Genomic DNA, 122,806 nt, shown 5'->3' with positions numbered 1-122,806 from the left:
CAATTGAAAAATATTCCAAGTGATCGTAAAAAATATACAATTCAAAAAAAAGGAGCCATGTATTTAGTGGAAATAAAAAGGTTGAGGCTGATCTATTCATCACGTTATGCGAATGAATGTTACATAGTGAGAATCAACGTGCGTAACTTACCGTCCAATTTGAGACTTCATGAGTATTCTTCCACTAGCTCTGGTTAGCATTGTTTTTAGAGATTTATGAAGCGTAAACAACCTTCTTCTGGGACGGTCCTTGCTAGCCATTTGTGCGTACCTCAAATGTTGCTGATTGATATTCAGGCTGATTTTCAAATTTGTATCTAGACCACAAAATACCGCACATTTGTTGGTTTCACTCTCTATTTACATCCAGGTCAGAGGATCTATTTCGTACAATTACAAGAGGCCGGAACGCAGATTTCAGGGTTAATTGTATCAATTGGTATGACACACTGCTTAACTTATTCACTTACAATTAGATAAGTTTGTCGGCATGACCGATTTTCCCCAATTTCAGAAATTAATTCCAGGAATGGATAACGTATAATAATAATAGGATAATAGTAATTATAATGACATAATAATAATCGCTTTTTTTCAAAATTTGTGATTGTTCGAAATTGAGTTTATTATTACAGAGTCGTTTCCGTAATTCCGTACAGGCAGGTACCAGTACGATTTAATAATTTGGTTTGCCTAGAAAGTCAAATAGGTTAGGTTCGCAATTAGCAAAGTCGTTGATTGATCGGCGAGAATTGAGATCTCGAGATTACCTGATTCTTCACGTCGTGATTTAATATAAATATTCAATTCGCAACCATCAGCGCCATCAGACGGCCATCTTGTTTACCGACGCGTCATAACCTTCACTTCGTGACTTTGTCATGACATACCGGCGGAATCCGGTTTTAGATTTATACTAAAAATAATAGGGGACGATATTTCGATGGCACATATTCACGATCTAAACTTGAAGTCGATTGCTATACGCGTTCGATAGATATCGTGGTCGCCAGGTGTTGTGGAGTGGAGCGAAAGAAAAAAACAAAAAAAAAAAATTTGAAAATATCATCTTTGAAAACTAATATCTGTAAAACTACTCCACCAATTTTGATCAAATTTAAGGGGGCAGACCCGTGTGACGCGTTGAAAAAAGGTGATTCTTAGGAATATTTCTCAAGAAATCGTACAATTGATCCTTTGAAAATTTTTAGGGTATTTTATTGTAAGTTTGAGCGAACAAATTTTAATTTTTTTGTTATCAAAAAAAGATTGGAGGATAATCGTTCGCGCAATGATTTGTCGTGGAAGGTAACTCAAGAAATAATAATCTGATCGACTTCTTTTGGCGTGCGCTGCATTAATACTGGTTACATTACTGTAATTGAATGACGTTAATTATGCAATTACATTAATATAACCAGACAAATTACAAATGTTGGTTCAAATCACGAGAAAAGAATTATTGCAGACACACGTCAAAGGAAAAGTCAATTAGATTAGTACTTCTTGAGTTATTTTGCACAAAAAATCATCGCGCGAACGGTTTCGCTCCAAACAAACCAATTTTTAACTACTATGATAACCTTTTTTTGATTCCAAAAAACTTTGATCTGGTTCGCTTAAACTCACAATAAAATACCTACTCTAGTAATTTTGAAAAAATCAATTGTACGGTATTTTCAGAAAAATTCCTAAAAATCTCCCCCCACCCCCTTAAAAAAATATTCCCACGTTCCTGTGATATGACGTCATGCTAACATACGGGAAGATCGGGAATTAGTTAGGTCGGGCAAGTAATTCTCGGCTAGCTTTTTCCTGCCTTGATAGGCACTTGACGGAGATTTATTGCCGCGATTCTTCAATCAAAATATCGTCCAAGTTTCCTCCGAATTCGAATAACGAATATGCGAAGAAGAGATCGCGTCTCATCGGTGAGGCATAAAGTCGACACGAACTGTACGGCAATATCGATTCCTGTTCCTGTAATTCTCCGAATTCTCGGGTCCAGGCGACAGGGATTACAAGGCGGAGCTATCGGGAAGCGACGAAAGTTTCGAGGGTCCCATGTAGCTTTTGATGGAGTCGAAGCCTGGCCAACTTTTCCTATATATCACTGTCAGTCTGGTCCTTGGCCGTTGCTGCATAGACAAGGGAAGGACTGGCGGGACAAGGATCTCAGTGAAATCTTGAACACGTCGTGTTTGGACAAGGATCTGCAGGTTGTAGGGCGAAACACGTTACTGCAGGAACGGTAATACAGAAATTTTCGCCATAAAGTCAGGCGCCGTATTTCTCGGATCTTAATATAAGAGCTGCGAAGAATAATTAAAGAAAACACCACAGGGGAATAAGGGAGGTGAGTAAGCGCTGAAAGCGGAGGAAAAAATATTACGATGAGAGAAAAGGATGCGGACAACGTTATGCGGGAACCGTAATAAACTGCTGACTCGTTCGTTATTGTTGTACTTTCTTCGAATAGTTCTTCTCCGATGTTTCCCGCCTTCACGGAAGACTGCTTCTATAAACCATACTTATTTAATAAGCAGTTTTCACAGCGCCACAAGCTGAGCTGCTTCGAGTTATCGCGATTCAAGGAAATGCACAATTGTCACGATGGTAAATTTACCGGAGTTGTATTGTAAAAAACGATACCAGACAATATTTTCATTCTTATCCGCGTACTAAGGGTTAAGGTGATGTAGTACTCCTACTCTTACCGACCGAGCAAACTCACCCTTTTTCTTCCTATATTAAACAAACAAACGAACGGAAATGGCTCGAATTTTGACGGTGCATCGCTCTTTTGTAGTCTTTTCCGTTCCTTCGTTCATTTAATATCGTAAGAAGAAGGGTGAGCCTGCTCGATCGGTAAGGGTAGGAGTACTATAGGACCGTAAGACTTCGAATCGACGAAGCTTGTTTTCAAGTTGTGAATTTCCTGAAATACACCATGCACAGTTTTCGAAGTTTAAAACAGTGTTCGATGACATCTCACTGCAATTTGTAATTAGGATGAAATAAATTACAGATTACTCTGGCATTTTGTAACTAGGAAGAAAAAAAAAATTTAACGTAAATCACAATTTGTATTCAGAGTATAATGAAATACAAAGTATATTCGTAATCGGTAAACGATTATCGTTCGATTACAACTCGTGGATACCTTTGAAATTTCAGCAAATCTTAACATTTCTACAAATATGATCTACAAATTTGTATCGAATTTCTTTCTTGTTGAAAAATGCAAATGTGAATTGTTTCCTGTTCCGTTCTAGTTACAAAGTAGGACGTTGTTTGTATTTCTTGTACCATCGTTTCTAAATTCCAAATTTATGTTCAATAGCTAATTCGAGTCTCAATTTCTGCAAGTAATTTATTTCCAATTCATCATTTGTATTTGATCAGTTTCAGTTTCTGGTACCAACACTAGTTTGAAATTTGTAAACCGAACTGACAACCGATGTTTTTAAAATTTCTGAAATTTCTACCGTAACATTTCATCGTTCAAACTATATACCAGCAGACAAATGTTTTTTCCTTTTTTTAAATAATCATTCCGAATCTCCCTGAATGACTCCTCATAATCGGTGTGAATTTTACACAGGTATTAGATAAACGGTGTTATATTATTTTAGGTTAGGCTTGTGTGTGCATGACGTGTACGCTAAAGGGCGCGCGTCAGCTTCATAATGTGTTCAGAGATTATCAAGCTAATGTGCGGGAGTCAGTGATGACCTCACGAAATGGACTGAACCCATTTAAAAGACCGCAGCGCACCCTAAATGCAATATACATGTTGGCTACACGGCGTATATTATACGCTCGCTGCGGCATAAATACGAAGCTGTCTAAAAAGAGGCAGGTATGAAAAAAAAAAAAAAAAAAATATGCGGAAGAAAAAATGAGCATGTAACGTTATATATTCCTCTGCAGCGAATACAAGCCCCAAAAGAGAAATAACATTTGCACGTACCACGCGCCCCGTTTCAAAAAGAAAAACGACTCCGAAGATTAGTCTATCGGGGCAAAAATACGCATACTGATATATGCCAAGGCTACCCGTGAAAAAAGGGACCTCGCAATTCGAGCTGCGTACCCTTGCCTCATCTCGGAAGTCAAAGTACAACTGCGGCGTGTAAACGATATTTCATAATGGAATGATGTTGTTTTAGCAATTCATAAGAAGACTGGGGATTTTTTCTTCTCCGATGAATGAGCGAATTTTTTTTATTCTTTTTCTTTTTTCTCTCTTTTATGAAAACGTGTTGTATCGTATCGGTAGATTGTTTTATTTTTATTTTTTTTTTTTCTTACGGAACGCACATCGTACGTTTGAAAAAGATACCGGATTGTCTGAAATATTTTTTACTACACCGTGAAAAAATAAAACTCATGTGATTTCATCGCATACAGAAATCAACTTATCAATTTTTTTTTTTTGTTTAAGGGGCTGTCCGTAAGCCACGTAGCTAAATCAGAGGGGCCGGGGAGGGGGGAGGGTCTTAGTCCGCGATACGTGGTTTTACAATTGATGCATTCTGATCAAGTTTTCAGCTTGCAATATTATCTCTTTTGCATCACGGTTTTCAATTACGTTCCGTCGTACTTATCAAGTACACTTGAAACTCAGCTTTGTCAACATGAAAAAGCTGAGAACAATTCTATGCCTGTTGATAATGATTTGCATGCGCGGCTAGTCTCGTCATTTGTTCCTTCGAACGTCTTAGAATAATGAAAAAAAATGTTTAATTTATTAAGGTGTAATTTTTTCTTTGTTTTTTAAACCACGTGCCTTTCTGAGGAGTCCGAGATAGACGACATGGGGGGAGGGGGGTTCAGAAGTGTCCGAAATAGAGCTACGTAATTTATGGACACCCCGTAAAAAATTTTCAACAGGTATATATTATTCCACTTCACAAGTGACAAAGGCTGAATGATGGCCGTGATCGGGTCGGCTTCTTAAGATTATTGCTTCGCCATTTTTTTATCAGAGTTATTCTTCTTTCGTATAAGACTTTTTTCTGTATTGTGGACATAGGGGTTGAATCTCAACCACCGAAAAGGAGGATGGAGGATTATTTTACAGAGCTTATTACACCCCTTCGGAGAAATAAGTTATGTTTCAGGGACCCGTGGGTATTGGATTCCGTACTCGAAGTTTTCAAACTTTTGCAAGCCATTATTTAAACCGATCACTGCAGGGATATGGAAGGCACCACTCGTGCTGAACCTTCCTCACAAGTCATATCCTTTGATAATAAGAGAACGGTGAAATTTAATCTTTGAATTATCTCAAAATAGCTGAGGCATTCGGAAGATCGCAATGATGATTGAAGAGTTTGCGGCAAGAACATGAGAACTATTACGAGCGTGCCGGACTAAAAAGGCTTCTGCTCACGTTCGTTGTACGCGGTAGTAAAAGCATGATTAATTACGTGGGAAAGAAAGCAAAAAGTTGTTATAAAACGTACAATGCGATCTTTGGTGTACGAAAAAACCAACTTGACGATTAGTCCATAATTCAGCGTTGCCTCACAGTTGTTCTGAAACTAGAGACACAGCTGGTTTGGAACAAGTTGGGTGAATTAGGGAAGTTTGATCTATTGGATTATACATAATGTGGATAATTCTTGTTCAAATCGAAAGCGTTCTGAATTTTAAATATCAGATCTTTCTGGATTTATCTGTCGAATTCTTCTTTTTTAACGCAGGATTAGATCCTTTACTATCCCGTTTTTTTATTTCAACTATTGATTTTGACTAGTGTGTAATCGATCGAAAATTTCGAAGAACTACCGGTTTTTAACTTGTAACGTTTCTTTTCTTGAAGACAACTCGTTTCAGGAAAAATATTACAAATGTAATTTGAACATCTGTCGTCATCGGAAACGGCATATTTTCGAATTCAAACACGGAATTTGTAATTTTACATAATTAAATAAATAATTTTTGATTTTGATGTTCGTTTTTTAAACTAAACCGAAAATGAGAATTGTCTGATTGATTATTTATAGATTTTTCAATCAGAATCTTGTGATATGAAACTGGCTGTTGCATAAAAATTTTTTAAATATGACAGTGTAATTCGTTTTCGTCAATTCTAAATGTATTTGTCTCTACCAAATTCGAATAAAAATTACGAAACGGTAGAAATTAAAAAAGACAAAACCAAATTAAAACAATTCTGACTTTTTCAAAAAGTTCCATTTCCTTTCTTCACCTTACAATTAGCTCTGTAAAGATATACCTAGACTAAAGAATGCAATGATGCTTATATCTTCAGGAACTCCGTTTCAACTTGGATAAGTTTTACTTTAAATGATCAAGTATACCACAGATTAAGATAAATCACTAGAGTCACTTGGAATACTGTAAGGATTCAAAATTACTTCATGAATTTTCAATTGCGGCCAAAAACCTTGAAGCAATTACTCAACGCGCCGTTTTCGTGAGCATCGAATGGACTTGAATTACAAAATTCAATCTATAACTTCACATGAGTTTGACGATTACTCTTTGAGTCATAGTTTTAATAGTATTCTTATCACCGACTTTTATATCCATTTTTCGTATATATCTACAGAACTGTTCAACATACTTCTTTACGGTTTTTTGCTATTTCTAGTAGTGCAGGTACTAATTTTCAATACTCGAGGGTAAATATTGCGATACAATGTAAATTATTACTGTTAGAAACAGATTGATCGAAAAAATGGCGAAAATTGAAGGAATAATTCATTTACGAGAAAGTTACTCCTCTGCACGTATACATGTTTTACATTGATTACATGTTTTTGGGGTTGCTGATTACGAATCTGAAATCGGATTTAAAAAATTCAAGATGGAGGTTCCAATATGTTGGAAAAAAATTTCAAATTCGACTGAATCCGAAAAAAAACTCTGTCCATAGGTTTTTGGGATCGTTGATTACGAATCTGAAATCAGATTTTGAAAATTCAATATGGCGAATCCGATCAGCGACTCCGAAAACCACTGAATAGTTTTTGACCGGATTTGGATTAAATGTGAAATTTTCGTCCGCCATATTGAAGTTTTGAATCTGATTTCAGGTTCGCGATCAGCGATCGCAAAAACCACAGAATACTCTAAAATTTGACTCAGCGCCAGTGTTGGGCAAAATTGTAATAAAAAATTAACAATTACAAATCACTAAGGATAATTTTTAATGACATCGAATTCCATTAAAATTATTTTCAGTAATAATAATTGAATCGGAGTTCAGTGAAATTACTTTTGATAATTGTATTTGACTCAGAGTCCATCGAAATTATTTCCAGTAATTGTAATTGAATTGGATTTCATTAAAATTACATTGAGTAACTCGAATTTAATCAAAGCTTATCAAAATTACTTTCAGTGATTGGAATTTAATCAGAAATCATTTCAATTATCCTCAGTGATTGTAATTAAATCAGACATTATTAAAATTCTTTTGAGTAATTGTAAACCACACGATGTGGTCCAATTGAATTTCTTTCTCTAACGTTATTCCTGTGAAATAATAACAAATAGACAAATAAATTTACTCCGTTTTTGGAGTATTCAAATGGTGTGATCGGAACGAGTCTTTTACAGTCAATATGTGAATGGGCTATGGTTACCAAAGTTTTTTGGGTAGCTGATCAAGGATTTCACATTACTTTGAAAAATTAATTTGTTTAAATAATTTGCTTGACCAGTCAATGTGAATATGTAAGCTCCATGAAGTTCCCGATGTTTTCGGAATTTGAAATTATGTTGAGAATTCGACATTACGTTTCCAAAGGTAATTTGTTTAAATAAATTATGAAAAACAATTGAAATTTGAAAAAAAAACATAATCATTTCCATTAATTGTAATGGATAACAGAAAAATTACAATTGTTCCAAGTAATTGTAATTAGTAGCAAAAAAATTACAATTTTTTCAAGTAATTTTAATTGACAACAAAAAAATTACAATTATTTCGAGTAATTGTAGTTGATAATCATAAAATTACAATTGTTTATACTAACTGTAATTGGTAAATCAAAATTTATAATTATTTCCCGCAATTGTAATTAGTTACTAAATATTACAGTTATTCACAGTAATTGTAATTTACGGGTAATGAAATGACGAAAGTAATTTCTGCTGCCCAATTCTGATCGTAACACGGGATTGAATGTTCAGTAGGACGATCACAAGGTGATTTCTATTTGGCAAAATTTAGTTTCAACGAACCATTTTCTCGTTTCTTTCCAGTCCTCGCAACGCATGCGAACAGTGTAAAAGATTGGGTGTCGTAAAAATTAAAGTCAATTCAACCCCTATTTTCTGGCATGATTTGCTAAACGCGAACCGGTGTTGCGGACCGAGCGTAGGTATAGTTTGCGTGTCTGGTAAAGTTTCATCTCGAGGCTTACGCGGCCAACTGATTTATAACACGTCCGGGTGGCTGTTCCGAGCATACATTACCCGGTTAGAAGTCCGGGTTGGGTGAGAGGCAGAAATGTCATCCAGCCTCCGGCAGCATATTACGACAGCTACGACAGCTGCGATGCCCCGTTCGTTTATTTATTTATTTGTAAAAAATATGGAAAGTAGATTCAGGGGGGAAGGAGGACCATCACCCCGCACATTTCGTGCATTCATTCGGATATTGCATTATTCGGAAAATAAGACAGCGCATCGAGCAAGCATGCGTATAACGTGTATTCATCGCGGGAGTTTGTCTTTGTGATAACTAAATAAACGGAAGACGTTCCAGCGCCGGCTGACAGACGGAAAATTGGGGAAAAAACGATAGTCAAATTCCCCACGGAGACCACGTTTTACGTTGTCTGCACTGAGAAAAATTTCATTTGTTATAGTCACTAGAAAAATTCAGTAAAACAGGTATCGTTAAAAAAAAAAAAAAATGGTTTAAATATTGTTGGAATTGCGAAAAACGAGGTACGCGTAATTATTTTCCGCTATTCTTGATCCTTTTTTTGGTAATTGCAACGTAAAGTCAGTTTGTAAGGTTTACTCTACTTTTATAGTTAAACAAGGCCTTAACGTCAATTTATTCTTGCACAAGCATCAAATTTTCGCAACAGTTGCAAGAAAATATAGTAACAGTGATCGTAATGAGAAAGAATAGTAACGGATACTAGAATTTCTGGTAACAGCTAGAAAACTAATTTTCATTTTGCACCTGGAACTATATTTTTCGTTTGTCGTAAAAAATGAAAATAGTTAAGCACTGAGCGGTAACCGGAACTAAAAATTTCCCTCAGTGTGGATAATTTTTTCTGAGATAAACATTCTGGGCACCTACATATTGCCTGGTGAAAAAAAATTCCCACGGCAAACTGCTTTAAAGTCCTGTTTATTGAAAATTGTAGGAAATATTTGAAAATTGTATGGAATCGTCCAAAAGTGTAAAACATTGTGGAAAGTCGTTGAAAATTGTAGTGTTTAGCATAAAAAAATTACAGATTTCCACGAAAAATTACAAAAATCTACAATTTTCTATGAAAGCCATTTACAATTTCGGATCTAAACAACATGATCTTTTTTTTTCGTGGTATTCTTAGAATTTCCTGGACAAGTATAACTTTTTATAAACTCTATTAATCCTCATGAAAGAGTACGAAATTCTATGACAAATTACGACGATCGGCATTTTTAGAATTCGATTTAGATCGACAAGATTACGAATATACGAGAAAGTATGAAATACTACTTTTGAACCACCGCTAGATGTCGCATCTCTCTCACAAAGAAAACTTATTGCTGACAATTTGAGTATCTGGCAGAATTTTGGTCCACATTCGCAAACTGATTTTCTAATTTACTGAATAAGGTTTTGACGGATTTAGAAACTTTGTCGTATATTTTAAAACTCGCTTTATCCAATAGGTAAGTGTTATGAAAAATCTAACGTTTGTTGTTGCTTTGAACCAGTAATTCGATCAGATCGATCTCGTTAATCCGATCTTATTCTACAATTATCTGTAAAATACGACGATAATTTGATAAAAATTCTGTCTCAAAACTACAAAAGTATCCGATTTCTTCTACTTTATCGTTGAATCAAATTCTTAGTAAGTCGTAGAAATTATTTCCACCAGGCTTCACCCAACCTTTTATCTGATACAGATAACTTTATAGTTTATTTTCAGCTTTTATCTTTGTCTAGATATATCTGCTCCTCATATTCATCTTTTTTCATTATATGACGATATAAAAATTAACGTAGGCGTCGTCATTCGGAGTGACAATTTTAATGCAATTTTTCGAAAATTAACAATTCAATGAAAACGTCTTACTAAAAAAAAAATTTCACAATCTATGTTGCGCTAAAAAAAAGGATTATTTCAGCAAAAAAAAAAAAAAATTATTTTTTGAATCAAATTTCACTCATCCAACCAAATCTTTCGCAATGTTAATAAAAAATAATGATCCCCAGCCACAAAATTATATTTTTTTCGCTACTCGCAATGAAATATTTTGCCAAGTTGATGATTCTTTTTTCTCAGTATTTTTATCGTCGTCCATTTGATTATCGAGATGAAAATAAAGTTAATCGTATATTTTACAGAGATAATTGCGTGAGAAACGATCTTTTATCTTATCGAGATCAATTTGTACATGTATATAGACGAATAATATTATCTTTACCTAAACAATGAGACTCGTTATTTTGTACAATATTGTCGATCAAATTTTTCTTGACCTAGTTCACTGAAAGTGCTCCATCGGTTTTCACCGAACAAGCCCTGCATGATGTTCGATTTTCAGTTCGGATTAAGATACCGGAGCATCAATACGCATGCAAGAAGTAATTATTAGACTAATTGCAACATGAACCGTATGATTCGATACCAAAATTCAATCCACCGTTACACGAATGAGATCTGAGTTAAAGTGGGTTTGGTTACATGGAAATTCCACGGATTTCTTTTGCCAGAATGACCCCCAGAGATTTCAAGGTCATTGTGATTTTCCTACTTCATATTGGAACATCACTTTTTATTCGGTACTACGTAGTATCGTCGCACGTGTTGAAAGAAATTCAATAATCTATTATTCAAGATCGTTCGCGGTCCAATATCCTTCGGGAAATCGAAAAACAAAACATTATAGCGTAAGCCGAAGAGTTTTTGCTATTTCGAAGGCATCACTTCAAACATCATCTTATATAGAGTGGAAATATCGAAGGCTGGGAAATAGAGATAATACTTTTACGATATTCTTTCGCATGTTGCGTTTCTTTTCTTATCCTTCATCTCGGGTTATTCAACCTTAAATGACCTTGAATAGTGGGGTGTTAGATTCGTCGACGATATCCTATATTATACGAGTTTTGAAATAAATGTTACATCAATTTTTCGAGTACAGATATTCATTATTTTATATCAGTGAAGCACGACGACTTCTCGCAAGTGTTTCACAATATAGCTAGTATTATTATACAGATAAAAAATAATATTATTTATCTTCAAATTCATTTAGATAAGGTAGAAAGATAAGGTTAACCTCATTGTCATCTGGTTAGTCATAAAAGTAACAATGAAAACTAGAGATTCTTAATACACTGAGAAAAAAAAGACTTGTTGGTTTGATAAAATAAATATTCGTGGTTGACGAGATATCAAAAAATAAAAAAATCTGTTGTCGCTATGATTAATGTTTCATCGAGGCAATGCAAAAAATTTTGTGGGTTCAATTGAACAGTGGAAATTTTTTGAAACGACAAAAAGATCTGCCGTTGTAAAGTGAAATTCAGTTCAAGTTCGCGCGAGAATTTTTTTTTTCGCCATTGTTTAGAAAAAAAAAAAAAAAATCATTTGGCCCAGGCAATTTTTATTTTTCCGGTTTAAATATGGCGTAAGAAATCCTTAACAAATTCAACGACATTTTCAGGTTATTCAAGGACATTAAAAATCGAATATTTCCAGGACACAAGAATAATTCAAGGATAGTTTCAAGGACTTTTCAAGGAAAAGCAAAATTCAATGAAATTTCCAAGATCACTGGACACCGTGCTAAAAAAGAAGAAGAAAAAAAAAGAAATTCGATAAAAAATTTGTGTGAATTAAAATGAAAAATGACCTTGACGCACTTTGACCTTCTTTCTATGAGATAAAAGGATATTGTGAATTTTTTTTAAACGATCGTGTCTTGTCAGATAAAATTATCCAGCAACTGCAACTGGTATTCGTGGAATAACAAGATAATCTGAACGTTTTTGAAACAGCACCTTTATTCCAGCGACCGAAGCGAAGACCGAATATTTCCAGGCGTATGTGTGACTTGGTCCAGAACCGAGTTTCGTTCCGAGATGTGTTATAGATTTCTCAGCTTCACCTGGAAGCTGGTTCCGTAGTGGAAAATTTCGCTCCGGTGAACATCGCTTTGGCACGAGACGTTCGCAGGGAACGACGTGGAAGTGCCTGCAGGGTACCGTTTTAGCTTATATGCCGTAGGATTTCTTGCATTTTGTCGAGGAATTCTTTTTTCTTGGCTCAGGGTAATTTGATATTTTATTTTTCATACGGAGGTATCAAGGAACGTTCCCAATTCCAAACCGACTAACTCAAACTCTCCGACGTGTGATGTTGGTAACAATTTGGTTCTTCGAAGGTTAAGTTCGAGATGATGTTGAACGGCATTGAACCTCTCAATCGATGTAGAAAAATTAATCTCTGATGATCTTGCCACGATGATTGCGGCAATCGATTCGTTAAAGATATGTCAGCAAAGTTGCATTTATGTTGACGATAGAAATGGAAACGAAACGGTGATATTGCACTTACATGTAAATTTGATCAAACCGGACTATGCGATTCACTTCGAATGCTGATAAGTGAATTCCGTACAATAAGTTTAAATAATTACGGGGTGTAAATCATGCTGAAGATATTCAATAAAAGAATTCGAATTAAGCTGCCATGCACCAAAACGGTTGAGTTCTTTTTTTTTTGGGGGGGGGGATTCGCTATTGATCGCATAAGTTATTGTATAGCATACGCATTGTTTATCAATACATGTGTGTGCAATCAACAACAAATAACCCTTTTCAACGACAAATTACTTCATTTTTGTTGAAAGTACAAATTTCCGATGTCACAGGCGATTGAATTTCAGCATTTCCGCTATATATCTCCTGACGATGTGTTCCATTCAAAATAAATAGTCACGACGGAAGGTTTGACAGTGAGCGGATCAGTGCTGTAGTAGGTAAACAACACTCGAAGGAGACGGTCTAATTTAAATCTGTGCGAGGCTGTGAATTCCGAGAGTGTAATTTAATAAGAAATTACCGATCAGGTAATTAATGAACAACTTATTCAGTTCGACGGTTGACATAAAAAAAAAAAGGAAAGAGAATGGAAAATCATTTTAATCAGTCGACGTTATTGAGTCTGGTATCCGTTACTATTCTTTCTCATTACGATCACTGTTACTAATATTTTCTTGTAACTGTTGAGAAAATTTAATACTTGTGCAATAATAAATTTACGTTAAAGTCTTGTTTAACTAAGAAAATAGAGTAAACCGAAGAAACTGATTTTGCGTTGCAATGACCAAAAAAGGATCGACAATAGCGCAAAATGGTTACGCGTACCTCGTTTTTCGTAATACCAACCATATTCAAACAGTTTTTTTTAACGATACCTGTTTTACTGAATTTTTCCAGTTACCGTAACAAATGACATTTTTCTCAGTGTACTCTTTAATATATATTTCAATTGTCATTGTTTTTTTCCATATCTTTTACAATATTTGTCGTGTTTTGTTGAAATCCAATTATACTTTTATTTATACACTCCGTGCTGTCTATTTATATTTAATATTCAGAACTATCAAGTCAAGTTTGTTGGCCTGCGACGAGTGGAAAGCTTTTATTTTAGGTTATACGATGAACTTGATGGCACGACTCGTTGATAACCAGCCAAATAAGTAAATGATCCGTTTTTCTTGACACTATCTTGACCGATCTAGTGAATTATTCTTATCGGTCTCTTTTACTCCATGACGTCATCAATCGTCATTAAAACTATACAACCTCGGCGTGAGTGACATCGTAACTTTCTTAATTTCAATCCATCGTATTAATTGTTATTTTTCGTGCAATTGGAAAACAGACGACACTGTCATCTAATTATATTTTCGTCAAATATTCGAATACGTTCCAAGTAAATTATAAAAATACGGGAATAGGCCCAATTATTTGTGTTTATTCGTACAAGAATAATTGTTGGCGGATCGACCGCGCGGTTAAAAAACGCGTTCCCTTTACTTTTCACACCTGGTCCCCCCCCCCCCCCCCCTGGAACATCTATGCACGAACTGTAATTTATTGTGCAATTGGAAAAAAGAAGAAACTACGACCTGATTATACTTTGGTGAAATATTCGAATTTGTAAAAAGTAAATTACAAAAAAACAAAAAACAGGATTCGGCCCAATTATCACTAATTCATGCAACAACGAATTGTTGGCGGATCGACTGCGCGGTTAAAAAACGCGTTCCTTTATTTCTCACCCCTTCTTCCCACCCCCCGAATCAGCTTGCAAGCACCCCTCAGGGTGGCGTCGAGGACTCGAAGGCGCGCTTGCGCCCTCCGAGGCTGCAAGCTCCGTCGGCCGCCAGTCGACGGAAAGAATCGGTCGGTCTCTGGGCGGCAGTTCTGTGTCGCCTCCCCACGAGGTCAGTCAGACCCACGCGCGAGAAGCTCGGCGACCGGAAGCCGGCTGACATGTAGTGCCAAAACCGGGAGCCTCGCGAATCAGCCAAAGCCTCCCGCCATGTCGCGAATTATCTGAGGTGAAGAGAAAGAAAAAAAAAAAAAAAAAAAATCAAAAAACAAACCGCCGGTACGTTGTTCCGATAACGAAAATCCCGAGGCATGCGAGTGATCGTTGTTAAGCGCGAGATGCTTTTTATGCTGCTCGATGGACTTTGGACAGTGTTTCTGCTGCACCTACTAACGACCGTCGATTGTCTCGCTGAGAAGCAAGGTGCGTAAAATTGTCATAACACCGTGCTGAAAAATTTCATCTAGACGTTTGGATTCTCGCAAATTTCATTCCATTTAGGAATTCGATTCTGCTTCGTTTCGTGCATCGAATTCGCGTACCTATGTCGAGTACCCGATGTCGAGAGTTGGAAAATCAAACTATCAACGTCTGTCGCACAGCTCCAACTTTCTCGATCGTCGCAAGCTTGGACTCGAAAGCTTCGGATAATGACGCGGGTGATTCGATACGCGGTTTTGAAACCTTTGAAATTTCTTGCTGTTATTTTGGACATTCAAAACACTCGAAAAATTTTCAAATAATTCAGGCAAGTTCTTCGAGGCGTCTGGTTGAAGTTTGTTCACCTGATTGTTTAGAAGGGAGAAAGCTGCGTGAGCTTTTGTTTGAAAAATATACAGGTGAAAATAAATCACGCGAGCATGAAAAACTCTATGTTACGATGGAGGTGAAGTTGGTAACGTTGGTACTGTAACGATTCACGTTTCGGAAATAATCGTTGTTCCCCAATTTTAGGAAAATCTGACGATGCGGTAAATTATAATAAGGAACAATATATTCATATTTTTAAAACTCGGTTACCTCAGTTACTGTAAAATTACGAAACAGGGGTTAACGTTACTAAATTCAGCCACTATGTTTCACTAGAAAGATTGAACTCGATATTTCATCAATCACTACCATGGAAGTATAATACAGACGTGTTATTGCGCGGTTATGACTTGTGAGCTTTAGTGCTTTGCACGCGGAGCGGATTAACGCATTCATCATGCAGGTGTCAAAAAGCACGAGGGATCGTGCTTGGCCGGAAATCGTCGTTCGATTCTATCAACGAAGCTTTCGTCATGTTTCATGCTCGTTAAAGTCCATAAGCGACATTGAAAAATTCATTACCGATGAACTTCGAGAGCTTCTATAAATTGTTGAACATTTCTGAAAGATTGCATCGAAATGACGAAACGTTGAAGTAAAAAGCACTTGTTTGGGACTTTAAAATTATATAACTTTGAAGGAATGTCGATTTTCCAAAATATGAGTAGAAATTTCAGGTAACTCGAGTTTTTTCTAGAAATACATCGCTAAGTTGACGCTACAAACTTCAAACTCCTTTATTGAAAACACGTAGTCCATGTGAAATGAATTTCCAATAATTACAGTCGTTGCCACATCGCTTTGTTGTACGTTGCCAGCCATGACTGGTATTTAAGCACATCCATTGATCAATTTATTGTCAAAAACATTTCGAAAATCGTTACTTTTCCATTTGTATCGATGCTCGAATCCCAAAACCTCACCTTAATAGGAGTTTAAATTCTGGTAATCACTAAGCTTGAAGCTTCACAGGATCGTTTAATTCTAAGATAACTACAGTAATAGCTATTACCATAAATTTCTGCACAGTGATAGGGTTTTATCTATCGCTATAGAAAAAAAAAAAAAAAACAACTGGCAAATAGTCTGTTTTTTATGAATCAAGTGTAACGTTTTTTCAATTATAAGGTAACGCGCGTTTGTTACAATATTGCCCGGATCGATTTTCATTCGAATAGAAAAAAGGGCTACCCATTGTAAAAACACTGATTAACGTAGTTGCAAACAATTTTTTAGGAGAATATTTATACTTTTTTGTACACGTTACAAAGTCCGGTTGATTCGCTTTATTGATTCGCACAATGCCAATTTGTACAGAAGATTTTCAAAAGTATTATTTACTTCAAGGTTTTGAGTTATTTTTGCGGTGCGATTTGACTGAGAAAAGCGGGAAAAAGAAGTGAAAAGAAAAGTTTTCTAACAATTTCATAGCAACATTCCTGCGGACGAATTCTTCCGCGTTTTATCTCGTCAGAAACAATCATAAATTTTTTTTATTCATCGCCATCGGGATGAACCTTCCTCTGTGAGGTTTGCGATGAAAGTATTTCATATCAGTTGAAATTCCAACGAAATTTGAAACCGCCGTAAAGTATACTTCGGTTCTAAAGCGTAATCCTGCGACTAAAGGCTGCACGGAAGTAATAAAAAATTTGGGCCGATGGAGTGTTTGAATTTTCGTGAGATAATCAATCTGAATGATATGAGTAATATGAGTAAATCACCTGCGGGGTGACAGTACACTAAGAGAAATTTTAGTTCCGGTTACCGCTCAGTCCTCAACTATTTTCATTTTTTACCACGATCGAAAAATATAGTTCTAGGTAGAAAATGAAAATTAGTTTTCTAGCTGTTATCGGAAAGTCTGGTGTCCGTTACTATTCTTTCTTATTACGATCACTGTTACTAGATTTTCTTGCAACTGTTACGAAAATTGAATGCTTGTGCAAGAATAAATTGACGTTATGGCCTTGTTTAACTAAAAAAGTAGAGTAAACCGAAGAAACTGATTTTGCGTTGAAATTATCAAAAAAGGATCGGCAATAGCGCAAAATGGTTAATTCCAACAATATTCAAACAGTTTTTTTTCTACCGATACCTGTTTTACCGAATTTTTCTAGTTATTGTAACAAATGAAATTTATCTGAGTGTAATAATTAAAAAAGAACTCCTTTCACATCCTCATTAATATTTATATCATTGTATTCTCTTTTACATTCAACTAATACGACATGTTTCAGATGTTTTTCGGAAATTGTTCGAGGTATTTTTATCCTTTAAATTAAACGAAAATATTAATTCTTCCGTGTCCAAGCTTTTGATAATTATATTTTAGTACAACGGAAGGTTTTTCGGAACTTTGTCATACACGTGGAGAAAAAAAAAGGAAATATTCAAATTAAGGAATTGAAATACAGGCTTATACATGTTATTGATGTACTCGGGTCACTTTCTGTTCACGACATGTTGAAATTAAATTTTGCTGATCGATAAATTCCGTGGTGTTGGATGAATTGATATTATTTTTAAGGAATTACTTAACACTCAATAATTCGGTTTTTTGCACTATACCGTAAAGTCCTCGTCGGATTTAATTGCAGCTGTATCACCAGAACGAACGTTACACGAAGAGAAGTAGACATAAAATTATATATATATATATATATTTATATGCATAGACATGTATTACGTACAGTACACTCGGCTAGTTTGCGAACAAGAAGTTGAATTCCGGTATTGAATTCTGGCCATTGAAACCGGAAGTTTCTATTCGCTGCTTTGTAGGTACGTAAATTATACAATCTAGAGTCGGAACTGTTTTTATTAACCTGTAGTTTACCGATTACCACTAGTTTCTAAATGAAGAAAGGAATCCATGCAAGTGTTCTTGTAGTTTTATAATAGAAGCAATTTCTCGAACCAAAAGAAGTTATTTTATTACAAGCCCTAACCATCTTTCTCATTCGTTTTATGAAGACCGCGACGCATTTTTTTATTTTACGGATCAAAGATATCTTGAAACCAAATAGTTTTTTTTTTTTTGTATTTTTCTTGAAAAGAATCGAAGTTGTAATTTTTTTGCCGCGGAAAGCAGTATTTGCAGGTTAAACAGAGATTTTTGTAACACAGCCCAACTCGCTCTCTTTAAAGTTACAATTTTTACAACCTGTAATTATAAACGCTAGAGAAACTCTTAAACAATACAACGGTTTGGACTTATGTACAAGTCTCCTTTTCTTAAAAAGTAATAGTAATAATAGCCAACACTGTAAAACGACTTTTTTTGCCTTCAAAAAGAAAAAAATCAATCAGATTAGCCTGGTTAAAAAACAGGTTTATTTGAATCCAATAAATTAATTTGGGTAAAGAAATTTCAAGTTTCAACTAAACAATTATTCGCCTCGACAAACTAAATAACTGTACCAAAAACTAGTAAAATAACACGAACTTTTATCATAGAATGAATTTTTTTTCATCAGTCCATCGAATGTTTAATAGAATTCAAGAATATTTGCGAAGCTGGAAAAATTATTGGTGGTGAAAAAAATGATCTATTCCAATAGTCTATTAATGGTTATTAAGTTTATGGAAATCATTTTTCCATGGAAGAAAAAATGCAAAATTTCAATATGTACAGCTGAATTTGATGTATTCGAATCAACTGAACCAAATACGAATTCTCAGTGATTTTTTGGATCTAGTAGAGGAGATTGGGCAGCGAAAAATTAATACTTGTGAAATTAATTACAATTCAGCCGAACCAACTTCCTTGAAGAGATTACGTCTCATTAGCAATTTTCTCTCGTGTAAAAATGTTCTTTCGCGTGTTTCAGCGACGTTGATTCTGTCATCGACAGCTCAAATTTTCCATCCACCAATCGCGGTATAAATCAACCTCCAGTCGATTCTGTTCGTGTATGGACGAATCAGAATGTGCGAGAAAGCGGCTTCGTTCACCCCTGAGTGAATTCGCACAATCAGACGGTATGAAAGCAATCGACGCACAAAGGGTTTCCTGTTTTGCTGAAAGAAGTAAAGAAAGAAAGAAAGAAACGGAGCAAAAAAATATAACGGTGGAAAAAATGCTGTCGTATCATGGAAAAATCAACGGAAAATTGATGCCTACACGCATGATTGTCATTTTATTGTGGTAATGCGGTAAAATTGCCAATTTCGTGAAAAAAAAAAAAAAAGAAAAGAACCGAGCGCAAATAATCATGGTGGTAAAAACTTCGTTTCGCTTATTCTAATTCCGCAAGGCTGAACTATCACGACCCAGACAGAATTATTCTTTTCATTCGCACATTATTGCGTCAAGTCAATTTTCATAACAAGATGTATTTTACGGTTTTTGGGGTCATTGATAACAAATTTGAAATCAGATTTCAAAAATTCTAAATAGCGGATCCAATTCGGCGGACTAAAATTTCAAACATAATAAAGTACGGTCAATGAATTTTATCCAGTGGCCTTCGGGGTCGCAAATTACAAATCTGAAATAGAGTTTCAAAAATTCATGATGGCAAATCCAATGTGGCGGAACTAATAGAGAGAATGAAAAATTCAAATTTGATCGAATCCGATCATACAATTTTATGCAACGTTTTTCGGAATCGCTGAGATGAGATTTTGCAAATTCAAGATGATGGATCAAATATGGTGGAGGAAAATTTCAGATTTGATCGAATACGGTCAAAAAACTCAATGCAGGGGTCGTGGACTGGATTCGCTATACTAAATTTTTAAAATCTGATTTCAGATTCGCAATCAGTGACCCCAAAGATCACCGGACCAATTTTTTTCTCCAAATTTGATCGAATTTAAAATTTTCACCCGCCATATTGGATCCGTCATTTTGAATTTTTTAAATGCAATTCCAGATTCGTAATCACCGAGCCCAAAAACTTATAATTTATGTAAAACATGTACACGTGTAGAGGGGTAACTTTCTTAGATATGAATTATTCTTTCAAGTTTCATGATATTTTTCAACCAATTTGTTTCTAACAATAATAACTCACGTTACATCGCAACAAGTATTCTCTCGTATTGAAAACCTATCAGTATACTGTCAGAGCTACCAAAAAACTGCATAGAAATATCTTGAAAAGTTCTCTAAACATACAAAAAATGAATGTAAAACATGTATACATAGAATACTATTAAAACTACGAGTCAAAGCTTTAAACGACACGACGAGATCCACGATCATACGTTACAATGTTGAAACTAGAATGTTAAGGACCCCCATTTCGCTCGTATCATCCCGACTATTGTTGATTCAGGTCAGCAGTAATGGGTGTGCGAAAATTACACGGGATGACGTCGGATCTGATTTTGAGGCCCGTTATGGTTGAAATGAGTTTCGAGCTTTCACCGAGAAAGCTCTGGAGCCGTCGGATTAAGGATTACGTGCTTTACATTTGGGTCATTCGGTATTCCGTCAGAGGTGGATCAGTCAAGTCGGGGATTTTAATGCTCCTCTGATATCCGAGAGCAGGGAAAGAACTTGAATTTTTGTCGATCGTTTTTCTTCCTATCAAACTCACTTTGCAATATTGCTATTCGCCGGTGAATTTTCGACAGAAAATTGTTATTCTGTTGAAACGAACGATCGATCGACGCATTTTTTTTTTTCCTTGTAAAACGGGGTACGTCAAGGTTTTCGATTATCGATCGCAGAAAGTCGATTTCGTTGTATTAATTATCACGAAATTAATTTATATTCCCATTTACGTTTTCAATCTGTACGATCCTCGAATGAAAGCTTTATTACAAAAATCATGACCGATATTCTTTAAAGCTTTGTATGTTCAAAGAATGATTGAAAATAAACAATATTGCGAAGCATTTTTAATCCCAACAAAAATGAAACATAGAATTTTTGGGTAGGTCCGTAGATTTGATTAATCAAATACAAGAGAATGGAAAATATACATTAAAATTGTCAAACTAGAAAGAAAAGTGAATGGATAAATGGTCTGGTAAGAATGACCATCGAATTTCATTGAAGATCGCGAGTCGCTTCTTCTTAGCTGAAATATCCGCAGTTGCGCAAGTTCATCTATCTAAATTTAATCTCTTTATTAATGATGTACGAAAATCGCTGTCTCTCGTGAATTTGGAAAATAAAGCTTGACCTCATTTCGAGCCAAGCTCGCTTTCGCCTCTGATGACGAGGCGTCGGCGTTTTTCATTTAAATTTAATTTAATTCTCGCTGCAATTAAGATTAGTATTTTTATGCGATCTAAATTTCCGAGCAGCTGTATCCTCGTCTTCAATGAAACCTGCCTGCGTGTTTAGTTCAAATTGCGTACTAAAAACGTTTATCGTCAGATATAATTATTACCTGACTTGTCATTGTCCTTGATTATTTATATTGCAAATTATTTCACCATTAGAGTAAATTCTTACTCGTCGGAAAAAGATTCTCATTATTCAGTGTTGATGGAAAAATTCATGAATGAATTATCTGTTGATAATAACGTACTTGAAATTCTCTCAAAGTGCATATTATTATATTTTTCAAACTAATCTCATTTCTCTGCTTTCTACGGACACGCAAATCTTGAAAAAAAAAAAATTCAGTTCGTACGGATCTAATTTAATTTTGGACTCCATTCGGTGCCCGAAACGACGATTCTCGAAATTTCAAAAATACAATTCGTCCAATATTTTGCAAACCCGAAGTTACGACGAATATTCGTGAGGGTTGTTTATAATGTTGTCTACGCGTTTCAGAGGCAATCGCGCCGAGTGAAAAGAATTACTCGTAAAAGTAATTTGCCGCGCAATAAAGAGCCAGAATACCATTTTCCCTGCACTGTATAGTAACACAAGTTCGAAATAACGAGATTCTAGTTGGCTGAATCTAATGCGATGGAAATGATTTGAAGTCTGATTTCAACTCGCGAATTCCTCTCCGGGAATACGTTGAATGAAATAGAAGCTGTAGAAAATTGCTGTAATACAATCAGCCGATTGGCAAACTAAATCGTTACTCGATTGTAACTTTTTTTTTTTTTGGCCAAACTGCGAATAGAAATCGGAGCCAGAAAATACCGGGAGAATAAAAATTTTCACGGTAACTGGTATTGTTATTATTATTGTTATTAGTGATTTCAGCTTTTCTTAAGCGAATCGATTTACAAATTTTTAACTATTTCCTCGTCAATATTACACGTCTAATTATAATCCCGAGTGGTTCACCGGGTTACAATCATTCCCGACTATGGGGGAAACGATCCTGGTTTCCGGTGTAATTCAAACACGAGATCGTATTGATGGTAAACATCGGATCAAACCTCCAGTTGTTTAATTGGTAACTCGAGACTGTTCTGCAATTCCTTCTCGACCCTTTGAGATCCCGGATATTCTGCGTATGAGAAGGGTTCGAAACCCTAAACACGTGCGAGTAAAGTCGACGATAATCAATTGCGTGTATAGGAACGAGGGTTTCATTACAGTTATAATAAGAGAGGAACGCTGAATAACGATTAGCTTATTTCATTAAAAAAATGGGTGCGTGTACTTATGTACGCACGTGAGAAGTTATACTTCTTTGGCATCATTAAAAAATACACAACATGTCAAAGTCTTCTGTCACACAATGATAAAGAAAAGAAGTATGTAATAAAAAACAATAAAACAAATAACGGATGTCTTACATTATATTTAAATGATCTATTAAATTTTTGTCACGAACTTTTTATTAAATGTTCTATTAAATTTATTTCTTTATTTTGTAAATATTAAAAAACCAATAATAAATATTCAACATTGATAATTTAATAATATTTAGTATTAATTATATTAAATAATGATATTTTAATTTATATCAATAAATAATACATACGGACAACTAACCTCAATTATATTGGAGCACTTGAAAAAGTATTTTAGCACAATTTTTTCACTAATATTCACAAATAGTAAATAATATTAATCCAAATATTCAATTTAAATCACTACTGAATATATTTCATTGCCACATATATAATTCGCACTTGTATGAAAATAAAACACGTGTTGTGACTGTAAAAACTAAAACCATGTAGATAAATATTTAGCTTTTTTTCGAGACTTAATGAATTCGGTTGAGTGGGCAACTTCATCCTGTTAATTTTGTGTTACAGTGATGCGCGCGCATGAATTCGGTTGAGTGGGCAACTTCATCCTGTTAATTTTGTGTTACAGTTTTGTGTTACAGTGATGCGCGCGCATCCTGAAATTTCACTCTCATCAGTTTTTCATAACGCGCCTCAAGAAGTATAACTTCAAAAAATTCGGATAAAACATCCGAATTACACAATTCGTGCATAATATCCAAGATCCATATTTAGTATCCGTTTCGAAAACCAGCGATGTATTAATCTGCGAAGAAATTAAGCTACAAAAAATAATGACTCAAGTTATGTTTTTGTTCTACCGATTCGAATTCTGAAAATTTGTGTCACTCGTATAATCGTAAGTTCAAAAATAGTTACTTGATGCGAATGTGAATAGTGAATTATACTCATTGAAATCTGAAATTCAGCAGCTGAACAGATTACGTTTAACAGCCACCGGTCACGCTTCGTTAATGACTTCTGTCGTAATTCTCCTCAGATTCATTCGCTTCAGTCTGTATCCAATGTTCATCATCTAATTCAATCTGTACAACACGCAGCTCTAGTCGTAAGATTCCAACGATTTTTTGCGTATTCTTTACCGATGCTGAAGCTTAAAAAACATTTTTGTCAGTCATGATGTCGGGGGAAAATAGTATTTTCAACTTTTCGAGATTAAAAACTAATGCGACAAATAATATCAAAAACTTCCACAGTGATACACTGAGAAAAATTTCATTTGTTACAGTAACTAGAAAAATTTAGTAAAACATGTATCGTTAAAAAGACTGCTTGAATATTGTTGGAACTCACAAAGTGTTTGGTACATAACATACCGATGAGTGTTCCGATAAACTATACTTCACTGGTGAAACAAAAAATTCCCTGACAGACCAAACATTCTCTGAGATCTCTATTTTTGTCCGTAAAGTGAAAGAAATCTGTGTAACCAAGGTTTCGGACACACCGCAGGTACAAGAATAATTCTTGATGAAATTGACTTTTCGATTTTGTGACGTTTCATCCACTAGCGAAGAATCTCGTTTATGTTACAGGAAATGAGAATCACCACCAAGGATGCAAGCTCGAAGGAATGCACCCGCTGCTCATCGTCACCTACAAGAACCTCACGATATCGGTAAGATTTATCTCCGTAAGAATAGTAGAAAACGTGCAACGCCTGCAAGCTGCATAAACTCGTGAACGTATCAATTCTCGGGGATGCTAAAACGCTCGGGACGTCAGTTTAAAATTGAGACGACGCGACCCTTATTCGCATAAAACCTCGAGTGTATTGTCAATTTGCAAACGGAGTATGGAAAATCGGGTAACTCGTGTACCTATCACGGATGCTGCACCCGTAATATGCCAATATTTGTTAGCGCTGCTGATGATGCAGCCGGGAAGTTTGAAGCAGGTTCGAGAGCGCGTTTGCATTATGCGCAAATGGTTGACAACGGCGTGCCGGGGTTAAATAATAATCAAATTACGTACCCGGCGACGTATAATTTACGCAGACTAAAAGGGAGCTTGAAGCTTTGCTTCTCTTGTACCAAATATCGTGCAAATAAACATCATGATGAGGAAATATTGTTAATTGATTGAGAAAATTTGTGCGAAATCCGAAGAACAGGATTGGGAAAGAACGCTTCGGTTCTGTCCACTTTAATCGCGCAACCTATTTCCGAACTAACCAATCAATCGATCGATATTACGGATAATTGACGCACTGGGACGCTACGTGATTAAATTGTTGAATCAATAGAGAGGCGACTAATTGAAATTGTCGAGATCATGTAATTGAGTCGGTAAATTTATCAACCCTATATAAATTATATCAATATAACAATGGAATTGGATGTGACACATTTTTCAACCGAAGTTTTACGTAGTAGAGATTCTGATGATCTCTGATATAGTTTTTGAATGCTCTAGTTACTGCAGATACTTTGCGAATTATTAAAATTTGTGATTTTTTAAGCATTAACGAAAAATGATTAACTCTAAATTTGTCGTTTTTTCAAATTCAGATGTTACTGTTTTATTCCGGAATACCTGAAAGCAAAATTTTTAACAAGTATCATCAAAAGTTGTAGGAAAATCTTCGATTTGAACTTCTAAAGAAGAACATGACGAGGATTGATCTCATAAGTGATTACATCAGGTTACAAAATCCTTTTAAATTCTCCTTCTGAATGTTCAGGTATTTCATTTACCGTCGATCTAATTTCTTGGAGTACTGTGAATTGGATACTCTAGAGATAGTTTAGAGGATAACTGCAAAGAAGAAGAAAGGATCGGTTGATTTCAACGAATCCTAATTACAAATATTTGTAATTACGTACGTAGATACTCTTTCGCAATTCTTACAGACATGTAGATGAGAGTTTTTGACAAGTTGAAAGAAAATGCAACAGACGAAAGTAATTAGTCTTTTTTGAGAAGATTGGTGTAGAAACTCTTAAGATTAATCATCATTTCTAAAGATCAATCTTATCGATTGTGTGTTTTTCGTTAAATTCGGTTGGTAAATTATTGAGATAAGAAACCTGCGAGATGATCGTCCAATAAACGAAGTATACAAATTTATTGAAGATATTTTAACAATAGGAACCAAATTAGGAACAGATGCTAGAAATTAGAGAAATTTCATTCACAGAAAAAACTGCAATACCAATTGACTGGCGAAAAATATCCTCGGCATGATCGCGAGATATTCATAAATCATCCTACAGTGAACGAGATGGATTGGTTCTACGTCTAAGCTTGATTAGATACAGCTTCTGTACCGATTCGCCAATTGGAATCCTAGATCTGTGCAAAAACTCTTAAGATTGATTATTATTCCTAAAGATCAATTTTATCGATCGAGTAATTTGCGTTCGACTCGGACGGTAAATCGTAGAGATAAGGAACCTGCGAGCTGATCGTCCGATAAAACGCGGCATAAAAATTTTGCGGATAGATTTTAATGATAGGAAAAGAGTGACGAACAAATACTAGAAATTAGGAAAGTCTCGTTCGCAGAAAACACTGAAATACCAATTGACTGTCGAAAAATATCCTCGGAATGATCGCGAGATATTCATAAATCATCCTACAGTGAACGAGATGGATTGGTTCTGCGTCTAAGCTTGATTAGATACAGCTGCTTTACCGATTCGCCAATTGGAATCCTAGATCTGTGCAAAAACTCTTAAGATTGATTATTATTCCTAAAGATCAATTTTATCGACCGAGTAATTTGCGTTTGACTCGGTCGGTAAATCAGTGCGATAAGGAACCTGCGAGTTGATCGTCCGATAAAACGCGGCATAAAAATTTTGCGGATAGATTTTAATGATAGGAAAATAGTAACGAACAAATACTAGAAATTAGGAAAGTCTCGTTCGCAGAAAACACTGAAATACCAATTGACTGTCGAAAAATATCCTCGGAATGATCGCGAGATATTCATAAATCATCCTACAGTGAACGAGATGGATTGGTTCTGCGTCTAAGCTTGATTAGATACAGCTTCTTTACCGATTCGCCAATACCCTCAGACCGTCTTTATCCGTTCTATTTTCGCAGATATAAGAGTAGGTATTCATAGTTTCAAGATTGCCTGTAGTGGGTTATGGAGATGGCGGAGGGATCTGGAGCGATAGGATGGGCGAGGCGAGACGAAGTGCGAGGGAAAACGGAGAGCTTCCGCATCCTTATTTTCTTGCATTTTTCCATTATCCGTCCTCCCTTTGTGTATTCACTGGGATCAATATCCTGTTCTTGTAATAACCGTCGGTTGGGTTTTATTCCCCGATTGATAACGAACTTGAGCGAAACGCCGTATGTATCCTCAATTTATCCATCGTTCGCAAAGAATTTTCATCTTTGTAATAAGTATAACAGTAACCGATATATTAAAGCGTCAATAAACTCCCAGTCCGGAGATTAAAACAAGAACCGTGAAATCGATTTTTTAAGTATCTTCGAAGGATCGATGCTATCTTTTCTAAATTAATTCTCATCCGTTAACAGTGATATGATATATGATGGAAAATATTTCAACACCCTAACGTGGCGTTATCATTTCGTTCAAAGTTCGGGGAAATAAAATCTGTTTCCAAAAACTTTCCAAGTTTCGACTCGGTATTATATTTTACATATACATAACATTCCCGAAAAACATTACAGTGGAATCGCGCGTAATAAATGGACACATTAATTATAACTTGTGCGAATTTACATTGCAGATTCAAATCTGTATCAGGTACAGTTGAATATGAAAATTACTTTTCAGCTTCGAAATTCGTACAAGCCTTTAAGTAAAATTAACATCACCGAAACGAACGTAATTAAATGTGACGCGTGAGCGTGGATTATAATGGTTATTGGATTTTAGCAGTTTTAAAGTGGTTTTTGCACAACGTCAAGAGACCTCTGATAACTTCAGGTGAATTAAAAAAAAAAAAATCGAACCGAGAAAACTCAAAATCCAAAACGTGGAAGATTGTAAAATCTTTTAATTTTCTGTTTTCGGCCATTCCCCAACTTGGATGAAAGAAAAGTTTTCAGCTAACAAAAGGAGACGTCAATATCCTTATCGATCTTATTATTGAGGATAAATCGGTCGCACCAACGAAATCGAAAGTTAGAAAAAGAGGAATGATCGTTTCAAAAATCTCCAGCCGTCTGCCGTCAGCTTATATGTGGTAATTAGTGGTTGTGAATTTGAATGAAGCAACATAAGCTACGATGAGATGTAAACAATTTTGACAAGGGTTTTATAGCCAGAACCTTAAAAATTATAGAACTCTGGTGTTTCTGAATCGATTTTAAGGATTTTGGGTTCCTTAGTTTGAAAATCGATTTAGAGTGATTACATGAAATTTTTCCTTGCAAATAGTTACTCATCTGTACCTACAGAAAATGAAAATTGATTCTTGCAAGTTAGGCGCAACAGATTTCCGTCAACGATTACATTCCCACGCGTCAAAACTGAACTATGTCTGAGCTGTCCGGAATTTTTTTCAAAGAACGTGTGGAAATGTGATCAGGCAGAAAAATTAGCTCGACAAGATTGGATTTGGAAGAAAAACACCAGAGTTTAATAATTTCAAACGTTCTGATTGTAAAACTTTTTTTTTTTTTTTTTTGTGTAATTCGAATCATTTGCGTAAAGAACGTTCGGTGAAAATTTTTCGCACGGATTTTTCTTCTTTCCCAACTTTTACCCGGAATTGAATCTACAGCAAGAAAATGCAAAAAACGGAATGTTATAGAGGGGAAACGGTAAAGAGGGAAAAACGGAATAGAGCGGGTTAACGGCACTGGAAGGACGGGCGAAAGGCGGCGGGTGGTGGAAACGGGGGTGGGGGGGGGGGGGGGGTGGAAAGGTACAAAAGTAATCTAGTCCATGATCCGTGAGCAGTAACCTGGCAAGAAACTCGGAACCCTTACGGTGCTCAAATCGTTGCGATAAAGTGAATTGCGTCTGGATTGGATTAAAATTTGTTCGTAAAGGAAAAAGGATACGCGGACCTCGTCTTCGTTTCAATTCTTGCACGCCGCGAAAGCTCGAATGGCTCGAAAGTTCACAAAGGTATGAGATAAGACTTCATCCTCTGTTATTAAGGGCCTCGATACAGGCAAATGCGGTTCATTGGTAACCCTTGGGGCAAAACCGACCAATTTGTAACCAAATAAGGCGACCCCCATCTGACTACCTCTCAATCCATTAGGCAGGGTGCGTAACGCCGCCTGCCCACCGCAGGTACTTACCATTTCAATCCCATATTCCGCTTTTACTTTACATTCCTGCGTATAGGGGATTTTGTCCCGAATTTTATCCCGGGTAGAACGTCTCACGTAGCAAAAATAAATTGCTTTTATACAAGTAGTAGCAGCCCGTTACGGCTCAGGCCCGCTAATATTTCCTAAAATGGTTATTATTGAAAAACTGTTAGACATGGCCATATGCTCTTTCGAACTTTTTTATGCACTTCATTGGGATTTTGAAAATAGTTGATGGTAACTTTTCTCTATATCTGAGAGTTTAGTCAGCGGTCACATGTGATTTCGTACAAATGTCGTTTTATCTCAGAAACTATTCATTTGATTAGATAACGAAATATAGCCTAAAATCTGGCCAAACATTGTAGCTTTTCACAGAAAAAAGAAAAAGTATCAAAATCGGTTCGGTAGTTCTGGAATTACAAGCGAACATAGATTCGGGCAGATATAGACAAAAGCAATAAGCTTTACGCAGATGTTTCCAAGTGAACACCAAAGTACATCGGGTTGCCTATCACGAAGGGGTACAAATATCGGTAAAACAGACGTACCGAGTTATAATCACCTTGCTTAATTCAATTCGTGTAATCCCTTTAACGTGACTTCCGGAGTTTCGATTTGAATTATGAATGTAGTTTTCTTTCGATAACTATTGATCTGGTTGTAACAAAATATAGGTTAAAATTTGGGTAAGCGTTGTAGCTGTTCGGAAAATGAAGTTTTAAAATCGGTTCAGAAGTTTTGGAGCTTTAAGCGAGCATACGGACAGACAGACAGAGATACTTTGAGTTTTATATATGTAGAGAAAAGAAGAGAGGAATATAAATAATATACTTATTTGTTCTCTCCGACTCATCTTCTTCGTTTGATGATTTTCTTTTCACTCGCACAAGATGCACTAAAATCAGATGAATTTAGCAAGATTAACGCAATGGTTGTTAATCATTAATCCAAGCCTTCTTTTATCGCAGCAAGTAAATATTGGTTGAGGAGTAGTCAAATAATTTAAAGCGTTTCGAATCTCCAAAATAATTACTTGATTCTAATAAAATTCACCCAAATACAATTTTTTTTTATCCGACTTCAATAAACATTTAGAGGATTCAGAACGCCTTAACTATTCAAATATTCTTCATCAAATATTCACTTGTTGTCAAACAAGAAAATGTGAATCGAACAACCATTGTATTGATTACAGTAAATTAATTGGATTCTAATACGTCGTATTGGAATTATTGATTGAATTTAAAAAAACCTGTGAGAGCAACAAATGAAACTAAATCTAGGTGAACAAAACCAGACATATTGTTTATGTATATAAACAAAAAACAGTATACTTTTGTTGAAAATACATTGTATTATTATGTCCAATGATTTGGATCACGTGGCATTCAAATCAGACCAACTTATCAATATTTCAAATTCCATTATTTTTTGTATTTGTAACACGAAACGAAAGTTCATTTATTCTCAGTGTCAGAACGTGAATGATAATTTTCGTTCTATTTGTAATTACAAAAATGGCTTCCACTATTTATTTCCTTAAGCATATCAGATAATTGATACGGTACCCAGTGAACACATGACCTCCATATGACGTCATAGACAGGTCACATAGAGATCATCGACTTTTTACATAGATATGACATAAAAATGACTTTATTGATGACTCTGATATGATGTCATGTAGTATGACATCATTATGACATAGTGCTGACATAAAATTTGACTTTTATATGACGTCATGATTGTGACTTAAATATTACGTAAATATTATGTCTTATCCCTATCATATGTGTGACGTCACATCAAAGTCATAAATTTATATATTATTTACGTAAGAAATAAATCATACATTTACATAAATTACAAGTCATATTCTGACGTCAAAAGGATATCATAATACCGTCATATGCTTACGTAAGAAACAACTCATATTTTTACGTAAAATTGATGTACGATGAACGTCATACTTAAGCATCAGCTTCCAGTCATTCTTTTACATACGAGTGACATAATACTAATGTCACGACGGTATAAAAAAAAACGATCAACGATACTTTTCTATTTATGTTCCATGTTGTATCGTGTATTGACTTAATAATTCGTAAGTGGAATTTCATATGACATTTCTTAATTTTTACTTTTATATTTAGTGTCCAAATTTAACTTACCGCAAATTCTCTTTAAATGCGAACATTAAATATATTTTTAACATTGAAAATATTAGGATATTGTCATAAATAAAATATATAAACTAATTTCAAAATTAATTATTATATTGTAATAGAGGTACAGTAACAAAACAATCACTATTTATAAATGTAAAATATAAACATTTTGACTTTACAAGTTCTGTTGTAACAGTTATATTATTATAAGCATTCTTAAATACTTTTTATCACTATGACATCAGAGTTATGTCATCGAGACGTCAGGTAAGTTATAATCATGTCAGCCAGACGTCACAATTTTGTAAGCAACTTTACATCACTATTTTACCTCAAATTTAAGTCATCTTGACGTCAGCTAAATAACAAGTACGTCAGCTGGACGTCATATTTTTGTAAGCTTCCGGTACCGACTTTACTTCTCTATGACATCAGAGTTATGTCATTTTGACGTCAGTTAAGTCATAATGATGTCAATTGGAGGTCGTATTTACGTCATTTATCTTACGTAAGAATCTTACGTCAGGAAGTGGGAAATTATGAGTCATACGTGACTCATATATGACTCACATCTTACGTAAATCATGACGTGACATGACGTCATTCTGACATCAGTTTGACATAATTGTGTTCACTGGGTAAGGTGATTTCTAAGAGCTATATAAAAGTCCAGGTGACATGTACTGGATATTTTTTTCGGAAACCGCATCAAATTTGCAATCATTGAATCTGACGCAAAGATGTCCTCTAAGTCGCCTCGTAGCAATTTTTTTTGTAAACTAAAAAGAAGCCTAAAAATGCGGGCAAACGCACGATAATCGAGACTCGACTGTTAACCTAAACAATAATATCACACACACGGCTAAGCTTTTACCAAACTTCCCGATACAGATGACGAACATGCCTACTCTGGTTGAGTAAAACTCAAAATCACGAGTGTAGAATTTGTGTACCGAAATTGAACGAACATTACATGCATTAACATTTAGTAAATACTCTGCTTTCTTCCGTCGATAGAGTTAATATTTCACAATAATTATATAACTAAAATTGTCCTAGGACGAAATTAAATTTTCGTCTGCCGCAAATTTAATTCAATCTCAGTACGCGTCGCATCATCGTGGCTAAAAACTGGAAAATGTTCGCCAAGAATTTTTGGGCAAAGAGAAAAAGTTAATTCCTGCCCCTCTTGCAACGCGTGGAAAATTACATAAAAGCTCGGGGATGTGTGTTATAAATATCAATCAGCTTCCAAAACTTGTATACAACCATATACTATATTACATGTACGCTGCGAGGTGTTTTACTTTTGAGGAAAGGGAGACGAAACAAAAAAAAAAGAAAAAAAAAAAGTTCAAAAAATAAAAGAAAATAAAATAAACGTGAAATAACTCTGGAAAGCAGCAAAGTTCGGATTCGCGGCTGATGGAGCGGCGCGAGTTTTACGCTTTTCCACCGTTCGTCGCCTCGGGCTTGGCTTAAGGATGAATGGGCGTTCACAGTCTGGATCAGAAGTTAGGAAAAGTGAAAAGACTGCTCGAAAAATATATACCGAAATTTTATCTGATACAGTTACGGTGAAGACGAATAAAATAATATCTGTTCTATGCGATAGAAATGAATCTGAGCAACTTCGGATGTGACAGAAACTGAGATATCGACAGTCTTGAAAAAAATCCGTCGTAATTGAAACGTTCAAGACGATTAAGCTCGGGTATTTTTATCCAATTTTGATAAACTTTGTAAATAAAAGTATCAGAGTCTGATAAAAAACAGCAAAGTCTAGTCGTTCCAAATTTTCCAATCATAAAACCTGTTCTCAAATTATTCATGTCTTAGCTCGTGTTTTTCCATTTTGCTGAGAATCATTCCTTTCATATAGTAAGAATATTGTTTACGACTTTTAGCGTAGATGACATTGGTGGTTAGATTTTCTCGAGATTCCTGTATTTAGAATCAAACTGTGGGACCCATTCGTTCTTAAATTATTTATGGCAGGCTACACTTGCTCGTGTACCGTAATTTTGGAGGAAAACCGTGAACTCTGTCTGGTGCCACTTTCGGCTTTGGCCGTAATTTTGGGTGGATTCCAATTGAAGCAACAAGATAGTCTCGACAGTTTTCTCCACATGCAAGTTCATCCCTTTCATCCTGGTGTCTCTAACAATCTATTGAAGCCGCCCTTCGAGCTGTAGTTGCCCAAAATTTTCACCTTTGAAGTATCGAAGCCTCTGCAGTGAAACGGAAGCGACATCGCCGGGTTTTGAGGTACGGAATTCTGGTCAACTGGGAATTTCGTTGTATCTTATTGCCAGGTTTCATTCCAGCTTTGGAGGGAGTTTGGTGATCTGGAAGAAGTACATTCGGAGAAAGAGGTCGCATGGCTTTATAACAATACGGTCTTTTTCAAATCAGTTTGTTTAATCTGAAGCAAAAACGGATTCAATGTAATCAAAGTAGTATTTTTGAAATGAAAAACCGATTCACTTGAGTAAGATATTAATAGTGAATTACACTTTTTGGTTTAATTGTAAATCGCAGTGCAAAAATTTTTTATAGGTACTTAAAAATCTTTTATCGAATTCAAATAAACTTTTCTCCGAATGTCGAAGCACGGTTCAATTCAACAGTTGGCTCACCTTAGTCAAAACTACCTGTTAAATTCCAACTGGATTATTCGTCTCGTTCCAAAATGACAAGATCGTTAAAAAGATTCTTGAATTTAACGTACCAATTATATGTGGAATATCCCAGTTTTCGCAAAAATCTCTGCATAGTTGGCGATCAGCATTTTTAATCCTCCAATGCATGAATTTTTCTTACATTTAATTATTTTCAAAAACTTCTTGTGGACTTTGATGCACGTCACTGATAGCAGAACTGGGTCAATATTCGGAATTTTTGATATTTTTGTCTTCTGACTCCAGATTTGGTATCAAAGTCTCAAAACGTATTCAAGTACTAAATTTTGCCCGAAACTAAATAATTTTCCAATTTTCAATTACAGCGGTTTCAACCGCTATTTTGTGTTTTTGAAACTTTACCATAAATTTTATAATCAGTACCCGAAAATTTTTTCGAATTTGAAGCGTAGTATACATTTAACTCTTTTGACAATTTTGCTTACCCTCGTTGAGTTTTGAGAATTCCCAAGTTTTGACTTTGACCAATTTTAGGTTACCAAGTTTGATTATATTATTTATTTCAATTTTGCTATCGATTGTCGCATGCTATTAAAACGTGCTGCAAAAAATATTCATTACTGATTAGAAATTGGTGGCTCAAAAGGCGACTACACTAGAATTGCAGTTTCGTAGGAATTGAATTCGATGTATACATATAGACAATACGCGTTTTTACACTTACATAAGAGTTGTGACGTGGTTTCGAAGTTTTCAATTAGTTCCTCTCAACAATTATCGGCAAACGAATTTGTAGTATTCACTACGATGCTGAAATCCTGCAAGTTTCCGACCGTCAGTTCTCACGGTTTTACAGAAATACATTGAATAATTTTTTAATAGTGAATACATTGATTTTCATGTTGAAAATTTCGTCGTATCCATATCGTGGGAAAAATATAAGATCCAAACTGTTTCTGTATAATAGTGAACGTAAATAAAAAATTCTTTCGCCAGCAAACGTGTTTTTTTTTTTCGTCTTATTATTTGTGAGGGTTATGAAAACACGTATTGTAAATTTTTTTTGCAGTATAAAAAATATGCTAAAAATTTGAGTACGAAAGTCGGTGTATTAACTGTTGAAAAATCGATCAACATACTTCTCCGATACCGACAGAGTTAGAGATCTGAAACTTGCAGGAATTTCGCATCTTACGTTAGTAATAATACAATAATATAAAATTTAACCTCGGATCGGGGTTGAATCATACGTTTCGATTGACATCCTAAAAATTCTCCATTCTAAGTATTTAAATTTTCCGCACCATGCAGAAAAACGCTCCGGTCATTTTAATTACGATTAAACGTTTTGCGAAGCTTCTCTCTGTTGATTTTGAAGATCTCTTTAGTCGTCAAGTCTGAATCGGATGTAGTGGTTCTGTTGGACGGTGAATCTATCAATCGATGGAACGCGAGATTGGTTTGGCACACTTGTTGGAGAGTAGAGGAGGAGGTTGGTTGGCGAATAATCAATTCTCTTTCATTATTTTATTTTAGTATGGTGGTACATTGTGTGTTCGTTACATTATTATATTTGTAAAGTACGCAGATCTCTTTGAAAATTCAAAAATAGGAAATATTGGAATTGCAAACAATAGCTTAGATATCGTTGCTTCGTGGCAAAATTGTGTAAAATCTAGTAGATTTCTCTACTTCACTTCAGGTTGGCTAATTTTGTTGAAACAAAAAAATTTTCACTTATTCACGATAACACGTTTTCTCTTATGTTAGCATTATCATATATTTACTTTCTCAACGTTTCACCAACATTGATCCACAAATGACAATCTCAAATTGACTAATAACAAAAGGAACGTTTTCCCGTCGATTCGTCGAAAATAGTCGTTATAATGATATGATTTATCGAAGAGTGAAAACGAATGAATTTACTAAATTTCCGACTATTTTTAAGCGATTTTCAATTAAGCATCGATATTTAAGCTTTTTTTCATAATTCTAGTATTTTCTGTATTCGTATTATTGAAGAGATTATCGTAGTTTACAAATATATTTATTCGATAAATACTTACTGTACTACTATATCGTTATAAAATTAATAAACGCATCGCTTTTTGGTAAACCGCTCGCCTCAACACGAAGCTTTCATTCAGACGGCGCTGATTTTTCACCCAGTCCAGTTTCTTGGTGTTCTTTAATCTGAACCTCAGGCCGTAACGAAAACTTTTAGTTAGAAACTTTTTGGAAAATTATTCAAACTTGCATTACCTTTGGTTGAAGTTCTTTATAAGTTTCCTTCATGGGTTTGATTTTTGAGTAACAGCAGTGAAAAGTAGGAAAGCAAACTGTCGAAACATTTTATACTCAACATTTGCATTAATCTCAAAGCACTTAGTATTATTTTCACGAATTGAAACAAATGAACGAAATCTTCACTAGGCAGGAATATTTCCTTCTAGTTCTTATTACTTAAATTAGGGCTGAAAAGGATCGGGTGAAATAATTAATAAAAAGAGGGTATATTGAATTTTGACTGAAAAATATGCCATCTCAAGTATGCGTTTATTTTCCTCAAATTTCGAAAAATCAAAAAACTCATTTGAGAGTACATCTAATTTAAAATCCATCAATCCGAAGTCGAAAAAGTGTCTCCCACGCAAGAATAAAACACCGCAGCATTTTGAAAGTTTTACAACTTTTTTGAAAAAAATCTTATACCAATTTTATGAAACTGATTAGACTTGCTTTGATTTGATTCAGTATCCTTGGTTGTTGAAGACATCTCTAGTGTGTTGAGATTAAATTTTCCTTTCAAATTGACCAAATTGCAACACAAAATTGGGTTTATTTTACGACTTTATAACTTCCATCAAAAACCGGGATATACAGTATATAGCTCCGATGATTTCAGCCTACGATAATTCGAATTTCTTACCGGGTCAAGTTTTCTTTTTCTGTTCTGGTTGCATTTGCGTACTTGTGATTTTGGAAATATTCAATAGTTACTTCTGATAATAAAGCATGGTGATCGAAAATCATTTTTTGATTCATCAGAATCTCAGTTTAGTAAATATTTACTGCATTTTCTTTATAGAATGACATTATTTTGTCAAAGAAATGGAGACGATTGTTGCGAAAAGTATTAAACTGTTTTAATTCCAACGTCAAAAATGATGAATTCATCCGTGCTCGTTTCAATTTTTCTTCTCATTTAATTTATCAATTATATATTTTCCAACCGTATTTTAAACAGCAATATACATATATGTTATTTCAACGATACGTCGATGGAAAAATCTCAAGTACGTTACCAATCGAACTGGGAACTTGTAACTGACCCATTCAAAGTTTTTTAGTGATTATTTTGTAACTTACTTCTCTTGTATGTAGTTTTTACTTTGAGCATACTTCTTAACTATTTTTTTTTCTCTTTCTGCCGAAAAAGAAAATTTTTGAAAGCGAATGGAACGGTAGGCGAAAGACTGACCCCACTCAGGGGTTATGAATTATGCAGTCACTCCCTCAACTGCCTCATTTTCATGCTTCGCAAGTTTAGATAGAATCCCCACTCTCTACGGCTCGTCTAGGTCTACATATTATACATCCCCTCGATTTGGCCAAAAAAATCTCCATTGAATGATACAAAAAATGATATCTAATCAAATTTTCAGTGTGAGGAATTAAAATTCGAAATAACTTTTTTATAACTATTCTTACCGTGCGTACCGCAGGACATTTAAACTATTAACACCATGTTGTGACGCTAAATTAACCTATTCAGTATCAAGTTCAATGCTTCTCTGTGTTAATAAGAAAAAAAAATGTACCTGAGTAAATTCAAATAACAACGAACTTCGTTAAATTTGATAATAATCGTTTAGGGTAAACTTATTCTCATATTATAGAATTAAAGAAGTGCTAAACTTCAACTGCATTCATGGCAGTATAGGTTTAGATTTGGGTAACAAATTCTGGTGTTGATTGTTGCACATAATATTACAGAGCTGCAAGAGAACAGAGTTTTCGCACCACTTTCAAGTTCCTCAACTGCAAAGCAAATGAAACTCACACAGAGGGAAATTGCTAGTTGTGGTTTACTGGTTGTGGTAGTACAGTGCCGTAACATTCTTCATTTCTTATCGTAACCGGAAACTACAACGTGCGTCCAAGTAAATAACGCGGTATGTTGGATTGCCTACCACTGAGGGGAAAAGATGTCGGTAAAACAAACCTACCGAGGCCTATACTCACTTTAGTCAAGTCAAGTCATGTAATCGCTTTAACGTGACTCCGGAACACGATCACTGAACGTTTCAGCGTAGGTTATAAACAACGAATCAACTGCTTAGTCAAATTCATACAACTTGGCAAACACGGTCAGTTTCAACTCACTCACGAGGACTTTGGAAGCGCCACCTACCGATAACTCTGTAGGTCTGTAATACCGATATTTTTTTCCCTCAGCGGTAGGCAACCCAAAATACTGCGGCGCTTAGTTGGAAACACGTTGTATAGTTATGGGTGAAGAATGAAATTCAGTTTTCTAGCTGAGCAACGTCACTCTTGCCATGTTTAGTTGTAACTGTTGCGATAATTTGATGATGAGGCCTGATTTGACAGAAAAAATATAGTAATTTAACCAAACAGATTTAAGAAAGTATTGAAAGATTAGAAAGTATTGTGGTATTGTAACCAGTAGAATTGTTAACTTTAATCAAACTGACTAGTTTATTCTATAGGTAATTCGAACAATATTCAAACCATTCGCGTAGCGATTCTACTAGTATTTTCTAGTGACTGCGGTAAATTATATTTTTCTCAATCTGGGAAGGGATGTTGAAAACGAGGCGCTTTTCCAGGCTGACAAGATCACGCTGCCCCATGGATCCCGGGTCTCAGTTCGCTGCCGGGAACTCGGCAGGTACAAGCTCATGGGGGATCCCTTGCTGCAGTGTCGGAACGGAACATGGAACGGAAAGCTGCCTTCTTGCGTTCCTACAACGGCCATCTCTAATTATACCGGTGAGTGTTTTCAACCCAATTCGCCCGGCTTGCGACTCCTGGATTTGCTCATAGACGCCACACCGCAGCTTTAACGAATATACGAAACGATTCAGAGCATCTCGGCATGCAAACTCTTGAAAATTTTCGTCCAGATTTTATGTAATTCAGAGTCGTGCAAATTGTAATTACGAGCTTAAAAAAAGTTGACATGAATTTCATTCAGAATAAGTAAGTTTGCTCGAAGTCTAATTTGATTTAGTGTAAATTTCGATTAAGAAAATTAACCTCATTTTCACTAAAGTGAGTAAAATTTCATACAAATGTTACTCGAAATTTTCAACAGTGCAGGTCACGATTTTTGCTATTTTCGAGTTTATTCTCCTCTTGGGAGCCATTCAATTTTTGATTCCCCGGTATTTTATTGACAAATTGAAACATTTTAACCGATGCGAGATCAAAGCAACCGAATGCGCGATGGTTTTTTCCACAAATTTTCCCAAATTTTCACCGCAGCTTGCTATCGCCAAGCGCTGTAGATAAAGATGAGCGCTGTCAGTGCAATAGAGCGTGACGTACGTATCTTGTCGCTCCCCTGTCCAGGTCATCGCAATGCAACTTATCCCCTCCCCTCGCTCTGAGAGCGTGACCTAATCTGTGAATAGCCCCTTAGGTCCCTTAGGAAGACAGGATCAGCTGGGGGCTGAATCATTGATTCTGCCAAAGCTCTGGGGTCGTTTTTATTTGGACTCAAAAATGGAGCACGTGGTATCTAGTTCCACGCGATAGCACTTTTTTCACTCCGATTACAGTTACCTAATTAAAATTCATAATGTACTTGCAAATATCTTCGCATATCTCCGAAAGCGAAAGCATACTCATCGTCGCTCTTGGTTAAAAAACTTTGCTTTGACCACATAAATTCTGCGGTGTGAATTTTGTCGAAGTTATTATTGCTAGCAGTGACTTTGCTGATCAATTGGACGACTAACAGATGAAAAATTCTTTTGAATATCTAAAATTTCACGTATCGTATTTTTCGTGGCATTGCAGACGAAGCACGAAGCCAGAAATGCGATTAAAATTGTTAGGGGTGTAGACAGGTCAAGATGGTCTGGAATTCCCCGTACACGTCTCTGTGTTACACTCCGACATGCAAAATGCGAGGAAAGAGCCCTTGTTGTACACTTTAGCTTCCACTCAAAACGAGGCAAAAATGCCACGATTTCACGATCCCTGAAGAGGTTGGAACATTCTGCTTGCCCGTTCTTAAGCCTGACAATGAGACTCTGAACGGAAATCAAGCGTGAGGTCAGCCCCAAGGTTCCGGAATTGTTCGTTGTATTCTGACCTCTTCATGTCCCCTCAAATTATAAAACTGACTTTCTCTTCAGTGGCAAAATTTTCGAAATTTTATTCGGCCTTGATGTTGAGGTTATTTCGAAAAGAATTTATTGTTTAATCTGTTCTAGTTTTCGAATGTTAAAAAATCGATAATTAGACGAGTAAGGAAATCGAGTTGTTTGACGAAAGTTTCTCATTACCTAAACTTTAAGGTATTATAATTAATTGTGAAAAATACTTTCGCCGTCTTTTTTTTTTTTTTTCTTTTCTGAAGGTAATACCAAGCAATGGAACAAACACCGATTATTATAGTTTGAAAATCAAGTGTCGTGAAGCTGGATTATTTCGTAAAAATTGCAATGAAGGCATCATATCAACGGTTCTTGCAGATATCGAGAATTTATAAAGAAGCAATTCACCATTAATGTGGACATCGTGTTTCGAAATATCAAATAAACTATATGAAATAATAAGGAAACCAAACAAGTTTGACATATTATCATCAAACGTGCGAAAATCGATGCTAAACAAACAAATATATATCTAATTTTCGTTTCGAAAGTTTCATCGCGAACACCAGATTTTGCATTTTGTATCACTGACGCCTGCTAACGATCCGGATCGGTAAAACAGGGTGACGGGGAACTTGACTGCACAGCAGTGGTGCTCAGTTGGAAACCACAATGTAAATAACGAAACTTTTCGATTAAAATATGCGCTCCACATCCGTCAACTGGATGGGTCAACAGCTGAGGCGGAATGGCGTCAAGACGGCGTGAAACGGGTCGGATTTTCATCGAAGCTTGAAGTTTCTCCGCAGAGCTTATTGGGCTGAAAAAAAAATACCCACTGACGTTATACTCACCCATGATAGTGAACACAAAAGAAATAATATAGTTTATTTTAATAGAAATGAATCTGGCACCAGTTCAAACAACAATAAAATTAAGATAGAAAAGATTTTAGAAAAGGTATCATGGTGAAAATGTTCAAAATTATTAAACTCTGGTGTTGCTCATTCAGTTTTGATGATTTTGGGATGATTTTGTGCAACATATTAATTTCCAGGTCTCACTTACTTTCTTTTTTTCTTGAGAAATATATTTAAGATATTCTAGCATTAGAACTGTCTTATAATGTGAGATTTCTTGAATATATTTGAAAAAATTTGTAGAGATATTAGTCAACGAGTAATATGGGCTCAAATACATTATATTCGGACCAAGAATACCAAAGTTGAATCATTTTGCACCTTTTAATTGTCAATTTTTTTTTTTTCAAATTTCTATGGACTCATTTGTAGGACAGAGTAAAAATTTTGTTTGAATCGTCGTCAGTTATGTCATTGATATTGTCAGCGACATTGCTGGAAATTCGTCAAACGAGCTTTGTTTCTTTTTCTAACTTTTGATTTAGGCGGTCAGATTTTCGGGGTTCTTCACTCGTTGAAATAGCAAAATGGTTAAAATCGTTTGAAATGACTTGGAAGCTGCTTAAAATCGGTTTGAAACCATTCAGAATCGCGTGAAAACACTTTGAGGTTGGTTGAAACTCTTGGAAATCAATTTAAAACTGTTTGAAATTGCTTGAAACTAATGTCAAGTCGTTTTAAGCATCTTGAAACTAGTTTGAAACTGTCGAAAATCATTACTTACCCGTTTGAAAACGTCTGTCATTTGATCCATGAGTAAACAGTTAGTTTCAAATTCGTTTGAAATTACTTTGAAATCACTTGAAATCGGTTTGAAACCATTTAGAATCGCTTGAAATCACTTTGAAACTCTTGGAAATTAGTTTGAAACTGTTTATAATTATTTGAAGTTAATTTCGAGTCATTTTAAGCGTCTCGAATCTGGGTTGAAATTCCCCAAAATCATTACTTACCCGTTAGGAAAAGTCTGTTATTTGATACATGAGTGAATAGTCCTTTAGTTTTATACGTGCTTAAAAGTTCACTATGTTGATTTGGCGAGAATGTCATGAAGTCATATTACCTTTCATTTCGTGTGTTACACCTGTTTAAATCGCAGTAGTTGATAACTCCACTGCACGTATCCAGCGCAAATCCTCTTTGCGCAAGTCCAATTGCTATGTCGAAGCTCAAAACCGCGAAAATCTCTAGCGTATGAATATTGAATGTCATTTCTGCCTAATTCAGAGCCGTCGACTCACGAGCAAGTCAACAAGCTGAATTATTGCTGACTCCACGTTTTGGCATAAACTTTCATGTAGCTTTAGAACTTTCTCGTCCTCTTAAAACTTTACGTTGTTACTGTGCGTTCGTATAATCATCCTTACTCGGTAAGAAGCCAAGCCTCCATTGTGCACTTAAAACATTGTCGAGCGTTAATATCTTACGACAAGCGCGATGCGTTCCTCCGGCCTTTAACCCTGCGGATCAATTAATAAAATATTCATCCAGGATTCCAAAAGTTACACCCTCCATTTCTCCGCTCTTACTTCACCCCGCGAAAAATTTCTTTTGCCAATTATGCCATTACCACAGTGTTCAACTTTTTTTATGGACATCGTCGAGGGTGAACTTTGAAATTTTGGCGATTCGCTACTTTTTGGTCTGTTAAAAAAAAAAAAAAAAAAGAACAGAAGCATTACGTGAATGACTTTCGTCCCTGCGATGAAACGGAGAGAAAGAATTTCGCAGTATTCTAGTACAGATTACTTTTTGAACTCAAATAATTCGTTTCTGTGGAATTTTTATTATTTTTATTTGTAATGTACAATAATAAAACGAGATGAGCCGTGAAACTTGTTGTATGATGATTTCGATCTGTTTAATATTGGATGGAAAATGAGTTCGACGTCCGTTAATTACTGTAATCAGTGTCTGAAAACGGAGTAAAATTAATGAATCCTGGGGTTCGAGAAGAATTAATAAAGCGGCCCTGTATTAATGATCCCGAAGCTGATTTATACATCCACTTAATTTCTGTTTTCTTTTTTACAACCTCGCGATTCCATCTATACGATCCGTCTGTTCGATCATAAGAAAGACAAAAAATGTTGTTCAGTTTTTTATTTAATATATATTCCACAAGCGAATATTTTTGCCATACGTTTAAGGACAATGGTCCTTCTCTGAATAATTTTCTCAGTCAGTCTGATGAATAAAAAGATGCGATAAGGAGAAAAGCCTTCGATCAATTTTTTTCATACACACGGAAAATGGAAAGAGGGAGAAAGATATCGAGCAACTTCCAGAACAACTGGTATAAAAGTCAAGAGCATTGCTCCGAGGACGGTTTTGAGGTTATGTTACGGTTCGCGCGGGTGAAAAACGTCTCGGGGGATTCTTCGGCGGGGTAAAATCGTATCTATAAGTATAGCGACCGGCTGGATGGCCATAAGATTCCCTAATCCCCCAACGTATTGCTGTGGACTCACCGCAGGGCTTTTCCACCCTAACCTTATCGAGAATGGATACTCCGATGGGTATTCAATGTTGTATTTTTTGAAGGGGCTACCGATATACTTTTCTCGGATGAAAATTCCTCTTCGAAAAAATTTTACACTATTACGTACGAGAATAGGGCGCAGGATTTTCGAATTATGGCAAACCAGAGACGAAATATCGAATTAAGTTACGATCAGGACAAGTTTACTAATTGTAAGACTTTTAGTGAACCTACGGCTAGTTTTTCGCCAGCCTTCGAATTTCCATTTTCAAACTGATCAGTTCAGTATTTTTGCAATTATTTGAATAACAAATGTCCAAAAAATGATGATATCTTGAGAATGGATCAACGGATTGAATGAAAGTTGGTACCGTGAGGTTTTTTGGGTCACTAATCACAAATCTTAGGTCAGATTTGCAAAATTTACATTTGGTGTATTCAATACGCTAGAAAAAAATAAAAACGTTTGGATTTGTATAAAAATTGCTACTCGTCGGTTTGTTGGGTGTCTTGTCACGAATCTCAAGTCAGATTGCGAAATCCAAAATGGAGATTCAATATGGTGGGGAAAAAATCTAAAAATATTACGATTTTGGTACAAATTGGTAGATGAAGGTTTTTTGTGTCACCGATAACGAATCCAGGGTCAGGGTTCCAAAATTTCTAACGGTAGATCCATTATATATATTCAAAATAAAAAAATCGTCATATTTTCATGTAACATGGTATTCGAGAACTTTAAAATCGTTGATCACGAATCAAAATTTTTAGTTTGAAATTCAAATTGGATATTATTCTTTTCTTTTCTCTATGAACTTGGAACCTGCAGTGTGAGAACTGGAAGTTCGAGTGCTGGCTGATGGCCAGTCGAAATAAGCTTTTTTAACACGGAAGCGGAAAGTTAAAAAAGTTTTCGATGTTTCTCTGCATCAAAATGTTCATCGGTTTTGCGGTATATACGACAGGTCGCAAATACGCACGTTTTGACGCCCCTCTAAATAGGGTAACAAAGCATAAAATTACCCTGCAAAAGTGTTATTGAGCACCTGGCAACTCGAGAGGAAAAAAGAAGAAGGGAAACGGAGAGGGGAAAAAAGAAGAGAAAAAAAGAATCGCGTAAGCTAGAGCGAAGAGGAAGTAGAAAGGAAGAAGAAACGGGGCTGCTGGGCTACGTGTTTGGAAAGGCAATCCGAAGACGTGGTTTTGCTCCGTGGCAGCAACGCTTGTCTGGCTCGTCTAACAATCGCTATGCCTCTTTCAAACCGCGGAGTTGTTTGGACATTTTTTTAATTACTCCGAATGTAAACCCCGCTCTTATTTAAGTCCGTCTTTCACGGTTTCTAAAGTAAACTCACCCAGACTTCATCATTCCTCGCATGTCACTTCGTTACTTCCTGCTCAATAAAGATTTATGGGTATCTTGTTGCTTTCGTTTCTTATCACACTCGAGTGTTTTCATCGGTCAGAATTTCGTGAAATTTAATTGAAATTCACGGTAGTAGTTAAAATTAAGAATTTATTGATCAAATCTTTTTTTTTTTCACTCTCTCTCTCTCTCTCTCTGTTTTTTAAACCAATAACATATGAAATAAACGATGTAGATCAAAATTGTCTAAATCTATATCCTCTCTTTCTACACTGAGAAAAAATTAATCAGATTCAACGAAGTTGATTGGTCAAGATTCGGCTTTTTTTTATGTACCATTTATTATGTACACTCAGTATCTCATTTGATTCACAGAAATTAACTAATTACTCACTGCAGCCAAAGAAATATTATTCGGACTAGCTATCGTATAGTTAAAAATCTAGTGGAACTGTAAGAAACTTTTTTTGAAAGGAAGAATTTCATTTGAAGAAACCAACAATGATTGAAGACAAACAAATGTCATGTAAACTTGGTGAATATTACTACGTAAAATAATTTAAATACTCGATTAACAGTTCTTAATGAATTCATATCTCGATTCAACCCAATAACTGTACATTTCGTAGTTATAGGTAAAAAAATTTCTCCCCTGAAATAAAACTTGGTGTAAACTGTTCGTTTCATTAAATTAAATGAATCATGCTAGTGAAATAAAATTTTTACCCTGTGTAGAAAACAATCCCAGTCTATTAACAAATTTCGACTGATTTTTGGATCCCGGTAAACAGTCAAAACTAATTTTCAATGTGAAATAAGATTGTCAATCTCGCTGCATGCTTTTATCCGATTTTCCTATAATAATTTGTGAAACGAGTTACGTGGTAAAAGTTGTTCCATATCAACCCTCAACTCTGACCCGAAAGGGTTGACGCCCATTCATACCAATGTTTTCGAAAATAATGCGGGGAGCATCGTGATAAATGAGCAAAAAGGGAAAGTTTTGCGTAGTCACGTCTTAATGTTGGCAGTGATTTGACGCTTTTCATTTGTCTGCCATTCGTTATACTGAAGCGAAACGCGAACGGAATACACATTATAAGTTGCATTTTAAGAGCAATCGGGTGAATAGTGAATTCAGCTAGTTATTTTCCTATTCCAGAATTTTACGCATGGATTTCAGGTGAATATTACGCATAGGAGAGGTGAATTTTTCGATCGGCATTTTATTAAGCCGAGTCGAATGGTTTGATTCTCGATTAATTAAGCCTGAATGAGACCCATTGGTCGCTTCATTTTCTCAGAATTTAAATTATTGATGAAGACTGAAATATTTTTAACTCTAAAAGGTAGTTGGTAAAATTCTAAGGAATGGAGAATTCAAATTATCCAATGTCGCCATAAAACTTGAGGAGATTGGTTAACTGAGAATTTATACTTTCACTAATTTTATTACGAGGTAATCGAGTATCGAATATTTATCACATTACTGTAACCGTAAGCTACGAAGATCTATTGACGATCAAAGAAATGGAAAATACTAGAATTATAAAGAAAAGCTTATATCTTGACGATGCACTTCAAATCGTTTTAAACTGGATTTCACTCTACGATGGCTCCTTGTGTTCAAAAAACTTACAAAAAACTTTCCTACGAACTAGCTGAAATACTTTTCCAGACCATGTCAGCAAAGTTAATTATTCAATCTTACATCATTGCATGAACAATGATCATGATCAACAAACCGCAATAATACATTGATTACTGCAAAAAAAAAAATGTCTGTTTCAGTGAAGATCGTACTGAATTTATAAGTCTTGTTATTTAAAATGAGCTATCGTGAAGAAAAAATTATCGAATTCGCTAGAGTTTCAACCATTTTAAAGTTGTTCGAAATGAAGTATCAATACTATAAGCACTTGTTCGTATTCTCGGTTACATCTTCTATTTTTTAAATCTAAAATGTATCGTCTTGGAAATTTAACGAATGTAATAATTAGATAAATATACTTGAAGAGCGATTATTTTTTATTAAGACTAACAAATAATACTGAACTTCAACTCAACAAACTCCTTATTAAGGAGACACGTCAGTGAGAAACTACAAGTTTTTGATTCGTTTGAAATATCAACTCATAATAAATCTTCACGAATCACGTTTTCATCTGGTTTTAATCGGTTGTGTTTCATATATTTAAAATTTCCTTTTTTTTGACACGCTTTATTGCGAGTTCAAATTTCAAGCAAATCGAAAAATTATAGAGTTTCATTGATGTGTCCGCTTAAGGAGGGAACCCTTGTAGGAAGCAGAAAAAAAGTGGCTTTCAGAAATCTTTTTGGACTGGGGAGAATTGAATGAATATTTTGTGAAGTCTGAGGACCTTTTATCACTAGTTCAAACTACATCTGGTGATTTTTTCAGATTATTTGAACCGTAATTGATCGTGTAATTAACTACGTCCCACAGCGGATTTTCATTCGCGTATGCAATTTAATGCGTACACTCGGGAGATCGCAATTTCTATTTGAAACCAACGAGACTGAAATTTTTTCATTGATCAGATTATTTCTAAGAACATGAACCTATCATTTAGATAATTTCGTTGTTTAAAGTTCCCCTTTCTGATTGTAAAAAGCTGTGAAAAGCGACACCTTCTTTTTGAAACAAGTGTAAAACATTAAATTTTCGACTATAACGGATGGATTTAGGTTTACGTTCTTAAAAATAATCGAAACAATGAAAAAATTTTAGTTTCGTTGGTTTCAGTTCGAAATTGCGATCTCCAGGTGCACGGAAATCGTTAACCTGCTGTGGGGCGTAGTTAATAACTCTATCAATTACGGTTCAAATTATTTGAAAAAATCACCAGATGTATTTCAAACTAGTAATAAAAGATATTCAGAGTCAAGAAAACATCAATTCAATTCTTCCCTGTCAAAAGAATTCCCTAAAAACTTACATTTCGGACTCTTAAGTTAGGTTCCGCCTTAAACAACAGCTTTAAAAAGTGATCTGTAACTTCGGATCAAACGATGTCACGAATTGTTAACTCCTAAGAAATTCTAATAGTCCAATTTTCATAGTTATGGTCAAATCGAAATTAAGCAATTTTTCACGAACAATTGAACCTCCTGAAAATAGTCGATTTCAGAGGCCAATTTCAAGGAGGGCAATCATGCGCGGTGAAAAGACTAATTCAGCGGTTCCCCGCGCAGAGACTTTTGGTCACATAATACTACAGCGGTCGAAGGGCTGGAAGTCCTTTGATGATCTCTGCCCCTCGCAATCGCTTGACCCATGAGCATTGAAAATATTTACCTTTTCAGAGGACGTTCCACCGACAATTCTGTTTGGCTTACCGGCCGGTTCGGCGGCTGTTGAACCATCCGGTACTCTCGCCGTTTTTCCCGGCAGCATCCTGCATCTCGAGTGTCTCTTTGCCCGACGTCTCGGAAATCCTGAATGGACATGGACGTCGAACAGACAATATCTCACCGGTAAGTTTGGGAAACTTTTTGACGCCAGATTTCACTTGTACAACTCTCCTCTCGCTCTTACATTCGCGTTGGAAAATGTTCTCACGACGTCAGAGCTTTATCGTCGGCGCCATTTTGTCACCGCATAACCTAAGTTTTTAATTTTAATGAGAGGAAATTGTAATTTTTTGGGTTTCAGATTAATCATGTGACATAAATTAATTAAACTTAATTAATAATATACCAGTTCTATCATCCGCACGCAAAAAAAAAAAAAAAAAAAAAAAACACCGTCAACGATCAGCTGTCAGCTTGGTTGCATTAGTTTGATTTTTTCCCACCAGATGGCGCATTGCAAAGTGACAGTCCCAATAGTTGAAACAAACGTTTGTATGATATCGTTATATTTTTAATATGACTTTGAATATACCTGCGGCAACAGTTTTCAAGTTCTTTACAATTATTGAAACGTAGAACGGATACGAATTGTGAAAACTGATAGTGTCGGCGGTTCGAAACATTTGATCAAAATCGAGTTTTCGAGTTCATTTTGGAGGCTGGAAATCGACAACAGTCAATTCTCAGAAAAAAAAAAAATTGAACATGACAAATCATTAATGGAGTCGCAAATATTCAGTTTTACAAACAAAAATGAGAATAAGAAAAATAAAAGTGGTGCAAGGGTACAATCAACGGGAGACAGCCGTGTAATTCCAAATTTTCAACCGAAATTACCGAATGCCTCGTAATTCGTTGCGGTGAAAATTCGCGCTAGACTGGATACGGTAATATATATGTATAGGTATGCACGTCGAAATGAACAACACCTATTACCAAGGCATCAGTGATATATTGGATTGTCCGTGAAGCCGGAGTGTTCTCATTACGTAAATTATCACGGGTACGTTTAGGGAAAATAATTGCTTGAAGCAAATATGAAACGCTGTATAAGCTCTTATAAATCCGGGCTGATTTAATACGAGCTTTCGGAACCACCGGATATTGTGTGATTTTTTATTTGCAATGGATGAATTTTGTAATATCCGAAGACCAAGTAATGAAGAGTCGAAACGGCGTTCTTATCGTTTGAAAATCGTAATGAAAGTGAAAATTAAAACTAGAAGAGTTAATTTGCATAATTCAAAGTTCGGGAAACGTTAGAATTACCGTCCGCCATTTCAAAACCGAAGGTAGGTATGGATTAAAAAGATTGTTGAAGTGGATCGCGTCGATGAGAACGATATTCTATTCGAATTTCAGTCGAATCGGTTCAGCCGTTTATTTGGAATACTATCAGCAAGAAACTTGCGTGATTGAAAATTTTGGTGCAATTAGTTAGAATGCATTTCAATGGCATAAAATTGTACATCAAAATTCGGTCATCAATTATTTTGAAAAATATACGAGTCACGAAGTTTCTTAAAATTTAAACCTTTGCCATTTCGAACCCAAGTGTGAGAAAATGTCGACAAATTTACTGAAACATCGTCAAGATGCAGACAAATTCCTTTCCGAATTTCAGGCAAATTACTCGGATACACTTCCATTGGTATCGTGTTTACATGAATCTATTCTTTGAGAATACATGCAAACGATTTTCTAAGTGACCAAAATTATGGTTTTCATCGTGGTTACATAATTATTTTGCGAATCTGACGTTATTGTTGCAAAGGCAAACGCAAACTGAGAAAAATTTCAATTCATTGATGACACCATAAAAAAATTCTATTCAATTAGGCATTAATTGCTACGATAATGATTCAAGTGTTATATGAAATTATGATAGGAAATTCGACACAAGTAACTGTCGTTTCGTGTGGTTATGGCTATGAATATAACATGTTTTCTAGTTGGTGGAAAAATAAGTTTGTGAACTCTAACTACAATTTCGAAGGCTTTTAGGTGATATAAGGAATTCCGGAATATTCTTATCGGACTTTTTCAGTCCGTAAGAACATTGTTTATTTTCTTTTATTCCTTCGAATCGACCAATTCACGATTGTTATTTATATGCTAGTCCATGTTGCAACAAAACCATAAGCATTAGGCATCTATTGCCACAAACGTAGAAAAGGAAAAAAATTCATAAGATTAGGGTTGCTTGTTTGAGTCTATAATAACTCCTGGTAAAATATCAACCTTATTCGCTAATGCCCAGGTGCAAATTTTTCATACGTTTGTTCAGAAACTAGTGAAATTACCCGTATATACAATAATAATTTTCATTTTGTACCCAGAAGTATGTATTTTTCGTTCACGCAAGTAAAAGAAGAAAGTAGTCAAGAAATGTGAGTAGTAACCAAAATTGCAAGAAATTGTTTTCGGTGTACAAAGCGTTTCGTTTACGAATGTTTGTGCCCAAAAATGAGCGCGATTCCAGATGCCAGATGCTGGACGTCGGGGACAAATAAATAAATGCCACAGGGTTGATCGAACTTCTTTGGCAGGGTGAAAAGCCTACACGAAGTTTGCCCAAGGTACCTGCAGGCACCTGGCTCTATAATCCAGCCTCGTATGGTCTGATCAGCTTCCCGAAATCGACCGATAACAAAAGTAACCGCGGCCCTGTGCTTGTATAGGACTAGCAGTCCGTTACGGCACCGTGTTCAAATATTTCCAAAACCATTGGAAATGGTTTTATGCTCTCGATAAATTTTAGTAGAGCTTGCCAAGACCTTAGAAATTTTTGAACCTAACCTAACCTTCATCTGTAAGGGTTTAGTCAGCGTTCGCATAAGCTTGTGATCGCGTTCCGACTTGGCATACAAATGTCGTTTTCTCTCAGAAACTATTTATTTGGTTGTAACTTAAATATAGCATAAAATATGGCCAGTCATTGTAGCTATTCACAAAAAAACAAAGAATCAAAATCGGTTCGATACTTCTAGAGTTGTAAACGAATAAACAGGTAGAGCAGACAGACACAAAGGCAATAAGTTTGACGCAGATGTTTCCAAGTGAACACTAAAGTACGTCGGGTTGCCTACCACTAAGGGACACGAATATCGGTAAAACAGACCTACCGAGTCATAATCACTTTAGTCAATTCGAGTCGTACAACCCCTTTGACGTGACTACAAAATGTAATCATTGAACGCTTCAGCATAGGTTACAAGCACGAAAGAACTGCTTAGCCAAATCCATACAACTTGGCAACACGGGCAGTTCCAGCTCACGTGAGAAGACTTTAAACGCGCTACCAACCGATAACTTGTTAGGTGTGTTTTACCGATATTTGTTCCCCTCAGCGGTAGGCAACCCAACATCGGCCTTTACTTGGAAATTTTATTTTTTCCGCTTTTATAAGGCATTCAACACTGTTTTCTATTTCTCAGGCTGGGCTATCGCATCCACGGAGAGGGACTGGAAGTATAGACTCTCTATATACTACGCCAAGTCTCAGGACTCTGGGAATTACGTGTGCTCCACGCCCCGAGGCTTGGCCAACTCCATTCGCGTCCACGTGGTCGGTAAGTCCAGAGAAATTGAGCTTTACCCAACTATTTAAATTTAATGACTCTCTTTGAAAGCGAATTTCCTCAAATTTAAACAGTCAGTTTACAATAAAACTTGTACCAATATTAACTTATCGCTATAGTTACGAGAAAATCTTATACGAGTAATTACGACCCAAATGAGTAGTGAGGCAAATAAAATTTTCCGATCAGAGCTAGAAAACGCATTTCCGTTTTGTATCTTAAACCATGTTCGTCGATTACATTTGCGAAGAAAATGAAAATAATTGATGACGGTACAGTGGTAAATGGTAAGCTTTTTTTCAGTGTAGCTGAATCGATAAAAACGAAACTGCTAATTCAGAATCTTGGCTGCTAAATAAAGAATTAGGGTATCAACACAAAAATTAATTTATTTTCTGTGTATAATGTTCCAGAATTAATAACTCACGATAAGGTTATAACTGACCAAATATTATACATTCATAATCGTGAATATTTATCAGTTATGTGAAATAATTTCAGTATTCTACGTTTACAATTCCATTCAGCAGTTACAACGAGAGAAATTTCTAGTTACGATCACTACACAGTTATAAACGTTTATCAATTTTCACCATAGCTGAAAAATAGAGTTCTCATAATAAAATAACAACGAGTTTCGTAGGTGAAACCAGAAAATAGAGCTTGCGTTAATATTAATTTTTATTACATTCACTGGCTCTATATTTTCTAGTAACTGTTGCAATAGTTTATTGTTACTGCAAGAAAAAATTGATGCTTTGACTTTATCCAACTGACGATGAAAAAATATAGTAAACTGATGTAAACAAATAGATTTAGTATTACAATAACCACAGAATGTACTTTTGTCAACTATAATCACACTAAATAGTTACTTTTGCAACGCTGCGTTGTAATTTCATGAATATTCGAAACAGTCATAGTCCAGTAACTGTTAAAAAAATGAAAACTTTCTCTGTGCGGCTCAAAAATATACCGTAAAAAAATAATCATTGACAGTTAAACGAACTGTTTTGAATGGTTTTTTTTCATAAAAATATCTGTGCAAGAAATCTTGGAATGAAGATTAATTCAAAAGTGACAAAAGGCGTTCAGTAAAATATTCAAGCCTACGTTGCAACGAGGGGAAAATCTGTCTCGGAAAAAAACGCAGGGATGTGATTCTGGAAATTTGCTTACGCGTTGCAGACATCCATTGTCCCACGATTGAACAACCGGTCGCACCGTTGAGTGGTAAAATCGAGGGTGCCAGGATGGGACAGAGCGCGACGTTCAAGTGTCCAGAGGGATATAGGCTGCAGGGTGCGCCGAACATAACCTGCCAGTATAACGGTGAGTCAGTGCTTTTTTCTTTCCCTTCTCCTCTTCTCATCTTCTTTATTGTCCCCTTCACGTTTCGAATCAACAGCGTGTCACATCTCGTATGAAATTCTCTAGAAATGTTTCGGGATTCCTCTTATATGAGAAATACGGACCTAATACCACCGTTGGCATATGAATTGTGTATAAATGTCAGTCGTGTTGTAACCTGAATCACGAATGCAAATTGACTAGTTAGACTGAGCTCCGATGAACAAGTTAGACGCATATGCGTACGGAACGTCCTCTCTAGATGACAAACTTTCTATGACCGACGCCAACTTGTGGGTCAGTTTGCGATGAGACGCTTGATGTAAGGAAATGTAAAATAGTCTACCATTCGTTGATAAACGTTATTCTTTATGACACGAACCCCTGTGGGACTTTGCTTGGGCCAGACAGGCGAATAACCTCTTAAACGATACGACGGTTTCATATGCTAATTGCAATAATTTCCTGCTGAGCAAGGTCAATGTTGACTGGTAGACAAATAGTCGGTTAAATAAATGTAAAGATAGTTGGAAAATTTAAGTCAAGATTTTTTTTTTTTTTGTGGCAATTATTACGTAATAATTCGACTTGATAGACAAATTTTGGCAGTTTTCTTGAGCGTAGTTTTTATTTAATGTAACTGTCATACATAGACTGAGAATTCAAAAATTTTAAATACTAAATCGATCTCGTTAAAAGACTCAGATCCTGATTTCGGAAAGGCTGAAATGTAGAATCGCAGATCATGATGACGAATTTTTTCAATTTCACGTGGCAGATTCATCAAGGATTTGATTATAAGACTTACGAGTCGGAAGAGTCAAAATATAGAAATATGAAAACAGAAGTACAAGAGTAAATCACTATTTTACACTTTTCTAGTTTGTAGATTCTTGTGATTCTATATATTTTGACTTTCCTGTGTCTTGACACCTTTCAAAATATAAATATTCGCATTTTGATCTACGGTTATATATTTTGATACGTACTATTTTTTCAACACCCACATTCCACCTATAAAAAATTCTTATATCTCAAACTCCGATTCGTTTAATTTTTCTAAAATTCTATTTCCGACAGTATCGACTTCGTGCGTTATTGTCATTTAGATTCTGCTGAAGTCAAAACACTTTCAATAACCATTTTGGACAATAACTTTCAGCCAAAATAGTTTTCCAATTTTTTCCTTTCAGGCAGAATCAAAGTTGTTGATACAACAATTGTCACTGAAATGCCATTTTATTAAATCAGCATTTTTATCATCCCTTTCACTTTTAAAAATTTTACTCTTCGACCCGGGTTTCAAAATTTTTCTTGAAAACATTTTCTCTGCTATTCTGTGCTTGTGTAGTTACATGGAAATGCAGGCAGCTTAAATTGAAGCTGCTCCAATTCGGAAAAATAATCAATGCCTTTTGTTAGCTCCTAATTCAACGACCGTCTTTATTCTTGTATTACCTTTTTGAGAGAACAATTGTGTTGAACAATTCTTTGACAGTCGTAAAAGTAAATAACCTTCTTATCTCGATTACTTTCCATTCTTTTCGAAGGGACAATATCATTTTCCTCTGCTTGTTTCGCCCCTACGGGTCGTTTGAACGCGGGATAACCCGAAAGTTTTGGCTCGTCTGAGTTTTTTGTGGAAAAGTGTTACCTGAGATCTGAATATTGAGAAATTTTTTCTTTTTCTCGAAATCGGATAACGAGCTGTTTTAATTTGTCCGCAAAGTTTTAAAAATCGAATGATCTCTTGAATAAATTTTTTTTTTACCTGACGGAGAGTTAATAAGTTTTTGGATAGAAAATTGATATATGGCAGTGAAAAAACACCGGAAAAGTGGCATCGATCGGTAAAAAATTGAAAAAAAAATCGCTATTACTTTAGAAGCACTTCTAATCAAAAAGCGATTTTTTTATTTATCGAACTCATCAACTCGACACTAGGGAAATAATTTTCATCAAAAGATTATTCAATTTTCAAAATTTTGTGCGCAAATTAAAATATCTCGTTATCCGATTTCAAATGTAAAAAAAATTTCTCAATATTTAGAGCTCAGAGAACACTTTTGCACAAGAAACTAGAAGTGGCAGAATTTTCGAGTCAACCCACGTTCAAACGGCCCGTGCCCCATTCTTTAAACAATTTCCATCCTGCTTCCACTTTTTGCAGTGCCACGTTTATCCCACCCTCGACGATACAATGAAGATAGAATTGGGTGGGGATAAAAAAGTAAAAAGATTACAGAATAAGGGTCACTACTTCAATTCCGACGACAATTCTCCGCCTGTTGGTTTCCGAGTTTTCTATAACTTTGGGAATATGTTTGATTCGGTAAAAAAAAGTTGTTAAAATTTTCGTTCACAAATTTTGAAATCAATGAAATCCGAGAATTTTGCATCGTATTTTCGCTACATTTTCCTTCTCATTTTGGTGTTTTTTTTTTTCACCTTCACTAGGTGTTTGAAAACAGAGTTCTTTCGACACATCATTTTTGTGTGGAAAATCTCACCGCTTTTTGGAAAAAAAGAATAATATCTTTGTTGTGATAAAATAATCGTAAAACAGTATTAAATACGATTGTGAAGAATAATTTTGTTTTTAATCGTGAATAGTCATTTAATTTACTAACTAATATTCTTTTACGCAAATTATAAGGTGACAACAATAATTTTAGAGCCTAGATCTTAGCAAATCTTATCTGTCCAGGCACACACACATATACAAGGCTTTTTTATAATTCATGTGAAATGACTAAACATACTATTTCAACATGTATGTACGCTATCTTGTTGTTTCTTAACATCGTGGAAATAATAGATCCCATTGAGATCTTACTCTGAAAATTTCAGGTTCACAGGATAGTGATTTGCTTTACATTAGAAAGAGACTTTGATAAGCAAAATAAGCATTTATGCCTAAAAATGAGTTTTCTCTTCAGGTCGTATTTTTCACTGTTGTACGATGATTTGATCACGATGAGAAAATTGCTGTCGAAAAGTTGGATTCTTTCACATGCATTTCTATAGTTAAACAAAAATCAATAACTATCCAGCCGGAAGCTACCTTTGAAGTTATGAAATAATGACTCGTAGTACTATAAAAATGTATAGAATTTTTGAAATCGCGAAAATTTGTTTCGTAGAATCTCAGTAAGTAGAAAAACGAAGTGTACGATAATACTCCACCCGAATTTTCTATACTTCAACCGTTTCACATTTTGACTCTTCCATACTTCGTTTTTTTCCATTTTGTAATTCTGTGAAAAAAAAAAAAAAAAAATACACTCTCACGATTTCAAAAATAATCTTTGACCCGTCTATTTTCTCATCACACTACATTTTCAACCCCTCCCCCACGCGATAAAAACTGGACACCTTTGATGGTTCTTTCGTTTCGCTGATGACGTTGATTTACAGACAAGCTTTCAGCACGTGTTTGAAAATCAGGAGGAAAGCTCGTCAGCAGATAACCAGCCGGCCTCGGGGGGAACCGGATTATAAAAATCCTGCGCCTCGCGGTATCGGGAGATCATAAAATTCGGATACTGTTGCGAACTTATCGTCGCTAACCCGGAGGCTTCACACTGCTGGGGATAGGAACCAAAAAAATGTACGTTTACGTCTATCTCTCGACGTCGTCGGTAAACTCCCTCGGGCATATTCACGACGCTGTTGCTCGCGCGTCGCCGCCTTTCACGTTTTCTCCTGAACGGGTGAATATCGGATCGGGTGAAGATACAGCCGGGCATTGCTTCATTCATCTCAACTTGTCAGCATCTTCTTCATATCGGCGCATTCCATCAGCGTTTGTACCACGTGTATGTGCATTTTACGTCCTCAAACCCAATCGATTGTTCGAAATCGATAAGTCGGTGAATTCGCACGAACACTTTCAAAATATGAATAGCGTAATTTAATTTAAAAATTTCTTGTATTATCTTGTTCGCACCGTTATTGACCTTGAATTCGACAGTTGGTGAAAAACTTAGCTTTCCAACTATTTTTCCACTCCTCCTCTCCAACATAATTTAAAAATGTGACAATTTTGAAACGTTGAAATAAATATTATTAATTCAATGACCATCTCCAACGAAATTTCTTTATTCAATATGAATACGTGCAGCATTTTTTTAGGGTAAATCCCGTATCCAAATCCTATTGGAAAGCGCTGCAAATTCGTTTCTAGTAAGAAGAGAAAAAAGGTGATAAGGTATTCGGAAGAATTTCGAGATCAAACAGTGTTTAAAAAATTTCGGTTCCCGAACGGAGCGATCTTTGTGAAATTTTGCCTTTTTGACAAGATTTTCGTAATATTTATAGATTTACAAATATTTCTCACAGCTTCCAGTTTTTGGGAAATTTTTACTAGGGACACAAAAGAGTCGCAGTCGGAGTGCGGCTTTGATTAAGGACTCGTATTCGTTTGTTCCAGGTTTATGGTCAGCTGCGGTACCTCGCTGCGAGCCGATCCTTTGTCCTGAGCTTGTACCAACGAACGCAAAGCTGCAGCTCTTGGAGCGCAACAACAGCCATGGAGGTCGGGTAGTTTTCACCTGTATGTGGGGATACAGATTATCGGGTCCTCAGAGTATTCAATGCGAGGGCGAGGGTGTCTGGACAAACAGCATGCCCACCTGCGAAGGTAAGACTCGATAGCTTTCGAAGGTTCTTCGTTGAAGTTCCGAATTTGTAAAGTTCCGAAATCGCCTTATTCCGAATTATTTGGTGGCGAAACTTGGAGTAAATAAATCAAACTTTTACGAAATAGCAGAGTTTCGAACGGTCAGAAACCCGATGGCTCAAAGTTCCGAAATCCAAGATTATGAAAATTCAAGTTAAGATAGAGTAAAGTTTCGATATAGTGATACATATACCAAAAATTAAAACGCTCACGTAGCGTAGTTTACTCAACGAGTGAGTGTAAATATACAGAAATACCGAAAATTAGAACGACCAGGATTCCGAAGGTAAAAATATCGAAAATCCAAAACAAGGAAAGATCAAAGTGGTGAAATTTCACCAAGCCAGAAACTCACGGTGTAGAAAATCTTCGATCATTCGGAATTTCTATGTTTTAGATGTTAAAATTTTCTCATTTTCGCCATTTCGGAACTTTTCAAATTCGGAATTCAAACCCTCCCCCTAAATGGGACACACAGTTTGTGAAGGAAAAGTTAGGGAAAGGGAATAAAACGTTTCAAAAATCTCCAGCAATATTATTTGTGCCAATGACAGTAAAGCTGAATGTAAAAATATTGCTACTATACGATAAAAACAAGTTGGAACAAGTTCGAATAACGGTACGCTGAAACATTATCGATTTGAGAAAAGATTTTATGATTGGAACGTTCATCCGATTGAACTCTTGGATTTTTGATTCAATTCTAATCTTTTGGGGATATTCTGTTCATTGTAGACATCTCGAGAGATCGCTTAGAAGCAATTTAACAAATGACATTCAGAGTGAATAAAAATGGATTTTGTAACACGGATACAACAGGTCAAGAATCGGCAAGCATCACAATTCGAGGATGAGGAAGAAAAATGAGCTGATGAAACATTAAAATCGGATCACAACACCAGAGTTAAAGCATTTCGAACGTTCTGACGACAAAACCTTTTCGCAAATTGTTGATGAGTTAGCTTACGTTATCCGAATTTTCTCGGATTCATTTCTGTTGCAAAGTGAGAATGTTGAGAAATGCAAATAAAATTGTTGGCCATCTGTTAAACTGTTTTTCCCTATTCATTCTAACCTTCGATTCAGACTACGAGTCCCATCCATTCTCAGCACTTATCTAAAAACATTCTCTCCGAAGGCTTTTAGCGCGAAATTCCCGTCGATTCGAATTCATGCATTTCCAACAATCAAACACGATTCGGCTTTATCCGACATCCGGCACCAAAAATCGGGGTGCGTTTAGGGCGAGACGATCTTGAGGCTAATAAATAATTATGATGTGAAAAACCGATCGAAGATTAAGTCTCAAAGCTTGTACTTGCGTAAAATTATTCCGATGCATGAAAGATCGAGCAATGTATAATGTATAAATCTGTAGACATGAGAATAAACTTTGGACAGAGGTTAGCAGTCGCATCACGACCAGATCCAACTTTTCCATCAATCTCTTAAACGGATCGTCGAATAGTGAAACTGAATTCCCCTTTATTGCAGTGATTGATTTGTGCGAGAGAGATTCGCAGGGGGATGAATTGGGGCGAACTATTTTCCGCGTGTATGTGCGGCATATAAAGATCTTGGCCAATTCAAACTGTACTAGGTATAAACTGAACTGAGCTGAACTAAACTGGAGCTAAACTGTATAAACTGAACTACTAAACTTTGCCGAAGCTGCAGCTGCTGTCACTGGAGTTGGACAACTTGGAAACTCTAATGAACTCAATTTGACGAGTTGATCGTAAGAAGTGCGCAAGTGCGTTTATATCGACGGATTTATGCAACGTTAGAATTTACGGTAGCGTCGGAAATCTGGATTGGCATGTTAAATCTCAACGCTCACTTTTATTTCTTTTATTCACTCTCATTCCATTACGAAACAAGCGGCTTCGGACACTGCAGGTTCCAAGTTCATAAAGAAAAAAAAAATAACAATACCCAATTCGAATTTCGATTATAAATTTAGATTCGTGATTAACGATTTTAAAGTCCTCGGATACAATAATCCATGAAAATATGACGATTTTTTTTTTAAATTTCAAACAACTATAATGGGTCAAATTTTTGAACTCTGACCTTGGATTCGTTATCGGCGACCCAAAAAACCTCTGCCTACCAATTTATATCAAAATCGAAATATTTTTAGATTTTTTTCCACCACATTGGATCGTGATTTTGGATTTCGCAATATGACTTCAGATTTGTGATCAGCTATCCAACAAATCGACGAATACCAATTTTCATCAAAATCCAAATGTTTTTAGTTGTTTTTCAGCTTATTGAATACGCCAAATTTAAATTTAGAAAATCTGACTCAAAAAAACTCACAACACCAATTTTTATTCAAATCTATTAATCTAGTCTCAAGATATCGTCATTTTATTTGATTTTTTGAAATTTTGTCATTCAAATAATTCAAAAAGTTCCGAACCAATCGAAACTAAAATATAATCAGTTCTAAGTTTCGACAAGCCGCTTCGAATGAGACCAAAATCATTGAAATCCGGTAACCCGTTCTCGAAATATCGTCCAACAAAAAAATTAATCACATACGTGATGCGTACACACACACAGACTTCCATTTGAAGATGATTGGTGGCGATTTTCTAAACTTCCAAACGTGGAGATCTAGCGAAAACTCAACTTTTCATTTCCAGGGTGATTACAGTAACTTCTTTTTTTCTGTTAAAGCAGAGAAACGCAGAGAAAGTTAAAAAGGAAGCGTAGATACGAAAAAGTTGTCGGGTCCAACTTAAATAATCGCGATCCCTGATTTCGACTGTGAAAGCACAAAGTTTGTCAGTTTTTGAGAGATGAGATTGTCTTACGATTTGAAAAACGAAAAACTACGATTGGGTAAAATCGTTACATTTTATCTACAATTCAACTAGTATTTTCATTTTCTGTTGGCACGTGAAAATTACAGAACGGTATGATTTTAATTCAAAGTAATTACAAAATTAACTTGTTTACATCAATATCAACGGTTTTTCTTTCGTTTCTTTTTACATTAAAACAATATTGTTTCAATAAAATTCACAATTTTTATCGCGTTGAAATTTTTCACTCTCTGACAGATGGCACTCGAATTGGGCAAAAAAATTTAATCTAAAATTATATTGAAATTTTGCAAGTTGTTTTAAAATGCTTGAAAAACTGAAAATGGCGGATTAGACAGCTATGCGCTACGTTTTGAGCAATCTTCTCCCCTCAGCTGGGATAAAAAATAAAAAAATTCCGGGTTTCTTTGTCCTTGGTTGACGAGGACGAAAATCTCATGTCTCATATGTCAACCGTCTACTTTCACTGGAGTAAAATCAGACCAGACTGCTTACTTCTATAAGTGACTATACAATGCCAGGATGCAGTAAAAGCTGGGTGGAAGCCGACTATCATCACTTAACATCGCGTAACCGGGGAGTTTTTGAAATTTTTTTTTTTTACTTTTTGCTCTCCTCTTTCCCTTCTTTCATTCCACTCGCCTCCCTTTTGCTTTTCCTATCTCCGGTTCTTCTTGAACACCGAAATGCTGAGGTAATCCGGAAAGCGAGAACGGGATCCGGACTGTCGTACACTTGAGCAAACCGGAGCAAAAGGGTGGTGAAAAGGGGGGAAAAGGGAAAGAGAGAGGAGACTGCTGAAAGTTTTCAGCGCTTATTTCTACCGGTTGTAAAGGATTCCCCGACTCGTGTAACTCGGATGTATTTTCCTATGTTAAGGGGGTGTATAATACGAGTAGAAGGCTGACAAGGTAAATGAATTTTCAGAATTTATTTCTCGACAATCAGTTATTCAATTCAATTGGGGTTTATTTTGTTCAAAAGTATGCAGATCAAGATTCATTTGCACATTTTTAACTTTCCGTTTCTCTCTTTTCAGAGAAAAAAGGAAGTTACTTTAATCACCCCGAAAATGAAAAGTTGTGTTTTCAATTGATCTCCACGTTTCAAGGTCTGGAGAATCACCTCTGACCATTTTCGCACGGACATTTGGCCGTGTGTATGTATGTACGTATATATGTGGATGTGATCAAGGTTTTTTGTCCGACGATATCTCGAGAACGAGTTACCGGATTTCAATGATTTTCGTCTCAGACGAAGCTACTTCTCCAAACTTAGAACTGATTAGATTTTGTCTTTGATCGGTGCAGAACTTTTTTAATTATTTGAATAACAAAATTTCAAAAAATCAAATAAAATGACGATATCTTGAGAATGGATTAATGGATCTGAATAAAAATTGGTGTTGTGAGTTTTTTCGAGTCAGATTTTCTATATTTAAATTTGGCGTATTCAATAAGCGGAAATAAGAAAACTAAAAACATTTGGATATTGATGAAAATTGGTACTCGTCGGTTTGTTGGGCGGCTGATTACGAATCTGAAGTTAGATTGCGAAATCCAAAACGACGATCCAATATGGTGGAAAAATATCTAAAAATATTTTGATTTTGGTAGAAATTGGTAGGCAGAGGTTTTCTGGGTCACCGATGACGAATCCAAGGTCAGAGTTCCAAAATTTGAAATGTTGGATCCATTATAGTGGTTCAAAATAAAAAATATCATCATATTTCCATGTAATATAGTATTCGAGGGCTTCAAAATCGTTGATCACATATTTGAATTTGTACTTCAAAATTCGAATTCGTTTTTTTTTTCTTTGTGAACTTGGAACCTGCAGTGTGAGAATGGAAAGTTCGAGTGCTAGCTCATAGTCAGTCTAAAACCGCTTGTTTTGATCAGCATCAATGAATCGGAAATGTCGTTATTCAAACTCGTCGTTCATATGAGAAAACTGTCGTCAAATTCGAAATTGAGTTTAAATAGGTTTCGTTATTGAGCCAGCGTCTAGCTGCTGTTTGTATTATTATATGCGATTCTGTAGGCGAGACCTGAAACATGAAGTTCTCATTCATTTCCGGCGAAGTTGATTACTGCGAAGCACTGTTAAGCCACCGCATAGCTTGTATCGAGTATCTTTTACAAGTTTCCAAAAAGCTTTCCAACAGCACCATGCGAACTACTCTCGACTAAGGAGGGAAACTTCATCCAATTATGTAAATTTCTATTCGATTAATGTACACACATCTACGCACAAGAATTATTTTTGCATTTCTCAAGATATTGATATTGAGTTTATGTAGTAAATCCTGAAATTATAGTACTTCACACAATATTTCATGTGATAGATTCGTATGACTCAAACAGAAACAGTGCAAAATTTAAAGTTGACATATCGTTTTCGATGAATCGAAAAGATTTATTTAAGACGTACTTTTTGTGAATACAAGTCATAAAAAACCACGAACTATTTAAAATTACATTTACATGTAATTCTGGTAAATTTTTTTTCCAAGAACAGATATTTTTTCACTCTTAGATTTTTTCAATTCCATTATTTGTGTACGTAAGTTGTGGGAGGTTTACTTGTTTGGATTCTCGTGCTGATATGAACTATCACGATATCACATTCCGATATAAATTCTTTGTTCACATCCAGAGAAAAGATCTGTTAGTATACGAACCTATGACGATAGAATTTATTTGGTCCAAACAAAGATTTATTGGGCTGAGATAAATTTTAATCGAATAAAATAAAGTTTTCTCGCCCACACCTGGTGAATTATTTCATAGGCTGACATTCAAATCAATTTTTTTTTTTTTCAATCATTCCAGAATAATATTATTATTGCATCGCTTCTGCTTTCAATTTGATATTTTAGGAAGATGACTAAGATATGCGAAGTTAAAATTGCGGAAAAAATTCTCTGGTATCATCACAATACGTAATCAGATATTGAATTTTTTCCATCAAGACAATTTGAAGTACCGGATCTATCAATCAATGGAATTTGGGACCAAAATCGAGCTTCATTCTTTAAAAGAAAAAAAAAAAGAAACATTGATTTGGACGATTTATCAAATTTCGGCGGGGATGCCAAATTCCATATCATTTTGAATCTATAATTCCCATCGTAAAAGACGAACGTTTTCTCGAATTAACAAATTATCTGGACTCAGCAATTCCGTTTTTCAACACGGCTAAATATGGAACGTGTGGAAATTGGTAAGAAGTATAAGCTGAAGTGCATCGTTAAAAATATCCTTTCAATTGCATCTCCAATTCGAGTGAAAAAAAAAAACAACAGCCTGCCTCAGTGGGTAATTCAGTTTCCCATGAATCAGGACTGCAAAGTCAACCTCATCAGGAAATACGAAGCCTTATACACTCAAAAAGCACGAATGAACTATGTCACTGGAAAATTGGAAGAATACCTCCTCAAAGATTCCATCACGTCGCAGTTATTTTTTGACCAAATTTAACTTCAATTTGTACTTCTAATCACTTACCGTGTTTCTTTTTATTCTTTTTCTTAAAAACTAGTCACCATGGGGCATAAATTATTTACATATTCTGGAGATTTATGAAGAGTAACTCATACAGCTGCCCGCTCAACTGTGAAAGAAGAAACTTTTCCGCACGAGACGTATTCGCAACTTCGTTATATACTTCACACTTTCAGTGCATCCATAAAGCTGGAACTGTGCACTTTGCAAGCTGTACCTTCACAGTTGAAAGCTGCGCACTTATACGTCTAATGAAATTAAGGAGAACAAATTCTGGAATTTTAGATTTTATGGTTCACGTAAAATCTCGACGTACGTACTATTAAAAATTTTTATTTGGTATGAAGTCTTTACCCTCGTTCATTGCACAAAAGAGAAAATTCGAAAAGCTGGCGAGAATAAATTTACCTCATCGCGCTCTGATTAAGCGGGACGAAATTTTATAAGAGAAACAATATTTGAACGAAATCACATCGAACTTTGCACAAAATTTGATACATAAGTATGAGAATACTACATAGAGAGAGAAACGGGCGATGTATTAGATTTAGAGCGAGTACTTACCGACGGTAAGTAAGTTACCGATCGTACGAGTTCTGAATAATGAGCAAGTTTAAGAGTTACGGGAGTATTATTAATCATGACGGTTTCAGAATGATGGAATTAGCGCACGTCTCCTTTAATGTTGTTCTGAGGGACTAATGCGGGATTACTTCGTAAAAGGCCTGCAGCTCTCGCATCTCGACCGACTCTATCTCGATTTCACAACGTAAATTATTAGCTTCCAGCGTGTTTGCTGACGCCTGCAAGCTCGCGAAAGGTTGATGAATTAAGCTGGGCTGCTTTATCATATGTGCTATACGTATTATATTTATTCACCGAAAATTTATCTGTCGAGTTATTTATCGTGGCAGTGATTTTTATACACGCGAGTCACAACCCTCTGAGAATTTTTTCAAGCTGCCACTATTCCAACTGTCAAAATATCAAATCAAATTGTCACCCGCATGGACATTCAGAACAAAAAATTCACCTTATTCGGGATCAGGTTAAAAATGAAAATGATTATGCGCTGAAATAATCTGAATCTAAGGAAATAGGAGATCAACCTGTGATTCGGTATTAAAAAATACTAAATAGTAAATGTTGATCAAATACGTATAATAAAGCATATTTCAACATGTGTATTCATGAATAAGATGAATATTTATTTCAAGATATTTTAAAGTCAGCAAGGTCAATACTTGTAATAAAGCAGACTTGGAGTTTTAAGATAAACGAAATATAAATAATGAAATTGCAGTGAAACAATGTTTAAAAAAAGAATCAAGAATGAATAAAGATGTGAACGAAGAAACTTATTCCACGATTATTCATCCGGTAGTAAAATCGTATAACCTGCAATTTGTGGAAATAATATGTACAAGAAAACCCTTGCGGTACAATTCAACCGTCTGATTGTATAAAATTTCAATAATCCGAGGATTATTCCACGTCGCTTTTGCCCGATCGATTACAAAACAACCTCTCCAATTAGGGCGAGCTGCGCTTGAAGCTTTTTTGTTACTGCATTGGTGAGTTCTTTCCCTCTCACATCATGGTCATCGTTTGTACATTTTATATTTGTTAAAAAAGATTATACTTTCATGCGCAGGACGCTCTCAATCAGTAAAATCGCAACGTCAAAGGAGCTTTTGCCTGTCGAGTATTTTCTCTTTTCCTTCTTCAACTTCGCTTCCCTTGTAAAGTAACCGTAATCATGTACAGAGAGTTTTCAAGCAAACGCCGCATCATGTTGGGTTGCCTACTACCAAAGTAAACAAATATCGGTAATGCAGACCTAACGAGTTATCGGTAAGTAGTTCATTCAAAGTCCTCGTGAGTGAGCTGGACGTGACCGTGTTGCTAAGTTGTGTGGATTTGATCGAGCAATTATTTCGCTGTTTATAACCTATGTTGAAGCGTTCAGTGATCGTGTTCCGGAGTCACGTTAAAATGATCGTACAACTGTACTCGACTAAAGTGATAATGACTCGGTAGGTCTGTTTTACCGATATTTGTTCCTCTTAGCGGTAGGCAACCCGACATACTGTGCCGTTTACTTGGAAAGAACTGTGATTCGGTACGTCGGCGTGTGTATGTTGTATTGGGATGGTCCTTAACAGTGTTGTTTTTGAATATTTATGGTCCCAGGGGGCTTAAACGCTTTCAAATTGCTTAGAAGAATTCCCTCAAAGTTATTGCTCTCCATGTTAAATCTAAGATAGTACGCTTTGTGGTCGAAGTATTTTATGAAAAGAACAAGATTTTTTTCTTTAACTCAGAATATACTTTATTGCAGGAGAATGATGTTTCAAAAAAACTGCAACTACGAAGTTTTAGTATACATTAGCACTGCTGTCTGAACAAAATACGCGTCATTATACCAGGCAATCTAAACGAATTGCTCTTCTTCTAAATAACAAGAAAGTCAGACTTCGAGGGTGTGCGCTGCAATTCGTCGATATTACATGATATGATGACGTGTATTTTTTTTTTTCATGTAGTAGCATCAATGATCACTAAGACCTCGCTGTTATAGATTTTTTTAAACATCATTATTCTTACAATAAAATCTATACTGTGAATGTGTCCGAAACACGTTTATTTTAAATAATCTGACAAAATTAGGCGATTGTTTTCGAATTATTCAAAATTGATTTGGGACGTGGTCCGGAAAAAATTCGTCAAAACCCTGTATAAGGACCACCTCAATGTTACATATAGCGGGAAAGTTCGGTGCGTCAAAAGCTCCCGTCGTCGGCTCAATCTTAATCGTACTAAATCCAGTCGTCGAAGCTTATCTTTGTGTTAAACGGAATCCAGTACATTTAACACGGCGCTGCTGAGCTTCGCCTCCAACATTTTCATCCCTGAATGTAAGATCCTTTATCTACTTCCGCCTCTGAAACTATGGAGATTTTCTACGTGTTGAATGTAGCTCGTGGATGAGTATAAACTTTATGTGACTTAAGCTTTTTTCGGAGGGGAATTAACAGCTTGAAATTTTTAAGTCCCTGCAAGCGTCCAATTCGTTTCAATTTTTGTTTTGAGAGAAAAATTAGAAAAAATCGTTAAATCACATAAAACTCCATAAAATGTAGTATAAAATCAAATCGAATCCGAATTCTTCGACGCTTCATTGAATATCCAAACTTCTTTGATTGACGTGAAATTTTATCGATCAATTATGTTTTATAAAATAAGTATCTTGCCTGTTTGAATGTATTTTATGATGAAGAGAAATTCAATATAGAAAATATTTTGATAATAAATTTCATCATACACATTTTAACGATCAAATCGCAAAGTGGCAAAGCAACGTCTTTTTACTCTATAAAACAAATTACGATATTGTTTTAAATTAGTCCGAAAAAAATGTTTGAAAAACAGTAATTTTTAAAGTTATTTGAATTGATGCATACAATTAGTCTAAACGAACCGGAAAATATTTGTTTCGTTAAAATTTATAAATGCTTTTAAATCTGGATATCGAAGTCAACATGTTAAACACGATGGGGAAAAATTGTCAAATGTCAAGAATATTTATGCGATATTCAAAAATCTGCATAAACAAAACGTCTTCAAATCGCACGAAAACAAATTTTTCTGCGTTTCTAAGGCCTGAGACTTCGTTATAAAACTGTTTGCGCTCCTTTTTGTTTACAGAAATCACCTGCCCACTACCAACGTCCCCAAAAAGTGGACATATAGTCGAACACAAGCGGAGTACGAAAAAGCGAAATCTTCGATACAAAGTTGGCGCCCTGGTCCAGTTCGCTTGTCAGCCTGGTCATCAGCTGGTCGGTGAATCTTCCGCGATCTGCACCGAAGGTGGAAGCTGGTCGCACCCAACGCCGATATGTAAGAAATTTTTAACGTGGTATGTTTTCGGGTTTCAGTTTTTTTTTTTTTTTTTTTTTTTTTCTATTTTGCGGACTTTCAAAACATTGGTGAGTTAGTAAAAACGAGCCGTGATCGAATCGAATCAAACAGTGAAATTTGATTCAAATATTTCAAATAATTCTAGTGTTTTGAATAGTTTGAATTAGACCGATCATTGACTCAAATAGTTTAAATTATTCGAGTTGTTCGGTTTAAATTCCAGAATCTAAATTTTCTTGAGTTTCTTTTCAAAATACTTGCAACTAAAAATTCAATCGAAGACAGAAACTTGAATGGAAATTGTAAAAATTAACAGGTAAATTTTAAGTAAAGCGATAAGAAAATTCGAACGACTGATAAATTTCGGAAATATGAGAATCTGCAAAATAAGAATCAACAAACAAATAAATACCGCGTGGATGAATAACTGCATATTTGAGGTTTCGTTTGAATTATTCAGATATATTGTCACAGGTATGTAAATTTTCTTTTAAAGAGAAATCAAAGGTACGAAGATTATGCAACCGAATAATTCGGGAGATATGAAATTATGCGAACTCGAATCGGTCTGCTAAAAAAATTTAAACTATTCGAAGACCCGAATCGCTCGAAAAAATTTAATTGTTCGAAGAATAATTATTTCTGATTTTGAATTACTTGCACACCCGAAGACCAAAAACTACCTATCACAAGTCATATTTTTCTCCTGTTTATCTTGTGGGCGAAAGAGAAAAATAGACAACGATAAGGAAAGAGTACGAATTTTCCGTGAAAAATATTCCTCGCTGCGAATCTGACGGCCGGCATGAAACGCCCGATATTTCAAGACTTCTTGTTCCGGAAACAGCATTTCCGCTGCAGAACAACGGAGCTGTAAGCGAACTGTGGTCGGTCGTAACGTGATTTTAAAAGTTTCGCTTTCCGATCCTTGCATGGAATGTTTATATTACAGTGGCTGGTGATCGAGGAACTGTTGGAGGGTGAATGAAAAGCGAGCGTGTACATTTCTCCTTTATTTTTCGCGAGAAGTTTGACGTCGTTGTTGTTTTTTTCTTTTTTTACAACTTTCGTGGTTTTTTTTTTTTTTTTTTTTTTAAACACTGCACAGTGCTCTATTCATCCCTGTCTAAAAACACGCCGCATGGAAAACTTCCAACTGCGAAATGCAAATTACTCACCGGCCGGAGTATCGGCGTAACCAAAAACTTTTTATTATCGCTCTTTACTTTATTCTACGGCTCTTTTTTCCTTCCCGATTGGCGAACCACGCTTAACGACTGCAGGAGCCGTCAATCTTTGTTCCAATTTATGATGAAAAATAATTTTTTCAGAGTAAAAGTTTTTGAATTCACAAATCCCGTGCGAAGAATACGAAGGACGGTTGAAATTAACGTGGCAATCAAAAATGGCATGGTCCGTGTTTTCGTTGGAAATGTGCATTCGATGCAATTCTAATAATATTAGTCGATACTCCGCGACTGTGATTACTGCTTCTAACAACAGCCATTTAAACAAAAAAAGTTCATATCACGAAATTTTACGCAAGAGCTGTTAAATTGTCTGGGAAATGGCTTGAAATATATTTCTCCGAAAATATGTTTCTTCTTCGTTTGAATTTTCACTTGTCTAACAATTAATATGTACCTGAATGTATGGGCCGTGGCTTTTTTTCAATTTGTGGTCATTTTTATTCAACGCTAAATATTTTGCAACTTGCAGCTGTCGCAACGTTGTTTGGCATTGCAAATGTGTTATAACTTCGACCGAACCAACTTTGCCCTATTTTCTCGAGTAAACGCATGCAGTGCCACTTTTTATATAAAATTTTTCAATCATTTTCATAAGTCCTTTCTCACATACGAGGATCCAGTAAATCTACATAAATTTAACGTAGTTGTTTTATTACGATCGAACCTACGGCTCACTTTTGTTTTTCAACTACTGACAGTAAATATGACTTTATTGTATCTATGATCGTGCCATGTTGTATTATTGAGCATAAGTTTGAGGCAATGGAAGAAGCTCAATCATGGATTGAACTGAATTAATCTGATGCAGTATTCAGCATCGTCTTATTACAGTCTTTAATTTTGGGTGAAATGAAATACAAAGTGCATTTGTATTGTATTTGAGGATTTTCTGTACCACAAGTTTCAAGAATACCATTTCATTTTCTAATATCTTTCCAACAAAATTTAGTTCCACATTTGCGCATCGCTTCGTAGATGTGCATTTGCTTGCACAGATTGGTTGGACTCCTAGACATTTAGAAAAAAATCTATAGTTGTACTAAGTTCTTCTAATAGAGCTTTTTCATACAAGTACAGCTATGACTCCGAATTTTTTATTTCGTCCCTAAATCTTTATTTTTTGTGTTCATTCTTTATTTTTGCGAAAAAATTCAGTACTTGGCCGTAAGGATTGATTTCAATATTTTCTGTAGGTGATGGTATTTCTGTTGGTATTTATTAAGGTGTTATTATTTAAATGGCTTCTAGCTGCAGAGTAAAGTTTTTTTCATCAATTTCCACTTTAATGTACTTCGTGCTATATTTTTCCACTCGAGGTGCCTTTGGGGGATTTCATTAGTTTTTGTAGACTTTAATAACTTCGATACGCAGGGAATTTTTTCGTGAAAAAATAACGGTGACCTTGTGATGGTTTCATCTCAGCATCTAGTTTAGGTAGACTTACCCTTGAATTAGTTCATGACGATGAACGTCATTCTCCTGCACTATCTTACACAAATTAAATAAGTATCCAGAAATTTTTCTCAGCGCTGTAACTAAAACGGTTCTCTCTCCGAACACGGAGGTTTCAAAATGTTTGCCAAAAATCTTATTGCTCACTTTGCATGTTCAAAGATTTGCGTGCCTTGTGTCTCGAAAGATTCTCTTCGCAAGTTCGATCTTATTTTTCGAATGAGGATAGTTTTGTTACCACTTACTGGAAGCATTTAAGTTCATAATGAACTACTCTTTACATTGCATGGAAAATAATAATTTGACTGCACAAACCTCTGAATTTACAATATAAATTCTATTACGCGTGCCTCAAAATTATCAATTCACATACTGCTACAATTTTTGTATTTCAAGTCCTGTAATTGTCCCATTACGTAGTAATTAGTAAGTGGAAAAATAAAAATATATCTTGAAAAGCAAACTGTTCTGCATTACACACATTTTCTTACGTCGAAATATAAATATTCACCAGTCGGTTATACTTGTATTACGGACAAACTAAAAATGAAATGAATTTTCTAATCCTGTCTGATGAGTAAATCTTTTCTCACGTAAGGTCAACGTGATAAATTTCTCACATGCACGTTTTAGATCGTGCTTTTGTTTCATGACAACGATTGATTCAACAACTTAGCTCTCATAGCCTTAAATGTGCGAGCATCATTGTTTAAGAAAGCGAAACTACTCGTTAGACGAAAATTCTAAAGTGAACTGACCATTTCGACGAGATCCGGAATTAATAAATTATATACATCTCGGCTCTCCTTTTACTACTTACAAATAAAAGCTTTTCGAACCTGCATTCTAGATACAATGCTCGAATATCGCAGTTGATCGTAAAAAGGGAGAAAATTCTCACCATATGTTTCATTCGCGACAAAGAGACTACGTTGGCTTCTTTTTTTCTCTCTCTCTCTTTTTTTTAATCTACCTAGTGCGAGACTTTATTGACAATGAGTCTCTTGATACGACTAATCGCAATTTTACTAATCAATAATTCGAGTTCAGTTATAATTATATGAAGTGACGTGAGGCCATTTCAGTTCGTTGCAAGTCATTCGGTCACCTATATTAACGGGTTATACCCAATCAGAGAACCGAAAAAGCGTTTTTTTCAAGGATTCTTCACGAAGAGACATTCAAATTTATTAATATACAAATTTATATACATATTGGGGTAACATTGAACTTTATTCTGATATTTATTATTCATAATAATAATGATTTCTAAAGCTGCTATGGCCGATCTCCGGGAACACATCTAAAAAATTTCGCCTTCATTTGTTCATGAAATAAAAAATATTTATCGACGAGAAAAAACCTTACGTTAAGGACGAAAAAATATATTCACAAAGCTTGTGCAAAAATTTGAGACCGATCGGTTCAGCCGTTTCCGAGAAATCTTGCTCACCGACTTTGGAAATATAGTTTCAAGACCAATGCGTTCAAAGTTTCAAAAGCAAAATTTTAATACGCTCCGGGGCGTCTTTGCTAATGTTCGCGTAACTTGGAGAATATTTGTCGGATCGACGTGAAATTTTCTGCGTATATACTTGAATGTATGCACGTTACGAAAATGAAGTTAAAAAAAAAATAAAAAACAAGTTCAAATAATCCTGGACCGATCGAACTTGCAAAGTCAAAACCTTGATGTCGGATGTTTCAGGCAAGGTGAGATGTCCGTATCCTGGGGATCCACCGCACGGCAGAATCGCTCCATTGAAGTTCTGGTACGAGCCTGGCGACAATATCCAGGTGACGTGTTCACCGGGCTACGTAACACCTTTGGAACCAGTGAAGAGGCCCACATGCCGAGAGAACGGCATTTGGAGTGGTCCCCCGCCCCCGTGTCGATCCTACAAAGACGTTTAAAAATTAAAGCTCGACTCGAGTCCGATGACGTTCCAAAATTGCGTTCCCTCACCTTGTCTCGTTCCATCGCGTCTCCTGTTTCTGAGAGGCGAGGCGCGCGAGGTTTGAGTACACGTTACAACACACGCGCATACGTGAATACATACATAAATACATACATGCTAGTCGTGAGGAAATCGGTTTGATTTCATGTTTCGCGCGACCTTTAAGCCCCCGAATACCGCCCAACAACAGTCCAAAAGCATTCCTCGCAGGGAACATCTACCTATATGTATATATATACACACATACGTATATATGTACATGCGATTCGAACTTCGAATCGTTCGTGGGTCCGCTACCACGTGTTCCTCTCTGTAAGGCGATTCCGTTCTCTGGCCGAAAAAAAAGGAAATAGAAAAGGAAAAATGCAAGAAAAGAAAAAGACAAAAAGAAAATGAAACTAACAAAACATCGACGACATTTTATACATACCTAGACACATATACCGAGTAAGCTTATTTTATTTTTTATACATCGTGTAATGTATTGTAAATTTATCTCCGGAGACTTGAGACGAGAGTGGATCATCCCCGTCATCAATGAGACTAATTTGTCACGCGCGATTTATGAGATTCGTTCAACGGTAAGGCCGAAATACGAGGGAGTTAAAACGCACGAACACGATATGATTACCCATCGTTGGGTATACTATACATATAAATAGTATGTGAGGTATTCCATGCCAACTGAGAGGAAATTTTCCCTGACCCCCGCCAACTTGCTTCATTATTTTTTATATGATTCTACAACCTAAAAAAAGCGCTCACCATTTTTTTCAGATTTTTCGTCCCAACCATTCTTTTTAAAAAAACGTTACAAACCCTTTTATGGTCCTAAAAAAAACTCCATTTTTTATTTTTTTACAAAAATTAAAATAATTTCTAGGTCCCAAAACAAACATTTTGAGCCATAGTTCAGAGGGGTGAATCGATTTTTTGTATTTTTTAAATATTTTTTTTTAGGAATAATTTTTCTTATTTTGTATGTATACAAAACATATGTTATGTTTCTAACATTTTTTAAAAAAGAATGGTTGGGACGAAAAATCTGAAAAAAATGGTGAGTGCTTTTTGTAGGTTGTAGAATCATATAAAAAATAGTGAAGCAAATTGGCGGGGGTCAGGGAAAATGCCCTTTCAGTTGGCATGGAATACCTCATATATTATAGTGGTTCTGAGCAACAACAATCATATAAACAATTAGACGTGCGAAGATATTTGTTGGGAGGTGAGCTACACGCACCGCGACAGTATCGGGTGACTTGAAACCGAACTGCGCATGCGCCAAATCACGTGATTCGATCGGTAGATTTCTCATAAACTCGTCAAATTGCCCAACTTACTCAGTCGCAACGAGACGCTAGCCGTCAAAATTCCCAGGCAACTCGAGGTTTATGTTGCGTCGCGAATTTGAGACGGCCAGAATGTAACGGGCTACGTTTGAGTCAACATAACCTCGGCGTCCAGCGTTGCCAACTTATCGGACAAGTATTTCTTTAAATGGCGTGAAAACAATTCTTTACGTTGCACTGCAATAATTCTTGATATAAGTATCTTATATTCTGAATTGTAAGTACAAAAGTGTATTTGGAACTTTTGTTTGTGTGAAATATTTTTATTTTTAATATTTACGAACCATTAACTTGTCAAGAAGTGCGTTCGCAAATCATTTTTTCTCACGAATCTCACGATTGATTGATTTTAGTCTGTTGTTTCGATTTCACAGACCAGTTTTAGAGATTTCGCTGTCAGTCTTGAAATTTCGTCTGAGATCATTAGATTTTCTTCAGATTTCGGCCTTAAAAGACATGTTTTTTTCAGAAGAAAGGAAGCTTTTTTTTTTTTTTTTTGTTTGAACGGACTAAAATTTCTATAGGTTTGGCAACACTGCCTCGGTCCGTTTGCGCGTATTAATAATTCGCGTGAAGTTACTCGTTGTCTCACAGTTGGTCAGACTGTCTAAGCAAACGAAAACATTGCGCATGCGCAATTGGATGTCAATTTTCCTGCGGCTGTCGCGCTACGTAAAATTGGGTGAAAGACTCGACGTATCGCAATTTTATATCGTACACGGAGAAATTTCATATAATTGTGAAGCATTCAAGCTAGAACGCGTAAAATCCAACTGTAGTAAAGTGGAGCGGAGACGGTGAGTCGCGTGAGTTGCGCCGTGTTTGCAGGGAAATATTAATTAAGCAACCCTGTAGCCATAGCTCGCATGTGTAAATATAATTCCAGTGTGGTGTTATAGTTGTATAAATAAGGGTTAGTCCTATAAGTCCAGCCTTTACTACAGGCCTATATATATATATATATATATATATATATATATATATATATATATATATATATAATGATATATATAGTTTACACCCCGTCGTTGTTAATCATACATATATGCCATGCGGTACCCGTTAGAATCCCTTCAATAACGGGTAGTTATATGACGCGGCAGTGTATGGTATATCGAATCAACGACGCGGAATACCCTTAGATCGTTTCTTTTCACATTGATGTATAATAAAGCTAACGTTTATTCTTTAACAATGCGTTATTGTGTTTCTTGTGTCTCAGGAATATACCCTTGCAGAAAAGTACACTGTAAAAAAAAAAAAAAAAAAAAAAATGCGATGCGGACTTCTGTGGTATATCTTTTAGTGTCAATCCAACGATACGTGGTGCCAATCTAATACTAATTATCCTAAATCTAACACTATCTGACGTTCAAGTTCTGAATTGACCTAATTTTAACACCCTCAATTTTTTACACTATAAACTCGTATAATTCACTTCGTGAAGTATAACAATTGGTAAGAATACAACGAGGTTCTTGCGTCAGCTTTAGAATATTCAAGTGAGTCGTTATTGTCAAAAGTTATTTTCTTTCATTGAGGTATAAACAATATTTCAACATTATACAAAAGTACGAAATGAGGATGAAGTTAGTTAACGTTACCGTAACAATGCGTGCTTAGGAAATATCGTTACCTCGCACTTTTGTGTATGTCTGAAATTTAGTAAACCGTGATAAATAAAATATACTCATATTTTGCAAAACCAACTCGAAAGTCAGTCCAAAACGGCCCAATAATGATATTTTTCATAACGATGAAGTTAGTAACGTTACCGTAACGATGCATGTTCGAGATAAATCGCTACTTCGCATCATTGGGAACGTTCGAGATTTAGTAAACCATTATAAAAAAAAATATACTTCAATTTTGAAACGCCAACTCCTTAAAAGTCATTTTTTAATTGCCCAATAACGATGATATTTTATCCTCAGGTTTCGTTACTGTAACTTTATTAACTTCAGCCTGATTACATCACCCGATGTTTCGTTGAGTTAACGTTACTAACTTCGGCTAACTTCAGCCTCATAGTACGAAAGAAAACATTCGAGTGGTCAACTGATTGATCAGTGCTCGCATCAACAGCCTACCGGAAAAGTATCGCGAACGTAAGTATAGCGTGGTGTGTATCGTGGGGCAAGGTGTTATTACGACCATCTGATAATTGTGTTAAGTAGTTAATGCCATTGCTGAACGAAGAGCCAGCCGGAGCTATTTCATTGGACAAGTGAGTGGAAGTTGAGCGGGCTGGATCGTAATCCTTCGGTTGAAGTTCCACTTCAGCAACGCCAGGCAATAATAGTCTGCTCGTGGCTAATCAAATAGAAAACTTTCTCGGTATGGCTCCATCGGCGAAGCCACGTAAGCTTGTTCTCTCCAACTCTCTCCCTTTCTCTGTTATTATTATTTGTCCTGAAAACAGACAATCTTCGCACCCTCTTCAAACACTCTTTCCGTCGATTCAGCCGCAGCTGCAATACCTCGGCACGCTATCACCTACAAAATGTGGTTCGCTTTCCTTATTTTCCTCCATCGGAAAATACTTCGGTCTCCGAGTGTTATGAAAACACGCATTTAAAGTCTTTCAACGCGGATAACACATGCACTTTGAATTTTGTGTAAGAAAAGATGAGAAAAGTATTCTGTGACTTGGTTTTTCCTTGGAAAATCGTATGATTTTAAACTAGTTCTACAGATATCAGGAAGACGCGAATTTGTTCATTGATTCTTGATTTTATCAATACCAAATATACGAAAAAATAATAAAATTTTCTTATGGACTAATCCACCAAATTTTGGCCACCTTTTTAAAGTAAAAATTTCTATCTGGCTCCAATTTTGAAAACATTCCGATCATTTTTATTAATTTTCCGAATTCGTTCGAATTTTTCGAACCTCTTGTCGTTAGATAAAAAATATGATGCATTTTCTTTCTTTTTGTAATAAAAAATCCGACATTTGCGAATATTGAATTCATTTTGAGATAGATCTTCGGGAATCGCTATAGAAGACCACGTTTTTCGACATTTGGAGTCAGGTAGTGGCATCGTTATTATTTATAGCATATTATTATGGGCCCATTTTTCGTTCAAGTAAAAAAGTTTTCTATTCAGAGAAAGTTCACAAAAAGTTTCAAATTTTCGAGAACGTAGCTTACAGGCGTTTTTCGTCGAAAGCGATGACTTTACGATTTCCAGAAAATTCTGAAAAACTAATTTTCGACTAATTGAAAAAAAAAAGAAACTTTTTACCCTTCGCAATTTATCTTCCAAATGCACAGTTTTCGATTTACTGAAGTTGAGATCTAACACACCTACTCTCAAACGCTAGGTGGAAGAAATCTGAGAAAATTATAAAACATATGTTTGGTGGAATAGAAGTAGGGAATGAATCGGTGACCAATTCGAGGGAGATCGGGGTCAAATCTTGTTCACGTTCATTTGGACTACCCCATATCTATGCACCATGGCAGGTTGGTGAGACATTTGAATCTTCATTCCGACAGCGGGAAGAGACGGAAATGAGAGACGAAATGTTAAATGGGGAAGGGAAGAAACAACAACTCAGGGACAGATGTCTTGCGCGTTGGGCAAGTCGTTTGTATTTGTAGGCTTGGCTGTTGTTCTCCATAATGAAAGCTGCAGGGCTCCCCAGAGAATACAACAGTCTAGACAGCCGTGCATAGAGAAAGACAAAGCGAACTCTACAGAGGCAATGGGAACGGGGTTAAAAGTCGCCAAGTCCATTAACAGTCAAGTCATATATTGCATCGTACATACTATATACATTACACCGGGACAACCTCTTGAAAATTGAAAATCAACCGCGCATGCGCGAGTTTTATCGGTTGTTCGCACAGGCTGGCCATCCCGAGTTTCAGCTGTCAAATTGTTTCTGGGTGCGATGTAGTTGATACGAATTTTCGAGGTTAGAATCTCAAATAATTGATGTAGCGACTCGGTAAGGTTTGGGAAGCATTTGTCGTTGAGTCGGAAAGTTGATTCTTCGAAGAACGGTCGGAATTTAATGCTTATGCTCTTTGAAAAGTCAAACGTATACATTTTGTGTACGTTGGCCTGCCTGAGTCGCAGACAAGAATATCGCTGCGGGAAGATTTCGTCGACCAATGAGATTGAATTATTTAGCGCATGCGCGGTTGATTTTCAAATTTCAAGAGATCGTCCCGGTATATCATAAAGCCCCGTGATCAAAGTGCGGGATGGGTTTACAATTACCTTTCCACTCTCGTTGTCTTATTTCCATTTTTTATTTGCCCCAACATTTTCATTCCCATTCCCAGTCCCGTTCTCGCTTTCGCTCTCATTTTCATTTTCGTTTTCATTTTCATTTTCATTCTCTCGTCTTGTCAGTTTAATAATGGAGTCTGGTACCTGTGCGCTTCGAACACTTTTCCGCGTCTCGTCTCCCTATCGCCATTCCTCTTATTGTAATCATTCAACAGAGCAGAAAGAAGCACGTGAACGTCGCCTGGAAAATCCAAGCGCGGCGAGTCCGGCTAAAACTTTCATTTTTCGTGCTCACGTGAAGCGAGGGTGAAATGTCATGCGCACTCTCAAACGAAGTTGATGAGAATCGTTATACACACGGGGCTTTTACGATAATGCCGAAACACTGCGCGAACATTTTTGTTTCATACTGCAGATTCGCTCTTTTCACGTTGCAGGTAAAGGTTGAGGTGTAAGTGCAATCTAGGTAAACAAGAGAAATTAATGTCGCAGTTACGAAAACACATTTATGACAGTTTTGGTACTATGTTCTTCCAACGTGACGCAAATGTGACCCTCATAAATTATTGAATCTCCTGCATCTGAAGCAGTTTCGGTAGTTGCGTAACAGTTATATACCGATGAAAATTCTCTCTCGGTTGTCGCAACGAATGAATTGAACCGTCCATTCGATTCAGAGTCTTCAAGTCTGTAAGCCCCAATAATCCAACATTTTCATACACGAATCTTTTGTTAGTGAGATTGAATAATGAGTAAAAAAATGTGTCTTGAAAAACAATACATATACAAGTTACACAGTGTACAGATAATCCTATGAACTTTTGAGAGACAAGTTTATTCAGGACAATTTAAGGAAAATTCTATTCTGCAATATTAACAAAACCAAGTTGAAAATTTGCGAGACACGAAATCCAAGAATTGACGAGTTTCTTTCTCCCCATAATAAGCAAATAATGTTATATTTTTTTTTTATCTGTGGTACGGTCAGATTTTCCTCTCTTAGCAAATGGAATTGATTAATAATCATCCACTTTATTATGTCATTATTATGTTAGATAATATAAAGATCAAAAATCATGTGAAGACGTCATCATTGCATGGAAATATGCCATGTATTAGACTGGTTTAAATCTTGTCCAACAATGAAACCTGCACTACTTTGTTCTATATATATATATTATCTGGTTGTTTGATACGATACACTAAACTCTACACATGAGGTATTCCATGCCAACTCGATCAATGACTTTCCCTCTCAATTTTTTATTTCGTTCGCAATTTTTGTATACGTTTGTTCTGACTCTAAAAACGTTTTCTCAAACAGTGTTTTTTTTGTATAAATTTTCTACGTCAAAATAGAAAGACATTTTTGATTTTCTCGAAAAAATTCTCATATATAATTCTCTCACCAAAGACGATTATTTTAAGCCATATCCGGACGTGGAAAATATTTTTATTGTATGCATTTGACTGATTGAAAGTCATATCTTTTTCGTAATTTTTTTCAAGTCATGATATTTATTGCCAATTATTTTTTTTTTTTCATTCACAAAGCGGTTCTAAAATTATAAATATATTGATGTGGGCATACGTCTATATTAATTTACGTCGAGATATTAATATATCTATCGCAATATACATACAACTATGAATACATCAATATATATTCGCATGCCAACAAAGCTGTAACATATGGCCAAATGTTCTCTAATTAATTCATATCAAAATGAAATTATACATGGCACTGCATAAGTTTTTATGGCACTTCCACGAAACGAGATTTTTTGAATTATTACAGTTCGATATTGGGCGTCCGATATGCATAATTTCACATCTGCTTGGAGTTTGAAAATAAGTAATTACCAATAAAAATACCAAATGAAACAAATTGATGAAAAAAAAAAAAAAATCGTCAAATCAGTAAAATAAATAAAAGAGGAATAGTTTCCACTTCTGGATACAGCCTAAAATGATCGTCTTTAATCAAAGAATTTTTGACAATTTTCTGAAGTAGATGAAAAAAAATTTTCTCCCTTGTGCAGGTTTTTGAGTTCATAGGAAAATAACCGCTGGAGAAAAAAAACCAGACATAATTATAAAGTGACCTTTGGAGTTAGGAGAATCGTATCAAAGATCATCAACGAAATAAAAATGGTGATGGAAAATCAATGGCCGAGTTTGCATGAAATACTTCATATCGACGTAAACCTTCGTTTATTGATGCATCCAGCGATCGATCAAGGTTTTAATAGCCTATGGAATCTAAAATAATCCAGCCAAGCCTCGTGGTTAAAGTGGGGGTAATGTAAACAGATCCGGACACTCGTATGATTGGGAAAAATATCCGTTATCGCAAGTTCTTCAGTTCAGCCGAGGCTCTTTAAGGAAGCGGTGAAAGAGCTCAGTTCCGTAATTTGTAGTTTTTCGAATTGATTTGAAGGTGCGTGTCGACTGTGAGAGAAAGTCCAGTGCCGTTTAGTGTTTTGTAATCAAAGAGTTCCGATGTTCACAAATCGTCGGTATCGAAATGTTCCGCAACCGATGTGCAACTATAACGATAAGATGGCGGCCAAATGCTTGACAGAGCTAATTTAAACACAGGTATTTACTTTCCACTTTCGCTTTCAAAGTCAGAGACAAACTTCAATACGTAACTTGTTGTGCACGCATGTCGAAAGGTTGATATAACAGCGAAGATAATAACTCGTCGGTTTGTGTTCTTAAAAATGTTCACACAAAAGCTGAAAATGAACACGCAACAATGCGACCGTAAACCCATTTCAGAAGTGGTTCTTGCGTTTTATACGACGACGCTTTAACGGTCGATCAGAGTGCCAAGTCAGCTCTTAAACCAACGCTGGGTGTAAATTTCTCGTGGAAAATTATACGTTTAATGAACGCTCAGTGTAATTAATTGCACCGTGTCTCAAGTCATCGGCAAATTCTAAATGCGCCGTTTGTGCGATGTCAAAAAAACTGTTGACAGAAAATAGACCTGGAGATTATCGTCAGTTTACTCATAGATGCCTGTTATAGGTATCACTCGTGAAATGAATGAGGCTGAAGTTAGTAACGTCAACGTAACGATACGTCGGGAGAAAAAAAATCAATACCGGGCAATTTTAGGATGACTTTCAAATAATTGGCTTTTCAGAATAAGCGTATATTTTTTTTTTAAAGTCGTTTGCTAAATCTCGGAATGTCAAAAAAGTACGAATTAGAGATTTCTTACAAACATGACAGAAAAGTCACGTATTTTGGATACGTTTTCTTAAAAGTGTTCTACATCACAATTAAGAAGTTTCCGGGATATTTATCGAAGAGTTTCGTAGACAGAAATTTCGTTAAAATTCCACGTGTATTTAGAAAAATCAACGAAGTCATTTAACGCGACAAAAAAAAAAAAAAAAAATAATAAGAAAGAATATTCCTATAAAATTTATTAAACAATGTTCTGATAACTTCAGGGCATTATTACTATTCAAATTCAAGGTTCTCATCACCTTTATTGTGGTTAATTTTTTCTCCATTTTTATCTCATCACAAAGTGTTTAATATTGTCGAAGAGACTCACTTTTGGTTGAGAATCTATGCGACAAATGCATCCTCAAAGACGATTCGGCACGTCGTACTTCAAACAGAGCTTAGCGGAGAGAGAAAGCTTAATTCCAAGAAGAAAGCTGTGAGTCGACAAGGGCGGACGCCACGTGACAGACACGCATAGTCAATTCCATTTGTACCTAGTACTAGTATTTTTTTCTCTTGATTTTTGATTTTTTTTAAGACGGGCATATTTGCATCGTTACAACGCTAATAATTTTCTATTACCAATCGGTAAAAAACTGTCCCGTCGAGCGAGCTCTACATGCCGTTGCAGATTATTGAACTCGAGTCTCCCCGGCGAGTCGGCTCGTCGAATTTAAAAAAAAAAAAAAAAAAACCGTGCTCACGTCTGAGTCGCCGCGATAAAAATAAAACCGCGACTGCGATACGAGCCTCTCGAGGATAGTTCTCGATGTCTGGTTCTGGTGCGGCACCGCGGTTGGAATGATATAACCGTCATACCCTTGTGAAGGGGGGCAAAAGATATTATTAAGGCGGGGGGGGGGGGGGGGGGGGGGGAGTAAATATATTTGAATACATTTGTCGGAAGATGATGAGCTGGTTGAGATGCATGAGCGAGTCCTTCACGGTTCCCTCGGGACAACGATGTCGGGGGGGGGGAAGGAGGAACGGGGATGAAGCCTCGTCACCGTGCGACAACCCCTGCAGCCACTTCACACACTCGATGGAACATCCATTCGTTACCCTAGAATTCCCCTGCAGGTCCGCGCCTCTTCGCAACTTCGATAACCTTCGTGTCTCTATTAACAGTTTCCAATATTTCCATCCACCCTTGATCCGCGTGTATAGAAATTCCCCCTCGTAGACTTAATCAGTTGCAATTCTCGCAGTATGGTCGGAAATACTCGGGATTGTTCGTAATTACCGTGACAGAATACGCAGATTCTCAGATAAATTTAGTTTATTGGATAACCAACGAAAATACATACGTATGCAATAATGGTACACGGTGCACAGGTATACGTTATACAGGGTATCCCATTTTAACTTTCGAAAGAAAATTTATGGAACTTCGTAGGGGCTGGCAAAAAATGTTTCGTACGATGAGAGAAATTTTTAGTTCCGGTTACCGTTCGTTAATTAACTATTTACATTTTTTTACCACAATCGAAAAATATTGTTCTAGGCAGAAAATGAAAATTAGTTTTCTCGCCGTTACCGGAAAGTCTAGTGTCTGTTTACTATTCTTTCTCATTACGATCACTGTTACTAGATTTTCTTGCAACTGTTGGGAAAATTTCATGCTTGTGCAACAATTTTTAAGTTAAACTTTTGATTTGTAAATGGGAACGCCTATTTTTGACCCCGGATCCGGAAAGAGCGAAAAATTCTAGGTTCACGCGAGGTTTCACGAATAAAGCCAGCTCAACCTTTTCAGTTCATTTATGAGTAAAAATAATTGTTTCAATAAAAACTGTCTATTTCTTGACCTTAGATTTGGAGAAGGTGAAAAATTTTTCGTTGGAACAAAAATTTTTATTGGAATAAATTGCTTTCGACTCTCAGCTGTTGAACGAAAAATTTGTCGCCCTCTCCAAATCCGGGCTCTAAAATAGAAATTTTTATCGAAACAATTATTTTGACTCACAAATGAACCAAAAAGGCTGAGTTGGCTTTATACGTGAAACCTCGTACGAACGTAGAATTTTTCGTTTTTTTCGAATTCTTGGACAAAAATAGGGGTTCCCATTTACAAAATAAAAGTTGGTCATCGTAGCACGGTCGCTCAGATTCCAATAAATTTTGTATGAAACATATTTTGCTAGCCCCAACTATTTTCGATAAATTTTGCTACGAAAGTTAAAATGTGACACCCTGACGAAGGTACGGTAAGAAAAGAAAAGCAGTCGTGTTTAGGAGTGGACTTGAAAACTGGCCATTACGTAACATTTACCCAACACTGAACACTAAAAAAACACATTTCCAATATTATTCAACCTTTTATCTTTTCGAGAATAACAAAACTGATTTGTATACCTTCCGAAACTGATTCAATAGTTCGTTTCTAACAATGTTTTCGCTCCAATTACACTTACTTTATTCGAAGCAATGTTTTATAATCCATTCTTCTAGTTTTTCCTTGATAGTACGCAATTTCTTACTTTTGAGAATCGGAAATTTCTCTTCCTTCTCCGTCACCAAATTAAAAACTTATCGGTAGCGAATTTTTTCTGGTAAGTGAGATTCTGTTTTTTCATCGTATCAAACCAGACTCGACGAAGATCTCTTGCGTGTGAATTTTCACAAACTTGGAATTGCATATTTCGCTGTGTATCGTTAAAATCTGCACGTCATTTTCCACGTAATTTTCACGAAGCGAGGAAGATTTATTTGCAAGGAGTTGGAACATGTCTCGAGGGCATTTTGATTCATCACGAAGTCTTATTATACCTATGTATGGTAATAATATACATATATAATCTTCTTCTGAAGTATATAATCAGTTCAAAGTTAGATCAGCGAAATGAAGGTGAGCGCATAGCCTAGAGGCAGTCTAACAATAAGGGCACAGACATGCAGTGTGTACGGTTAATGCGAAAGCTTTGAAGTTCGACGGGGATATTGTAAAATGACGCCCCACGTGAGGTTCCTCAGTGAATTTCGATCGAAAGTTTCTCCTGAAATTTTCTTCAAACTATGCGAATGTGCCTAAGGCCAAACAGCCGGTGTCCGATAGAGTTCAAAGACATTTCGAGAATCCAACAAAGAAAAGCACCCAACGATGCGTACCTCGCCGATTTTCTTCATTCCTCGTAAATCCCGAAAGTCCCAAAGGGTGTGAAAAAAGAAAAGAGAACAGAAGCAATCGCACAGTGTTGTATAAAACGTCATAGAACAACGTGTAGAACAATTTGGATTTTATGGAAGCTCTTAGATGTTTTACCGAACCTTTGACGATATGCGATTTTCCGATCACTTCATTGGAGAATTTAGTTGTAAAATCCGTTAAACGCGTTGACTGATGTTCACAAACTCAATCTGCATTCGCAAGATCGGCAAAGTACGAGTATTGATTTGAGGATTGCGAAGAGCAAAAGCTCGTGGAACATTCTAGGGATACCGAAGAACGTGACATCGATCTATACTTGGATGTGAAACCGAATACAGTTCGGTTTTGTATTATTCGAATAAAATTTCAACTATTCACGAAACGAGCTTGAATGTAATTAAGCTTCGTCGTTAATAAATCATCCACTTTGAACCAGGCAATCGACTAGGAAGGCACCGGCAATAGTCAAGGAAGCCCGCAGACCTACGGAGTGCGGATCAGCTTAAACTTTTCCTCGCAAAGGTCGACGGGTCAAGTGAGTACTTGAAGAAAGCAATTATCCCGTAAGCGGGGTATCGGGATGGGATTAATATTGAAGCTCGAGCCGCCATAGATACAGCTGAAATATCATCGACAGCGCCAGCGCTAAGCCGCGGTCGACAAAAAGGATTTTATGCTTTATTAGGTCCTTCGTTGGTACTTCAGAAAGCACCTCCTCGTTATACTCCATTGTGTAGGTTCAATTTCCACCCTTACATTTGGAGAAAAATGTATTTGTGCAAATGATCGTTTGAAACAAAGAGTATAAGAGTATAAGAAGTGAAACGTCACTTTGAAAATCTTAGCATTGCTTCTTGTTAGAATTATAGCGAACAAGAATGAAAAGATAACCACTGGTACGATGCTTGGGAAATGAATCTCAGCAAAATTCAATGACAGAAGCTGAAATATCAACAATTTCGTAAGCGGTTTCGTAATTAGAACTTTCAAGATAATCGGATTCCGGTATTTTTCACGCAATCGATTAATAATGTCCCTTAAAAATATTAGACTCAGATAAAAATCACCAGAGTTTGATAGTGCTGAACGTCCTAATTATAATGTTCTCTGTCAAATTGTTGACATCTTAGCTTAAGTTTTTGGAATTTGATGAGATTGATTTCCGTTACATAGTAAGTATGTTATTTTATTCGAGTTGACTGGCACTGACTCTAAAGAGTACTGATAGAGATTTTTTTAAACGTTCGTTGTGATCTGTCGTTGATCGAATCACATATCGACAGAATGGATCGCGAACAATTGTTATTTTTTAAATGCTATCAGGTTTGATTGATCAGCTCAACTATAAATTCATCTATTATACGATTCAATAATATTGTCAGCTTGAATTCGAACTATCGAACACATCGTTTGCTTCGTTCGTATCTTTAAGGAGGGTCTAAAATCTTGCCAATTTTTACGAGGCTTGTTTTAAAGAAAATGAAAACACTTGGAGAGATTCAAGTTCGAGGGCTTTATTACTTACACTTTCGATGAAATTTCAGAAATTTTTCTATTAAAATTAGTAACAAAATGGTGGCATGGCGCATATAAGTAGAGAACATCTCCTGACATCACTGTCCAACTTGTAAAATACAGATAATATTTTGTTGAGTAAAAAAAAAAATCGTTTCGGGTTCGAGCTCGTACCCCAAACGTTAGGAAATTTTTTTCTCTTCTAAATATACACGATAATGAACAAAAAATTTCATTTTTCGACCGAGAAGTTGTTGGAAAAATTTGTATAAAAAAATGTTGGGATTGATATTCAAAAATCTGGACACGAGCTCGAATCGATAAACAAGTTTTCACGATTGCGTCAAGATTTCAAGTCGATCAGGTAAAAATTGATCGAGGAATCTGCGCCACCGGATTTAAAACGTGGTCGTTCGCTACTTAAATGCGTCATGCCACGAATTAATTTCAATGAAAAAAATTGTCAAATGTTCTTCAAACTATAAACAATAAAGTTCTCAAACTCAAATTGCTCCGAGTGTCTTCATTTTGTGGAAATGAAAGAAAAATAAAATAAAACAAAATAAAAAAATAAAAATAATACCCACCCTCAACGCATTTTGTGCACCCTCTTCACTCCATAAACGTACTTTAGCCACCAAGAAGTCTAGCAGAGTCTCGGAAGAAGATAAAACGCGGGTATGATTGACGTTAGAATATTCCTGGCAAGATAATCCGCTTCTCATGCAGATTATCGGAATGGGTTTATAATTAGGTTTGCGACAAAGAATGCGCGGGGCGCTTCGGGCGGCTTGCAAGCTCCGGCGGACCGGCGAAACTTTCGCTCAAAGGTTAGGTGAAACAATTAACGGTCCCCCATCCGCGGCGTTGCTTCGCCGCCTTGTCTGGGCTAATATATCGCCCAAAAAACTTGGGACAGCTTGCGCCGGCTGCGCTGCTGCCCCGAAAGGGAAGAACTGAAAAGGCGGGGCGAAACGGCGGGGAAAAGGGGTCCGGAATTGCGTCTGCGAAGATAGCTGCCAGAGTGAGTTGCAAAAAGTAGCAGAAGGTGCCGCAAGAGAAATAACAATTTCCGTTTTTTCTCACCTTTTTCTCACCGCCCTCAGGATCTCTTTCCCTTATTTTCCCTCTCATGCTTCTCTCTCTCTCTCTCTTCTCAACCTACAGTCCCAGTTTTTCCCGAGAACCACACAAAAACAAATGGCCTCTGCCAATTAGTTTTTATTCGAGCAGGTCATCTTTTCCCTCGCTATTTCGCAGACGGGAAACAAAGACCAGTATTTCAAATGAATTTCGGAGGAGCTCGGATATCTTTCAGCCCAAATGATTATATCCGTTAACCGCGTCCTCTTGTTAACTCAAAATTGTCTTTTCATCGCTGCTTAGTTTGGATCATGCATGTAATAATACTAAATAATAATAAAATAAAGGTGAATGTACCAGTTATTGAACCTGTCTCCCAATTATTGACCACTTTTCGTTGTATTTGTTTGATTCTTAGTCGCAAAATTACCGAAAATAAATTTGTAATGTCTAACCCTCTGTCGATTTGTTCGAGTCGTCGAGAAATTCACAATTTGTGCTGTCAATTTTTTAATTTTAAATTAAATGTGTCAAGAACGAGGATCGTTTCAAAAATACAAAAATCAGAAGTATTGAAATACTTGTTGCAAATATCCTTAAAATTAATAGAAATTTACCAGATTTTTTCCCTTTCACCTTGCGATCGCTCATTTTATTCGAAGCATGTACTGTTTTTTACAAATTCAAATCACTGAAACGAATTTCTTCTTTCATAGATGATCATCAATATCGCCATTTATTCAACCTTATCAATATTGCTGCAATGTTGTGAAATTAAACGTTCTACGACGCCAACATGACAAGAAATATTATTTCACTGAGCCTTGTTTAGAATAGTCTAATTATGAATGAAAAGAGCCATCGTTTAGTCGAATCGAACGAATCTTCTACATTTTTAATCACTCTTTGAAGCGATTCGGAACGAAGTATCGATATCTCAGCTTTTGTTTATAATTCCAGTATTCTCTATCCTTGTATTTTAGAAGAGATTTTTTCAGCTCGCGAATATATTAATTCGATAAAAATACTTAATGTACGATTATCTACTAATAAAATAAATAGAAAATATTAACTTCCGGTAAAGCAATCACATCAAAAGTGTCGAAAGCATGGCTGTAAGAATCCAAATCCACCGACACACCCCAATTTTTGAAACTTGGTCGTTTGAAGAAAAGCGAGGGACTTTGTCAGGTGGTAAACTTTCGAATTATGTACTCGTAAATACGTTGACTTCGTGATTTCATTTCTCTCATTTATTTCCATAGAATTATATTATGCTTTGCATTTTGAAGTGGAGAAAAATCGACAGTACGAATAACCCATTCAGCCACGAATATATTTTTCTCAACGAGCTTCTTCAGCTTTTCTAGTGGCTTGCTTAATTACCGTAATTACCAACATCAATGAGTCTAATTATCGGCATCCATCTTGATATTTTTAAACAAACTAGCAACAATGCACACGCCTTTCGTCTTTTGGATTCTACGTTTATTCAAAAAAACAGTGCATACGAACATATGTAAGTTTGAAATAAAGTCATCTGTTTCATAATCAATTTACGTTTAAACTGTTTCAGGCATCAAAACATTGATTCTTCTCTTGCTCTCGTACATTATTTTATGTAATCCCAAGGATTGATTGAAAAAAAAAGAAATTAGCCCATCGAACCGATAATAATCTACGATACCAAAAAAATCAATTTCTATTTCTAACTAATTATTCGAGAAATATTTTTAACTGACAATATTGTTTTCTTTTTCAATTTTTGTTTTGCGTACTCAGTTTCGAACTTCAAATTTTTCTTTTTATTGATCTCAGTCTATTATCTACCTTTTTATTACGTGATATTGAATAACGATTTTCATTTTTGAATGTATCTATTATACCTGTGTCTATTCATTAATAAAACCTTTCGGCGTTGGTTTCATTCAAATCCACCAAGTGCATCAATAAATCACCCCGTTGGGTGCCCATCTTTAGGGGTCGTTTTCACCCCTCTAAACCGTTTATTATCAGATAAAAAAATATACGTGTCTTTTGGTTTTCGATGCACCACAGTATCTATGGACTGCATCGAAATCGCAGGGGCTGACTTACCTAGGGTACCTTGTTAGTACAGTAGACCGCAAAAGTATTTTGATAAAGGTAATAATTGTAGGGTTAAACACAAACAAATATAAAATACAAAAATCAATAATATTTATTACTGAAAAAAGCTCGATGTTCCACATAATCGTAGAAAATCATCTCTCGTTTGTTGGAAATTAAAGTCAAAATAGAAAAAAATCATAAATCGAAATAACAACGAATTTCATATTGTCAAATTATTATTTAGCGCAATCTACTGTATCACGTGAAACATATCGAGTCCGAAATGTTGAGTGGTCAACGCTTTTTCGGCAGGGATGTGAATTTCCGCTTGCGAATCTCAGTAACGACGGTCTGCCGAAAAATGCGATACTGTCGGTAAAACAGAGGCCACGCTTGAAAACGCTTGTGACTGGTAAGAAAGTGGGTACTAAAACTTGTAGAAATAGCCAGCAAGGCTGAAGGTCCCGTGAAATGGCGACGGTTTGAAACAAAGAAGGGGTGGGGGTTAAAAGTCCAACTGCAAACATCCGGTGATAATCCTTTTTCTCCGCACACATCTGCAGCCCCGGTTGCACAGCGTATAAACACCATAAATTTCAGCAAACCGAGCTGCAAATACACCCTGCGGGTAAAAACGTTTCGTTGAAAAGTTTTGCCCTAAAAAGTTCTTTTCGGAAATTTTTAGAGATTAGCAGACGTAGAACATTACAGAAATATCAGAACTATACACTGAGAGTAAACAAAAAAAAAAAAAAAATTTGCTAATGAGAAAGAATAGTAACGGATACTAGACTTTCCGGTAAAAGCTAGAAAACTAATTTTCATCTTATACCTAGAACTATGTTTTTCGATTGTGATAAAAAATGAAATTAGTTAAGGACCGAACGGTAACCGGAACTAAAAATTTCTCTCAGTGTAGGAAGTTGATATAATTTTCTCGGATTAAATGCTTACATACTTTCTTGGCGCATATTTTTCGAAAGTTTTTCACGTTGATTCGATTTCGAAAATTTTTAGTCGATGAAAGATTCTAATTTCAGCACGAAAATATGAATTTTGTCAGATAAGTCTGCAAAGTTGCGAAAATTCTCTGAATTATACCGGTAAACACGAATTTTGAGTTCGGGTTCTAAATGTCAAATTTTGATTTCTTCTACGTAACTGACAAGAGAAAAGAATTCGTTGGATGAAGTTTGCTTTATTAGAAACCAGAACAATATTTCGGATTTTAAGAAAAGTTACCCGTTTTCTCACACATTCATTCTAAACAACAATGGAAAAAACTTTAGTTTCACATTTAAATCACGTTTATTTGAAAATGATAATTAATAACAAACTACAAACGTAAAAAAATTGTCAAACAAAGTTCAAAAATTAATATTTTTCGTACTTCTATGTTTGCATAGACTTCGTCGTGTCAACCCCTAAACCCCAATCTCCAATCATATTCTCATTGCACTGCTCCTGATAACGTTAATGACGATAAAGTTCATCATACCTTGGTGACGTGTTTTTTTTTTTGTCAACGTAAAAAGGACAAAAGCAAACCTTATGAATAATAAAAGAAGATTTTGGTTATTATTCGATGTATAGAATCCAAATGTAATAAACATAAGCTCGAATAAAAAAAATAAAATAAAAAAAAATTGAAAACAAAATTATTTTCACGTCGAACTGCGTTATTTGTTCAATGTTTCGCGTTTGAATTTCACGGTGAATGTGAGAATGGCGACGTAAGTTTTGGGGAAAAATTTACAGTGGAGCGGTCATGTTTCAGGGGTCCATTGAACCCTCCCTTTCCGAATTCGTTCCTCCGCAGGCGTTGCGTCGTTTCATCGGGCGCCGGGCGAACCCTCGAAACGTTCGCCATAAAATATGTCGCCGGCTAAACTACTTGATTAGTGTCTTAATTAATTTGGGTAATAGGTAATACGCCGACTACAATCAGCCTGTTTTATAGGCTCGCCATCTGTCGACACACGCACGTATAAAAATAACCCTTAGCTTTAGCATCCGCGTTGCGGGGGTTACGCTTGTACCTTTCGTTGGGTCTCTGAGCGAGCCAATCTGTTGCGAATGCGTTGGCGTATCGCCTAAGCCTAATACCTATAAGGCCTTTCGCGATAATTGAGACACCCTTTTCACATATAATATAATGCCTTGCACACTCAGCTGTTGCAATTGGTAAAAATTTATAGGAGTGCTTTTTCCTTGGATAAACGATTCGATTCGCAAGGTAAATCAATCGTGTAATAGATCTTCGTTCGATTGTTATCAATGTTCAAATTTTCGGAATGAAACCATTTCTCAAAATCCACAATTATGCATGCTTCAATCGAATAAGACGAAATATTGTTTTCACTCGCAGTCAGGCATAACAGATGATTACTTTATATTTCTCAGTCTGAGACAGTGAATGAATACGTATTAGCCTAAAGCATTCTAAATTTCAACCACATCATTTTTTTCAAATGCAAAAATTGTAAAATAATTTTTCTACATTCTCGGAAAAATTTCAATTCCGTGACATAAACAATTTTCTCAATTGTTTATTTCTCGTATTAGATGATGGTGAATGTTATAACTTTATTGATTAAATTTTAAACAACTCAAATGGTTTTGTAATTTTACATCTCTATGTTAATATCAAAATTGTCGGTACAGATGTCAGAGGTTAAACCCTAGAGTATTATAAAATGCCTCCAAATACAATATCAATTTCACAATGATTTAGCCAAGCATATTTCGACGTTTCCCATCAACTGTTGGAGTTTTATTTTTCTCTCCTTAGTCTGAGTAGATTTTCGGTCCATATATATATATACATATACATTTGGTAAGTTGTTTGACATTTATTTGAATGGAAACCCTATGAGGTTTTTAAAAAAAATTTACGATACCGATGAAACGTTTTTGAGAAAAAAGAAAACCGAGAAACCCCATATAACTCCCATAGAAATTCTCGAAACACCATAAAAATTCTTCAATCCCCATAAAATATCCATGGGAATTTCCCATAAGAATTTTTTACACTCTTGAACTTCCTACAGAAATATCTTTTGAAACTTTTTTTAAAGAAGTACGAAACTGTTGTAAACCCCATGCTAACTTTGAGCCCTTGGACATCTCTTTAACGTAATGAAATAATAAGCTTGTTCGGAAGAATACTTCTCATTGTCTATAGAATTTCCCTATCAGACTTCAGTTTTGTCGGCATCGCAAATATACGCCGGATGAATCGTCATATTCACGTTGCACTTGTTACGAGTTGTGAGGAAAAAAGCGAAACGAAAATATGAAACAGCTAAACGCTGCAAATAATAGATACTCTCGCATTGCTAGCGCCGAGTTGCGCACACGAGCGTGAAAATGTTGCAAAATCCAATATTCGTCGGTGGTTTTTGACGAGTAGGTTCGGACAACGGCAAACACGTTTTAATTCACCGCAAACAGCGCGTGCTCAGCGCATTTCGACATTGATGCAACTGCACCGGAGCTGCCCGTTCGGTATACATATGGAATTAATCGAGGCCTCCGTAGGCCGGTAATAAAAGGGAGGCTTAATATTTGGATTTATATTAATAGCGGCCCGCGTCCCCCAGTCTCGTTTGTTCATTCCGCGAATTATTACGAACGTAATTTGGGCAGCTATGTTCGTCCGTGAACTATAATACATCAACTATTCAACCACGTCTGAGGGTTCGAATAGAACCAAGCTTTCGGAGTTATAACACGGTCGCCATTTTACACCTACGTGTAAACCATTATGAAGCTTACATGCAAGCTTACCATTTCATTACGTCAAAGGGATTTCTCAGGGGTCAGAGTTTACATGGGGTTTTCGAAAAGTTTCGTACTCGTTTCGAAAATATCGAAACACATTTCTGGGGAAAGTTCACGAGTTTTCACTCATTTTTATGAAGAATCTCTATGGGTATTTTATGGGGATTGAAGAATTTTTATGGCGTTTCAAGAATTTCCGTGGGAGTTATATGGGGTTTCTCAGGATTTTTATAGAAAATGTTTTATCAACGTAGTAAATTTCTTTTTTCTTAAAACAAACCTCATTGATTTCCCATGAAAATAAATATCAAAAAACTTATCACATTATACAATATGTGATCTACATACGTGAATGAATTAAGCATTTGCAACTTCAGTACTAAATTTTAAGATACTTCGTAATCGACGTCAATTTATGCGGTCCTACTTATATAGCTCCATTTTTCTTTCAGACGGTCAAAACTCGCACTATCAACTTTTTAATCCTCCTTTTTTCTCCTTTCCTCGAGATGAAAAAGTGCTGCTTTAACCTCAAACTTCTACTTTATTATGTGATAGTTTACTTGAAGTATCCGTTACCGGCTGACTGTATAACTATCCGACTTTACGCTGGAATAAGGTGTCGCATATCGTTCGGTCGTAAAATCTGGATTATTGGATTGAGCTTCACCGGTTTCAGATCAAGCCACATCTCAGTACAATGTTGTGATGTCTGGTTAAAGCTTGTGTGAAGTAACGAGCATCATTTACTATCGTTCTGAAAAGCACAGTAAGTGTGAGTGTGTTTAGATGTGAGTGAAATTTGGCAGAAAAAATGACAAAACGAATAAACAAACATTGCTCAAAATACTAGTGTAGAAAAATCGAGTCGTATTCATCGAATCAAACTTTACGATAAAAAACGTTCTTTCAATACCAGAAAGAAAAATATTGAATATTAAATTAATTACTGTTTGTATAAATGACCGTAGCTCCGACATTGGCATTTTACCACAGAGGAAAAAAATTACGAACTACAGATTTATTTTATTCGACCCCGTTCCGTTAATAAAGAAAATAAAAAGTTCACATTGCAGTTGTTGACCCTTCGAACTCCAAAAAGGGTTCCATTTCATGAAGTTTGACGGATACCTCAGTGAATGATTAAAATTGAATGGAAATTAAATGACTTCATAAACACCATACGCGCATGCATTTTTTTTTTTTTTGTTTCTTTACATATTTCATACACATCGAGGACGAAGAACCAGGAAAGTTCAAACCACAAACGAATTAAAATAGAAGCTCAGGCCTTTCTATGGCTGTGAGGAGGTGATCAAAATTCGAAAAATGTTTACCTGTTATTTGCCAGAAAAGCGCAACTCTCGTGTTTTTGTATTTTTACGGGCTGCGCCCTTCTGTCAGTGTTGTGACAAAAATGATTATGTCTTACGCCTTTCTGGCTGAAGGCTCATTGATTTTCCTTCTACTGAACTTCCATGTTACAGTTGAGGATACGCCCTTAGGTCAATAAGATCACCGAAAGCTAACGTAATAAAACAGCGAGCTTCGCCCTTCTGGTCCTTAGCTTTCGACATAGATTTTGTGTCCATCCATGTTTTCTCATTACTGTTCTACGATTTTCTGAATCTGTAATTTTTCATATGCAATCGTAGCACGTTCAACGATCCCATATTTGCGTGCAAAAAATAGGAAAAAAATTCAGCGTTATTATACGTGCAGGTTCAACGCAGTTCAGCCGTCCGACTAGCCTGCGCATCACGTAGATAAGCTATGGATGTGTTATACACGATGCGGCAAACGTGCAACGGTGTAATATTAATGACATGTGACAAGGGCGAAGAGCTCAGGAACGTGCCATTAGGCTACATGATTGAAGAGCGTGGATCACGAGTCGCCAGCTGAAATATATGGCTTGCGGCGATATATCACGCCGCGTGTAGTTTCAATGCGTTTTATGAAACATGAATTTTTACTCTCCTCTTTCAACCTTGCACTAGCGGAATTCTCGTTAAACTAATTGCGTGCTCTGTTATTTTTTCAAAACGTAATAAAAAAATTGTCGCCTTTTTTTCGTAATAATATTTGCACGCTGATATCAACGATATATTTCAGCGTTTCGAATAATTTTTTAAACGGACGCTTCAAAGTATTTGTAAATTGCGTAAACCGATATCGAAGGTAGTGAAAGTTGGATTGTGAATTTTATATTCCACATTTTTGTTCATACTTTCAAACTGCACTATCGCATTCTAAGATGGTGGCAGTATAGTCTTGATTTTTTTTTTTTTTTTTGGGTTGATCGTACGCGTAGATTAGAAATGGTAACACATCAAAAATGGGACAGGGTCATTTTGACCCAGAGTGTTCTCGATGATCGAAAAAATAGTTGTGCTGTCGAAGGATTGAGGTTGCAATTACTGGAAAATTCGGTATAATTGACAACTATTATAACACTAAATAGCTGCTTATTCAAGCCGTTTTTGTGTAGATATCCATTTTACCAAAATTTCATGATAACTGGAAGAAAGAAAATTTTCCTCAATACACGATCCTTTGTGAAAAATATTTGGTGAATTATTTGGTTCCGAAACTTTAATTAAAGGAATCGAACTGTTAAGAAACAACAAAGTTTCGAATGGTTGAAACCTCGACGACTCAGTTTCGAAATGCAAGATTCTGAAAATTTAAGTTACGACAGAGCAAAGTTCGGAATCGTAGTTTCGCTACAGAAAAATTTCTAAAATTAAAATATACTCGCACAGCGTAGTTAACTCGACGAGTGGGTGTAAAAAATTAGAAAAACTGAACATCAGAATTAACAGAATTTCGAATACATGAATATCAAAAATCCGAAACAAAAAAAGATCAAAGTGGTGAAATTACCGAGACAAAATTCACGGAACTGAAAATCTTCGATCATTTGGAACTTCGATATTTCAGATTTTTAAATTTACTTATTTTCTTCCTTTAGAAATTTTGGCCTTTCGGAACTTGGAGCGTCGTGTTTCGGAACATTCAAAAATTCGACGTTTGATCAAAGTTTGATTTTTTTACTTCAAGTTTCGCCAACAAAACATTCAAGACAAGAAATTTTAACCCTGCCTCAAAAATAGGTGTAACATAACAGACGAACTGTGCAATACGGAGCATTCAAGGGGTATCTATGAGGACGATTCCCCTCATCAAGTAAACTCGAAATTAACCAAGTTAGGTGTATAATAAAGTGGAAACGGCTTATAACGGTATATCCGGGGAAACAGGTCGATGCGTTAGTGGAGACACATTGTTAGGAAAAGCCAGGCGGCGACCTCCGTAAAATTAATTGCTACCTTAGTCGGGAAGCTCATTCAGGGTTTCGGCATATTAACAGTCCTCCGTAAAATTGGGGCGAAAGCAAGGGGTGAACGCGGGCGAAAATTAGCCTCTCTAATTCTCAGGCTTGAGGAGCGCCGACAGGGCGAGAGGGGGATGCAGAGGTGAGTCCGAAGCCTCCCCTCGGCCGCGAGAACGATTCCATGGGGCATTCTTGAGGGAGACACTTGCTTTGAGTTTGCCATAGAGACGCCGGGGTCACCCGGCACTAAGGATGCGTTTATTACCGCCGGGCGCCGGCCTACTTGTAAACAACTCGAGGCGCCGTCATCCCTTAATTATATTAAATGGATCATGCCTCGTCCCGAGAATCGCGTTACCCTTGGAATGGCTTACGCTGAGCCGGGGGAAAACCCGCCCGCAACTTTGGGACACTTCTACGATATAATACGGAATATGCGTACACGCAGCCCTGAGGACGAATCGGTGGGCTGTATGAAAAGAGGAAAAACCGTTTAAGGGGGGAGCCTGCTTTAGAGGCTTCGAAAAATCGGTTTTTTCCAGGATTTTTTTGGGAAGGAAAGAAATAGCCGATTAAAACGGAACTTTCAGGGTTTATTGTTATGTATTTCAACAGTCTTCTCGAATTTTTTTCATTAGGATACATGTCATATTATGCCTGGTACAAGCGTTTCACCGAGGCGTCTCGAGTATGCATTTGTCGTGCGGCGGGAAAGGTGCAGGTCGCAATTTCCATCTGAAACAAAGAAACCAAAAAAATTTTTACTTCTCAATAGTATAGCTTCTAGTTAAACCAAGGAAATTCCGCAAAAAGTGAAAATTTCAACAATTTTTCGCAAATTAAAAAAAAAAATTCATTTTTGTTGGAAAAAGAATTCACTTTAGATCGTTTAAAAAGTGGGTTAATCTTAACTTTCTTAAGGTTTTTTAGATTCAACTAGAAGAGAATTTCATCCCGAGTACAATGCAATTTGTCTCGTTTCGATAGGACGTTCAGTTTTTTCCCTATCTTTCCCGCCAATTAGGAAAAAGCGTAAAAATGAATAACCGAGAAATCGTGTGTTAAAGTTTTCGTACATAAAAAGTCGTAATTTTCTTAAACTTACCGCATTAATATGCTAATCAGCGATTCCTGGTCCATAGAGTTGCCCTTCGGACTCTTCAAAAAACTGGTTCAAAACTTCAAAAAACTTCAAAAAACCGCTCGTATACCTGCTCGACGCTTGCTCACTATTTCTTCTGTAACTCCGAAAATGTTTCGAATTTGTGTCTGAAATTTTAGGGACACATTCTTGGATAGTTTGGGAAGACATTTATGCAAAAAAAAAAAAAATCGATTTTTTGAAGCCTCTAAAGCAGGCTCCCCCCTTAACCCATTCGGTCACAGTGGGATGCTCAGCCTCCCACCTCAAAAATTTCCATGTCCTAGCCTTATCGCAGCTTATTTACAACTTCGAACGATTTTTGTCACTTCGTATAACCTAAAAAACCCTTGAGTAACAAGTTTCAGCCAGAATTATCGAACTTCGGTAGTTTTTTTCGATTCTATGTCCACCATATTATATCCACCATATTGGATTCAGAAATGATCACATTCTGACGTCAGATTCCTGACCAGCGACCCCAAAAACCCTTCAGTAGCAAGTTTCGGCCAGAATCATCGAATTTTTTTTGGATTCAGAAATCATCAAATTTTCACTTCAGATTCATGACCAGCGACCTTAAAAATTCCCAGAAATAAGTTTCGGCCAGGATCATCGAGTTTTTATAGTTTTATCGATTTTGTGTCCGCCATTTTGGATACAGAAATTGTCAAATTTTGACCTCAGATTCATAATCAATGACCCTAAATACCCCTGGCTACAAACAAGTTTCAGCCAGAATCATCGATTTTACGTCCGCCATATCGGATCCGCCATCTTGGATTTAGAAATTATCAAATTCCGACTTCAGATTTGTGATGAGTGATGAATAAGAAAATTCAAGCCAAAATATTGAGTTGAAAAATGTGACTGAAAGAGTTATCCCTTAACATGCATTGCGTAGTCCGAAAGAGCCCAGAGAAACTCAGTGTTGGTTTAGCCTAACCTGCAACGCGAAAATAAAACTGACCTCGGAAATTCAGTATATTATTTTATAAGAATCTTTTGTTTATTTTTCCCTTGCGCAATTCTTCATTTCAGTTCTCGGAATAAGTATCCTTTTTTGGAACGCCTACTATTCCGCTATCTTTTTTTTTTAAAGTATCATATCTCGAGAGTGTTGGGTATAATTTTCAGTTCAGAATATCCAAGTTGCACGAGTTATGATTTTTTAAGAGAAAAAAGCCATTTCTTAAGTTTTAATTGCTTAGAGAATTTTTTTCTATATTCAATATGAACTTGATCTCTAAAAATCCAATCGTGTTATGAAGACAGATGTTTTAGAGCTATTCTATAATTTTTTCGAATCGAAAATTCGAACAGCTTCATTGCAATAAGCAATTTAATATTGGATGCAATGGGTATGAAACAACTTCAGCATGTTCGTTATGTAATTCTGCTGAAATACCCACGTTTAACGTTGAATAATAACTAATCCGTAGCAGTAGTGAAACCAAATGAACCAGAGACGGGTGCGGATGAAAAATCAGAAAAACCAAAACTCAGAATGGTCAGAATTCCGAACATAAATATATCGAAAACTCACAATCAGGAAAGAACAAAGTGGTGAATCTTCATTGAGCCAGAAATAATGGAAATAGAATATTAAAATATCAAAGTTTGAAGTTATAGAATTTAGAATACCCAACTGGTGAAAATTCCGAAAAGCCATTGGCGGAACGAGGCAAACGCGATTGCTCACAAACACAAATTTAAATAATCTTCAGATGGATCATAAAGTAGAATTTTCATCTATTCGAATTCATAAATGCGAAGGATCAAGAATCAGAACGGTTAGAACTCCGAGTAGTGATCTCATAGATGGCTCGGAATATGGAATTGCAGTGTATCAGAATCGTCAGAATAAAGAATCGCAATATATCAGAAGACTCAATAACTCATATTTAGTATTAGAAGCCAAGAAATATAAGTTTGTCATATCAAAAGTCGTATTCAATCTTTTAGTGAGATAAAAATATTGCAGAATTTGTTTGATTCTGTATATAAAACATTTTACAAGTCAAAATAGATTAGTTAGATAGACTCGGAATGTGAAATTCTGGTGGAAAGCCATCTATACGGTTAATTTCGGAATTCTGATCTTTTTGAATTGTACGATTCTGAATAATGACCCTTCTACATTCTGGATATCTGTTTTCCGCCGTTTCTAGATGATCAAGTTCCAACTTTTATTTTCATAATATTTAGATATTTGAGAATATGAAACTTTCTACAAATTCATTCTCTGGAATATTGACTCTATACATTATTAAATTCTGCATCTCTGAATTCTTGGATTAACGTTTTCTGAAGTAAGTGGGTTCGGATAATAGAGCCCTCTATTAAATACATTTTCGGTAAACTGCAGCTTTTTATTTGGCACCATTCGGGACTCAAAATTTCTGATAGTATCCGTTCTCTCATATTTGTTATTCGAGTTTATTAAATGATTTTCGATTTTTCTGATTTCTTACCCCCACCCATGAACCTCTGGTGTTTTTGATCCAATTCCAATGTTTTTGGGTTCATTTACTGGGATTTCCCAGAGTTGAGAAGACGACTGAATATTGCAAGTCTGCAAACATGTGAAATATTATTATATCCGAGGAATTTTCACGAAAATGGATGAAGGTAAAGAATTCCAGTCGAGATGTGGTTAAGGCAACGATACCCAGAGGCTGAAAGCTTTCGAGTAAACCTGGAAGCTGGATCAGCAACCGGCCATCTGGCCAGTCGCTAGGCGGCAGCTACTAATGCCTCCACAAATCTTGTGCAGCATGAAAACACACGCCGAATTTCGTCTTGGACTCTAACGTGTTGTGTAGCAAAGCCGTTTCCGCCCGCCTGCACATGCAGTTTACCGTTTTTCCCGTACCTTTTTCCACCCATGTTTCGCGGCTTTGCATTGCTGTTGGAATTCTCTAAGCTGAAAGTTATTTCGACTTTGTGTAACTTGTGGACGTGGGACTTCCGGAGCTCCGTGAAATTTCCACAAATTTGCTGCCAACTTACGTCTTTGATATTTTTTTTCCTTTTCTTTCCTTTTCTCTCTTCTATTATTATTACAGTGATCGAGTGAATAATATAAATCGCTAATGTGAATGATTGCCGAGTTAATCGGGGCTAATTAGACTGTTATCGGTGTTGACTTGACAGTGTTCAAAAGACAATCAGAAAATTCGTGGTATGATTGCTTGAACAATGATAAGCTAAAAACATACAAGGCGAAATTTAATGGGAACTCGGAAATTTAATTTAGAATACAGAATGAAAATATCATACATAATTTACATTGTGTTTAACTTTCATTTTTGTTTCGCTTTGCATTTAGTGTCAATGAATCGTATGGGTAGTTAATCCTGTGGAACCGAAAGATAAGGTCTAACTCTAATTCGTCCTAGAATAAGTCAGACAATGCAGTTCTTTTTTTTTTGTGGATTAACAGTATATATATATATGACTTTACATGGATTCAACTGATTGGATTTCAACTGCAGAGATGAAATTTAATAACTTCGGGTATAAGTCGTGTAAATTTCAGGCGCAGTACACGATTCTAGTCGCACTTTTATAGAGACATTAGCACCGTGATGAAAATGATAAGCCACGTCTAAAAGAATGTAATCATGAATGATAAAACAGATAAAGGAACAAAAAAATGCTAACAGTGTTCCCAGGCAATCAACCGCCCAAATACTAACCGCACCCAATATTGCTTCTATCATTGATTGGTCGAGAGCAGGTGTGTTCTGGGCGGTATGGCCGCTGCCAACCGAGATGAAATTTGCCCCTCTCTTTGCAGAACTGAACAAATCTGTAGAATTTGCGAATTTTATGTCGTGACAAAACATTCCACTTCTCTGAAATGGGAGACTTTTTCGAATACAGTGATACAGTGAGTATTGATGGAAAAGATCATACGCAAAAAGATGACGTTGGGCAGGTAGCAATAAATGCCTAGAATTTTCCTGTTATTCGTCTTTCTATAATTATATACATGTGCTTGAAAACACGACACAAAATTGAGACTTTGCGATGCTAGCAAAAAAATAAAAATAAAGATATCGGTTCATTTTTAGAGAACCTTATCAGAAAAAAAAAGATGCCAACGGCACGCGGTGTTCCCAAGCGGTCACCCATCCAAGTACTGACCGCGCCCAACGTTGCTTAACTTCGGTGATCGGACGAGAACCGGTGCTTTCAACGTGGTATGGCCGTTGCCGAATGACATGAAACCTTGCCGGTTCATCCAAGAAACCGATGGAATCTGCAGAGCCTGCGAATGTCGTTTAAAAATTTCACTTCTCGGAGTCGAGAGACTTTTTTGAATCAAGTGACGCAGTAAGTACTGTCGGTATAAATCATAGACCAACCGATGACGTTCAGAGAGAACCAACGAATGCTTGAAATAATCCAGTCTTCCATCATTCAGGGATGAAGATTGATTTGGCGTATAAGCTGGGAAAACTGTACAAAATTGAGACTTTGTGATGCTAGCAAAAAAATAAATAAGGAGTCACCTAATTTTCAGAGAACCTTGTGAGAAAAAAAGATGCCAACGGCACGCGGTGTTCCCAAGCGGTCACCCTTCCAAGTACTGACCGCGCCCAACGTTGCTTAACTTCGGTGATCGGACGAGAACCAGTGCTTTCAACGTGGTATGGCCGTTGCCGAATGACATGAAACCTTGCCGGTTCATCCAAGAAACCGATGGAATCTGCAGAGCCTGCGAATGTCGTTTAAAAATTTCACTTCTCGGAGTCGAGAGACTTTTTTGAATCAAGTGACGCAGTAAGTACTGTCGGTATAAATCATAGACCAACCGATGACGTTGAGAAGGAACCAACAAATGCTTGAAATAATCCAGTCTTCCATCATTCAGGGATGAAGATTGATTTGGCGTATAAGCTTGGAAAACTGTACAAAATTGAGACATTGCGATGCTAGCAAAAAAATAAATATGAAGATATCAGTTCATTTTTAGAGAACCTTAGGAGAAAAAAAAATGCCAACGGCACGCGGTGTTCCCAAGCGGTCACCCATCCAAGTACTGACCGTGCCCAACGTTGCTTAACTTCGGTGATTGAACGAGAACCGGTGCTTTCAACGTGGTATGGCCGTTGCCGAATGTCGTGAAACCTTGCCGGTTCATCCAAGAAACTGATGGAATCTGCAGAGCCTGCGAATGTCGTTTAAAAAATTCCACTTCTCGGAATCGAGAGACTCTTTTGAATCAAGTGACGCAGTAAGTACTGTCGGTATAAATCATAGACCAACCGATGACGTTCAGAGAGAACCAACGAATGCTTGAAATAATCCAGTCTTCCATCATTCAGGGATGAAGATTGATTTGGCGTATAAGCTGGGAAAACTGTACAAAATTGAGACTTTGTGATGCTAGCAAAAAAATAAATAAGGAGTCACCTAATTTTCAGAGAACCTTGTGAGAAAAAAAGATGCCAACGGCACGCGGTGTTCCCAAGCGGTCACCCATCCAAGTACTGACCGCGCCCAACGTTGCTTAACTTCGGTGATCGGACGAGAACCGGTGCTTTCAACGTGGTATGGCCGTTGCCGAATGTTTATAAACCTTGCCGGTTCATCTTAGAATCCAATTGAATCTGCAGAGCCTGCGAATGTCGTTTCAAAACAACCACTCCTCGAAATCGGCCAACTTTTCTCAAACGAGTGCTATAACAATAAATATAACTGACGAACTTTGAAATCATACATAACAAGATGACGTTGATAAGGAAACCACTAATCTTTGGTTCCCGGTTCTCCAGTTCTCTGTCATTATATTTTTGTGAGAAACCACCTGGCCACCGGTTTCATTGTAGGAAATTTCAACGTTTCTCCAGTTCTTTTTGGTATCACGATTTGTGACCTCAAGATTTGGCCTCAATAAAATTGTCTCACATTTTCACGTAATAATTTTCAGGTTTCAGACATTATAAGAACCTATAATTTTTACGAAAAGTTCATGCAGCTGTGGTTTCAGTTCCAAGGGTTGTTGCCTGAGATGTAGACAACCAGGTCGTCGGCGAAGGCAGTTGCTTCTTTGGAGGTAACTTTATTCATCCCAAACTGTATCAGGATTTTGCGATTGAGCACGTTAAATAAAATGGACGATTAACCGTCCCCTGATGCAGATCGTCGGCAATGGCGAACGTTTTAGAGGAGGTATTTGATCTAATCCATGCGCGAAAATGTTTGCCGTGCAACATTACTCACAGCATCTTTGTCAGATGCTTGTGAAATGTTTTTTTCAATAGCTTCTACAACATCCCGTCCAACCACGAGGTATCAAACGCTTTTTCAAGGTCAATCAGGCATGCTGCCACGCATTCGGTGATGTTCAAAGCTCAATAGATGTCCAATGTAAATTTGGATATTGTATGGATAATTGAGTGTCTGTGGCGGAAGCCAAACTCGCGCTCCAGAATATTAATTTTCATCCCAAATTACCGCTAGTGCCTTATTCATTACAACGTCGAATATTTTACTCATGCTTGGCATGCAGGCTTGTTGGCCTGTAGTTGGAGAGGTTTGAGCATTCTTTGTCTCTTTGAGTAACGCTGTAACCTTAGCTGTCTTCCAACAAGCTGGGAAGTATATATTATTCAGTGCATTATTGAACAATATGCAATAATATCTAACGATCTTGCATGGCAAGTGTTTAATTATGTTGGGGATGTGATCATAACCCACTGACTTTTTATTATGTAGATTTTTAAATATTGTCAATAACTCGAATTGAGACGTGCAGTGATTCGGGGTTTTCTCTCTTAAAGGACAAATTGCTGTGTTCTATTTGGAAAAGAAAATTGCCGTACTGTTACTGGCATTGTCTCCTTGTGTCTCCTGTTTTAATTCCATAACTTCAGTTTAAACTATCCGTATAGGATTGGGTTTTCTTCTGGACATTTGTGGCGGCGAAATGTGGCCTCTTCAAGACCAATCGTGTTGCACTGACGTAACTAAAGATCATATAGAAGTCTTTCCAAAACACCCATCTTTGAAACCAAACTGACGCAGCATAAAATCATCTTCAGACACTAGGAAATACAGAACTAACGTGAACATCAAAGAACGCAGAACAATTTAGGATTTCAGACCATTCAGAACTAATTCAAGCTTCAGACCATAAATAACCAATCCAGACTTCAGATAATTTAGAACTCTTCGAAATCATGAACAAATCATTTTAAATCACCGAACGCTTATATTCAGAAACTCCAAACCTCAGTATCACTAAATAAATTAACAACATCGTTGTGAAACCAAATCTCCAAATTCATTACGAGAACGTCTTAGTGTTAACAAATGTATATTTGAATCAAAGCGTTGTGTACGAATAATTATTTCAATCACGCATAGTGATAGTTGACACGACCCACAACATAATTCCAGATTAAGGCAAGCTGAACGAGAAATCTATAGTATCAGATCATCGAAGTTCGTGAACCTGGATCACAAGGTTTGTGAATCGAGCTCAAGCCGAAAATCACGCAGTAAATGAAAGATTTCTCCCGATCTTCTCCCCAGAACGTGACACAATACTTACGAATTTGACCAAGTCCCATAAAACAATTTTTCACAAGAAATTTTTTTTTTCTCAAGATTGTATAAATTTGTCGGATGCAAATCTTTAGCATATAATTCATAGAGTATGGTCAAAATTATTTGTCTCTCTAATTATTGAGTATCAATGGACAAGGTGCGATCGGGAGAACAGAAAGTGGCGGGGGCTTGGACCGGGGGGACCGAATCTGAGCCACGAGAACCAAGCCGTCTACTTGTATTTGCTCGAAAAGTCTAATTTCGCAGTCCAGTTCCGGAACGCTGCGTTGCTATATAAAATCCAGATGTCTACGTTACAGTTCAGTACAAAATCGTCTCTAGACGAGACACACCTGACGAGCTATCAATTGCGATTGTTAGTAGTGTTGTGTCGAATTATCGTTAATTGAGGTTTGCGAACAAATAGAGACACACTCATCAGAGTTATCAAATGATTCAATATCTTCATTTATATCAAATAAAGTTCCTCCTTTTTTTGATTTATCGTTAGAAGTGCACTCTCTGAATTATCGAAGTGAGCGCATCTACTTTGAAAAAATCAACTTCCACAAAGCCCGTTTTATCTATCACCTTATCCGGGTCCTCCGGCAAGCTTCCTTGTCCATTTTCTAGAACTTTATCATCTTGTTGACTTTTAAGAAGCTTATCTGTACGATCGATCGTATCTATCTTATCTATCTAAATATCACGTTAGAATTGATCCCACCTGCCCTTGTTATTTGGATAAATGATCAAACCCCTAGATACGAATAAAAACACCATCAACGATGTTTCTGCGTTTATCTTTCTTACATTTTTTTGAGGTATTCTGAGCCAGTTGATCGACACTAATTGTTATGTGCTAAAACTATTGTCAATCAAAGTTTTTTTTTTTTTTCAATTTCTGAAGTTGATCACTCTTTAAACAAAATGAGATGCTTTTACACATACAAAATACAATTATTCAACAAATTACGCACATTTTAGATATTTTGCAGGAATGCTGCGAGCAACGAATCAAGGGCTAGAGTTGGGAAACGAACGACTTCTTTCGTACTTCCTCTGCCGTTGGTCCAACGCCATTTTTGGTGAGTTTTCCGTATTTTCCGAGTTTTTGCTCAAAAAAAAAGCGTAACCATGGCTGTCACCTGTGGTCGACGTGAATCTGATATTACAAAAATTTCGTATTCTACAACATGTATAAGTTGGCGCGAAAATTATTTTCGCCATACAAGTATCAAAGAAGAAAGGGGAATTCCGCAAGATGAAGTATTCCCAAAAGCATTTCACTAAATGTGCGTAAAATGCAAACGCAAACACAACGGGACGAAAGAAGTACCTGTGGATCAGGAACAGACCCTATAAATGGCATCGTCTCAAGCAAACCGGCATGGATTGAGACGTACACCATCGACAACGGACTTATTGGATTGATCAATCCCTGTTTTAGAGCGACCTCCTTGGTTTAGATGTTCTCCGAATACCAGCAGAAACGGATGAAAGTAGAGACCCGGAAAACATGACATTGACACATGGTTCTCAAAGAGGCGGTCAAGGAAAATTATAAGTTGTCGAGTTCCGGTTCCGATTTATTCAACATACCTTAATTTCAGTACAAGTGTTCCATTGACAGTGTATTATACTATGACAAGTTGCTAAATAGTATTAGAGTGAAAGGCAAAGAAAATATGAGAAAAGAGAAGTGCGGTACACGTTAGTTTCAGCCGAATATGAAAAATGTTATATATGACGGTTATTTTTGTAGTTTGTAAGTACAGTTCAAGTTTTGTCCTGCACAGAGCATCATATTGCTACTATTTCATGGAACCTATATCAAAATCAATTTATAAGTGAGTGTCCCCGTATAGTCTTGGTATTTATTTAGCTGTTAGGTCCAACGCCATTTTAAATGCCATTCTTGCAATTCTTGGTTAGTTCTTTGCTGCTGGTCCTTTGATCTCTTCGTGAATCTTTTCTGCGTTCCTTGGGAACCAATTAGTCTAGAGTCATACAAATCGATTCTGAGAGGAAAACTTGTTTACTTCAAAAATCACGAAAAAAGTAAAGCTTACCCCTTTCGATTTTTGGTCCAAATATTAACGAGTTCAAATAGTGCTGTAATTGATTCAATTGTACACTATGTCGACGGAATTTTGCGAGAGAAATCGATTGCGTGCAGTGCGAATACGCTGCGAGCAATGGGTCGAGAGTTACAGCTGAACAACGAAAAACTTCCTTCGTACTTCCTCTGCTGTTGGTCTCACGCTCTTTTTATATTTTTTCTGCGTTCCTGGGATCTAACACTTTGTGGATTCGGTTCCACCGTATTATTAGAGTGTTTTTCCAGTCGATCCTTAAATGAGTGACATTAGAGTGATATTCCAGGTAATCATTCAAATTCCACTCAATTCTCCGATGTACTTGTGTAATTTTCCCACTGCGGTTTCTCCAAAATTACACTTCAAAAATCGACTCTTGTATCACCAAAATATCACAATTTTATTGCACTGGCAATCTTTGAATTATAAGTCCAAGTACTTCCGAATTTGACTTAGTCCCGTCCGGAAATATCCAATTTCAGCTCTTACAGAAATAAGCGTCAAAATCGCGATAAAAACTTGAAACGCGTTAATTTTAAATGCGTTTATCTCAAAACCATATTTCTCAATCTGGTTGACATAAAATCTCAAGTTCTATTCAACAGATTAACTTGAAATTTGGTATGAATCTTCAGTATACATCCCTTTATACAGCCCATACCACGGGCAGTGCGAAATTGTTATTAAAATTATTTTGAAAAATTGTATAACATCTAAAAAGAAATATTAATTCTGCCTCCAAACGGTCGCGATTTCCGTAATTTTTTTGTTTTCTCTCTCCTTGGTACGGACTATAACTATATTCTTACTAATCGAGAAAGATCATCGTTTTTCTGTTCCGGATAAATGGGAGCACTATCATTGTATCAACTACTTCAACCGATTTTTTTGTAACGGCCGTACTTGGAGGCCCATGAGTTTTTCAATTTCTGTCTTCTCACAAAAGTTTTTTTTTTATATATCAAGCCCAAAAAACGCTCAAAATTCAAACCTCTGGATCAGAATACCCCGTTAATCGCAACGAGATTGAGTTTGTCGACCCTGAGCTTTTTTCTGCCATTATGAGTGATTGCTGAAAAAAGATTATCCAGTCGGGTGTATAAATTTTAAATACTTAGCGAGTTCTGAACGACGGCTTCTTGTATTTTCAGTAACTGATTGACGAGAACCGGTAAAATCAACACGGTACGGCAGTTGCTGAAGGAAATACTGCTGTGTCTCCTTATTTGAAAAACCGAACAAATCTATAGAGCCTGCGAATGTCGTTTAAAAAATTATCCATTTCCCGGAACCGAGAGACTTTTTCCCAATCACGTGCTACAATAAGTGTAACTGACAAACTTTGGAATCGTACGCAACAACATGACTTTGAGAAGAAAACCATGATTGCTTCGAACTCTCCAGTCTCGTGGATTGAGATTGATTGTGCACCTGTATTTAAAAAACTGTAGAAGATTGAGACTCTGCGCTGCTAGCAAAAAAATAAAAATGAAGATATCAGTTCATTTTTAGAGAACCTTGGGAGAAAAAAAATGCCAACGGCACGCGGTGTTCCCAAGCGGTCACCCATCCAAGTACTGACCGCGCCCAACGTTGCTTAACTTCGGTGATCGGACGAGAACCGGTGCTTTCAACGTGGTATGGCCGTTGCCAAAAGTCAGTAAACCTTGCCGGTTGATCTCAGAAACCGATGGAATATGCAGAGCCTGCGAATGTCGTTTAAAAAATTCCACTTCTCGGAATCGAGAGACTTTTTTGAACCAAGTGATGCAGTAAGTACTGTCGGTATAAATCATAGACCAACCGATGACGTTCAGAGAGAACCAACGAATGCTTGGAATTATCCGGTCTTTCATCATTTATGGATAAAGATTGATTGGGCGTATAAGCTTGCAAAATTGTACAAAATTGAGACTTTGTGATGCTAACAAAAAAATAAATAAGGAGTCACCTAATTCTCATAGAACTTTGTGAGAAAAAAAGATGCCAACGGCACGCGGTGTTCCCAAGCGGTCACCCATCCAAGTACTGACCGCGCCCAACGTTGATTAACTTCTGTGATCGGACGAGAACCGATGCTTTCAACGTGGTATGGCCGTTGCCGAAAGTCAATAAGCCTTGCCGGTACATCTCAGAATCCAATTGAATCTGCAGAGCCTGCGAATGTCGTTTAAAAAATTCCATTTCTCGGAGTCAAGAGACTTTTTCGAATCAAGTTACGCAGTAAGTACTGTCGGTATAAATCATAGACCAACCGATGACGTTCAGAGAGAACCAACGAATGCTTGAAATAATCCAGTCTTCCATCATTCAGGGATGAAGATTGATTTGGCGTATAAGCTGGGAAAACTGTACAAAATTGAGACTTTGTGATGCTAGCAAAAAAATAAATAAGGAGTCACCTAATTTTCAGAGAACCTTGTGAGAAAAAAAGATGCCAACGGCACGCGGTGTTCCCAAGCGGTCACCCATCCAAGTACTGACCGCGCCCAACGTTGCTTAACTTCGGTGATCGGACGAGAACCGGTGCTTTCAACGTGGTATGGCCGTTGCCGGATGTTATAAAACCTTGCCTGTTCATCCAAGAAACCAATTGAAACTGCAGAGCCTGCGAATGTCGTTTAAAAAATTCCACTTCTCGGAATCGAGAGACTTTTCCCAAACGACTGCTCAAACTGACGAACTTTGAAATCATTTGCAACAGGATGACGTTGAGAAGGAACCCGTGAATACCTGGAATCCTCCAATTTTCCATCATTTCTAGATTGATACTGATTGGGCACACATGTTTGACGTACTGCACAAATTCGCGACCCCGAAAGAAAAACGAGAACGCAACAGATGTGTCTCAAATATTGTAACGCATTTCGAAAGTAAAATTCCATTGGCACGCATTCCTTCCTGTTGGTCACTTGTCCAAAAGTACCGACCTACGTATAATGGACATCAGGCAATCGTATCCCCAGATTCAAATCTACACTAGTTACACTGCTCCAGTGTCGCCATTTTTGAATATTTTTTCGCTAACAATTTTTTTATTATACTTAAACATATGCTCAATAATTTCCATAAACATTACCATCTTATAACCTTTTCTTCTATCAGAACAAAAAAAAAAATCATCAAGTTTTTAGGTTCTTACAGTGTTTTTACCCCTTAATCAAAGAAATCATTCACTTTCGTGTGCACTTGCAAGCTTCGCCAGTTGTTGTTGAGCTCCTCGGTTTCTGTAATAAACGGTGAATTCAACCGAGCTTCGATGATAAGCAGAATAACTTCATGAGGAGATTCGTGCAGCCTTGGTAAACAGTCGGGGAATATCCACGACAGTGAAACATAAAATGAGGAAATTCGAGTGTATCGAAGGACAATACTAGACGCGACCCGGATCCGTGACTAGATGGAGAATCACCGGATCCGCAAAGCGATCTCGGAAAGATTTGACGACTCAGATTCAGACTTCAGTGCGGCTTGAAACGGAGTTGGGGACGATTTCGCGGGGCGATAAATCACGTGAGTTGTACGAACGCCCCATATTTTTATACACCAAAGCTCAACTTTTTCTCTCGCCTGTGAGATCTGTCCAGGCAATGATGCGATAGCTGAATCGGAGAATGTATAAGCTCCATCGCCGTCAGATCTCGCCGCGAATGTCACGACGTCACGGGAACTTTGAAGGAATCCGAAGAAATCGAGCGAATGTACGGTTTTTGCAACCGTTTGACCTCTCGTCATCGTGTGAAGAAAACAAGCGGATATTCTTTCATTTCACGAGCGATTTCACCGCGAGCGTATTATCTAATCGACATCGTTATATTTTTTTCCTCTCAGGCGTGGTTCGAGTTTACTCATATTTCATATTTATTTCCAGTATAAAATTTGCAAGTACAAGTTCAGTAAATTTGAACAGAGGTGAATGTAATTTCCTGTTTGTTGGACTGGACTATAAATTAAATCTATAATTATTGAAGTATAAAAATAAATTAGATTTGATCTAGTGTAACATCCATTAATGACGGTGGAAAAAATTTATAAGTCAGCAAAAATATGTAATCTTTAGTGAACGGTAGTTAGTTTATCGCTTGTCTATAGGATTATAATTATTTATTTATTATGGCTTTTATTTTGATGTTGAATAACGCGAATTTTTCAATCTCAGTCACGTCTGTTGGCAGAAAATTTCTGTCACTTCACTTCGTCTGAAAAATACAATTTCGGTATTATGTCTAAGTCAGGATAGTTCACTAAGTTTACGTATATGTAGAATCACGGGTATAATTAGAAAGGTGTTAGAAAAAATGATCAAAAATGTGTTTTGAACGGATGACTAATTTTGAATCTACAAATCTTGACTAAATGAGTTTGGTGATGCTTTAGGAATAATTGAATCATGTTGCATCATTTTTGTATCATTCCAAAAAGAATATGCCATTAGTTCGATCACTGTAAATTATTGCCCATAGCTTTCGGTGATAAATTCTTTATAAATCGTTTGATGGAATGGATCTTTTTTTCAGCCCATTATTTACTAGCAAAAACATTGTTCAGAATATCATGAGGCGTTGTAACTAACAATCGTATATTTTATTAAGAAGCACACTTAAGATGCTTAGCAAAACTCGTCTTAGACTCATCTCGTAGAAACTTCAGTCGCAAAAGAAATGAGTCTTAATTTCGGAATTTACTTTAAAATATTCGGATACTTTGAAATATTTTTTTCATACCTTACAGTTTTCGATTTTTTGCAAGCTCAACATTTTTCCATTTTGTTTCAATTCTTATCCGAGCGTTAGCCGAAAAATTCTTCCAAACGGTACAAAAATATTCTCTGAATACGGAAACCTGAACATATTAACTAAAATTATTTCGGTGCAAGAAAGAAAAAAAAAATCATTGCAAAGCCTAATCCTTGAACTTTACACTTGTGTGTGTAAATCTTAGGGCAAATCTGACGTCATCAGTTACGTGAGTGCTCTTCGCGAGGCACCGAGGCAATTTGCATACCTGATAGAAGAGCGTAGAAACTCCGGTAAGTACGTGTAATGATGTTGACGCTGAAGCGAGTCGCCTTACATCCAAGAAGGGACACCTCTGACTGTAATTTGCTTCGTAGTTTAATGACTTTAGGCCTTGTAGATTTCCCTTCTGTCTCTCTCGTGTCCTTTCCTATAGTTGCCGAAACCAATTCCAACACACCTCTTCCCTCTTTCCTCAACTCTTAATGAGGTTTCGAGATATTTGTCTTGCGTTAGAGATCTGAGGGTATAGCCGAACCCTGATTTTAGACCTAATTAATATTATTTCAAAGTTTTATTTCAGAATATAAGTGTTTTTACAATGAATTCAAATTTCTCGGGTATTTTCATTCTCGCAACTGATCCAAACTGTTCGTTTTCAATTCTAATAATTCCAGAACGTTTTTGTTTTCATGTGGATTAAAGTCGCCGTATTATCCGCAAGCCTATTTTTCATTCATATTGCACTATTGACTTTTTGTAAAATTATTATTAAAAATTAACGATTCGCGTACTGAATTTTTAACATATCATGCGACGATCGTCAATCACAGACGAATTATAATACGCAGATCGGTGGAAATTGTTGATATTGGGCAATCGGTGTTGCGAAAACTATGGAGAATGAGAATTTATGAAAAATAGACAACGCGTTCGTTTTCCAAGACGCTGTAACAAATTCTCTCGTATACCTAACAACTAATTTGCACGTGAAACTAATTCCACTCAATTATTCATAATTCTGTGTGTCAACCGTGCAGTTTCTGTTTTTTATTTGCAGTTAGTGCAAAGTGTAAGCCTTCCAATCGTTTTCGCTCGAAGGAAAACTTGTTTACACAAAGCATTTATACGTATACTTAAATGTATGATGAAAGTTCAGAGGTGAAACAATTAGTTTTAACTAATTTCTCTCGCTTTCCAGGCAGCTCTGACAATCGTACAAATAGAGTGCCTCGGCGCTCAGCGACTATTACCTAATAGGTTCTTCGCTTCGCACCTCTCTCACAATAAGCTAAGCTTCACGCTTTAAATCCTGGAATTATTACCAACATCCTAAAAACAACGTCAAGAGATTTTTTGTTCCACTTATCTGTGAAATTGAGTTTCAAGCTGTTTGGCTGATTTCGATTATCATTCAAACGTTCATTTTGTTTTGAAAATTTCAATCTCATCTGAGTTCAGATGAATATCCGGAAATTGTTGATTTGTGAACAAAATTCATTCGTTATATTGTAAAGATGGCATACATCAACTGTGATTACACGAATTACAAATGGATTGAACGAATTACAACAGAATTAGACAGATTACAAAAAGCAATGCTAGAATTAGAGAGATTACATGGATGTAAAATTACTGGGATCGCAAAGATAAATTGCACAGATTATGAAAAGCTTACATTAAAGATTAAAGAAATGATAGAGATTACAATGGATTACAAAAATTCCACAGATCGCAAAAAAGTTATATAGCTTGTACAAAGATTGCAAATACACAAGGAATCACGAAAAGATTGCAGGGATTACAAAGAGATTACGTGTAGTTTATAAAATGAGATTAAAAAGATCACGATAGATTACAAAACTCTTTTTCACAATAGTCTGTAATCTTCGGTGGGTTTTGTAAATCATATAATTTTTGTGAACCGGTGCGATACTTTGTAATATTTCGTATTATTTTTGAACTCTTCACGCCATGTTTGTAATCCGAGTAATACTTACAAGCTTCGAACCTCTTGCCGTTTCTTGTAATTTTTACAATCGTTTCGTGACCTTAGTAGGTTTCGTAACGTATCGTGATCTCTTTTTACAAACTATAAGTAATCTCTTTGTAATCCTTGCAATCTTCTCGTGATTCCTTGTATCTTTGCAATCTTTACGATGTTTGTAATCTTTGTACATACTGTTGAATCTTTTTGTAATCCATGAAATTTTTGTAATCCCTTGTAATCTTTATCATCTCTATAATCTTCGATTTAAGCTTTTCATAATCTGTGCAATGTATTTCTGCACATATTAACATTTTTATGTCAGAGAGCAATGGCGCGCATATTTCCATTGTAATATAACGTTGGAGGAATTATTATTATTACATGCGCAGGTTTCAGATGAAAACTTCTCCCGAGTCGTTGTATAGGTGCGCATACTTAACCAGCTAGCCGCTGATCTGGGCGAGGAGAAACTTTAGCAATATATTCACCGCTTGCTAAAAAGCGCAACAATACTGCACATACGTTTTCTGGAATATCAATCAGCGTGTAGAAAAGTTTCATTTGAACTTTCTGGCGAAAGTTCCAAAACGCTTTTACTATACGTATGTAAGAATATTTCTCGAATTCGTTGAAACACGTTATGTAAACGATTTTTCAATATTTTACCTCGAAGCGGACATCACACAAAAATTGAAGTACAAAATTAGAACGCTGGAAAAAATCAACTCATCAGATCAGTGTATTACATCGAAAATTAGATTCTTGAGTAACTGAACAAACATAATGAAGAGGCTTGTAGAAATTTGGAACTTTGCAAATATACGATTGTACTGGCAGAAAGAATGAACAGAAAGAAATCAACTTTTATCGATGGTTTAACCATCATACAAAACCCATAATTTTTAAAAATTCCGGAAACTCACGATGTACAATCGTCAAAATCTATTTATAATCAAAGTACACAATCATGAAGAATATAAAAATAATAATAACATGTTTGAATGTTGCTATGGGTTCAATCGCTGTTATAGAATTTTTTCAATATTGGTTCTTTGATGATCCACCTTTCCCACATTTTGACTTTTCACTTATCGAAATTTTATACAAATGTTTTTATTTTGCACCATCTTGTTTTACGAATGTCTACATTTCGTTCATAGCGCGAGGCTTTTGACCGCTTTTAAAATTACCGGTACTGTTAGTGTTTCTGCACCATTGCTTTGAGTTTCGTATTGATTTTTTACCTTCCCATTGCCTACATTTTGCCGAATCAAAAATGCCACTAACCATTTCAGTACTTGATAGGTGACCCTTTCAATACGTACCTTTCATGTAATCCGGTTCGCCTAGGTCTCCTAATTTATTGATTTCTACGAAGTAACCGAAATTTCACGAATTGATATCTCACATTGCTAGAAATGGTTATGAGAGATGTTGATTGGCTGAATATAAATATTTTTCAATGAGTTTATTATGAAATAGTCGCGTATTAAGTATTTATTAAATTATCATATTCGTGACCAAGGCTTCTGTAAGAATACAAATATAAACGATACTGGAATTATGAGAAGAAGCTCAGATATCGATGCTCCATTTCGAATCATTTTTGATTCGTTAGTAATCCTTGTATATTCGTTCATTTCATTCGCAAATTTATTTAATACAAAATAATTGAGATAGATTATTTCAGTAGGCAATTCAATACTGTCATTTGTTGATCGTAATGAATATTGGTGCAATATTGTAAAGTAAGTTATTCAACTTTTTCACCATGATATCAAAAGCGTGTTTCGGATGATTTGTTAGAAAAGGTTTTCTGAAAAAAATAAGTCATCGCAAAGTGAAATCGAACGAATCTATTGGCTTTTTAATTATTTTGAAGCGATTTGAAAATAATATTATTTCAATAAAACATCGATATATCAGCTTGCCTTCATAGTGCCAGTATTTTCTGTTTCCCTATAATCTTTAAAGGTATCTTCGCAGCTTACGAATATAGCAATGTAATATAGTGTATTATGTCACGGGGGAATAATGGACTTTTATCCCTGTGTTCCATATAGGACTTTATTCCCGACTCAATTCTGGCCACATCATTGGCTTAAAAGTGTTTTCTTTTTGTGTGTAGGTGTGGTCTATCAGTCTGAAAACTATAATATTATTTAAAATTTATAATGATACAGAAAAACGTAGTTCAGAATGGAAAAGAAAGAGCAAACCGGAAAAACTGAAAAATTATTTTGCGGGAAATATGATCTCATAATTCCCACTAATTTTAATTGGAATGGCATCATTTTCCCCGCACATGCGGGAGAAAAGTGCTACTTTTTTTCTCACAGATAAGGAAGAAAAGTAAAGAGGGAATAATATGCAAGTTTCGTCGCGCTTTTCAGGTGAAAAAAAGTAAAGAGTATGGTTGAGTCGGGAATAAAATACTTAATGCACGATCATCTCGTGTTGGAATTTGAAAAAAGCATGGGATTTTAATCAACCGACCGTTTCAACTATTATCCATTTTGGCCTATTTTGGCGTTCTATTTTTCGATCACAGGTGGTTGAACATCGGAACCAATTGCTCAGTACGTGAAATTCGGAAGAATTGGAAATCGGTGAATCAAGGGGATGTTTATTACATCATTCGACTGGCCGACCGGCCGAACCGCCTGGTACTTTTTCTACTAATTCAAAGTATCAGGATTCCTAGAGTTCTAACACCGCCAGCGTTCATTCGGTAGAATACTTTGTCAAGTCCGTGATCCTAATAAATAAAGTCTACCCTATCAGTGACACGTTGTGAGGTACGCTTCCCAGTTGATATCCTTCTCCCTGCCACCCGACGAAACCCGCCGCGCTGCGACCCTTCGCCCTTGAATCCCCTAATCTATCTGCTTCCTTTAATTATACCGCCCGGAGAACTGATGCGCCGATAGCGTGGTAGTATATCGTCGGTAATTTCTCGACGGTACTGTGATGCAAAGCTGATGAAGCTCCGAGGGTGTTTCAAAAGAAGAAGCCAAGACTTTACAGTTCTCTATCTCTATAATTTATACCCAGCGATCCTTAATTACGCCTCCACCGAAATCCTCGTTGCAACCAATCAAAGCACGTAGGTAAATCCTCGAGCTTACAAAGCGTTGCGGTAACGATTTCTGAAGAATTCCTCCTTCTCTCACCAGACGATGCAACAAAAATTATGACTCACGAATGGATTAAGCCGTTTATGCGTACATTCTTCCTTACACGCGATACACTTGAAATTGTATCCATGCATCGAATTCGAAATTCGTAAATTCAAAATGATGGATCTGATATGGCGGAAGCAAATTTAAAAAGAAATTTCAGTAAAACTTCATTCCAAAAGTCATTTGATTTTGATAAAACTCACTGATTACGAATTTGAGTTCGGAATTCGAAGATTCGAAATGGCGATACCAATATGGCGGACAAACGATAACAAGAAGAGGAAATTTTTTTTGTCGCGTATTAACGTTGTGTAAAAATTGGTATTCGTATTTTCACGGTACATTAGCTGATGCTTAGAAAATCCTTTCTTTCGTGGAAAAGTACAAATTTGACATTTGCTTACATGAGTTATTTTTGCAATAAATAAATAAATCAAGCCTTCTTCTAGACTGAGAAATATTTTAGAGACAATGTGGACCCAGAAAACTTGGCAGTTGTTAGTAAAAAAGTAGTTTAAAAAATAAAAAGCAACAAAAAACAAAAGATAGGACGCTGATCATCCCAGCTTGAATTGAAGGGTTGAGCTACTCTTTATTTTCCATCGGCCCGAAACTTGCATCATCTGAAAACTCGTTGCTGACGTAAATTCAGCCCCCGCCAAAAGACTATTGACACGTAAGTAAGATTCGAAAAACGAAACATTTCCACAGTTTTACGTAAACTTACGCGGGAAATTTGAATCTTATGATAGTATCGAGATATGATTACAAGAATTCGGTCAATTAACAAACATTCAATGTCATATTCGTCTTATATATTGCTGAGTGAACGATTTGGGACAAATCTTCGAGGCTGTATCGTCGGATTGTGAAAAAAATTAAATGAAAATTTACGTGACAAAGCAATTGAAACGAGCTTGCAGTATAAAATATACGAGTGGCGTTGCTTCGCGCTCCACGAGCAACGGAATAACGTGTGTTGCGACACGCGATGCTCCGTAATTTACCGCAGAACGAATGAATTTTCACCTCTTCTCTCTTTAATCCACCAAGCATCGTGTTTCCCTTCCGGGATGACCTGGAAGGGTTACACTGTATTAAATAAACCGAATTTATCAAAACAATTTTGTTGCCTTGTACACGGCGTTGCCTAATCCGCATTCATATCGGCCTGCAACACATACCGACGCCTGTGGGATCGATACAAAATTAATCGTAAATACGTGCGACTGAATTTATGCAATTCGGACATATCTCTCTGTGTGTGTGTGCGTTTGTAATTTATACTTCTCCCACCATCCGGGACGAAGTTGGCTGGTAAATGTTGAAAATCGTACCGAGATATTTCGCTTAATGCACATCGGATTACGAGATTTACAGTTGCTAATATACCGGATATATTGTACAGAGATTTGATAGCCAGCCGCAGATATTCTCGAATTTTGCAAATCGGGCGCCGTGTTTAAACGATATTAAAAGTTTAATCTTTTCTTACACGATGTTGCAAGTTGAGTCTACGAGTAGCATATTAATGCAAGAGAAAATAATAAAATAAGCATGTAATTAATATCTTAGCATCGAAAAATATAATATTGTTCGTATTAGACTGTATAAAAAAAATCGACTATTTTTTTTCAATATTCAAGTCAAAAATAGAGTTCCAATTGACGAAGAGGAAATATTGTCAAAGTTTGAGCTCTTAATAATAATATTGTAACGTTTTAAGACGTTGCAAAATAAATATGGATTCGCGAGCTTGTTTAGTGAGTCAAATTAAAGGCGCAAATAAAATGTTATGGAATAGCTTTAATAGCAGAGAACGTGTTTCTAGTTTAAAATCTGAAACAAGACTGTTTTTACAATAATGTTGGTTGACGCAGCAACCATATTCTTTTTAAAGACATAAGAGATTTATAAACTTCTTTTATCTATGATGACTACTAGATCATTAAAAGGGGGTGAGACGGATGATTTCACCCTTTGTAACAATATTAAGAGGTGCATCATCGAGATTTTCTATTTCCCATTTAAATAACGTGGGAAATTTGTGTTTTAAACTTTGGAATTTTGTAACTCGTCAATATATTAGTTTACTGATGAGACTATAATGCATTTTTGTAGCGAATTGAACGATCTACAAATAATGTTTCTTATCATTTTACGATTAAGCAACTCTTTCAAAAGTTACTCAAGGTCAAAGTTGAATTTAAAGTAATTTTCATGATTTTTCGACTTTTTTAGCGAAACTATCAGACTAATCGTAAAATTTTATAGAACTTGATTGATAGAACGGTTTAATTTCTTCAAATTATCTCTCATACAGTTTTCAAAATTCCCGAAGGATATTTAGTTATTTGCATTTAAACGTAAATTTATTTTGACAAGTCTTGACGTGTACTAAGATCTCTAAGGATCTCTAAGGATTTAATTCCCTCGTGTATTTCGTTTCTCATTCCTGCATCGAACGATTTTACTTTTTTATTTATTCTAGATCGAATATTGACTCGTCCTCCTATTTTCGACAACAGACGATTACCTAAACCGTTCCATTTGGTTTTATTAAAACGCAGAAAAAATTTCGGAGAACAATCGAATACAAACTTTTGTTCTATCGCTGCAACCCCTAAAAAAATTCTAGCACGGAGCTAAGCGGACTTGTTCGTGAGCGAAAAATGAGGAGATAAGCATAAACGACCCGTAGAATTGAGATGTTTCATGTATTATGTGTAAATAATGAAAGAATCACGAGGTTTCGTGCGTAGGAATTGTTCAACGCTCTTGCGTGACGTAACAATATCGATTTAAATCTAACTCACTCCTGATTAACGTTAATTGGCCGGAATCACGAGAAGCAATTAATTCTGCCCGTAGGAATTAGAAAAACGCGACGAGTGTTTCGTGCTAAATCGACTAGTTTTTACCGAAAAATTTATTAATGCTGGTTGAATTTTTCTCACCAATAATAAAGCTTCTGAAAAATCTGAATAAAATTTTTTTCACCTTTTTTTTTATAAAATTTCTGAAAGTACTTCATATTTTTAAATTCCAGACAAATTATCGAAAAATTGTATCTGTACTTCGTTTTCATTGTTTTAGGATTGGTCCTATGATAAAACGATTTTAGTCCATATTTTTTAGAACTTGAAAACACTTTACTGTTATTTTGAAGGTAAAATTAACTCTGTGAAATTTTTGCCAAAATTACAAATTGGCATGTGTGAAACTAGATTTTAATCGGTGGAAACTGCCAACGTGTTTGACAAAATAAACACGAGAACACAAAAAATTGAATCTATCGCAAGGTTCATTGCAAATCAACTCGAATGCGAAATGCAATTTTCGTGAATTCATTTGCAACTTTAACAAGCTTTTTCAGTTAGGTGATTGTTTTTGAATAATAGATATTTTAGAAACGTGATAAATTTTTTTTCAATAAACCAATGATAATAATAATCGCAATAATTCCAGTTTCAAGATAATTTTGACGTGCCTTTCATAGAATTGAAAATATTTCAAAAGTTCCGATATATTAATTGGTATTAATTTAGATGATACGAGGGAAAGTGAATCGTAACAATAAAAATCAGCTCGGCACGTTTCTTTGCAGAGAGAGAATGATTCAACTCCCACAGCTCGTTCTTAACGCCACCCTATACATATACGGTATAATATAATTCTCACAGTTCTTTGGTATACTGAAAAATAGCCCCGGAATTTTTTTGTCCTACGGAAAAAGAACAAATCGCTAAGGACCTGCAGTCCTTCAGTCGTTAAGACCTTTGCTAATTAATTAACTAGCCTGACTGTTATACTCGTGCCGTTTCCGATAATGATAGAGAAAAGCCCTCTATAAGGAATTGGATTGAAAACTTCCAACATAATCTTTCAAGATTTAATCGCACTTTTTTGTTACGCAGACACGCTTTTATACAGTACAAATTTCAAGTTGTTCAATTTTATTCTCATTTTGTTTCCAGTTTAGGAGGAATAAAAAGTATTCGTAGGTCGACCTAACTATTGGAATAAAAATCTTGTCAATTTGTGGAATTCGAAATTCAAATCGGTTTCAGGGGGAGGGGGGTTCTAACGTGTCCCTTTGATTTTTCACCTCAGTTTCTAGAATATTTATTCAATAATTGATCCAATATTTTTCCAAAATATGGAGTTAAGGAATTTTTGGGATTCGGGTTTTTGCGGTCAATAAAATAGAATTTAAACAATCGTTCGAAAAAATTCGTGGCAAGCGTTTTTCAGTGTTTGATTTACGAGTATGACTATGGTCCGAACTATAATCATGTCGATATTGCAAAAATTCACAATTTCGCATAACGCGAAAGTCAAAGTATCATTTTTTCACATTTTTCTTACCACATTATTAATATAGTCCCGTAAATAATTTCTTTTGTACAAAATGAAATGATTGTAGTTCGGACCATAGCCATAATTATATAATTTAGTAATATTTTTGAATTATCTGTTAGGCACAACTGGAACTTGAAAAATCATGTCAAATAGTAAAAAACAAACTTTTTACCCTATTATTCCTACAGCCGCTATTTTGTGATAAATTGCAATAAAAAAATTTTGAAACATCGTTTAAATTCTACATTATTGTCCACAATAACCCGAATCTCAAAATTCGTTATAGATTTTTCGGAAAAAATTCTAGAATACGAGTTATAAAAACAACCCAGTGAACACAATTATGTCAAACTGATGTCAGAATGACGTCATGTCACGTCATGATTTACGTAAGATGTGAGTCATATATGAGTCACATATGACTCATAATTTCCCACTTCCTGACGTAAGAATCTTACGTAAGATAAATGACGTAAATATGACCTCCAATTGACATCATTATGACTTGACTGGCGTCAAAATGACATAACTCTGATGTCATAGAGAAGTAAAGTCGGTACCGGAAGCTTACAAAAATATGACGTCCGGCTGACGTACTTGTTATTCAGCTGACGTCAAGATGACTTAAATTTGAGGTGAAATAGTGATGTAAAGTTGCTTACAAAATTGTGACGTCTGGCTGACATGATTATAACTTACCTGACGTCTCGATGACATAACTCTGATGTCATAGCGATAAAAAGTATTTAAGAATGCTTATGATAATATATCTGTTACAACAGAACTTGTAAAGTCAAAATGTTTATATTTTTCATTGATAAA

At 36.2% G+C, this 122,806-nt stretch overlaps 1 protein-coding gene and 7 non-coding genes across 9 annotated transcripts; 1 reads left to right on the top strand and 7 right to left on the bottom strand.

The window, feature by feature from the left end:
• Positions 1-14,651: 14,651 nt before the first annotated feature.
• hig (hikaru genki) lies at positions 14,652-75,432 on the top strand. Of its 2 annotated transcripts, XM_046634960.2 has the most exons (9): positions 14,652-14,993; positions 24,545-24,627; positions 38,934-39,096; positions 48,526-48,696; positions 52,011-52,145; positions 53,343-53,486; positions 57,937-58,146; positions 68,237-68,431; positions 72,863-75,432. In XM_046634960.2, the coding sequence occupies exons 1-9, from the start codon at positions 14,882-14,884 to the stop codon at positions 73,066-73,068; spliced, it is 1,419 nt and encodes a 472-aa protein (XP_046490916.1). In that variant the 5' UTR covers positions 14,652-14,881; the 3' UTR covers positions 73,069-75,432. The 2 variants fall into 2 exon arrangements, with proteins under 2 accessions (XP_046490916.1, XP_046490918.1); XM_046634962.2 differs by lacking the exon at positions 38,934-39,096.
• A 26,723-nt stretch (positions 75,433-102,155) lies between these two features.
• On the bottom strand, positions 102,156-102,274 carry LOC124224017 (5S ribosomal RNA). Its single transcript, XR_006884415.1, has one exon. It is a non-coding gene; the product is annotated as a 5S ribosomal RNA (ribosomal RNA).
• Positions 102,275-102,605: 331 nt separating this feature from the next.
• On the bottom strand, positions 102,606-102,724 carry LOC124224018 (5S ribosomal RNA). The gene has a single exon (XR_006884416.1). It is a non-coding gene; the product is annotated as a 5S ribosomal RNA (ribosomal RNA).
• A 334-nt stretch (positions 102,725-103,058) lies between these two features.
• Positions 103,059-103,177, bottom strand: LOC124224011 (5S ribosomal RNA). Its single transcript, XR_006884408.1, has one exon. It is a non-coding gene; the product is annotated as a 5S ribosomal RNA (ribosomal RNA).
• A 332-nt stretch (positions 103,178-103,509) lies between these two features.
• Positions 103,510-103,628, bottom strand: LOC124224016 (5S ribosomal RNA). Its single transcript, XR_006884414.1, has one exon. It is a non-coding gene; the product is annotated as a 5S ribosomal RNA (ribosomal RNA).
• Positions 103,629-109,247: 5,619 nt separating this feature from the next.
• LOC124224015 (5S ribosomal RNA) lies at positions 109,248-109,366 on the bottom strand. Its single transcript, XR_006884413.1, has one exon. It is a non-coding gene; the product is annotated as a 5S ribosomal RNA (ribosomal RNA).
• Positions 109,367-109,698: 332 nt separating this feature from the next.
• LOC124224012 (5S ribosomal RNA) lies at positions 109,699-109,817 on the bottom strand. Its single transcript, XR_006884409.1, has one exon. It is a non-coding gene; the product is annotated as a 5S ribosomal RNA (ribosomal RNA).
• A 332-nt stretch (positions 109,818-110,149) lies between these two features.
• LOC124224009 (5S ribosomal RNA) lies at positions 110,150-110,268 on the bottom strand. Its single transcript, XR_006884407.1, has one exon. It is a non-coding gene; the product is annotated as a 5S ribosomal RNA (ribosomal RNA).
• Between the last annotated feature and the right edge of the window lie 12,538 nt (positions 110,269-122,806).

The sequence above is a fragment of the Neodiprion pinetum genome, chromosome 7 (genome assembly GCF_021155775.2).
Source record: "Neodiprion pinetum isolate iyNeoPine1 chromosome 7, iyNeoPine1.2, whole genome shotgun sequence".
Classification (NCBI taxonomy): domain Eukaryota; kingdom Metazoa; phylum Arthropoda; class Insecta; order Hymenoptera; family Diprionidae; genus Neodiprion; species Neodiprion pinetum.
Note: the sequence above shows the minus strand (reverse complement) of the source record. Positions and strands in the feature narration are given on the sequence as shown.

Coding starts and splice junctions, on each gene's coding strand:
- hig (XM_046634960.2), top strand. CDS start 14,882: ATGCGAGTGATCGTTGTTAAGCGCGAGATGCTTTTTATGCTGCTCGAT. Junction 48,697..52,010: donor GAACAGACAATATCTCACCG/GTAAGTTTGGGA, acceptor TCTATTTCTCAG/GCTGGGCTATCGCATCCACG. Junction 52,146..53,342: donor CATTCGCGTCCACGTGGTCG/GTAAGTCCAGAG, acceptor TACGCGTTGCAG/ACATCCATTGTCCCACGATT.